Consider the following 144,179-nt stretch of genomic DNA (forward strand, 5'->3'; position numbering starts at 1 on the left):
AGTGCTCCCTAGAGGGCAGTATTGTCCCTATTACTTCAGAGACAATTGCTGTCTATTTTTTTAAATTTAATTTTATTTTATTATGTTATGTTAGTCACCATACAATACATGATTAGTTTTTGATGTAGTGTTCCATGATTCATTGTTTTCACATAACACCCAGTGCTCCATGCAGTACGTGCCCTCCTTAATACCCATCACTGGGCTAACCCATCCCCCCACACCCCTCCCCTCTAAAACCCTCAATTTGTTTCTCAGAGTCCATAGTCTCTCATGGTTCGTCTCCCCCTCCGATTCCCCCCCTTCATTTTTCCCTTCCTTCTCCTAATGTCGTCCATGCTATTCCTTATTTTCCACGAATAAATGAAACCATATGATAATTGACTTTCTCTGCTTGACTTATTTCACTTAGCATAATCTCCTCCAGTCCCATATATGTTGATGTAAAAGTTGGGTATTCATCCTCTCTGATGGCTGAGTAATATTCCATTGTATATATGGACCACATCTTCTTTATCCATTCATCTGTTGAATGGCATCTCGGCTCTTTCCACAGTTTGGCTATTGCGGACATTGCTGCTATGAACATTAGGGTGCATATGGCCCTTCTTTTCACTACATCTGTGTCTTTGGGGTAAATACCCAGGAGTGCAATCACTCGGTCATAGGGTAGCTCTATTTTTAATTTTTTGAGGCACTTCCACACTGTTTTCCAAAGTGGCTGTACCAACTTGAATTCCCACCAGCAGTGTAAGAGGGTTCCCCTTTCTCCACAACCTCTCCAACATTTGTTGTTTCTTGCCTTATCAATTTTTGCCATTGTAACTGGTATAAGGTGATATCTCAGTGTGGTTTTGATTTGAATTTCCCTGATGGCTAATGATGATGAACATTTTTTCATGGGTCTGTTAGCCATTTGTATGTCTTCTTTGGAGAAGTGTCTGTTCATGTCTTCTGGCCATTTTTTGACTTGATTATTTGTTTTTTGGGTGTTGAGTTTGAGAAGTTCTTTATAGATCTTGGAAATCAGCACTTTGTCTGTAGTGTCATTTGCAAATATCTTCTCCCATTCTTTGGGTTGCCTCTTTGTTTTGTTGACTGTTCCCTTTGCTGTGCAGAAGCTTTTGATCTTGATGAAGTCCCAAAAGTTCATTTTTGCTTTTGTTTCACTAGCTTTTGGAGATGTATCTTGAAAGAAGTTGCTGTGGCCGATGTCAAAGAGATTACTACCTATGTTCTACTCTAGGATTTTGATGGATTCCTGTCTCACATTGAGGTCTTTCATCCATTTTGAGTTTATCTTTGTGTATGGTGTTAGACAATGGTCAAGTTTCATTCTTCTGTATATAGCTGTCCAATTTTCCCAGCACCATTTATTGGAGAGACTGTCTTTCTTCCTGCTTTGTGCAAGATTATTTGACCATAGAGTTGAGGGTCCATATCTGAGGTCTCTGTTCTGTTCCATTGGTCTATGTCTGTTTTTGTGCCAGTACCATACTGTCTTGGTGATCACTGCTTTGTAATATAGCTTGAAATCGGGCAACGTGATGCCCCCAGCTTTGTTTTTCTTTTTCAACATTTCCTTGGCGATTCGGGGTCTTTTCTGATTCCATACAAATTTTAGGATTGTTTGTTCTGGCACTTTGAAAAATGTCATTGGAATTTTGATCGGGATGGCGTTGAAGGTTTGGCCAAAGCCTGGTGGATTTTGAGGTCTGTCCCATAGCTCTCTAAGGGTAGACTATTCCCCTCCACCCTTTTTATAAAAATATTTTATTTATTTGAGAGAGAGAGACAGTGAGCGTTCATGTGCGGATGAGTGGGAGGAGGGGCAGAGGGAGAGGGAGAAGCAGACTCCCGAGCAGGGAGCCCAATGCAGGCTCGATCCCGGAACCCCAAGATCATGACCTAAGCTGAAGGCAGATGCTTAACCCACTGAGCCACCCAGGCGCCCCAATCCCCTTTTTATAGACCAAATGACATGGATTCCAAAATTTAAAGTAGGGGTTGTACCTGCAGTCCACATAATCCTCATTTCTGGGTTTATAACCTATTAATATGCATTTATTGGATTTTAAAAAAATTATTACTATTATTAATTTTTATTTTTAATAGAAGTACAGTTGACATACAATATATTAATGTTTCAAGTGTACCACATCCTGATTTAACACTTACGTACATTACAAAATGCTCACCACAACTATAGTTATCTGTTGCCATACTAAGTTATTACACTATTATTGACTATATTTCTCATGCTGTACTTTTCATCTCCATGATTTATTTATTTTATAATTGGAAGTTTATAACTCTTAATCCCCTACACTTATTAACCCACCCTCCCAGCCCTCCCCTTTGGTAACCACCAGTTTGTTCTCTATATTAATGAATCTCTTTCTGGTTTTGTTTTTTTAGATTTCAGATATAGGTGAAATCATAGCATTTGTCTTTCTCTGTATAACTTGTTTCACTTAGCATAATACCTTCTAGGTCCATTCATGTTGTGGTGAATGGCAAGTTTTCATTCCTTGTTATGGCTGGGTAATATTCCATTGCATATGTATACTACATCTTCTTGATCCATTCATCTATTGATGGACACTAAAGCTGCTTCCATATATTGGCTATTATAAATAATGCTGCAATAAACACAGGGGTACATACATCTTTTGGAGTCAATGTTTTCTTTTTTTTTGGGTAAATACCCACAAGTGGAATTACTGAATTGTGTGGTATTTCTATTTTTAATTTTTTGAGGGACCTCCACACTGTTTGCCACAGTGGTTGCACCAATTTACATTCCCACCAACAGTGCATGAGGCTTCCCTTCTCTCCACATTTTCACCAACACTTATTTCTTTTCTTTTTGATTCTAGCAATTTTGAGTGGTGTGAGGTGATATCTCATTTTGGTTTTGATTTGCATTTCCCTGATGATTAGTGATCTCGAACATGTTTTCATGTGTCTTGGCTCTCTGTATGTCTTCTTTGGGAAAGTGTCTATTCACGTGCTCTGCCCATTTTTTATTGGATTTGGGGGGGAGGTTGGTGTAGAGTTGTATAAGTTCTTTATATATTTTGGAAATTAACCCCTTATCAGATATATCATTTACAAATATCTGATCCCATTCAGTAGGTTGCCTTTTCATTTTGTTGATGGTTTCCTTCACTGTGCAAAAGTTTTTTAGTTTGGGGCGCCTGACTGGCTCAGTCGGTAGAGCATGTGACTCTTGATCGCATTTGTAAGTTTGTAAGTTTGTAAGGTTGTAAGCTTGAGCTCCACATTGAGTGTAGAGATTACTTTAAAAAGTAAAAAAATCTTTAAAAAAAAAGAACCCAGTGGTTTATTTTTGCTGTTGTTTCCCTTGCTTGCATAGATAGATTAAAAAAAATATATTGCTAAGGCTGATATTGAAGAGTTTCCTGTCTATATTTTCTTTAGGAGTTTTATGGTTTCAGGGCTCAAATTTAGGTCTTCAATCCATTTTGAGTTTATTTTATGTAGGGTGTAAAAGAGTGGTCCACGTTCATTCTTTTGCAAGTAGCTATACAGTTTTCCGTACCATTTATTAAAGAGATTGTCTTTTCCCCGTTTTATATGCTTGCTTCCTTTGTCATAAATTAATTAACCATATGAGTGTGAGTTTACTTCTGGGCTCTCTATCCTGTTCTATTGATCTATGTGTCTATTTTTGTGCCAGTACTATACCATCTTGATTACTATATCTTTGTAGTATAGTTTGATCTTGAGATTCTGATACCTCCAGCTTTGTTATTCTTTCTCAAGATTTCTTTGGTTATCCGCAGTCTTTGGTGGTTCCATTCAAATTTTAGGATTATTTGTCCTAGTTCTATGAAAAATGCTCTGGTATTTTGATAGGGATTGCATTGAATCTATAGATTGCTTTGGGTAGTATGGACATGCTAATAATATTAATTCTTCTAACCCATGAGCATGATATATCTTTCCATTTGTTTGTGTCATCTTCAGTTCCTTTCATCAGTATCCTATAGTTTTCACTGTACAGGTCTTCTGCCTCTCTGTTTTTGTTTTGTTTTGTTTTTTCAAATTTTTATTTAAATTCTAGTTAGTTTACATACAGTGCAATATTGGTTTCAGGAGTAGAATTCAGTGGTTCATCACTTACAACACCCAGTGCTCATCATAAGTGCCCTCCTTAATACCCATCCCCCATCTAGCCCATCCCCCACCTTCCTCCCTCCGTCAACCCTCAGTTTGTCATCTGTCAATAAGTCTCTTATGGTTTGTTTTCCTCTTTCCCCCCCTCCCATAAGTTCATCTGTTTTGTTTCTTAAATTACACATATGAATGAAATCATATGGTACTTGTCTTTCTCTGACTGAATTATTTCACTTAGCATAATATGCTCTAGCTCCATCCATGTCATTGCAAATGGCAAGATTTCATTCTTTTTGATGGCTGAGTAATATTCCATAGTATATATATACCACATCTTCTTTATTCATCAGTCAGTGGACATTTGGGCTCTTTCCATAGTTTGGTTGTTGATCATGCTGCTATAAACATCGGGGTGCATGTACCACTTCGAATCTATATTTTTGTATCCTTTGGGTAAATACCTAGTAGTACAATTGCTGGGTTGTAGGGTAGTTCTATTTTTAACTTTTTGAGAAACCTCCATACTGTTTTTCAGTGGCTGCACCAGTTTGCATTCCCCTTTCGTCACATCCTTGACAACACCTGTTGTTTCTTGTGTTGTTAATTTTAGCTATTCTGACAGTTGTGAGGTAGTAGCTCATCATGGTTTTGATTTGTAATTTCCCTGTGATAAGTGATGTTGAGCATCTTTTCATGTGTCTGTTAGCCATCTGAAAGTCTTCCTTGGAAAAATATCTATTCATGTCTTCTGCCATTCCTTAACTAGATTATTTGTTTTTTGGGTGTTGAGTTTGATAAGTTATTTATAAGTTTTGGATACTAACCCTTTATCAGTTCTGTCATTTGCAAATATCTTCTCCCATTCCATAGGCTGTCTTTTAGTTGTGTTGATTGTTTCCTTCACTATGCAGAAGCTTTTTATCTTGATGAAGTCCCAATAGTTCATTTTTGCTTTTGTTTCCCTTGCCTCCAGAGCCATGTTGAGTAAGAAGTTGCTATGGCTGCGGTCAAAGAGGTTGCTGCCTCTGCTCTCCTCAGGATTTTGATGGTTTCCTGCCTCACATTTAGGTCTTTCATCCATTTTGAATTTATTTTTGTGTATGGTGTAAGAAAGTGGTCTAGTTAGCATGTGGCTGTCCGGTTTTCCCAACACCATTTGTTGAAGAGACTGTCTTTTTTCCATTGGATATTCTTTCCTGCTTTGTTGAAGATTAGTTGACCATATAGTTGGGTCCATTTCTGGGTTTTCTATTCTGTTCCATTGATCTATGTCTGTTTCTGTGCCCATACCATACTGTCTTGATGACTACAGCTTTGTAACATAGCTTGAAGTCTGGAATAGTGATGCCTTCAGCTTCGCTTTTCTTTTTTAGGGTTGTTTTGGCTATTTGGGGTCTTTTGTGGTTCCACACAAATTTTAGGATTGTTTGTTATGAACAATGCTATTGGTATTTTGATAGGGATTGCATTAAATATGTAGATTGGTTTGGGTAGTATAGATATTTTAACAATGATTGTCCTTCCAACCCATGAGAATGGAATGTTTTTCCATTTCTTTGTTTCCTCTTCAGTTCCTTTCATAAGTGTTCTATAGTTTACAGGGTACAGATTATTTACCTCTTTAGTTAGGTTTATTCCTAGGTATCTTAGTTTTTGGTGCAATTGTAAATGGGACTGATTCCTTGATTTCTTTTTCAGTTGCTTCAGTATTGGTGTATAGAAATGCAACAGATTTCTGTATGTTGATTTTATATCCTCTGTCTTTGCTGAATTCATGTGTTAGTTCTACCAATTTTTTGGTGGAGTCTTTAGGGTTTTCTACATAGAGTAACAGGTGGTCTGCAAAGAGTGAAAGTTTGACTTCTTTCTTGCCAGTTTGGATGCCTTTTATTTCTTTTTGTTGTCTGATTGCTGAGGCTAAGACTTCCAGTACTATGTTAAATAGTAATGGTGGTCTTCCACCTCTTTGGTTAAATTCATTCCTAGGTATTTTATTCTTTTTGATGCAATTGTAAATGGTATAGTTTTTTTAATTTCTGCTAGTTTGTTAATAAGTGTATAGAAATGCAACAGATTTCTATATGTTAATTTTATATCCTGCAACTTCATTGAATTCATTTAATGAGTTTTAATATTTTTTTGGTGGAGTCTTTAGGATTTTCTATAGATAGTATCATGTCGTCTTCAAATAGTGACAATTTTACTTCTTCCTTACCAGTTTGGATGCCTTTCATTTCTTTTTCTTGTCTGATTTCTGTGGCTAGAATTTCCAGTACTATGTTAAATAAAAGTGGGGAGAATGGACAACCTTGTCTTTTTCCTGATTTTAGAGGTAAAGCTTTTGGCTTTTCATCATTGAGTATGATGTTAGCTGTGGGTTTGTCATATATGGCCTTTATTTTGTTTAGGTATATTCCTTCTATACCTACTTTGTTGAGAGTTTTTATTGTGCATGGATGTTAAATTTTGTCAAGTGCTTTTTCTGCTCTATTGGGATGATTATGATTTTTATCCTTCATTTTGTTAATGTGGTGTATCATGTGGATTGATTTGTAGATATTGATCCATCCTTGCATCCTGGGATAAATCCCCTTGATCATGGTGAATGCTTCTTTTAATGTATTGTTGAATTTGATTTGCTAATATTTTGTTGAAGATTTTTGCATCTATGTTCATTGGGGATATTCTATATTTTTTTCTTCTTTTTGGTATTGTCTTTGTCTGGTTAGGCTATCAGGGTAATAGTGGCCTCATAGAATGAATTTGGAAGTATTCCTTCTTCTGTTTTTTAGAATAGTTTGAGAAGGATAGATATTAACTCTTCTTTATTTTTTCTTTTTTTTAAGATTTTATTTATTTATTTGACAGAGAAAGATACAGCAAGAGAGGGAACACAAGCAGGGGGAGTGGGAGAGGGAGAAGCAGGCTTCCCGCAGAGCAGGGAGCCTGATACAGGACTCAATCCCAAGACCCTGGGATCATGACCTGAGCCAAAGGCAGATGCTTAATGACTGAGCCACCCAGGCACCCCTTAGCTATTATTTCTTCAAATAATTTTTTTGCCCCTTTTTCTGGGACCTCTGTAATATGAATGTTAGTACACTTGATGATGTTGTACACATCCCTTAATCTATCATCATTTTTAAAAAAGATTTTACTTTTTTATTTGAGACAGAGAGGGAGAGATTGAGAGCACAAGTCAGAGGAGGGGTGGAGGGAGAGGGACAAGCAGACTCCCTGCTGAGTGCAGAGCCTGACTCCATCCCAGGACCCTGAGATCATGATCTGAGCTGAAGTCAGATGCTTAACTGACTGAGCCACCCAGGTGGCATCATTTTTAAAAATTACTTTTTCTTTTTGCTATTCAGCTTGGATGCTTTCCATTGCCTTATCTTCCAGATCACTGATTTGTTCCTCTGCATACTGTAAGCTGCTGTTGATTCCCTCTAGTGTGTTTTTCATTTCAGTTTTATTGTATTCTTCAGCTTTGATTGGTTCTATTTTACATTTTCTATCTCTTTTGAAGTTCTCACTCTTCTGTCAAGTCCAGTAAGTATCTTTATGACCATTACTTTGAACGCTTTATCAGGTAGATTTCTTATCTCTATTTTGTTTAGTTCTTTTTCTGAGATTTTTGTCTTGTTCTTTTGTTTGGAACATACTCCTCTGTCTCCTCATTTTATCTGACTCTTTGTGTTTGTTTCTATGTATTAAGTAGGTCAGCTACGTCTCCTAGTCTTGAAGGTAGTGGCCTTATTTAGAAGGTATCTTGTGGGGCCCAGTAGTCCAGTCTCCCCTGGTTACCAGAACCAGGCTACAACTGCTAAGGTTGTGCTGGTGGGCAGGACTGATTCCCCCCTCTCTGATTTCCCAGGGCAGGAGTCACTTTGGAGGGGTGTAGTACCACCGGGGCTGCCTGCCTGGTGTAGTTGGGTGGTAGCTGCTTTGGGGGAATGCCAGTCCCAGCTGGGACTGCCCACCAGGTATGGCAGGACAGGAGTTGCCTTGGAGAGGCACCTGTCATGGCAGGTCTGCAGGTGAATGCCATGGTGGGGTAATAGGTGCTTGCAAGGTAGGTGGACAGTATCAGAACTGGCTTCCACAAGTATCTGGCTAGCTACACCGAAGGAGGGTAAGATAAATAGTGCCTCCCCAAACTTCCATTTCCAGAGAAAGCTCCTAAAGATCCTTTCCCCTCCAGAACATTCCCTAAAGTTAGTCAATAAATCTGTGCTTTTCAAACTGCTTCATCTGTGCTGGGTCTTGACCAAGTATTAGTGTACTGGCTCTTTAAGAGTGGAGACTCAGTTTCCTATAGACTTCTAACTCTCACAGAGTTAAGCCCTGCTGATTTTCAAAGTCAGACATTATGGGGGCTCATCTTCCCAGTGCAGGTCCCCAGGGCTGGGGGTGCCGAGTGTGGGGTGTGGTCCCTTGCTTCTCAGAGATGACTTCTGTGTCTGTAATGTCCCTCCCTCTTGTGGGTCACCATGTCAGAGGTCTGGTTCTCAGCTGTGTCTCTGCCCCTCCTACTCTTCTTGATGTGGTCTTCTCTTTTTGTCTTTAGGTATGGAAGATCTGTTCTGCCAGCCTTCAGGTCATTTTCAGAGTGAGTTGTATTATATGCATTTATAGCTTTGTTTTGTCTGTGGGAAGAGGTGAGCTCAGAATCCTCCTACTCTCCCATCTTTCTGGGATCCTCCTATTAATGCCTATTTCTTTCACTGATTCATGGAAATCTGCAGCTTTCACTAAAGTTTTGGTTAACTTCTTACGGTTTTTCATTATTTTCTATTTCTTTATTCATTTAAAAACATTTAAATATATTTCACAGTAACTTAAATGCACTTAAGACCATCTCATTGGATCCTTTACACCCCTTCCTTCCTTCCTCCAATTATTCATTTATTTAACATTAATTGAGTTAATATGCCAGGTTTTATACTAGATGTGAGGACAGAGAAATAAATAAAACCTAGACCCATTTCTCAAGATTCATTCAACATCTTCCATACATTACTAATCTAGAACAAAGAGTTTCATGACATGGAACAGAGTTTTAAAGAATGTGTGAAGCTGTGCCAGAAAAGTCTTTGACTTAAATAACTTAATTTCTTTTTTAGTGGATATGATAATTTTGGTCAAGAGAACCTACCCATTGGGGTGCCTGGGTGGCTCAGTCATTGAGCATCTGCCTTCGGCTCAGGTAGTGGTCCCGGGGTCCTGGGATCGAGCCCTGCACCGGGCTCCCTGCTCCGCGGGAAGCCTGCTTCTCCATCTCCCACTCCCCCTGCTTGTGTTCCCTCTCTCACTGTGTCTCTGTCAAATAAAATCTTAAAAAAAAAGAGAGAACCTACCCATTGTTCCTCAAGCTTCTGTAAGGCCAGCCCTGCTACCTTCTATAAAATACATTAGAGTAATATTTATTGACTCATGAGCAGGGTAGTTGTGAGAAACATCACAATTTTTATTGTCAGGTCTCATTCAGAAGAGAAATTGTTACTGGAAGTAGTACTTTTGGGAAATGGTTTTTGTCAGGCTGAATTATTTGTTCTATAACATCTTGTGCTAAACCTGAAAGTAATAGACAAGTATTCAAAGTGAATCTGAGTATTTTTTTCTTTTATCAATATTAATGGCATTACTTCCTGTGGACATTTGAAAACATTTAACTTTTTATCATAAATAATAGAAATATAGATTTATTTGTATAATTTAAAAAAATAAAATAAATGTTTGTTACTAAATATTAAAAGAAGAAAGTGAAAGTGACTGTTTTAATTAGGGACATCTTTGTTCACCATAAGTGGTTGTCCAGAGCTTGGACTTTGAATTTCTATTTCATATGTTTCTTAAAAATATGAAGAATGAAACTATGTATTCTTTTCAAAAAACATTTAAAAAGCATAGATGTTCCTTGTTTGGGGAAAAAAGCATTGTTAGTGAAAAGCAAATAATTTGTATGATAATTTTGCCTAAACTTCTGTTAATTGAATGCCATTCTAAAATTTATTAGAGAGGGACGCCTGGGTGGCTCAGTCAGATAAGCGGCTGCCTTCGGCTCAGCTCATGATCCCAGGGTCCTGGGATCGAGTCCCACATCGGGCTCCTTGCTCAGCAGGGAGCCTGCTTCTCCCTCTCTCTCCCTCTGCTTGTGTTCTCTCTGTCAAATAAATAAAATCTTAAGAAAATAATAAAAGAAAATTTATTAGAGAAACTTTGACTTGAAAAAAATTAGTTTTAAACCATGAAGGACTATATTAATAGGAAATGTTATACCTCACAATAACAATTTAAAGGAATTATAGGGCTAAAACTATTATAAAGTGATTTCATAGACTTAGTTTGCTTAAATGAGCAAGTCTGTGAATGAGAAAATATGAATGAATAAATGTTCTCCTTCAAAGAGTGGAAGAATGGGAAGATAGAAGAGATCCCTCATTTTCAGTTTTTTTGTTCACCATTTGGTGTGTAGTCCTGCAGGGAATAGGACCAGTAGTCCCATTATTTGTAAGAATATTAATATAAAAATCTGAGAAATTAAGAAAAACACTGTAATGTTAAAATTGAATTTAAAAAATTCATATACACCCGTGATTAAATAGTGTATTCGTTATCTATTGCTACATAATATTACCACAAAGTTAGAGGCTTAACACAGGACACATTTATTATTTCACACTTTCTGTGGGTCAGGAGTCTGGGCATGGCTTAGCTAAATGCTCTGCTTTAGGGACTCACAGAGGTTCAATCAAGGTGTCAGTCAAGGTTGTGCTTGCCTCTGCTCCCAAGCTTTGTGGTTATTGGCAGTTTTTCATTCCTTGCAGGCTGCTGGACTGAGGGTCTCCGTTTCTTGCTGGCTGTTAGCCAGAGGCTGCCCTCAGTTCTTTGTCAAGTGGCTCTTTTCATAAGTGGTTCACAGCCTGCAGCTGGCTTCTTTAGAGCTAGCAAGGGAGAGATTCTCCTTCTAAGACTGCCATCAGTCATACATATATAACCATATATATGTAATCATGTGCATCCTGCCGTCTTTGCCATACACTACTGGCTAGAAGCAAGTCATGATTCCTTCCACTTTCGGGAGGGGAGCACACAGGAACATGAACACCAGGAGGTAGGGGTCATGGGGGCCACCCTAGAGTCCGTCTGCCTCAATATGTATATTTTTCTAACTGTATCCATTGAAATGGCCTAAAAGCAATGTTACCCCAGTAATGAACACCCCTAAGTGCTCAGGTTGTGGTCTCTGAAAACCATTCCCCATTAAAGTGCAACTGGACCTTTTGGAGAAATAGCTTATTCCAAGGCTGGAACAGGGAAAATACAAGAAAAGCCAGGGATATTTTTTTGTGCTATAAATAAATAAAGTTCTTAAAGATTACTGGGGTTATGTTCCACTGGCCATTGTCATGACATTTAGAGCATTATAAAGACTAATGGTAGCAATGAGTTCAAACAGATGGACTCTGAAAATTCACTGTTTGAGGAAGCTGTTGAATCAACTACTTACTATGAAAATTCGTAATTATAATGGTAAAAAAATTAAACATTTTATCCTGCCTTTCCGGTAGAATTTGTATTTCATGTAACCAAATATCCCCCCAAATGAAGGAACGCTCTACTTCACAGGTGAATGCTAATTAGTAAATGTAGAAGAGATGATAGATTTTGAAAAACATCACAATCTTGAATGAAATTACCATGATAATTATAATGATCATAACACCATATCTACAGGTGTTAAAATGGTTAGTGGGAACTGGATTTTTTAAAAAAGATTTTATTTTTAATTAATCTTTATACCCAAATAGGACTTGAACTCATATCCCTGACATCAAGAGTCACATGCTCTACCAACTGAACCAGCCAAGCACCCTCGAACTGGATATTTTTAAGATGCAAAAAGAACAATGGTCACTTCCTAGTTTCAGGGCAAAAATATAACTGTAAAATGGAGTGATTAGGCAATCATCACCTTAATCCAGTGGTCAGTCTCAACATCATTAATGGATTAACCATATATTATGTGTTTTCTGATGTGATTCAACCTGAATGCCCATCACCTATAGAGAATTCTAGCCAAAAATGTTTAGTAAAAATGTTATAGCAAATACAGGGATAAAAGGACAAACTAAGGGGCACCTGGGTGGCTCAGTCATTAAGCATCTGCCTTTGGCTCAGGTCATGATCCCAGGGTCCTGGGATCAAGCCCCACATCGGGCTCCCTGCTCTGCGGGAAGTCTGCTTCTCCCTCTCCCACTCCCCCCGCTTATATTCTCTCTCTTGCTGTGTCTCTCTCTGTCAAGTAAATAAATAAAATCTTAAAAAAAAAAAAAAAAGGACAAACTACATAGCACCAGAGGTAGAAACTAAATGAACCAAAAGGTGGCATATTCTTCAAAGCAACTGTAGAACCGTCTCTTTAATAGTCAACATCATAACAAAAGGGACCTAATAATCAGATGCCATGGGTGGTCCTCGAATAGATCCTGTTATGGACCAAACAACTGTTAAGGGCATTTTTGTGTCATTTGGGAAATTTTTAATGTAGTCTAGATATTTGATGAAATGGACATATGGAGTTTGTAGACTTAAAAAAGCAGGTTATAAAATAGCATGTGATTCAACTGTGATTCATTTTTGTAAGAAGTACACACACATGCACAGACACATAAAATGGTATAGGAAAAGATCTGGAAGTACAGGTACCAAGGTGTTAACAACGGTGGATCTCTCCGGGGGGGGGGGGGGGGCAGGAATGTTTATGAGTTTCCTATTGTTGTTGTAATGAATTACCACAAATTTAGTGCCCTAAAACAACACAAATTTATTCTTTTACAGTTTTGGAGGTCAGAAATATGAAGAGGCTTTTGGGACTAAAATCAAGGTGTCTGCAGGGTTGGTTCCTTTTGGAAGTTCTAGGAGAGAATCCATTGCTTGTGTCTTCCAGTTTCTTGAGGCTGAGGCTGCCTGCATTCCTTGACTCTCGTTACATCACTCCAATATATGCTCTTATTGTCACATCACTTTCTCTGTCTTCTGACCCTCCTGGCTCCCTTTCCTAAGGACCCTTGTGATTACATTGGGCCCACTTGGACAATCCAGGCTATCTACCCATTTCAAGATCCTTCACTAGTCACATCTGCAAAGTCCCTTTTGCCATGTAAGGTAACATTCACAGGTTCCGGGAAATCAGGTCGTGGACATCTTTGAGGGGAGCCATTATTCTGTCTACCATAGAATGTTATGTTTTTATTCTTTATTTTTGTTTATATATTTTGTATTTTTATATAATGTGGATGTATTACTTAAAATATATTAGTTAAAAGTAGAAAAATGTTATAGTTTAATATCAGGTGATATGAAATGTGGTTATTTATAAACTTTAATTTGGCTCCGTGTGAAGTTTGAGCTTCACGTTCAGTTATTTTCTCACTTTGTATTTATACTAAATCAGAAAATTCAAATTCACAAACATCGCCAGAAATGGCAGCAAGTGTTTGGTAACTGGGTCAGAGACTTTTGTAGGTTGGATTGAACAAGAATCCATAAATTGAGAAGTAATTTCTTCCATTGAGTGTTGCCTCCAGACGCTAAGTGGATGAAATATCAAACTCAAATTCTGCAAGGATGAATGTTTCACCTTAGGAGACTATCACTAGGGGCATGGTATACCGTCCAAGGGTATGCTTTGAAAACACGTGGGGTTACTATGGTTGTTGCAGTGATTGACGGGAACCCCCTGGCTGGGGATTAGTTAGTTGGGCAGAAGCCAAGAATGTCATATGTCCTTCAATGCATGTGCCTTTCTTACGAGGATAAATTTTCCTACATCTTATGTAATTTTCAAACATCCCTCTAGGCATTCATGTGTATGAAAAACTTATTTGTAATCATCTGAACCTGAACCTGACCTCATTTTGCATGTAAACTCAATGTACTTTTTTCTCTTTCTAAAATTTATTTTTAAAAATATGGGATGATTTTTACAAATTTTCATGTTATTCTAGTGCAGGGGCCATGCTTATCTTCTTTGTATAATTCCAATTTTAGTATATTGCTGCTGAAGTGAGCATAACTCAAAGTATTTTTTGCATGGTTTTAATATCCTGGAATTTTCCAGGAACGGAACTACTGTGTAAATTGAAAGGAGCGTGTGTTGTTTTGTTTGGAACTTTCCCAAGAATGGCTTAATGTTTTAGAAAGTCATGCCAGTGACATCAATGCCATTTATGGGCTGTGCTAGATATCTTCCATTTGCCCTTCCAGATTCACTCCGCCCTCTCTACCTGCTCTGTGTCATGGGAGGGGGCAGTATCAATAGGTTTCTTTGCCCTCCTGCTTCTGGATAGGTTCACTCAATGAAAAGCATGGGCAAGAAATCTGGAAGTTGAAAGGAGAGTGAGGTGTGCCACTTGAAATGACCATCAGGAAGTGAGTGTCGTCTGATCCATGGAAACCCTAAAATAGGATGTGACAACAGTATTCCAGTAGAAAATGGTAACGCTGTATATACATGATTGAGTCCAAGCTGTCAGAAGGCACAAGTGAAGTGCATGAGGCGATGTTTTAAACTCCCATGGGACTTGCTTCTACTGATTTACTTCTCCCCTAACCCACATTTATGACTTCCCAGAGAGTTCTCTATGACTGGTTAACAGAGAAAAAGCACAGGCCTGGTTTACACACGGTTTACTGGCACCAGCTTAAAAATGGATGCATTCTAGCCCCTGAAAGACGGTGGTGAAGGAAAATATTCCTGGGAGCAAAACTTTGGGCAGGACCTCTTATTGTCCGCTTCATGTGGAAGGATAGATAGCCTGCTTTCTCTCTGGGCATGCTATTGTTGGAAGATGGGATGAGGTGATATCTCCTTCTCAACAAATTAGAGGCTTGCTCTAGAAGATGTGAATTCCCCCAAGGCCAGTATTCCTCAGCTGCAATGCAAAAGTAGATGATATACACAATGTGTCCACTGGGCCCCTCGGCATGGCCCCTGTGGGACTTGGGGAGTGGGGAACCCATACAAATATGCTGATGATGCTCAGACTGCTTACCATGCTGCTGGCATCCAGTAAATGAAAACAGGCTACTTCATTAGCTTGTAAGTAGGAGAAAAATCTCAAACCCCGATGAATATTTATTAGACACTTTGCAGTTAGTTTTATAAGCCTTTTCGATAGGTGTGTGACTTGTACCTGATTTTGCATTGAGGGGTGCAACTCAGAATTGTTCCTCTGTAGTTTGGGTCCCTTAGGGAAAATTTTTGCCACTTTTATGTTTGAATGACTTATTTTTTGTTTTGTTCAGGCATACTCCACTGACAGAGGTGTCACTGCACATCTGTTGGAAAAAACAGGTAAGTTTTAATGACTTCATGAAATTATTTGAAAAGTTTTGTGGCAACAGTACTAAGGACTAGAGGTAAATGGGTTGCCAGTATAATAAATCAGAAATTCAGATGTTGTCAGTTTTTGCTGTTCACACTGTAGGATGGGTAACATTCCATGGTAATATTCCAATTGTTTATAGTTCTATTTTGCCCTTTTCCTTTCCATAGTAAGTTTTAATCTTCTGAGATCTGTCTTTATTTCTTTCGGTTCTAAATAATGGAATTTTAGCATTTGGTCTGGGAAACCACAGGCTGTCCTAACTGCCAGTATAAGAAATCCCAGCAACAGAATAAGATGATTTTCTGGTTTCTTAATATGTCCTTGAAAATGTTATTACTAACAAAGGGGTCTTGTAAGACATCTGGAACTCAAAACTTCTGGCTTGTTCTGTGAACGTAACTTTGGCCTTAAAAAGTCTGTAATTCTTTTTGTTTGTATTACTTAATAATGTGTTTCCCTGGTAATGATATTTAAATTGCCATCTCCATGTCCTAAAAGTTATGAATACCTATGAGTTTTCTTTAATAGCTAAGGAAAATTTATGTGCACACACAAACTTGTATGCAAATGTTTATAGCAGCTTTATTCATCAGAAACTACCAGATGTCCTTCAACATGTGAATGGATAACAAACTGGCACATGCATACAGTGGAGTACTAGTCAGTGATAAGAAGGAAAGATCTACTGATTCACTTGACATGAATGAATCTTATTTCTTAGTGGTACAATATATATAACATAAACATGGATGAATTGTAAATACATTTTGCCAAGTGAAGGAAGCCAGATTCTAAGACCCCGAAGTATTGTATAGTGCCATTCATAAGACATTGTGCAAAAGGCAAAACTATAGGGAGATGTATTAGTTTCCCACTGCTGCTATAAAAAGTTACCACAAACTTGGTTGCTTACAACCACACAAATTTAGTCTCTTAAAGTTCTGGAAGCCTGAAGTAAAAAATCAGTTTCACTCTAAAACTAATGATGTAATGTATGGGGATTAACATAACAATAAAAAAATTTAAAAAAATCAGTTTCACTAGGCTAAAGTCAAGGGGCTGTAGGACTGGTTCCTTCTGGAGGCTCCAAGAGAGGATTCATTTCCATAACTTTTCTGCCTTCTGGAGGCTGCCTGTATTACATAGCTTGTGACTCCTTCCTCACCTCACTCCAACCTCTTGTTTCCAGCCGCATGTCTCCTACTACCTCCTTTGACTGTCTTACTGCTCTCCTTTAAGGACCTTTGTAATTACATTTAGGACTCACCTGGATAATCCAGGATAATCTCCCCATGGCGAAATTCTTAATCACATCTGCAAAGTCTCTTTTACCATGTGATGTAACATTCACAGGTTGGAGGGATTAGGACTTGCATATTTTTTCAGGTCATTATTCAGTCTACCACAGGATGGAAAGCAGAGCAGTGGTTGCCAGGGATTGTGGGAGAGGGAAAGGTTGAGTATATAATGGGCTGTACAAGGGTGGGGTAGATATATATGACTCTACAGTTGCCAAAAATCCATAGAATGGGGGCGCCTGGGTGGCTCAGTGGTTGGGCATCTTCCTTCGGCTCGGGTCATGGTCCCGGGGTGCTGGGGTGGAGCCCTGCATTGGGCTCCCTGCTCAGCGGGAAGCCTGCTTCTCCCTCTTCCACTCCCCCTGCTTGTGTTCCCTCTCTTGCTGTGTCTCTCTCTGTCAAATAAATAAATAAAATCTTTTTAAAAAACCCCATAGAATGTTACACCACCAAGAATGAACTTTATTGTTCGCAAATTTTTTTTTAATCTTTTTTTTTTTTAAAGGTTTTATTTATTTATCTGAGAGAGAGAATGGGAGACAGAGAGCATGAGAGGGGGAGGGTCAGAGGGAGAAGCAGACTCCCTGCCGAGCAGGGAGCCCGATGCGGGACTCGATCCCGGGACTCCAGAATCATGACCTGAGCCGAAGGCAGTCGCTTAACCAACTGAGCCACCCAGGTGCCCCCTATTGTTCGCAAATTTTTAAAAATCCATCTGATTGTCAGTGATCCTGGGATGGAATGCAGCATGTGACAAAAGAATCTAATGGTATTAAAACTGTATGGTATAACTTTGCTGAAGAGGGTAGGGGGGAATGTTAAGTAACTTTGAAAAACTGCTTTTAAGTTTATGGACACAGAGAATAGATTGGTGATTGCCAGAGGAGAGGGGTGAGATGTGGGCAAATGGATGAAGGGAGTCAAAAGGTGCAAACTTCCGGGCGCCTGGGTGGCTCATTTGGTTAAAGCATCTGCCTTCAGCTCGGGTCATGATCTCGAGGCCCTGAGATCAGGCCCTGCGTCAGGCTCCCTGGTCAGCGGGGAGCCTCCTTCTCCTTTCCCTCTGCCATTCCCCCACTTGTGCTCTCTCTCTTTCAAATAAATAAAATATTTTTTTAAAAAGGTGCAAACTTCCTAAGTCATGGGCATGTAATGTACAGCATGGTGACTATAGTTAATAATACTATATTGCATATTTGAATGTTGCTAAGAGAGGAAGTCTTTAAAGTTCTCATTACAAGAAATGTGTATATGGTGGCAGATGTTAACTGGACTTAATGGGGTGATCATTTTGCAGTATATACAAATATTGAATCATTATGTTGTACAGCTGTAACTAATAAAATGTATGTCAATTATACTTCAATTTAAAAAGAAGAAAAACTGGTGTTTTGACTCGATATTATAAGGCTAACAATAAAAAGAACTGTACATAAATGTACTCTAGTTGGTAGATACATACAGAAATATAGATATGTACATATAGATATGTACATAGATACGTACTAGGGTAGTATACTTAGATATATTTTCTGGCTCTGGCTTCTGAAATGTTCTAGAAGCAGTGCTACCCCAGCAGCAATGAGCACACCTAGCACCCAGATCTTTGTTCCTAAATACCATTCTCCAATAAACGGAACCAGTGCTCCTTAAAGAAATGGCTGATTCGAGGCTTGGGGCAGGGAAGATATGAGTACAGAACATCACTAGGACCAGAAGAAGAGGACAATAGGAGCCTGCACCTGGCCTCTCCAGACCCCTGCTATGAATCATACACTGTGATGTATATTCTGACTTTTGTGCTGTTGCTATAGCATGTCCTTTCCCTATAATAAACTGTACATTTGTAAGCCATGTCATTTTGGGTCCTGTGAGTCTTCTTTAGGATTTGAACCCTGCTTACATGCCACTGTTAGTACAGCTATATATTCAGTTTTTGTAAATGCTACATGACACTAGGAAAAAAAACCAGTATATTATCTAGTATTCAATACATGTTTCTTTCCAGGAAGCTATTAAACAACACTTATTAATCGTATTATTAAGTGATATTCTATCCTTCTTCATATTTTGGCTTTATAAATTCCAGTGTCACTTTTTAAATGTCAAATTGTACTAATATAAGTATTTTCATCTTTGATTTCTCTTCATTTGCATTTCTTTTATATTTCCCCGTCCTTTACATTAATCTTTTTGTTTCATTTTGTTTCATTTAAATAACATAAAATAGAATTCTTAATCCAATTTGTGAATCCTAATTTTTATTTATTTTTGTCTTTTTTTTTTAAGTAATCTCTACAACCCATGTGGGGCTTGAACTTACAACCCTGAGATCAAGAGTCACATGCTCTACCAACTGAGCCAGCCAGGGACCCCTGTGAATCTTGTTTTCTTTTTGAATCTTAATTTTTAATAGGGGGTAGATTCCAGTATATTTATTATGATGACTAATACATTTTTTATTATTCATGTCATATTTTTATGCTATCTTTTTTAAAAAAAGATTTATTTATTTGAGAGAAAAAGAGAGCGTGAGCAGGAGGGGCAGAGAGAATCTCAAGCAGACTCCATGCTGAGCACGAAGCCAACTCGGAGCTCGATCTCATGACTCTGAGATCACCACCTGAGCCAAAACCAAGAGTCAGATGCTTAACTGGCTGTGCCACCCAGGCATCCCTTTTTATTCTATCTTTAATGTTTCCTTATTTTTTAAATTTGTTTTATGATTTTTTAATCTCTTTTCCTCTTTTGAGTGTTTGCTTTTACCTTCATTTCTTTGGAAGCCATATATACTCCTTTTGGTACTGGTAAGTGTGACCTTTCTGTTTTTCAAAAGCATTCTGTGGGTAATGTATACAGTATGTATGTATGTATTATTTTAATTCCAGTGTAGTTAACATAGTGTTATATTAGTTTCAGGTGTACAATATAGTGATTCAACAATTCTGTACATTACTGAGTACTCATCAAGATAAGTGTACTCTTAATCCCCTTCACCTATTTTACCCATCTCCCCACCCATCTCCCCTCTAGTAACCATCAGTGTGTTCTCTGTAGTTAAAAGGCTGTTTTTTTGCCTTGTCTCTTTTTTTTCCCTTGTTCATTTGTTTCGTTTCTTAAGTTTTACACATAAGTGAAATCTATGGTATGTAAAAATATGGAACGCTTCACGAATCTGTGTGTCATCCTTGCACAGGGACCATGCTAATCTCTGTATCATTCCAATTTCAGTATTTGTAACTGCCGAAGCAAGTAGAATGTACACAGTATTTTAACAGCAAGAAAGCTGTCAACAACTGTTAGGATCATGTCAAAAGGACTTAGGAGCCAACCTAAAGAAGTTTTCCCTAGTCACAGTTGGGATAATTTGAGCATCAATAGGATAATTGCAGTGGATTGAAACACATGGAATATGTTTGAATCATGAGTTTATAATACTATCAAACAAACTTATTTTTCACCTTTAAAAAAAAAAAACTTTAAGTATGGACTTCCAAAATGGTGGGGTGAGGTCGGTAGACACTTTCCCCAGTGAAACAACCATTTAACTGGTGAAAATTATTTTAAAAACCCAACCATTTAAAGTCTCTGGGGGCGCCTGGGTGGCTCAGTTGGTTAAGCGACTGCCTTCGGCTCAGGTCATGATCCTGGAGTCCCGGGATCGAGTCCCGCATCGGGCTCCCTGCTCAGCGGGGAGTCTGCTTCTCCCTCTGACCCTCCCCCTTCTCATGCTCTATCTCATTCTCTCTCTCAAATAAAGAAATAAAATTTTTTAAAAAAATTAAAAAAAATAATAAAGTCTCTGGGATTGTCCTAAGAACATACAGCAAATAGAGAAACATTTATCCAAGAAAATCTACTGGTAAACCTTAGTAAGAGTAATGAACTTGTTACTTAAATGGGAGTCTGTGACATTTGAGCCACAAACTGCTTCCCACTTCCCAGCTCAGTCTGATGGAATCTCTACTTTTGTAAGATGCAACCAAAGAGATGGGACTCCATTTCCTCCCAGCTCCCAGTCTAGGGCTATGGTTTCACTCCAGGAAGGGCAGGCCATCAGCATCTCTCATCACCCCAACTCTGTGTTGCAGAAGCTATATCCAGGCAGATTCAAGGCAGAGGATGGGAGGTCCCATCCCTGTCCAGACTCCACTGTGGGACAGAAGTTCTTCTGCACGTGCAGCAGGCTGTACTACTGGGACCCGATCACTCCCGCTCCAGCTTGCTCACAGGGCAGAGGTTCCATATCCTGAGGAGCAGGACAAGAAGGCTGGGGGCCGCTATCCCCAGAAGAGAGACTCTCTCCTTCTTCCGGAGGGCCTGGGCCGCGACGACGTGAGCCCAAAGCTGCGTGTGCCCACGTGGAGGGAGCCTGTCTGCTACAGCCTGGGATGGAAGAGAGCTGAGGCAGCTGGAGAGCAAGGGCGTCCAGACCAAATCGATGGAGTTCCTGAATCCAGTCAAGCTGAAGGCCGGCACCACGGCTTTACTGGAATGCCCTGAGCTTCAGATGAGAGAAGTCATGGAAGCACCTGGTGCAGAACACAAGGGGAGCCCTCAGGAAATGGTGGGTTTCCTCCTGTCTTAAGGACTGCAGGGGTTTCTGTGGTGAAAAGTCGGCCTTAAAAATTGTTGCCCAGCGGGGCACCTGGGTGGCTCAGTCGTTAAGCGTCTGCCTTCGGCTCAGGTCATGATCCCAGAGTCCTGGGATCGAGCCCCACATCGGGCTCTCTGCTCGGCGGGAGGCCTGCTTCTCCCCCTCCCACTCCCCCTGCTTATGTTCCCTCTCTCGCTGTGCCTCTTAAAAAAAAAAAAAAAAAATTGTTGCCCAGCTGTGCCGGTGTGTAGGGAGGTGATTTTCCCCGAGGTGGGGTGAGCTTTCAGTCTGCAGAGAGAGATGTTCGAGCTCAGGAAAACCTTTTCCCAGAAGATCTTTCACGACTGCATCTCTTGGCTGGGAACAGCGAGTACTGTCCGTCTCGGTGTTGGTCGTCCGATCTCCGTGTCGGCCGTCTCTCTCCTCCACCTGCGAAGGCTCAGTCCCCGGGGGCGTGGACGCGGGGACCGTCTTCAGCTCCCCAGCGGTTGCCCCCCTGCTCTTCCCGCAACCGTCCTGGGTCCCGTGAGTCCGCGCGAAGGACTCTGAGCCCCTGGCTGCCCCCAGCCGGGCGGCGCGGCCGGTGGGTTCCTGCCCCTTCCCGGCCCCACCGTCCTTCTGGGGCAGCTGCGTGCGTGTGAGGCGTGGCTTCTCGGCCACCGGCTGGGAGCAAAGTCAGCGGGCGGAGCCGCCGCGCTGCCCACGGACCCCGGGAACCCCTGCTGCTCCGCGCAGAGGCCTGGCCCGGGAGCTGGTTGGAAATGCAGAGTCTCGGGCCGTCCTGGCCCCGCTGCAGCAGAAGAGCAGGTTCACAGCACCCCCCCGACCCCGGGAGTTGGGGGGGGGCGTTGTGCGCCCGTTAAGTTCCAGAAGCTCTGCTCCAGAGCCCAGCTTAGGGCTCCGTAACCCTTTTATTCCGAATCCAGCGGTTCTGGCTACGCTCGGGGTCACTCTTTACAGCGAAGACCGTCCCAGACTCCTCACCAGACCGCATCATGGCATGCTCTGACTCGACTTCTGACTTCGTTTTCTTTTCTTTTCAAGATTCTGTTTATTTATTTGTCAGAGAGAGAGAGAGAGAGAGAGAGCATGAGCGGGGGAGGGGCAGAGGGAGAAGCAGGCTCCTTGCTGAGCAGGGAGCTCGATGCGGGGTTCGATCCCAGGACCCCGGGATCATGATCTGAGCCGAAGGCAGTCGCTTAACCGACTGAGCCACCCAGGCTTCCCCTGACTTGATTTTCACGTGAGTTTTCCCTCAACGTAGTGTCATCACCGTAAAGGGGGGACTCCACTGCCGGCCACCGGAGTCTTACACGCACAATTCACACTTTACTGAAACCTTAATTTCACTCAGATTCCTGCTGTGTCCTCGGCTTCCTTCACCTTTGAGAGAATTACGAAACGTTCCACATTTCTGCCAGCTGCTCCTTCCTGTTTTGTTCTCAATTTGGGGTGTTTGTTTCTATTTGCTTTATGTCTGTGTGCAAAAATAAGCAAAAAAATTTGTGGTTCATGTAAACATAGAGCACAATTCAAATTTGTTCCATATGAGATTCTCTGACGAGGAATTCTTACGTTCTGTAATTGGTGAGGATATTTTTCCTTTAAACTGTAATGTTGAATTATCACTTCTTTTGGCATATTTATTTAATGTATTTTGGGGTGAAAGTTATTATGTCATTAAAAAGGAGTCTTTGTTCAAAATGTGGCAGATTTTTCAAGAGCTGCTTTAGCAAACGTTGCTAACTGAAAGATCATTCTGTAAGGTAGTTATGTTCTTGGCAAAAATTAAAAAGTATGAGCACATCAAGAGTTAGCCAAGAAATGGGAATTTGGGAATTCTCTTCTTCTGCTGGAAGGAATATATATTCATATAGTCATTTTGGAGAGTAATATTGAAAATGTGCCATGTCCAGCAATTTTACTTCTTTATACTCCAAGAGAAACTGTTATAAATGTGGGCAAGGAGGCATTTACCAGGATGTACTAATGTTTCTTTAAAGTATATTGGTGTGTGGCCCAGTTGTCTATGTATCACCTGGGCTCCTGGTTAAACTGCAGATCCCTTAGCTCTATCCCATACCTACTAAAGATTATGGTCAACTAATCTTTGACAAAGCAGGAAAGAATGTCCAATGGAAAAAAGACAGTCTCTTCAACAAATGGTGCTGGGAAAATTGGACAGCCACATGCAGAAGAATGAAACTGGACCATTTCCTTACACCACACACAAAAATAGACTCAAAATGGTTGAAAGACCTCAATGTGAGACAGGAGTCCATCAAAATCCTAGAAGAGAACACAGGCAGCAACCTCTTCGACCTCAGCTGCAGCAACTTCTTCCTAGAAACATCACCAAAGGCAAGGGAAGCAAGGGCAAAAACGAACTATTGGGACTTCATCAAGATAAAAAGCTTTTGCACAGCAAAAGAAATAGTCAACAAAACCAAAAGACAACCGACAGAATGGGAGAAGATATTTGCAAATGACATATCAGATAAAGGGGTAGTATCCAAAATCTATAAAGAACTTATCAAACTCAACACCCAAAGAACAAATAATCCAATCAAGAAATGGGCAGAAGACACGAACAGACATTTTTCCAAAGAAGACATCCAAATGGCCAACAGACACATGAAAAAGTGCTCGACATCACTCGGCATCAGGGAAATCCAAATCAAAACCTTAATGAGATACCACCTCACACCAGTCAGAATGGCTAAAATTAACAAGTCAGGAAACGACAGATAGTGGCGGGCATACAGAGAAAGGGGAACCCTCCTACACTGTTGGTGGGAATACAAGCTAGTGCAGCCACTCTGGAAAACAGTATGGAGGTTCCTCAAAAAGTTGAAAATAGAGCTACCGTACGATCCAGCAATTGCACTGCTGGGTATTTACCCCAAAGATACAAATGTAGTGATCTGAAGGGGTACGTGTACCCCGATGTTTATAGCAGCAATGTCCACAATAGCCAAACTATGGAAAGAGGCAAGATGTCCATCGACAGATGAATGAATAAAGAAGAGGTGGTATGTATACACAATGGAATATTATGCAGTCATCAAAAGGAATGAAATCTTGCCATTTGCAACAATGTGGATGGAACTGGAGGGTATTATGCTGAGCGAAATAAGTCAATCAGAGAAAGACATGTATCACATGATGTCACTGATATGAAGAATTCTTAATCTCAGGAAACAAACTGAGGGTTGCTGGAGTGGTGGGGGGTTGGAGGGATGGGATGGCTGGGTGATAGACATTGGGGAGGGTATGTGCTATGGTGGGCACTGTGAATTGTGTAAGACTGTTGAATCATGGACCTGTACCTCTGAAACAAATAATACATTATATGTTAAAAAAAAGAAGATAGCGGGAAAGGTAAAATGAAGGGGGGGAAATCGGAGGGGGAGACGAACCATGAGAGACTTTGGACTCTGAGAAACAAACTGAGGGTTCTAGAGGGGAGGGGTTGGGGGGATGGGTTAGCCTGCTGATGGGTATTAAAGAGAGCACGTATTGAATGGAGCACGGGGTGTTATACACAAACAATGAATCATGGAACACTACATCAAAAACTAATGATGTAATGTATGGTGATTAACATAACATAATAAAATTTTTTAAAAAACTAAAAAAGAGTAGCTAGTAACCAGGGACATAGGTAAATCTCCAATTATCCATAGTTATTTTCTAGTGTTTAGTCAAGAGAAAGAACATTAAAGTTGACAGTGGAAAATCACCAATTCTTTTTGGTGAAAAACTAATCACCATTTCTTTCAGTCCCCACATTAGTAATTTTCCTGTGTATGTTTTAATTTTAATCAATCTTACTAATATTTACATTAAATGCATATTTTAAGTGTAAAAAAAATCAGAATTTCTAGGAAATGAGAGCCAGCAATCTGCATCTTTAGCAAGATATTCCCTTGCAAATTTGAAAACCATTGCTGTTTTCTTAATCATAAGTGGTCTAGTTTTATTTATTTCATTTTTTAATTATGCTAATTCTTTTGAAAATAAGTGCTGTTATATGGTCCACAGAAAAGTGAGAAGGGAGGCAATTGAATATCTGTAATGCTTGCCCCACTCCAAAGATTCTGTGAAATGTGAAGGTGATTTTTTCTTTGTATGTTTATTTTTGTTTGTTTTTTAAACTTGCTATGGAAAATTTCAAATATATACACAATGAGAATAATGCATCAAACCCCAATGTGCCCATCATCCAGAGTCAACATTTGTCCTTTCATGGCCAATTATGATTCATTTATATCCCCTACCCACTTCACCCTCAACCCCTGTACGTCCCTCAACCTCCCTTATTATTTTGAAGGCCATCTCTGATAGCATATCATTCTCTTTATTGAAGTATAGTTGACATACAGTATTACATTAGTTTTAGGTGTACAATGTAGTGATTCAACAATTCTATACATTATGAAATGCTCACCACAGTAAGTGTAGTCACCACCTGTCACCTTACCATGTTATTACAGTATTATTGACTATATCCCCTGTGTTATACTTTTCATCTCTGTGACTTATTTATTTTATAACTGGAAGTTTTACCTCTTAATCCCCTTCACTTATTATGCCCATGCTCCTGCCCACTTCCTCTCTGGCAACTACCAGTTTGTTCTCTGTTATTTAGGAGTCTCTTTATGTTTTTTGTTTGTTTGTTCATTTGTTTTATTTTTTAGATTCCACCTATAAGTGAAATCATGTGGCATTTATTTTTCTCTGACTTATTTCACTTAACACAATACCCTCTAGGTCCCATCCATGTTGCTACAATGGTAAGATCGCATTCTTTTTTATGGCTGAGTAATAGTCCATTATATATATATATATATATATATATATATATATATATATATCCTACATCCTACATCTATATATAGATGATATATATATCCTGAATTTTCTTTACACTTTGATTTCAATAGACACTTAGGTTGCTTCCCTATCTTGACTATTATAAATAATGTTGCAGAAGCTCCTGGCTGGCTCAGTCAGTGGAGCATGTGACTCTTGATCTTGGGGTCAGGAGTTCGAGTCCCATATTGGGTGTAGAGCTTACTTTAAATAAATAAGTAAAATGTTTAAGAAATTAAATAAATAAATAATGCTGCAATAAATACATGTATCACATGATGTCACTGATATGAAGAATTCTTAATCTCAGGAAACAAACTGAGGGTTGCTGGAGTGGTGGGGGGTCGGAGGGATGGGATGGCTGGGTGATAGACATTGGGGAGGGTATGTGCTATGGTGGGCACTGTGAATTGTGCAAGACTGTTGAAATCACAGATCTGTGCCTCTGAAACAAATAATGCATTATATGTTAAAAAAAAGAAGATAGCGGGATGCATGTATCTTTTCAAATTAGTGTTTTTTTCCTTTAGGTAAATACCCAGAAGTGGTATTACTGGATCATATGGCATTTCTATTTTTAATTTTTTGAGAAACCTCCATAACTGTCACAGTGGTTGCACTAATTCACATTCCCACCAACAGGGCACAAAAGGGTTCCCTTTTCTCCACGTACTTGCCAACATTTGTTGTTTTTTGTCTTTTTGATACTAGCCATGCTGAATAGATATAAGGTATCTCATTGTGGTTTTGATTTGCATTTCCCTGATGATTAGTGATTTGGAGCGTCTTTTCATGTGGTTGTTGGCTATCTATATGTCTTCTTTGGGAAAATGTCTGTTCAGGTCCCTTGTCCATTTTTAGTCAAATTGTTTGTTTTTTTGGTGTTGAGTTATATAAGTTCTTTATATATTTTGGATATTAACCCTTTATCAGATATGTCATTTGCAAATATCTTCTTCCATTCATTTGGATGCCTTTTTGTTTTGTTGAAGGTTTCCTTTGCTGTGCAAAATCTTTTTATTTTGTGGTAGTCCCAATAGTTTATTTTTTATTTTGTTTCCCTTGCCTTAGAAGATATATTTACAAATATGTTGCTAAGGCTGATGTTGAAGAGATTATTGCCTATATATTCTTTTAAGAGTTTTATTGTTTTAGGTCTTTGGTCCATTTTGAGTTTATTTTTGTGTATGGCATAAAAAAGTGGTCCAGTTTCATTCTTTCACATGTAGCTGTCCAGTTTTCCCAACACCATTTATTGAAAAGATTGTCTTTTCCCCATTTTATATACTTGCCTCCTTTGTCTTAGATTGATTGACCATATAAGCCCGGGTTTATTTCTGGGCTCTCTAACCTGTTGCATTGATCTATGTGTCTTTTTTTGGTGCCAGTACCATACTGTTTTGATTACTATAGCTTTGTAGTACAGTTTGAAATCTGGGATTATGATACCTCCAGCTTTGTTCTTCTTTCTCAGAATTGGTTTGGCTACTCAGGATCTTTTGTGGTTCCATACAAATTTTAGGATTATTTGTTCTAGTTCTGTGAAAAATGCTATTGGTATTTTGATAGAGAGTGCATTGAATCTGTAGATTGCTTTGGGTAGTATCAACATTTTAACAATATTAATTCTTACGGGCGCCTGGGTGGCTCAGTTGGTTAAGCGACTGCCTTCGGCTCAGGTCATGATCCTGGAGTCCCTGGATCGAGTCCCGCATCGGGCTCCCTGCTTGGCGGGGAGTCTGCTTCTCCCTCTCCCACTCCCCGTTTGTGTTCCCTCTCTTGCTGTGTCTTTCTCTGTCAAATAAATAAATAAAATCTTAAAAAAAAAATTAATTCTTCCAATCCGTAAGTACAATATATCTTTCCATTTGTGTCATCTTCAGTTTCTTTTATCAGTGTTTTATAGTTTTCAGAGTATAGGTCTTTCATCAGTAGCATATCCTTTTATCTGTAAATATTTTGATAATGTATCTCTAAAAGATAAAGACTCTTTTTAAGATATAATCAGATCATCATTACACCTAAACCAAATTAACAATAAATTGTTTATATCAGTATATATCCAGTTCATGTTGACAACAATCCAATGTTCACATTTCTCTATCTCATTTTTTTACACTTGTTTGTTTGAATCAAGATCGAAATAAAGTTCATACAGTGCATTTGATTAATAATATCTTTTAAGTCTTTTCTTATCTATTGATTTCCCCTCAAATTTTTTGCTATAGTTTATTTGTTGAAGAAAGCAGGTCCTATAGTGTTTACCACCATCTGAATTTTGTTGATTGCATCCCCGTGATTTCATTGATATGTTTCTCTGTTCCCTGTGTTTCCTGTAAATTGGCAGTTAGAGCTAAAGAGTTGATCAGGTTCAGGTTTGATTTTTTTTTTAAGATTTTATTTATTTATTAGACAGAGAGAGACAAAGAGAGAGCACAAGCAGGGGGAGAAGCAGGCTCCCGGCTGAGCAAGGAGCCCGACACGGTACTTGATCCCAGGACCCTGGGATCATGACCTGAGCTGAAGGCAGATGCTTAACCGACTGAGCCACCCAGGCGTCCCAAGGTTTAATTTTTTTAGTTGATGGCTCTGTGTACTTTTGTCATGAGGTATATGTGTAGTTGTCGCTCTGGTTAGCAGCCATTGCTGATCATTGCTTAGATCCATTAATTCACCTGGGGTTGCAAAATGGTTCTATTCTAATTCCATCAAGTCTTATTCATGTGTTTGTAGAATTATTAAAAGAAAATTCCCTTCATCAGCTATTTGTTTAGTCTGAGGAACAGTTCATAAAGGATCAGTGCTTCACCTTTCCCTTTACTGGTTTTCAGAACAATGAGTTGGTGCTCTACCATTCTGCAAAGGTGATCATTTTTTAAAATTCAAAATATAATACACATGCTATAAAATTCACTCTTTTAAATTGTACAATTCATAGTCTCTGGTATATTCACAAAGGTGTGCAATCAATCATTTTTAAAAGTCTCATTATAAACTCACAAACATACTTGATGTGTTTCATTCCACAGCAGTTATTCTTTTTTTTTTTTTTTAAGATTTTATTTATTTGAGAGAGAGAGAATGAGAGACAGAGAGCATGAGAGGGAGGAGTGTCAGAGGGAGAAGCAGACTCCCTGCCGAGCAGGGAGCCCGATGCGGGACTCGATCCAGGGACTCCAGGATCATGACCTGAGCCGAAGGCAGTCGCTTAACCAACTGAGCCACCCAGGCGCCCGCACAGCAGTTATTCTTTCGACATTCAAATTTTTTCATCTTTAGCCAACTAGAGCCTTTAAATTGGTCCCTGAGACCTTTTGACACAACCCCCAGTAAGCTTTGACATTTTCTTTTCTTGCTTTCTGTTATGAGGTGATATTCCTGGTTTGCTATGTACTTTTCTGCTCCAGCCCAGGAATCAGTCATTTCTTCCAGAAACCCTGGTTCCTTTAGTGGAAAATTGTATATAGAGGCCCCAGGCTGGGCACCAACAGGTCATTGTTTCTAGGCCTCACATATCGATTTTCATCTTTTTAGTGGAGCTAATTTGTTTGCTGTGTTCTGTGATTTATAATCCATGAGAATTTGGCTATTGGTGACTTTCAGGAACTAAACAATGTCTTATTCAACTAATGACTTGTGTGAAAAAATAGTTTGAAAATCACCTAATTGTCAGTCACTGTTTATTTTAAAATTATTTCCCTTGGGGAGGGTGTGTGGCTTAAAGGCTCAGATTAAAAATTCTTACTTGACATTAATTATAGCCAGCTGACTTCCAACATGATGCAACTTGCTCATGTTAAGATAAGTATAACTTAAGTATCAAGTATCAGATAAATGGTTCATTTTTATAGGGCATGCTTAGTTCAATAAAACTAGGGCCTTTCTAGGGGAAAGTGAATATTTTTCAACCTTTGGGATATAAAATAATGAATTACCACAACTTTATTCAAGAAGGTCTCCATTTTCTAAGGCAGTAATTTACTGTTTCCCATTTGGATTTCCATCAGTCAGTGATGTGGAGTGAAAATAAACAGCTTCTTTTCTTCTTGTTCTTTTCTTTCTTTTTTTTTTTTTAACAGCTTCTTTTCTGACTAATCTTTCTCTGCAAAAGTGATTGAAAGGCCTTGTATTATTTCTGGCTCAAGGACCTATAAACATGTCAGGGATTTTAGTTAAGTTATTAAAACACTGTCAAAACCTTGAGTAGATGCTTTTAATATCTGATATACATTAACAGCTCTGAAGGAACAAATACATTTAAGCACATAACCAAAAGCCATTTGACTGTATTGAAACCATCTATTTTGTATTCACAGCATATGCCTTTGAAATATTCTGCTCTCCATGTACCTAAATAAAATTTCCTTTTATTGTGTGCTTATTTAAGCGAGAAAATGAAAGCACTTAAGAATGTTTTTATTCTGCCACACACAGCCTCCGTATTTGCAGTTCCCCAAGGGCAAGCACCACATCTTTTTACTCTGTGCCCGGAATTCTATAGGTCCCAAATACCAAAACATTGAACACAAGTATCAATGCAAAATGGGCTGTCCTTCAAGTGTAAGGTGTCAGGTCCTTAATCACTCACTGCTTGGTTACAAATGCTTTCATTGATCTTAGGTGTCCTCCAGGTCCTACTGTGAATATTTTCATAAACTATGTTTTGTATATTATTATAACATTGAACAATTTCTGATCTCTGCTTATACTTTCTTTGTTCCTTTATCATGAGTATTTTATATTGAGTGTACTTCTGGTGAAATGATTTTTATCATACACTGTTGTTTATGGCCTTCCATAAATGGATTTAAAGTACAAATTACTTTCCCTTTTTTGACAACTTATAGTTGAGCTCATCTGTACAATCATCTATAGAATATTTGTTGTACTGCAATAAAGTTTTATCTAATATAATGAATAGAACTAGGGCATTGTTTCCTAACAAAGCTAATAGTCTCTTATGTATGAAACGTAATGGCAAAGGGCTCTTGAAAAGTCTGAAGACCTAAACTACTTCTGGACTTTTAAATTGAGGAAACATCTTTTTCATTTATGATCCTTGATACTCTTTTCTGAAGTGCATTATACTGGTGTACTTAGAAGTATTTGATGGTAATTATGGAAGAACTAACAAGAATGCTGACATTAGGTTTTTGTATTCATGCTGCTTATAGCTACATGGTGATGAGGCCCCATTCTTGACATACCATAGCATTAAATGGAGGCCCTTGGAAAGTACTTAAAACACTGGTTATCATTTTTTTGAAATTATATTAGTGTGCACACACAAGCTATTTCCCATATTTTACTTGAACAAATACTAGTTTTATTTACCTTTCTGTGAATAGTCTGTATCACAACCTAATGCAATTTTCTAGAAATGTTGAAGACATGTTGTCATTCATCATTTTTGAAAGGAAATTTAATCTCTTGCAAAAACACCAAAGGTAAAGCCTGGAGAGGAAAATTACCATCCAGTATGTCCTCAGAGATTTGTTATTATACCTTTGTTTTTCCTTCTTGAAAGCATTTTATAACTGTAAAATGTCTGAGGGAATGGACAACTTGCATTCTGGGAGTTTTAAAAAGTTATGACAGGACCCTAAATACATGGCCTCTGTATTTGAAGAGACGTCTCACCGGTATGCTATTTGCTTTATAACCTTTGTGTTCTTTACTGTTTAAAAATCTCTTTAACATTTTGTGAATTGAAGAAATAAAACATGTCAGGTTCTGGATTAATGTAAGGATTACAATGCGTAACATTTAACTAGTAAGTTGTAAACATAGTTTGGGTCCCAAGTTCAGTATGGAAAGAGCATACAAATTTAATGGAAACGCAAATACGCATTTTTGGAGTTAATAAATGCTTGTTTATCAAATACGTATTTTTCTTTTTCTCCTAAGTCTTTTTAAACTTTAAAAGGCTTAAGTAGTTTGTAAAAAACATCCATACTCAATTCTGCTACCTCTCTATATTAAAGACTGTGAAAAACTCATTACTTATGAAACAATTACGCAAGACTTAAAATTTCATAGGCTCCCAAACTCTGAAATACAGATATATAGAAAATATACATTAAAAATTCCGGTTCATTGCAATGTGCGAAACCAGTCTGAAAAGGTAACCCTTTTTCTCATCTTTGTATCCTGCAAACTAATAAAATCAGCTAGGTCCTCTGACTGCTTGTTAAAAAAAAAAAAATTAAACAGTTTGGTAGTAGCTGTAAGATAACCCTTCTCCCCCTCCTCGTGCCCACACACCCATTTAGACTGGCAAGCCTATTTTCATTTTATTTCAAAGATTTTTTTTTTTTTTTTTTAAGCCAAGGCAGGGGACGCCGGGGACTGCTAAATTTATCTTCTCCAGCCACAGGGATGAAGAAAACACATTTACTGCGGGCGGGGGTCTGAGGGCCTGCAAACAACTCGAGCAGGCGCCTCGGCCGAGACAGGCGCGGAGAGGCGGTAGGTCTCCGGGGAGGGCCCGGGGGGTGGCCGAGGCCCACGGGAGATGGTGGGGGGCGGCCAGGCCGGTCGGGTGCGGGCCGCCCGCCTCTCCACGGGGTCGGAGGACCGCGGCCCCGCGCGGGCTTTACGGCCGAGGCGGCGGCAGCGGCGCGTGTGTAGCGGCGGCGGCGGCGGGCGGGAGCGCGGAGGAGGTGGAAAGAAGGGGGGCGCTGTCACGGAGACTCCGGCCGCCGGAGACCCCGCCGCAGCGAGGCCACTGGGCTCCCCGGTCGCGGAGCGTGAGCGGCGCCGACCCGGGGCGCCAAGGGGACACACCGGGCGGAGGAGGGGGCCTATCTACCCTTCCGCATTTTCCTGGGTCTCTCTCCCGGGCGGTGACGTGACGTGCTGACGGCGGGCCCGTGCCGGGGAGCTGGGCCGCTTTTTGTCAGCTCCGAGCTCGGCCCCTCCTCCCTCCCTCCGCCCGCCCCACCAGCCGGAGCCCGGCCCAGTGCTCCAGAGAAAGGCCGGCCTGCAGCACCCGCCACCGTCGCCGACCGCCCGCACGTCCGTCCGGTGAGTTCCGGGCGCCGCCGCGGCCGTGGGGCCTAGCGCGCGCGCAGCGGCCTGGTCCCGGCCTGGTCGGCGGCCCGCGAGGCGCCCTTCCGCGCTAGGCCGGGCGGTGCGGCGCGTGGCGCCGAGCAGGCCCCGAGGAGGCCGCAGTTAGGCCCGGGGAGGAGCCCGGCTGCCCCGAGCGGCGGCGGAGGCGCGCTCCGTGAACGGGCGGGGGTTGGGGGAGGGTCGCCCGGTGGCCCGGGAGGCGGCGGAGGGGCGTCGGGTCGGCGCCGCGGCCTGCCCGGGGCACCGCGCGGGGGCGAGGCCTGGCAAGGAGGCGAAGGCTGCAGGCGTGAGGTGAAGGCCGCAGGCCGGCCGGGCCGATTTTCGCTATGTAAATATCGGCGAGGGGGGGAGGGACGGGGGACAAGATGGCGGCGGCTCGGCGCCTGCTGCAGGGGACGATTAAGGGGGTTGTCGGGAGGGGGAGCCGCCATCTTGAAGGCGGTGTCTGAGGAGAAAATTCCGCTACAGCCCGTGAGGGGGGGTCGGAGAGCGGGCGGCGGCGGCGGCGGCGGCGGCGGCGGCTCCGGTGACGGGCCCCCGAGGCCCGGCACGGCAGCGTGTGCGCGCGGAGGGGGCGTGCTCGTTCCCCGCAGCGGCCATTGCCCTTGCCGCCATGATGGGCGCTCAGGCTCTAGGCGCTCGGCGGCAGCGCCACCTTGCTGCCCTCCCTCCCGCAGCCCCGTGACTGGCTGCTGCTTCCGCTGCATTTTAACTGAGCTGCCGCAGGCGGCCATCTCGTCCCTCAGCGTCCCTGGCCCCGCGCCTTTCTCCCGCTCCTGTAGCAACACGGGGGCTGTCGGGACGGGTGGCAGCCCAGACATCTGGGCTCACTACGGCAAATGGAACCCCACGACATTTTATTTTTACTCAACGTCGTACGTGGCTATTATGGTGCCCTAGATGCGGTTTTCCAACACTCACTGCTTTCTCTAGTACCCGAATAAAGAAAGAAAAATAAAATTCGATAGGAAAGAAGTTCTCATCACTCTTTTATCCAACAGGGGGCAAAGTGTAATTTGCACAGCACGAAAACGAATACATTTTTAAAGGAGTCTTTTCAGCTCATTTATTTGAAAACAACTTTCTTGAAAAGGTCCATTTAAGCTATTCGTGATCTGTTGGTATTAACTTATTTTTGAGGAGTAAGAAGGGCAGAAAGTTTATTTTCTTAGTGCTGCAGTCTTTATTCATCTGCTTGCCATGTTTTTTAGTTTATTTGATTTGAAAACTTCTTAGATAGCATTCTGTCCCTTAAAGGACTTTTGATTGCATACTGCACAACTCCCCAGTAAACTTGTAACCCAGTGTTACCGATGGGCTGTGCTGGCTGATAAGAAAGATTAGAAAGGTTCTTGTAATGCACACGGTGGTTGCAAGAAGTTCACTGTTCAGAGGCGGAGGAGACGTGGTGAATCGCACTCAAGTGCTGCGGAAAAGGTACAACGAACAACTGGGGTTTCAGAGGAAGGCAGAGTTTCTATTTGGAGCATGAGGAAAAGATTTCTGAAGTAGGTGACATTTTGAGGTTACTTAAGGATGGGTAGGACTTTGTTAAGCAGAGGTGGGGCCTCGGGAAAGGGCATTTCAAGGGTGAAGCTTCTTCACAAAATAGTATTTGGAAAAAAACAAAACTAAAAACAAAGCAGCAAGTATTTGTAGTTCGGCAGGAGTCGATGGTGAAGGTGAGAGGGCGGTGGGAATCCTGGCTAGAAAAGGTGGAAGAACTTGCTTGCCAGGTGGAGGGGCTTATATGATCGGGCTGCCCGGGGAAGCCCTCACGTAGAAGGATGACGATACACCTGAGCTGGGCTTCATATTTCCTTAGCAGTTCCATTGGACTAGGAAAGGTTTCAGAGTTGAGAAATAATGAGAGTAGCAAGTGGATCAATGTTTTCACTACCTGAATGATTATCAAAACTGTTAAGAAGTTAAGCCAGTTTTGCTGCTACTTCAGTGATCCGTTTGTACTAGAGAGCTGCTCTTTTCTCTCCTAACTTCACTCCAAATAACGTGTAGTTGTGAGTTATAATTTCTGTAGTAAACAAAGAGGGAGAGGTTTCTAACTTTTCATTTATTGTGGTTGAAAATTGCAGCACTAGTGCTCTGGGTTACTTACGAAAATGAGCAATGAACCTGTAAGTATTCTCATGGTGATTTTTTAAGAAGTCAGTTTGAAAAGTTAGAAGAAAGATTACTCAAAAGGCAGCAGCCTTCAGATGGCCTTTTGTAATCCCTGTTCTTCCCCCCGTGAGAGTAACTACCCTTTTGTTAAGGCTGTTTGCTAAGCCAAACCTTCTCATGTTTTGATTAATATTTGACTGTCCTAGGTGGACGTGTGGGGAATGTGTTTCCTCGAATTTTATGATCTAAATCTATAGGTAGCGTCAGTATTGACTAGAAAGTTGTTTCAGTTTTTCCATTTTCCTGGACCGCAAGAGGTCAGAGCACTGATGCTCTGGGAGAGGACGGAAGGGAACTGAAGATTCTCATGTTTAACATAAGGAAGGGGCCATGGTTTAGGAAAGCTGGAGAAACACTGCATTGTAGGAGGCTGACTACAAGCAGGTTGCTAAGCTAGTGGGCTGCGGTTGTTGAGGTGGTAAGGATAAACATAAACTTAGAAGAACCAGTTGCTTTCTATCTTGACAGCTGGGAAAGACCTAGGAGAGCTGTAAAAAAGAGAACACGCAGTACAGCAGGAGTAGGTGGTTAAGATTGAGACTCAAGTTGCATAGTTAAGAAGACAGATCATGTGTAGTTTAGAAGGATTTCTATCGGAAACCATTAAGTATAAAATGTTTTTGCCTGAAAGGGTAGACCTTGATGATCTGGGAAACTGACTGGTGTTAACACCTTATTACCCAACCATTTTGGATAAGTGAGGTGTTAGTTCTTAATTTATGTGTATATTTCAGATAGGTTCAAGTTTCCTTTTTTAAAAAACATGCTCACAGTGCATTAAAAAAATTTTTTTTCCACATTGCTCTTTGTAAATGCTTCCTCTCTAACCCCATCCAGACTCGTAATACATCATTGATGACCTTGCTTGTGTTGTGTTTGTGTGCACTGGTGATTCCAGACTATTTTTCTACTCTCAGACTCTTCCACCCGTCCTTGAAACCCCTCAGCCTCACAGAGATTACCTAATCTCTTACTTAAACCAGAAAGATAGACAACAATCTGATCTAAGCATTTGAGTTTCCTTCCTTTCCACTGCATACTCTTCCTCTGTCTCTACCTAGGCTTTCCTCCCGTTCTTTTCGCTGCAGGAAGAATTGACCTCCTTCAGGCTCACAACTGCTCTGCCCGTCTGCTCCACCTGTCTGGGATGGGGCTCTTTCAGTGATTCTGCTGCTTGCATCATTGCCCTCTCTGTGCCTTTCCCTCTCCTTAGAAACATTCCTAGGTTTGCTTATCTTAGAAAAACCTCACTTGTCTTCTCGTTCCCTTCACCAGTACTTTTATTTCTTTTCATTGCACTTATTCCTGAATCCACTATTTCCGAAATTGGGAAACTTTCACATGTCATTGGGTGTATCAAATAAAAGTGTTCTTTGTTTCAGAAACTTTCTGTGCTTTTTCTGTCTTCTGTCATGGTATTTCCCTCAAGGTCAATCCTCTGTCCTTTTTCTTGAATCTTTTCCCTTGGTTTTAATGTCCCTTTACCATGCCTACTCTCTTTTCTAATTTCTCATCTAGCATTTCCAGTTGCCTACTGACCATCTCTACCCAGGTGTGTTACTATCTCAACATTTGGCTGAAACCAAATTTATCTGGTATATTGTAGATGTCCAGTACTATTTATAGTCTTTTTTCTTATTTGTTTTTTAACCCAGAGTCCCTCAAACAAGTCTTGCTGTCTCACTTTCTTTTTCTTATTGGCACTATTGTTTTTCCAGGCTCATTCTTCTTTGTCTCATATCAGTGTGGGCAACTTTAATTTGTTATTTAACCTATTAAATTTTAACTGCGTGCTTATATTTTTGTCGTCTTTTCTGAACCTGAATGTAGAGGCAGGTTCTCCTTTATTATCCTCGAGCAGTACCTGGCATATGGTCATTATCTCTAAAAACAATGATCTCAGTTATTGGTTATAGAAAACTTTTTGTAGGTGATTAGTTTTCAGGTAGTAAGGCATCTAATCTATGTGTCCTTTGACCAAGGAATATACATATTAAGGCACACTACATGAGCTAGGTAACCCCTGCCCCCACGGCTTAACTTTTTGGGGTTGATATGGCCAATCTATTCTTATTCCTGTCAAATTATTTTTCCAAACAACTTTGTTAATAAAAACCCAGGTATCTTGGAGCGCCTGGGTGGCATAATCAATTAAGTGTCCGACTCTTGGTTTTGGCTTGGGATCAGTCCCTGCATTGGGCTCCACACTCAGTGTGGAGTCTGCTTGAGATACTCTCTCCCTCTCCCTCTGGCCCTCCCGCTAGGATGTGCTCTCTCTCTAAAATAAAAAATCTTTTTAAAAAGTATTTTTATTTATTTGAGAGAGAAGGGGAGCACGAGTAGGGGGAAGGGCAGAGGGAAAGGGAGAAGCTTAGCAGGGAGCCTAATATGGGGCTGATCCCAGGACCCCCGGATCATGACCTGAGCCAAAGGCAGATGCTCAGCCTACTGAGCCATCCAGGTGCCCCTAAATAAATAAATCTTAAAAAAAAAAAAAAAAAAATCCAGGGGCGCCTGGGTGGCTCAGTCGTTAAGCATCTGCCTTCGGCTCAGGTCATGATCTCAGGGTCCTGGGATCAAGCCCCGCATCGGGCTCCCTGCTCAGGGGGAAGCCTGCTTCTCCCTCTCCCACTCCCCCTGCTTGTGTTCCCTCTCTCGCTGTGTCTCTCTCTGTCAAATAAATGAATCTTTAAAAAAAAAAAAATCCAGGTATCTCATAGCTATATTTTATTCAGAGGAGGCACACTTTAAGGAAAAATCAGTGAGAAGTAAGTATAGGATTTTTAAAGATATATTTAAGATTTTTAAATTGTGAAATATTTCAGAACTCCTGAAAAGCAGGCATCACCAAGATTTAACAGAACTTAATAGTTTATTACATATTTGCTTCATAACTTTTTTTGTTTGTTTAAAGAAAATCTCACATCCATTTAAAGAGTGCCCCCCCCATCCCATTCCTGTCTTTTCTTTGCAAGAAGTAACAATTGTCCTCATATGTATGTACCAAAACCATTATCAGGTATTGGTTTTTGTGTTTTAATTTTACATAAATGGTATCATACTGTGTGTGTCGTCTCTCTCTCTTTTTTTTTTTTTCACTTAACATTGTGTTTTTGAGGTTTATCCATTTTGTATGTGGGTCTAGTTCAGGAGTTCTCAGAGTGTGCTCTAGGAATTCCCAGGGATCCATAAGATTCTTCTGGCCGCATTCTTGTGTGCACTGCATGAGTGCTGTACAGAGGCTGTGTGATACATGATGTCATAATAGGTTGAACCCAGAAGCACTTATGGGAATCCAGCTGTTCTCTATAAAGCCTATCTTTAAAGAGATTTGCAGAAATGTAAAATAATACTATTCTTTTCACTTATTTTTTTGTTTTGAAAAATAGTTATTTAAAAATAAGTGTTTATGTACAGTTGGCTTGTTTTTAACGAATTAATAAATTTTTAAATGTCTCAGATTTTATTTCTATTATAAATATTTGTAGATAGAACCCACATAAAGAAAAATTCTTTGGGGTCCTCAATTTATAAGAATGTAAGGGGATCCTGAGACGAAGAAGTTTGAAAACTACTGATCTAATTCATTATACTTGTATTTCAATGTATAAATATACTGTGGTTTATTTATCTATTCTTATGGAGCAGCCATTATGTTGTTTGTAGTTTTGTGCAGTTTCAAACAATGCTGCTGTGAACATCCTTACACAGGGTTCTTCTCTCTTGAGATTATAGATGTAGAATTGCTACATTCAGGAGTGTGCATTTGTCAACTTTACTGGGAATTGCGGCATCATCAAATTTTGTTCCATTTGACACTCCCACCAGCTGTGTATCAGCCTCTATTTCTGGAGACTACTGCCAAAAGATTAGCCTTTGCAATTTTTTCCAATCTGTTGTGTATAAATTGTATCTCATTGCTGTTTTCTCTTTGCATTTCTTAGATTACTGTTGAGGTTGAGCTTTTTTCCCCACGTATTTATTGACCATTTGAATTTTCTGTGATTTGCTTATTTTATCTTTGGGTCCATTTTTCTGTTGGGTTGTTTCCTTTTTCTCATTGATTGGTGGATATTCTTTCTATATTCTGAATACTAATGATTTATAATTATAAATACTGAAAATACCATTTCCTAGTCTGTGGCTTATCTTTTAGCTTGTTTGTGTAGGACTTCTTAATGTGAAGGTAGCCAGTTTTCTCAATTTTTTTTTCATTGATGACTTATGTTTTTTTGTATCTGCAAGAAGTTCTTCCCTTACCCCAAGGTCATACTGATACCGTACTTTTTCATATTTAGGTCATTAATTCATCTGGAATTTTTTTTCTGTTGTGTGATGTAGGGATCTAACTTTATTTTTTTAATATGGATTCATTGAGTAATTCAGCCTTTCTCCCCACTGATTTATAGTGAAACTCCTGAGGTTTATTGTATTCTCATATATACACATCTGTTTCTTGTTTCTTCTGCTTTCATTGGTCTGTTTAACTCTCTGTATCTGTATCACTCTCATTTAATAATGATAGCTTTATAACTAAATTTTTTTTTTTTTGCTTTATAATATGTTGTTTTTCTTCAAAACTTTTAAAGCTGTTTTCTTTCTTTTTATTTTTGGGTCGGTTTGTCAATGTCTATGAAAAATTTGGATTTTTATTATATTTGTGTCAAATTTATAGAATAAATATATAGACACGTATAGATAGTATACATACTAAGTAGTGGAGCTGGGATTTCAATCTGAGCATGCTCTGCTGCTTTTAATAAAGCTCTTGCACAACTTTTAGATTTTTTTGCTAGATACTATGCAATTTTTGTTGTGAATAGGATTTTGTTATTAGTTATTATTTTTATTTAGTTATTGCTAATGTATAGGGAATACTACGGCCTTAGGTGTATTCATCATGTAACTTGCTGATTTTTGCTCTTACTATATTTCATAGATTCTGAGATGCACTTTTCTCCCCTATATTTTAGAATTTATAAAATCAAAATAGGTTTTCGGTAGGCCACCTTATAATCACTGTCGTTCAGGCAGCAGTTATGATATAGTTCTCATTGCATACACATGCACACACTTGGTCAACACTCTTCATTTTGTCATCACTTAAATGAGCATGTGCATTGTTGTGTTATTTCATGCCAAACACTACAGCTGAAGGCAGAAATTGTGAAGTGGATGTCTGACTGGAAAGAAAATCCCACAGATGATAATGAAGCATTTTAAGAAATGCTACGTCACCAACACTCCTGTTGGCAGAGGACAATATTGTAAGAAAGATTGGATAGCTTTGAGTAGAAAAGCAATCCGTGGTAGGACCCTGAATGTGAAGTTTTAGGAAAATCATACCAATTTCTTTTTGCTTTTATTTTTCTTTCTATATATGTGCAAGATATGATAAAATATAAGTCTAAAAGAATGGTCTCAATCTAAAATGAAAATTCTAGATAAAGTGTGACATCAGTTTAATTGGCAGTGTTTTTTCTTAGTTGTATGTAAAACAAGGGTGCATCTTATAGTTGGTAGTATCTTTAGATTGAATGAAACGTGCAAGTGATAGTTTATAATTCTTTTGCATTTTCTAAGTAGCTGAGTGTGAATAATGAAGGTTTTATTTCTTCTTTTCCATTAGATTTTGCCTCCTCTTTCTTTTTTATTTTTTTTTTGGATCTGCATTGACTAATGCATTTAGCACAGTTGAATGGAAGCGTTGGTATCAGGCATCCTTCTCTAGATACTTTAATGGAGTGCTTCTAATATTTTAACATTAAATATGCTTTGGTGGGGTTTTTTTTTTGAGGGGATAGATGTTATTAGTTTATTTTCTACGTATCATTTTAGAGTTTTTGTCTTGAACAGTTGATTTTTTTTTTTTAGTGCTTTTGCTGCATCTGTTGGTGTGATGAATTGCATTGATAGATTTTTTTTTTTTTTAATGTAGGCTCCATGCCCAGTGTGAAGCCCAACATGGGGCTTGAATTCATGACCCTGAGATCAAGACCTGAGCTGAGATCGAGAGTCAGACCCTTAACCAACTAAGCTACCCAGGCATCCCTAGATTTTCTATTTTAAACTGTCTTTGGATGCCCTGGATATATGCATCCCTTTGTTATTGCCAAATACTTCTCCTTTTTGGTGTAGTCTTTGTTTTGTTTCGATAATAAGCTTATGCTAACTTCATAGGATGAGTTATATTTTAAACAAGTTGTATTTAATAGAGATGCTCTGTTTCTTGAAGGTCAGGTAGAATTCATCTGTGAAACTGGTATTTTTTGTGATTTGGTTTTTGATACAGTAATAGTTTCATGATGATAAGTCTTTTTGGCTTTTGGTTGTTTTTTTTTTTTTATTTATACAAAAGGAACAATATTTTAGAAAAATATAAATTTCCAAATATACTGGTATAAAATATAGGCTTTGATAATGACTTTAAAATATTAATTTCATTAATTTCTTTTTTTTCTGACCAGTACTACCAGTAACTTGCCTATATTATTAAGGCTTTCCAAATAGTTCTTTTATTGATCCTTTCTGTTCCTACTGATATGATTAATATTTCTTTCCTTCTACTTTATTTGCATTTATTCTGATATTTAAAAAATTTTAGTTGAAGGTTTAGCTCATAAATTTTTTTTTTTAAGATTTTATTTATTTATTTTACAGAGAGAGACACAGTGAGAGAGGGAACACAAGCAGGGGGAGTGGGAGAGGGAGAAGCAGGCTTCCCACGGAGCAGGGAGCCCGATGTGGGGCTCAATCCCAGGACCCCGGGATCATGACCTGAGCCGAGGCAGACGATTAACGACTGAGCCACCCCAGGCGCCCCTAGCTCATTAATATTTAATTTCTGCTCTTAATATGCCTTTAAAACTATAATTTTTCTCTGAACTGTAACTAGATGCTATGATTTTGACATGAATTCATTTTTATTATTTAGTTCTTTTTTTTTCTTTTAAGATTTTATTTATTTATTTGAGGGTGAGAGAGAAAGAACACAAGCAGGGGGAGCTGCAGGCAGAGGGAGAAGCAGGCTCCCCGCTAAGCAGGGAGCCCGATGCAGGGCTCGATCCCAGGACTCTGGGATCATGACCTGAGCCAAAGGCAGATGCTTAACTGACTGAGCCACCCAGGCACCCCTATTTAGTTCTAAATATATTGTGATTTTCATAATTTTCCTATTGCCCATTGAATTACTTAGAACTTTGTTTTTAAATCTGTGGGATTTTTTTCTGTTGTTTCTGGGACTTTTTTTTTTTTTTAATTTTATTTATTTGACAGAGAGAGACACACAGCAAGAGCAGGAACACAAGCAGGCGGAGTGGGAGAGGGAGAAGCAGGCTTCCCACTGAGCCGGGAGCCCGATGCGGGACTCGATCCCAGGACCCTGGGATCATGACCTGAGCTGAAGGCAGTCGCTTAACCAACTGAGCCACCCAGGTGCCCTGTTTCTGGGACATTTATTTCTAATATTGTTGCATTATAGTTGGTTAGCATTGATTGATATGCAAAAATTAATTATATTTCTCTATATTAACAATAAATAATTTGAAAGTCAAATTTAAAAGCCAGTACCTATTACTCAACCATAAAAAAAGAATGACATCTTGCCATTTGCAACAACATGGATGGAGCTAGAGAGTATTAAGCTAAGCGAAATAAGTCAGAGACAAATACCATATGATTTCACTCATATGTATGATTTAAGAAACAAAACAAAGAAGCAGAGGAGGAAAAAGAGAGGCAAACCAAGAAACAGAGTCTTAACTATAGAGAATAAACTGATGGTTATCAGAGTGGAGGTGGATGAGGGGACGGACTAAACAGGTGATGGGGATCAAGGAGTGCACTTGTGATGAGCACTGGGTATCGTATGGAAGTGTTGAATCACTGTATTGTGTACCTGGAACTAATATTGCACTTTGTGTTAACTGGAAATTAAATAAAAACATACTAAGACCTTTAGTAAAAGCTTTACTAAGAAGTGGTGGGGAGAGATACAACATCCATGGATCAGAAGTATCAATATTACAGACAGGTCAGTTGTGATATGTAGAGATTCGATGCAATGCCAAACAAAACCCCAACAGGACTTTTTTTTTTTTTTTTTTTGATAGACCAGTTCTCAAATTTATAGGGAAATGCAAAGGGCCTGGAATAGCAAAGGCGATCTTGGAAAAGAAGTTGGAAGACTTACACTACTATATATCAAAGCTTATTATAAAGTTATAGTGATTAAAACAGTGGGCACAAAGCCAGATTGATCAGTGGAATAGAACAGTCTGAAAGAAGACCTACATATGTAAGATCAGCTACAACAAAAGTGTATTGGGATTTCAATTGAATGTAGAGGTTAATTAAGGGAGAGTTGATACTATTCAACATATTGAAGAACAAGACTTTTTTTTAAGTTTTTATTTAAATTCCATTTAGTTAACATACAGTGTAATATTAGTTTCACGTGTACAATACAGTGATTCAGCACTTCCATACAACTTATTTAACCCATCCCCTCACCCACCTCCCCTCTGGTAACCATCAGTTTTTTCTCTATAGTTAAGAGTCTGTTTCTTGGGGCACCTGGGTGGCTGAGTCGGTTGGGCGTCCGACTCTTGGTTTTGGCTCAGGTCATGATCTTAGGGTTGTGAGATTGAGAACCTGTGTCAGGCTCTACACTCAGCAGGGAGTCTGCTTGGGATTCTCTCTCTCCCTCTCCCTCTGTGTCACCCCCCCCCCCGCACTTATGTTCGCTTGTACTCTCTCTCAAAATACATACATACATACACACATCTTTTTTTTTTTTTTTTTAAAGTCTGTTTTGCTGTGCAGGAACTTTTTATTTTGATCATGTCCCAACATTTTGTTTTTGCTTTTGTTTCCCTTGCCTCGGGAGACATACCTAGAAAGAAGTTGCTTTTGCCTGTGTCGAAAAAGTTAACTGCCTGTGTTTTCTTCTAGGATTTTAATGGTTTCTTGTCTCACATTTAGGTCTTTCATCCATTTTGAATTTATTTTTGTGTGTGGTGTAAGAAAGCGGTCCAGTTTCATTCTTTTGCATGTAACTGTCCAGTTTTCCCAACACCATTTGTTGGAGAGACTTTTTCCTGTTGCATATTCTTTCCTGCTTTGTCAAAGATTAATTGACAGTATAGTTGTGGGTTTGAAGAGCAAGATTGATTTATCTGTATATTTGTGTTTTTTAATCACACTTAGAGTTTTCAAGTATTTTTATCAATGGGATTTAAGAAAGCTTTTGTCTTCAAGTCTATTAATTTTATACCAGCACACTTTATAAAACTTATACTGATGGTAGTTTTTCAGGTGGTTTCTTTAGATTTCATAGTTAGATCATACATAAATAAGTATAATTTCTTTTAAATAATAATTGTATTTTACATTTTATTATCTTACCTAATTGCATTGGCTATAAATTCTCATGTAATCTTAATAATAGTGTTAATGGGTGTCCTTGTTTTTTGGTTTTTGTTTTTTTGAGGGAGAGAGTGAGAGCAAGTTGGGGGGGGGGGAGGGACAGAGGGAGAGGGAGAGAGATAATCTTAAGCAGGCTTCACGCCCAGTGCAGAGCTCTGTGCTGGGCTTAGACTCATGACCCTGAGATCATGACCTGAGCCAAAATTAAGAGTTGGTTGCTTAACCGACTGACCCACCCAGGCACCCCAGGGTATCCTTGTCTTAATTGACTTTAGAAGGAATATTTCTAGTGTTTTACCTTAATTTAATCTATGTTTTTTTTATAAGTTGATATATCATTCTCCTATCCAAAAACATGTTGTAACATGCACTAGTTTAAGATTTGCTTATACTCGTGTGTTTTTTATAATTTATAAAATTGTTATAGAATTCACCCTTTAAAAATATACAATTCCGTGGTTTTTAGTAAATTCAGAGTTGTGCAACCATCACCACTAATTTTCAGACATTTTATCACCCCCAAAAGAAACCCTGTGTCCATTAGCAGTCATTGTCACCAACTCCCACCCCTCACAACCACTAATCTACTTTCTATCTGTATGTATTTGCCTATTCTTGACATTTAATACGTGGTCTTTCCTGTCTGGCTTCTTTCACTTAGCCTATTCTTTCCGAGGATCATCCATGTTGTAGCATGTATTTGTATTTCATTCCTATTGTATTTTTTTAAAAAGACTTTATTTATTTGAGAGCGAGAGAGCACACACACACAAGTGAGCATGAGCTGGGGGAGGTGCAGAGGGACAAGCCAACTCTGCTGTGCATGGAACCTGGAGCCTGAGGTGGGGCGCTGTGGGGCTCTCTTCCACGGCTCAATCCCAGGATCCTGAGATTATGACCTGAGCCGAAGTCAGATGCTTAACTGACTGAGCCATCCAGGCACTCCATTCCTATTGTATTTTTTTTTTTTTTAAATTTTTTTATTTGACAGAGAGAGAGACAGCGAGAGAGGGAACACAAGCCAGGGGAGTGGGAGAGGGAGAAGCAGGCCTCCCGTGGAGCAGGGAGCCCGATGCAGGCCTCGATCCCAGGACCCCGGGATCATGACCCAAGCTACAGGCAGACGCTTAACGACTGAGCCACCCAGGCGCCCCCTATTGTATTTTTTTTTTAAGATTTTTTATTTATTTATATGCCAGAGAGAGCACAAGCAGGGGGAGCAGTAGGCAGAGGGAGAAGCAGGCTACCTGCTGAGCAAGGAGCCCCATGTAGGACTTGATCCCAGGATCCTGGGATCATGACCTGAGCCAAAGGCAGACATGTAACCCACTGAGCCACCCAGGCATCCCCCTGTTGTATTTTTTAACTGTTAAGAAAATACCTTTCTGGGGCACCTGGCTGGCTCAGTAGGTACAGCATGTGACTTTTGATCTCAGGATTGTGAGTTTGAGCACCATGTTGGGTGCAGAGATTACTTAAAAATAAAATCTTTAAAAAAATACCTTTATATTATAATGTAACTGAGTAGTTTTTTAAAAAATTTTTAGAAGATTTTATTTATTCCGCAAGAGAGCAGGAGCAGGGGGAGGGGCAGAGGGAGAAGGAGAAGCAGACTGCCCGCTGAGCAGGGAGCCTGACGGGACGTGGGGACGGGAGGCCCGATCCCAGGACCCAGAGATCAGGACCCGAGCAGAAGGCAGACACCTGACTAACTGAACCACCCAGCTGCCCCCTGGGTAGTTTGTTTTAAATAAAAAGTAGATGTTCCAGAGTATGGGAAATGAAAAGGGGACAAAAAAGGAGACATCCTAACTCACTGTTAAATTATATTCCTGCCCAAACCTGGAGAGAATACTACCAAAAACAGGGGCGCCTGGGTGGCTCAGTCATTAAGTGTCTGCCTTCGTCTCAGGTCATGATCCCAGCGTCCTGGGATCGAGCCCCGCATCGGGCTCCCTGCTCCGTGGGAAGTCTGCTTCTCCCTCTCCCACTCCCCCTGCTTGTGTTCCCTCTCTCTGGCAAATAAATAACATCTTTAAAAAAAAAAACAACAACTCTAGTGCTTGGTGTTGATAGCACATCAGTGCCACTAGGTTCAGAGGGTACTTTGGCAACTCTCAGTCTGAGCATAAATAAGGGCTTTGGAAAAATAAGGCATTAAGAAGACTTGTCATTTTAGGACCAAATTTTAATAGATTCTGAAAGTTCAGACTCTTAGACTTTAACCAAACCTGTGAAGTTATTGATTGGTTCAGAATGGTTTTATGGAAAAAACTAATCTGTAATAAAAACTTGGCATTGAAATTTTGAGCTAGTGTACAGAAGTTCCAAGTAGGACAGGGCAAGGAAGGACGGGGCTCTGACATTTACAGCAGCAAGCATTTTTTCTTCCTCTTATTGTCACAGAGGGTGGGCAGGGTTGTTTGAAAACAAAATATACTATTCTTCAGGAATGGAATTTGAAATAAAGCTATTAGATTAATAATGTTAATTATGTACATCTTTTTCCTTTTTTTCTTTTTAAGATTTTATTTATTTGAGAGAGAGAGAGCGCACTCGCCACAAGAGCAGGGTGAGAGGCAGAGGGAGAGGGGGAGAGAGAATCCCAAGCAGACTCCGAGCTGAGCTTGGAGCCCGAGGCGGGGCTGGCTTGATGTCATGACCTTGAGATCATGACCTGAGCTGAAACCAAGAGTCAGATGCTTAACTGACTGAGCCACCTAGGCACCCCTCTTTCCTTAGTTTTTGAGTAATTGATCTGTCAAGTGTTGATAAGAGTTGTAGCTTGTCACTACTATTGATTTCTTTTTATCTCTCTCATAGTTTTTTTGTTTTTATATATTTCCATGTTTTATTTGACACATACAAATTCATAATGATTTCAGATTCAAGATAGACTAGAGAACACACACATTTACTTTTTTTTTTCCTTTGAAAATCATATTGAGGAAGAAGTAGAGAAATCCAGAGAAACAAAAAAACCTGAGAGGTATGCCACTTGCAAACCAGAATATGACGAATTTCTGGTTGAATAAAGCAGTTGGGAATCAATTAATGGCAAAACCCTAGGGAGCTTAGTGAACCTGTAGCCTTATTCAAAAAGTCAGAAGGACCATCCAGAAATTTCATTCTGCATTCCTGATCTCAGAAGCAGGGATGTCCTAGGAGAAAGAGCAAGCTGTGGGCACAGCCAGTTAATTAAAGGCATGAAATGCTAAGTTATTTACCTGTCGATATAGATGTCTTCTCATGTGGTTTTCCTCCTGAGGTAATGCCAGAAATTCAGTGCTCTGATTTACAAATTGTCCATAGGAAATTCCAAAGTGGGTACTGTGGGGAGAAACGGGCAGTGCTTTAGGTAGCTTGTAGCCAACCTGAGGGTTATTGGACTTCCAGTAGTGGAAAGATGGGATGCTTGTCCATCATTGAAGGAAAGCCTGGCTGTTTACATGGTTCTTTTCTCTCCCTTGGCCTCATTCTTCTAGACTCTAGAGCTCTCAATGTGGTCATAATTTAGGTTTATTTTTAGGCAAACAGAGATTCTCACTTGAGCTGAGGAAATACAATCCAGCTATCAGAATGTAGCTTTGGTCTTGACCTTCATCTACAGATATTGACAACTTAGAAAAATCATGCTTTTGAGGAAAATCAGCAGTTCAAAAGAGGCACCAAATCTAACCGATTTAATAATGAGACAGCAGAGGAGACAGTTTAATTTAGAATATACAGTTAACTTCAAATCTTCAGAGATATTTGGGAAGATACTATATCTACCCAAAAAGGGAGAAAAGATTGCGGTGGAAAAGAAACTAAGTTTATTTTGATATTAAAATATGACCTTTTAGATAAAAATTCAGTAGATGAAGTGAAGATCAAATTAGCTAGCTTAGAAAAAAGAGTTTAGGGGTTTTGAGAATGTAGAAAGAAAATATGAAAGAAAATTTGAAGAAAAATTAAAGAAACATGGAGGGTAGATTTAGGAGTCCTTACATCATATAGTAGAAATTCTAATATGAATGAACAGAGAAAATGGAAGGAAATATAGAAACAACAGAAGAAAATTCCTTGAGTTCAAGAAGGGCTCAGGTCTTTTTTTTTTTCTTTTTAAGTGATCTCTCTGCCCAATATGGGGCTCAAACTCATGACCCTGAGATCAAGTCGCATGTTCTTAAGACTGAGCCAGCTCGGCGCCCCCTAGAAGGGCTTAAGTCTTTTTTTTTTTTTTTTTAAGATTTTATTTATTTATCAGAGAGCACACAAGCAGAGGGCATAGCAGCAGAGGGAGAAGCAGGCTCCTCACTGAGCAAGGAGCCTGATGCGGAACTTGATCCCAGGACCGTAGGATCGTGACCTGAGCCGAAGGCAGACGCTTAACCTACTGAGCCACCCAGGCATCCCAGGGCTCAAGTCTTTTAATTAGAAAGGCCCCATTGGGTTCTGGATGTAAGACAACCAGAGTTTTTTAGAGAGGTAGCAGTGAAAATAAAGAGGAGTTGACGAATTTAAGAGTGGCTAGCTTAGAGGCAAATTTAATTTAAGGGCTGAATTGGTAAAAGAAGTGAAATATAATTCCATACTTGAAAATTAGGTATCTGAAGAAATAATGGCCAACATCGAACAACGTGGGGAAAAAATTGGAAAGAAATGTAGCTTAAGAGGGAAGATGTTAATTAGGATTTAAATGTAAATTTTCACCAGTTCCACTTTTGCTCAAAGAAAAATCTCCGTAGAGAATGCGACGACGTGATCTCGGGGTTGCAGGTTCGAGCCCTGTGTTGGGGGTAGAGTTTACTTAAGAAAAAGGAAAAATAATTCTCTTAGAGACAGATCTGCTTTTTGCCTTTCTTGCAGCTTGAGCAATTCCATTTACTGTGTATAGCACAATTTAATTCTCTGAGTTTGACTTAGGGAGAGGAACTAGGATTGAGTCATAAAATTAAAAAGCAGTGAGTGTTTGGGAGGCCAAAAGCAGAAAAGTAATTCTTGTATGCATAATAGCTGCAAAAAGCCAAGTAAAGGGCGCCTGGGTGGCTCAGTTGGTTAAGTGACTGCCTTCGGCTCAGGTCATGATCCTGGAGTCCCTGGATCGAGTTCCGCATTGGGCTCCCTGCTCGGCAGGGAGTCTGCTTCTCCCTCTGACCCTCCCCACCTCATGCTTTCTCTCTCTCTCAAATAAATAAATAAAATTAAAAAAAAAAAAAGAAAAGAAAAAGCCAAGTAAATATGTAAGCACCTTGTTAACTTGCTCAAGAAGGGGGATCATTACAGTGTCTAGGCATCAAGAGATCCAAGATGGAAATATATTCGCTATCCCTAATTTAAGATAGATAAATGCCCTTGCTATACCTATTAACTTGGTATGGTATTTTTATTGCTTTATTTTAAAGAATGGAAGAAAGTTTTTGTGAATTTTTTGAGTTTCTCTCAACCCATTATTTCCCTTAAAACTGTATGTTTTTCTCTTGTGAATTCTTCCACACCATGTTTAGGATCATGATTTTTGCAACTGGGAAGGGACTATTTTACTAACCTTGAGGTGAGAGTGGGGTCCCAGAAGTATTTTTGAGGACATTTGGTAATCAGACAAAACGTTAGTATGTGTTCACCTAAATTGTTAGAGTATTGGTTCTCTGAACCATTCTGCTTATTTGTCTCCAGATTCAACTTGGCTTGGTTGCAGCAAAGGCAGGGGCAATTTCAGTTATGTTATTAGTGCACGTTCCCCACTCTAAGTTTTTTGCAATCCTGAGAACTCTTCTAAGTAGCTTCTGTTCTAAGAACATTGGTTTCATTCTGATTGTCAGAGAGAATTACTTCTAACCCCACAGGGGTTACAAAGTTGAAGGATAGTCATCTCCGCTTGGAAGTACAAAACATGTTTTTTCTGGATTAGAATTTTGTAATGACAAAATAGAATGAAAAATAATCAGTCAAAACTGTTTAATAATTACTGCTCACCTATGTCAAAAATAAGGTGAGTGGATACCCACCATTTGGGCCAGAATATCTGTTAGAAAATAAACGGATAGGATGTAAAATGATGGGAATAATGGCAAATAAGTCTGTTATGATAGCTGGGGTTAACATTGTAGAGCAGCTTGCATATTGGGGAACTGCAAGCGGGAGTGCTGTGATCAAAGCGGTGCTTCAGAGGATCAGTGTGCAGCAGATGCAGATTGCAGGAATGCCTGCTCAGGACTTGGCCCCAGCCCTCACATGTTAACAGGATTCCTTGTCATTTGTTGTGGGAGTGGCAGAAAGGCCAGTGGAGAGGCTATTTTCATCCCCTGGTGCTGGGTTGGGGGTGGGGGGAGGAGGGGATGGGGAAATAGGAAGCTGAGAGTAAGCGGTGACACTGGGACTAAAAAGAGAGGGACAGATTTCTGAGAAGTTGTGGAGAAGAAACGGAGAAGGTCTGACAACCTGACTGAATTTAAGCAGGAAGAAGGAAAAGGCCATAGTGGCCATGTCAGGAGAAAGCAGGGTTCTATCCTGATGAAAATATTCCACAGGCAGTCTGGTGGAAGTGTTAGGTGCTACCTTGAGTATGTGGATTTGGGGACTCATCTTTGTGTAAATGGTAGTTGAAACTGTGGAATAAAAAGCAGAAGAGAAGAGGGCTGAGTGTACCTTCTGGAGCAAGGCTGCAGTAAGGAGTTGGGGAGGCAGAGTAACCAGCAGTTGGGAAGGTGGGAAGAGAAATGAGGGAAGGAGAGAATTTTGGAATCCAGGGGAGTGATTATCTGTCAAACTCTAATAGAAAAGCCAAGGAGGATGAATACCCAGCAAAAGAGTTAGTGTGTAGGTTGAGAATTCTTAGAGCTGATGGGATTGGGTTTATGTAGGGAAACTGGAGAGGGGGCCTTAATACCTTAACGGATCCTTATTGCCCTCTTTTTTTTTTTTAAAGATTTTTATTTATTTATTTGACAGAGAGAGACACAGTGAGAGAGGGAACACAAGCAGGGGGAGTGGGAGAGGGAGAAGCAGGCTTCCCGCAGAGCAGGGAGCCCGACGCGGGGCTCGATCCCAGGATCCTGGGATCATGACCTGAGCCCAAGGCAGACGGTTAACGACTGAGCCACCCAGGCGCCCCCCTTATTGCCCTCTTAATTGGCTTAATTTCAGGTAGTAGTGTGGCATTATGTTTAGAAGATTAATTTACTATATCATTTTGTAATTACATTTTTAAAGTGGGGAGAAGAGAAAGCATTATGGTTAGAGGTGATTTTATTTTATTTATTATTTATTTTTTAAGATTTGTATTTATTTGACAGAGAGAGACACAGTGAGCGAGGTAACAGAAGCAGGGGGAGCGGGAGAGGGAGAAGCAGGCTTCCTGCGGAGCAGGGAGCCTGACGCGGGGCTCGATCCCAGGACCCTGGGATCATGACCTGAGCCCAAGGCAGCCGCTTGACAACTGAGTCATCCAGGCGCCCCTCTTTTTTATTTTTTAAAGATTTATTTGCGAGAGAGAACATGAGTGAGGGGAGAGGCAGAGGGAGAAGGAAAAGCAGACTCCCCGGTGAGCAGGGAGCCCCACGAAGGGCTTGATCCCAGGACCCCGAGATCATGACCCGAACCGAAGGCAGACCTTTAACCGACTGAGCCACCCAGGTGCCCCGCCAGAGGTGATTTTAATGGGGAGAGAGCAGTTGACAACTTATTCAGAGCATGTATAGTTTCCATTTTTCATAGTTGAAAAATTTTTTGTTCCTTTTAATTTGAAGCAGTTTGAATAAATAACACAAAACATGTCCTTCCTTGAAAATGAATAGAATATGTCTCAGAGATGACATGTTGAAAATCCATTTATTACATTAATGTTATTTGAGTTTTTCATGGATATTTAAGAACTATTTATATGTAAGTTTAACATCTGAAAATAAGATATGTATAAATAAATATTTATTGCAAACAAGTAAAATCAGAGTAAAAGGATAAAAGTGTGGCAGAAATTCAGAGGAAGGAGAGATTATTTTCAGCTTTTTCTTTTTTGGTGGGGAAGGAGACTTGGGGAAAAGGTCTAAGCAGAGTTGATAAGGGAAAGGTGTTCCAGGTAGAAGAAACCCTGAGCTCAGTGTAGAGCTGGGGTCTTATTAGGGACATGGGACATTTTTGTTTGGCTGAAGTGTGTGCATGCAGTGGTGGGGGAAGGTGCTTGAAGGGAAGGTAGGGGAGAGAATGATGGAAAGATAGTTTGGGGCCAGAAGTTAGATGGCAGGAGTGTGAACTTTATTTGGAAGCAGGAGGGAGCCGTTAAACATTTTTCAACTTTAGAGAAATGACACCATCTAGCTGATGCTTTAGAAAAATGACTCGGGGCACCTGGCTGGCTCAGTTGGAGCATGGGACTTTTAATCTGGGGGTTGTGAGTTTGAGCCCCATGTTGGGTGTAGAGATTACTAAAATAATATACTTCAAAAAAATTGCACTTTGTTATTTGAAATTTTAGTAAGAAGCATTCAGTACTTATATCATCAGCAAAAAATGATAAATGTAAAAGAAAAATGCATCTGAATAGTACTATTTAGGCTGGATTAGAAAGTGAGAAAGTAGATAAGGAAACCAATGAGGGAGGCAGTTTATGCCGTATTTATAACATGAGTAAACCACAATCCCTGATTAGTGATTAGTATTAAATAGTGTAGTATTTAATTGGTTAAGTTTTTGGTCTGTTTTTTAAAGATTTACTTATTTTAGAGAGAGAGCGAGAGCGCATGTGCGTGAGCAGGGGAAGGGGCAGAGGGAGAGAGAATCCTCAAGCTAACTCCCCACTGAGTGCACAGGAACCCGATGCAGGGCTTGATCCCACAACCCCAAGATCATGACCTGAGTAGAAACCAAAGAGTCGGCTGCTCAACCGACTGAGCCACCTAGGCGCCCCAGGTTTTTGGGATTTTTACAAGTTTGGGCTTAAGTAGAAAAGGGAGCATTAAGGTCATTGGGCTGTCTTGTAAAAACCTAAGGCAGATAAGGTTCTATAGCTGGACTTCAGAAAGGTCTAGAACCTGTTGTTAAACCTCCCCTCCCTGCTCCCTCTACTTTATTTCTCCGGGCATTCTCTGGATTCTTTTTATTTTTTATTTGTAAACCTTATCTCACTAGTCTAACCTGAAGTTGGAAAATGTCCTTCCTCATCTCCTGTGTTACAGCCAGTGGTGGTAGTGGTGGGGAGAAGACTGACCCTTGTTCATGGTTTCAGATTCTCAGGGATAGGACTTTGATTTTGTTATGCTCACAGATGAACTTGTTTTTACTTTTTTATACCTAGTGCCAGTCAGCTGTGCCCTGGAGAGCATAAATACACTGTGGGAATTTACTTCTCTAGATTGGAGGGTCAGTTAAGAGGGGTCGATGTAAGTTAGGCAGAATTCCCAAAGGGTGTTTACTATAGTTATACATTTTGAATTTTTACAGTTGTTTAATGTATTGGTTGAAAGATAGACTACATTAAATTTAGAGAAGTAATGGGGAAATTGTGCAGAAAATTCCCCCCAGTAAGCTGTAGAGTGTGTTTAAATTGAACTAAAACTGGTTACCATTCTGGGAATATGGGGTATATGGACTGAGAGGAGACAAGAGTGCTAGGGTGCTGGAAATGTTCTAGATCCTGATCTGGGTAGTTTAGTGATTATACAGGTTTATGCCTGTGTCAGAATTCATCAAGATGTGGGACGCCTGGGTGGCTCAGTCGGTTAAGCGTCCAACTCTTGATTTCAGCTCAGGTCATGATCTCTGGGTTGTAAGATCGAGCCCTGCTTTGGGCTCTGCGCTCAGCGGGGGAGTCTGTTTGAGATTCTCTCTCTGCCCACCCCCACTCCGCATTGTCTCTTTCTCTCTCTAAAATAAATAAATCTTTAAAAAAAATTCGTCAGGATGTGTATACTTGATGTGTGAAAGCAGTATCTCAATTAAAAAGCTAGGTACAGGGACTCCTGGGTGGCTCAGTCAGTTAAGTGACTGCCTTCAGCTCAGGTCGTGATCTCCGAGTCCTGGGATCAAGCTCCACATCGGGCTCCCTGTTCAGTGGGGAGTCTGCTTCTCCCTCTCTCCCTCTGCCTGGCACTCCCCCTGCTCCCCCCCCCATATAAATAAAATCTTAAAAAAAAAAAATGGCACAGCTGACTTGTTTGGTTTATCTGCCTTTCCTGTCATCTAGATGCCCATATATCATTGGACATCAGTTAAGTTCTCTTTCATAGATAAATTTTTGATAGGTATTCATCTCTCACATAATTTTGAGTGTTTCAGAAATATAAATATGAGATTTTTAATACATGATATTAAAAAAGTAATGCTTGGTTTACTTTTTTCTGATTTAGGAGCTGTGACTGATGAGAATTAAAGGCCATGGATGAAGATGGACTTCAATTACAACCACAAGAGCCACACTCATTTTTTGATGCAACAGGTATAACTTGGGTCATTCTGCTTCCCAACTACCAAATTTGGAGTTGGCTATCAAGTGGATGAATTGCTAGACTCTCACATTGATACTCACACTTAGGTATCTTTTTATCCTGTCACGCCTACATTTGTTAAAATGAGCACATTATTATTCCTGTCCTTAAAAATGTGTTTCCCTCACAACCAATATTCATGTTCTTCTCCATAACAGCAGCGGTATTAAAACACCAGTGCTCTCTTCAGTTATTTGCATCTTGCCCAGTTACGGTGCTAAGTCCGGTTACTTCTCCCTTTGAAAATGTTCCTTGCTTACATCTCTTCATTCTACTTCCTCCTGCATAGACATTCTCTTTCATCTCATTCTTAGTCTGCAGTAACTTTTAAATTCTTTTCCTTACCCTTAGTCTCTTTTGTCCAGCCCACCAATTAGAATACATCAAAAAATAACGTGTAGATTGTGTCATTTGTCTGTTTTCAATTACCCAGCAGGTAAAGTATAAGCCTCAGGCCCTCCACCTTCTGACCCCATCCTACTTTTATAACACTGTCTCTCACAAGGTGACAAAAGGAGCCCTCTGCTTCAGGAAGACGGAGTCTTACCTCACTCTCCAAACTACAAGGACTCTTAAATTCATGAAGTTCTAAAAATAGAAAAAAAATGTATTCACAATTTCAGATTACCTGTGATTCCAATTATGTAGCATTGTAAAGTGATTATGCTAGGTTTTATAATGTAAAATGGTTTTTTATCACACTGGCTAGCTACCCTTATAAATAAAACGTTGACTAGTTTTCCATTGGACTTGAAATGATCATATTGCAGTATATTAAAGAAATAGTGATTAACTTTATCAGGAAATTAAATATTAATGATTTTAAATTTTAACTTTTCCTTCAATCTCTTAATCCAGTGGGGGTATATGTATTTTACTTAACTTGGAATAGTCTTTTAATTTACATTTGGTAACTTCAGTTTGACAATGATAAATGCAAAGGTATAATTCTCTCTTCATTAGAACATGAAGTATAATTGATGTGCTTGAAAAAGAGACTAAGCTCTTTGGAGAAAAACACACACTATTTAGTAGCTTAATCTTGCCACAAGTGAGCCTGGGTCATGGACTAAGTGGTGGATTGAAGGGCTGTTGCATTTTAGCCCTGATTGTTAACACTTACGGTGTTTGTTTATCTTTGAGCAAGTCACTTAATCTGTCAGGGCCTCCGTTTTCATGTCCTAATAATAATGAAACCTCTCATTACAGTTTTTCAGAACACTTCCCATACATTCCCATTTGATCATCACAACAGTCTTGTGAGGTATGCATGGCAGATACTACTGTCCTCATTTTACTGATGAGGAAACTGAAACTCAGAGGTTAAATGACTTGCCCAGGGTCACAAAACGAATAAGTGTCCAAACTGTACTCTCTGATTTAGATTTTATAATCAGTCTTCTTGCCACCAAATGCTTTCAACTTCATGTCTGCAAAATGGAGATTACAATGATCTGTTGCTGATGTTAATATTGAGAATATGGAAAATAAATGAGTATAAAGCATTTTGTAGAAGTCCTATAGAAATTAAAGTAAACATACTCTTTATTATTTCTAGATGTAATTAAAATGGATATTAACTGGCTGTAACATTTCCTACATTTTTTAATGATATTTTTGGCCCTTGTTGGTCATTCGTGTTTGTTAAGCAAAGCCATATGTCTCTGAGGACCTGGCCAGTGACACACAGTCATTGAGTTAGGCAGCTGCTTGGACTCAGCCTGGTTTGAGTCACATCCAGAATCACTCATCAACACACTAGCATTTTAGGTTAAGACTTTTATAAAACTTTGCTTTTCTCTAGACCAGGATCCAAGATACTGGATTTGTTTTCTTTTATCCTATGTTTTTGGCAAGGATATTTGATTTTGATTCCCATTTGTGGCATTCATTCAGATTAATATTTATGGAGCACCATAATCTGTGCAAACTGTGTGATCTTGGTGAAGTCATTTAATCTCAACGGGGCTTCAACTGATTCAACCTTCTACCTTTGTTCCTTAATTGCAGAGTAGACCAGAGTAAGGTTTCTTATATTCTGAGGAGCTGCCTGGGTTATAGGGGTATGGGGGGACAGGAGGAGGCTGGCTGGAGACGGAATACCCTGGTGAAGTTGGGGCAGGCCCCATTCCAGCTAACCTTGGCCTCCACCACTCCAGAGCAGCTGCACTTTATGCATCTCATCTATCCACAGAGACTCCCTAGCCAGTTGTCTTTTCTCCATAACTGTGGCCTTCTAGCCCTCTTTTCATTTATGCCCCGATCCTTTTATATCCTAGATTCAGAGGATAATTTCTAAATTTCTGTAGTCATAAATGGAGGATATTGGTGAGATACTGTTCTAGAACAAAGGGGGAGAAAGGGGTAAAGATGGAAGGGGTAAAAATAGAAGAGATACATGGGAGAGGTGGAAAGAAGAAAAAATAAGAGTTGAGGAGAAAGAGATGGAACAAGAAGGAGAGAGGAATGAAAACACATATATTGAAGGAAAATGGTGTATTTGTCACCTGAACTTGCATTACTTACTTTTATAACTATCCCTTAAGTACCTTTGCATATGGGATTAACTTTAGTGAGGCTAGAATTTTACTTTCATGAGTGTGTGTGTGTGTGTGTGTGTGTGTGTGTGAGAGAGAGAGAGAGAGAGAGAGAGAGACTGGCTCAATTGCCTTGTTTTTCTGTATTTCCGTATCGCTTGATTCAGGATGAGAATAAAAGTTCTTGTATTAAAAATTTCTGTTTCTGGTATGATTCAAAAATAGATCCCCTCTTTAATCTGTGTTAGTGTTTGAGAAAACTGAGGAGCTAGTCTGTTTTACTGGTAGGAATTAAATAACATTTACATTATTTGAGGTAGTCATGCACACCTACCTGAAATTTGTGATTTTAATTTTTTTTTTTTTTTTTTTTTAAGGAGCTGATGCTACACACATGGACGGTGATCAAATTGTTGTGGAAGTACAAGAAACTGTTTTTGTTTCAGATGTTGTGGATTCAGACATAACTGTGCATAACTTTGTTCCTGATGACCCAGACTCAGTTGTAATCCAGGATGTTATTGAGGATGTTGTTATAGAAGATGTTCAGTGCCCCGATATCATGGAAGAAGCAGATGTATCTGAAACGGTCATCATTCCTGAGCAAGTTCTGGACTCAGATGTAACTGAAGAAGTTTCTTTAGCACATTGCACAGTCCCAGATGATGTTTTAGCTTCTGACATTACTTCAGCCTCAATGTCTATGCCAGAACACGTCTTGACGAGTGAATCCATACATGTATCTGATGTTGGACATGTTGAACACGTGGTTCATGACAGTGTAGTAGAAGCAGAAATCGTCACCGACCCTCTGACAACGGACGTCGTTTCAGAAGAAGTATTGGTAGCAGATTGTGCCTCTGAAGCAGTCATAGATGCCAATGGGATCCCCGTGGACCAGCAAGATGATGACAAAAGCAACTGTGAGGACTACCTTATGATTTCCTGTAAGTCTTGGGGTACCATGATTGTCAGAGGTATTTTTGAAGGCTGTCTTTCCTAACTTACATCAGGGGTGAAATTTTCTTGACTTCTATAAAACTAAAGTAAATCTCGTAGACCTGCCTGCATTATTGTTTCAGTTTGGAGCCTGTAAGATAACTCAAAATTAAGAAAAGTGAAATGGTGCAGAGTAAAGAGCCATTTCTCTATAAGGACACAATAGAAAGATGAGATTTCTTCAGTCTAGAAAGACAAAGACGGAAAGGAGTAGAACTGAACTTTCTGAAATCATGAAGGATGTGATTAGGCTGTTACAAGCCTTTATTAGAATTAGGAATCCTCTTGAAACTAAAAAGGAGTTCAACTTGGAAAAAATGTATAACCAAACTACTTATATTCTTGTGTATGGATGTACGGTGCTACTTCTGTACTACTTATGTGCTTATTCTGCTTACATGTAAAATGCCATTTATATAACAGATAGCCTGGAGAAGAGCTCTGGCGTAGTGTTGAAACTTTAAATGATTCCAAAACATGATTTTCAAGTATGATGGACTCATAGTAGGTTATTGAAGAAAAGTAAGATGTTTTGGAACACACTTGAACATTTTTAACTTAACGTCTGGAAGGATAGCTGTATCTTCTTACAACATATTTCTTGGTACCACTTTCAGAGATAAAATCCTCAATTGGATAGACCACAGTTCTGACCCAGTATGGGGATTCTTGTACCTTTAGGAACTAAACTTCAAACAAAGACTCACAGACTATTTGCTTATATAAATTCACAATTTGCTTTGCTTGAAAACCTGTTATAATAGAGGAATTTCACATAGCATATATTGGAGTCCACCAGCATTTTAGGAAATACCTTTTAAAAGTTCCAGATTTTGGAAATCCGAGAATTCTTTGTGTGAAGAGGAAGAAAACGCCTTCATTCAACACATGTGTTTGGGCTCCCTACTCTGTGTTAGACATTGTTGTAAGTAGTGCAGATATGGATAGGTGATAAATAAAAAATACATAAAACCATTGTCTTTAGAGAGCTTACGGTCTACTACAGGAGAGAAAGAGAGGTTGCACTGTGATGCAGAGGCGGGACCAAGTTGCTGTGGAGACAAGATGGAGTTGCTGACCTTTGAACTCAAGGATGAGTTCTAGTTTTACCAGGTGAAGAAGGGCATGAGTTGGGAGGGAGACATTCCAGGCAAATTGTATAGTATGTAAAAAAAAAAAAAAAAAAAAAAAGTCTGGCCTTTGCTGGGAATGATGGGAACTTTAGGATATACTTGTATATCTTTGTGTACTTCCTGGTGAATTCATTAGAACAAATTTCTTGAAATAGAAGTGCTAGATCAGAGGGTGTACACATTTATAAGTCTGGTGATATTGCCTCAATATTTTGCCTAATAATAACTCCCCCACCAGGTTTATGAGAAGGTCCATTTCCCTACACAGCTGACCAACGAGGGTATTATTTTCCTTTTTAGTTTTTGCCAGTCTCACAGGGGAAAATATGATAGCCATTTGAAGTTTGAATTTATTTTAGGAAGATAATTTTGGTAGTGATACAGAATAAGAGTAGATGAGGGAGAGACTAGTGGTAGAGGTTAGTTGAAATGGTTCATTTATGAGATAAAGAAGATCCTAAGTACCTTCATAGGAATGGGGACAGAAAGAGGGCACTAGATTCAAGAGAGTTTAGGAAGTAAAATGAATGAGATTTGGTGACAGATAGAATAGGGGTGGGGATCTGAGGGAGAAAGAGAATTCATGGAGGACCCTAAGGTTTCTACCTTGGGGGATTGGGTGCTTGGTCATGCTATTACCTGAGAGGTGGAGATTTGGTGCAAAGAACATGATTTAAGACCTGTTAGAAGTTTGAGTTGCTTGCTGGGGACAATCTGATGGATGTTTTTTCTAGGCAGGTGATAATATGAATTCGGTGCTTTTGAGAGAGTTTGTGGCTAGAGGAAGAAATTTGGGACAACAAAATATAGATAGTATTTTATGCGGAAATGGGTGGTTGTTCCTCAGAGAGTACTTGTAGAATAATGAGTATGGATCCTTTAGATATTTAAGAAGTACGTGGAGGAGGGCGCCTGGGTGGCTCAGTTGGTTAAGCGACTGCCTTCGGCTCAGGTCATGATCCTGGAGTCCCTGGATCGAGTCCGGCATCGGGCTCTCTGCTCGGCAAGGAGTCTGCTTCTCCCTCTGACCCTAACCCCTCTCATGTGCTCTCTCTCTCATTCTCTCTCTCTCAAATAAAGAAATAAAATCTTTAAAAAAAAAAAAAGTACATGGAGGAGAAGAGCCCATGAAAATCAGGGAGTTTTGGGAAGCGGAGGAGAAAAATCTTTAGAGAGTATTTTTAATACTGTTAAAGATGAAAATAATTTCTAGAAGTGTCATCACTGAAAAGAGAATGGAGCTGTTCCATCGAGCAATTAGGAGGTCATTTGTATCTTAATTAAAATAGATTCAATAAAGCAAGGGCCAATGGAGAGGAGATAGAAGAGATGAACCATAATGGATTGAGAAGTTGGTGGAAGTGAAGTAGGTGAAGCAATTTGTATAAATGGCCATTTTGGTCAGGGAAGGGACAAAAGAGGCAGGAGTATAGCTTTGATGTTTGGCTGGATTGTGAAAATGTGTTGAGCATACTTATATAGTCTTATAGGTGCAGGACACAAACCATTGGATAGAGAGACTAAAGATAAGGGAAGGGTTACCAGATGGAGCAGTTCCAGAGAAGGGGGAGGCAATGAGGTCCAGGGCAGCAGTGGAGGGCTGTTGGGTGAGGCCTAGAGAGGAAGAGTAAGTACCTTCTCTGAGACAGAGGCAGTAAAAGGAGCTTTAGAATATTGGGAGCAGGCGCCTGGCTGGCTTAGTTGGTAAAGCATGTAACTCTTAATCTCAGGGTTGTGAGTTCGAGCTCCACAGTGGGTGTGGAGATTACTTAAAAATAAAATCTTTAAAAACAAATAAATAAATAAAGGGACACCTGGGTGGCTCAGTCAGTTGGGCGTCTGCCTTCTGCTCAGGTCATGATCCCAGGGTCCTGGGACTGAGTCCTGCGTTGGACTCTTCGCTCAGCGGGGAGCCTGCTTCTCCCTCTGCCTGCCACTCTCCCTGCTTCTGCTCCCTCTCTCTCTCTGACAAATAAATAAAATATTTAAAAATAATAAATAAAAATTAAAAAAAAAATGTTGAGAGCTATTTTCTTTGTGCAGCAAATTCCTCTGCCAATATAGGATGTACAGAGGTTGTGGGTGGAAAGCTGAAGAATAGAGGTGAAGAGTTGAAAAACCTTAGTCTTAAAGGGAGGGACCAGGGCAGGAAGCTTAAGAATTTACAGGATAGATTATTTAGCTGCATTGAGGGGCCAGCTGAGATTGGGAGTCTTCAGTTTGTATGTCAGATGTGCCATTCAGTATGAAAATACCATTTTGAAATACCACTGCCAGATTTTCTGTTGCAAGACCAGGCAACCCAGAGGCAAGGCTGGAGAAAGTAAGGAGTTGGGTTCATCGTGCTTTATGAGGGCAGGAGGATCTGGTGAAATATTTAGGCGAAAGCACTCTTGGTTCTCCTTGACTTCTCTTTTCACTTAAACTTGTTTGCTAAGGAGTAAAATGCATAGCATTGGTTTGACCTTTAGCTGCATACTATCTCTTGCCTTTATTATTCTTTTAGGAAGTTCAGCCCTCCAAGAATGTCATAAAAAAACCCAAAACAGTAAAAGTTGATTTAGTAACGGTTGACATGGTATACTAGATTTTTTTTTTTTTTTAAAGATTTTATTTATTGAGAGAGAGTGCACGCTCGAGCAGGGGGAGGGGCAGAGGGAGAAGCAGACTCCCTGCTGAGCAGGGAGCCAGACACAGGGCTCATCCTAGGACCCTGGGATCACGACCTGAGCCACCCAGAGACCCCCCCCTTAAGTATACTAAATTTTTACACTGTATTAGAGTCCAGACTGGTGAAATTTTCATTAAAAATCTTATAGTCATCTTTCTTTTAGGCCCTGGGTTTCTGCTAATTTATATAGATTTTAATGTTCCTAAAGTAGTAAATAAGGATGGACACAAACTGCTATTGTTGTATATTTTTGTATATTTTATATATGTATATAAGTATGTATTTTAATAATACAGTGGTAGTTTATTCCTTTTTTTTTTTTTTTTTTTTTAAGATTTATTCATTTTAGAGAAAGAGAGTGTGTGAGTGGTGGGGGGTGGGCATAGGGAGAGAGAGAATCCTGAAGCAGACTCCCCTCTGAGCATGGAGCCTGATGGGGGCTCGATCCCAGGACCCTGAGATCATGACCTGAGCCAAAATCAAGAGTTGGCCGCGTAACCGACTGAGTCACCCAGGTGCCCCTCTTCCTTTCTTTTAAAATAGAATGTCACATCCAAGCTCAAAGAATACGAAGAACACACACACACAAGTTACCTAATACCCCTTTTTTACTATAATGAGATGGTTTGATTGCTTTTATTTATTTTTTTAAATTTTTTAAAGCTTTATTTATTTTTGAGAGAGAGGGAGAAAAAGAGAAAGCGTGAGTGGAGGGGCAGAGGGAGAGAGAATCCCAAGCAGACTCCATGCCAAGCATGGAGCCCAACATGGGGCTTGATCTCATGACCTTGAGATAATGACCTGAGCTGAAACCAAGAGTCCGATTCTTAGCCGGCTACACCATCCAGGCGCCCCTGATTGCTTTTAAGTTGGGTTTAGGGATGGTGACTTTTTGGAGGGGCGGGTATGGTGACTTTTGGTAATATCTATTGTTCTTTTGCAGGTACTTCTTCATTCATTTTTCCTCCATTCCACACCATCATCCCTTTTCCTTTCAAAGTATAGTCATGTTAAAAAATTTAATTTACTACTGGCTTTGGAATCAAACCAGTTGAGTGCTTTGGAATTAATTAGCATTTCTCTTGTTTCTGCCTCCCAGTGCTGCATTTTAGCTTAAAACCTAAATTGATTTCAGAAGTTTAGTATTGACAGAGGCTTTGTGGTAAGCATATAGAGGAACTATGGTCTGATTTTCTCCATGATAGAGAATGCAGAGATGCCATTATTAGCAGTCAACTTTAATGCTTTTCGTAACGTGATGAGAGATGGTAGTATTATCTCTGAATTCCAATGATACTTATTCACCTCACTGGTCAGAGAATATGAACAGACACCTAAATACTCTTCAAAAATTTCAGTAAGTCATTGGATCTAAGAGCCTAATAAACAGCTTTTATAAAGTCTTTAGTGTCTATCTTGGCAGATTTTTTCCCTCTGAAGGTCTCATTTAAAATGACGAAGTAGCAATCCTCATTCTTTATAGTGTCCTGATAGTGTATATAGACACAAATGTTCTTTGTCACAGTAGAGCTGCCTTTGAGGCCAGGATGACCTCTTTATCTCATCTTTGCAGTCTAGACATTATGATTGCTTCTGAATTTGATGGTCTGTTTCTTGAAAATAGGAACTATCCACTGCTTCTTAGCCATTGAGTATCTTCTTCATCAAACCCTGTGCCTATTAAGTGTGAAATAAATATTTGTTGACTATATGAAGACTATAGCTGCAAGTCTGTGGGCATCGTGCCACATCAAAGGTATTAATAATACATTTCTTCCCTACCAAAAGCTATTGGTTCTCACTTGGTTCTGGTTAGGTTAGATATGGTGGTACTGTTTTATGGCACTGAAGAGTTTTCTGGGTCTCTGAGAAGTGGAATGTTTGAGTCATCCATGTGTTAACCAAGTTGTTTTTTAGTTCTCCTTTAATCCGAGACCGCTGCCAGACATCCCTAATTTCTTTGCAGTGGTCTTCAGCCTCCTGGAGTTTGACTTTGCAGCTGCATAGTCAAGATGCTGTTTTGTCAAACATCAGTTTGTACAATAGGGAAAGTTGGAGAAGATCTGGTGATGATGAGTCAGGCACTGCCTTACAACAGCTGCATGAAGCAAAATATTCTCTGGGTGCCTCTGATATTAACATGATCTACAAGAAGTCACTCTTTAGATCTTGTTGACATATCCCATGTCTTTTAATTAGAACAGTTAGATAGAAGATGAGCAGGAGCTAGGTATTCCATTCTAATCCTAGATTCAACTTAAGTGTTGAAATAAACTTTTTTTGGTAACAACTTTAACACATGTAACAGCATGTAACATATGCCATACCGTTTGCCCATTTGAAGTGTGCAATTCAGTGGTTTTTAGTGTATTCACTAACTTGGGCAAACACTGTCAGACTTTAGATAATTTTAGTTAGCCCAGGGAGAAACTTCATACCTTGTGGCTATCACTCCCATCAACCCTCTCTGTCCTGTCCAAGTCTAAGCCACCCCTAATCTACTTTCTGCCTGGATAGATTTGCCTGTTAGGGGTATTTCCTATAAACGGAATCCTATAATACATGGTCTTTATGACTGGCTCTTTTCACTTAGCAGAATGTTTTCAAAGTTCATCCATGTTGTAGCAGGTGTCGGTGCTTCATTCCTTTTTATTACTGAAGACTATTCCATTTTCTGGGTGTACAGGGTGTACATTTTAGTCCATTCGTAAGTTGTTTCTACTTTTTGACTGTTGTATCTATGATATTAACATTTGTATTCAAGTTTTTGTGGACATACATTTCATATGTGGAATTGCTGGGTCATATGGTTTAACCTTTTAAGGAACTGCCAGACTGTTTTCCAAAATGGCTGCACCATTTTACATTCCTACCAGTGGTGTATGAGGGTTCCAGTGTCTCCACACCGTTTGTAGCACTTGTTAATACTGTCTTTTTTTTTTTTTATCATAGCCATCCTAGTGGATGTGAAGCAATATCCTGTTGTGGTTTTTGATTTACATTTCCCAGATAGTTAATAATGTCAAGCAGTTTTTCATGTGCTTATTGACCATTTGGAGAATTGTCTATTCAGATGCCTTGCTCATTTTTAAATGGAGTTATTTGCCTTTTTATTATTGAGTTGAAAGAATTCTTTGTATATTCTAGTTATGTCTCTTATAAGAGAAATGATTTATAAATATTTTGTCCCGTTCTGTCAGTAGTCTCCTTCTTTGATAGTGTCCTTTGATGTACAAAAGTTTTAAATCTTGATGAAGTCCAATTTATATATTTTTCTGTTGCTGTGCTTTTGGTGTCATATTTAAGAAACTGTTGCCTCATCCAAGGTTATGAAGATTGACACCTGTGTTCCTCTTAAGAGTTGTAAAATAGCTTTGGTTCTTGCATTTAGGCCTTGGATCCATTTTGAATTTATTTTTGTGTATGATGTGAGGTAGATAAGGAGCTAACTTCATTCTTTGGCATGTGGATATTCAGTTGTCCCAGCACCATTTGTTGAAAAAACAATTCTTTCCCCATTGAATGTTCTTGACACTCTTGTTGAAAATAATTGCCTGTAAATGTGAGGGGTTTATTTTTTGGACTCCTAACTCTGCTCCATTTATCGTCTATCCTTATACTAGTTCCATGCTGTCAGAGTGCATAGTGAATTTGCAAAATTCACTACCCTAAATATTAAAGTTTAAATTTTTAAGTCCAGGCAAAAATGCGTAATTCAGTTTTAAAAGGTGTAACACAGTAAGTGATGGCGACATTGTATGTTCTTATGGAAAACACGGGTACGTCAGGTATGTTTGCCTATCTTACAATAACATCAGAGGAAACAACTAATAGGCCTCTGGAGCATGGGATCCTTCCTGTCAAAAACTGAACACTTAGCCATAGAGTCTCTTTTCTAATGTAAACCTACATGATGCTTCATTTCTAATATACATTTTAATAAAATATGTGCTCTCAGTTATTTTAAGCAGTTTTAAATTAAGAAAAATTATAGCAAATAATTTAAACTTAGAACCCTTTAAACTAGCTTGGTTAAATGAAAGTATGTCATAATTTTTAACATGTTGATTATAAAATTGGAAATTTTACTTTGTGCAGACCATAAGTTTATTTTATTTATTTATTTTTTAAAGATTTTATTTATTTATTTGACAGAGAGAGACACAGCAAGAGAGGGAACACAGGGGGAGTGCGAGAGGGAGAAGCAGGCTTCCCGCGGAGCAGGGAGCCCGATGTGGGGCTCGATCCCAGGACCCTGGGATCATGACCCGAGCCAAAGGCAGACTCTTAATGACTGAGCCACCCAGGTGCCCCCAGACCATAAGTTTAATAAAAGTATTTTATGACAGTGAGTGTGGAGTAATAATATAGCTGTCTTCTCTCCATTTAGTTGTTTTTATATACTGAGGCTAAAGACGTTTTCACTAAGATAAAGTTGATTTCAAAATACTATTTTCTACAGTATGCAACTGCTTGTATAAAAGCTGAATGTTAATAAATTATTAGATTGGTTAGTTCTTAACTAATGCTTATTAAGCTCTTTTGGTCTGGTGGCATTTATATAATTTAAGTCCATTTGAATTAGTATTTCAAGAAGAGCTTGGTGCTAATGTGTGGAAAATGCTTTCAGACTCATCAGACCTATTTTCTAAATGACCTTTGAGTCAATTTGCATTTCCATCAGGAGATGGAATTAAGTTTGTTTAGTGAGGTTTGTTGTTAATAAAGCTCACTTTTCAGGGGGAAAATGTTTATGACTATATGTGTGGTTTGACTGTTACCAAGTCAAAATGGACAACTTTAAGAAAAAATTTTTTGACTTAAGCATTTTTATCCCAGGAAAGATTGTAGATTTGTAACAAGTTGGTAACAATAAAAATAGGTAATAGTAAACCTTCAATAAATAGTATCTGTGTGCCAGAACTTATTATACATTATTTTCTTTACACAACCTTATAATGTTGGTGTTATCACTCTTCTTTACATATTGGATAACAGAATCAGTTTAAGTAACTTGACCAAAGTTACACATCCAGCTAACATTAGGTTGAGGATGTGAAATCAAGTGTGTTTTATTCCAAAGTATCTACCCTCCACTCTCATATTGCCTTTCTTCGTGTGTGTGTATATTTATATACATATGTGTATAAAGCTCATACTACAAAGCAGTAGAGTTTGGCTTAAATACTGCTTATTGGTGGATGGAGGAGGCAACTAGAATTCAGTGATTCTTAAAATTTATAATATTATTTAAAAATTTTTTTTTAATTTACAATATTATTGAATACCCAGTTTCAGCAGTGTTAGGAAATAATTTAAGGGGCTTAAACATTTTCTTAGTTAACTCATAGCAGAAGCCACTCAGCCTCCAAACCCTATTCCATTGTTTTTCTACCTAAAAAATAGATTTTTTTTTCAAATTTATGTTTAAATGAGAAAAAGAAATCATACATAAACTATTATTTTTACTTTTGCTGATGTTTACTTTCCTTGTATCTTCATTCATTCAAAAACATTTCTTGACCAGCCACGATAAGCTAGGAACCTTGGTAGCTGTTAGAGATAAACAGTGCAAGTCTCTGGCTTTTTAGAGTCCACAGCCCTGGAGGGAAGACAAACAGAAATAGATCATTACAGTTGATTGTGAAAAGATACATAACTGAAAATACAAAGTATTTTGGAAGCACTAAGGGAGGAAATGGGGGGGTGGTTTGGTATACTTCTATGAGCTACATGCTATGAAAGCACTATAAACCAGAGTTCTGTGGAAGCTTGGTTGAAGACCTGAGTCTCTGTATTTCATCTCTACTCTTAACCATTTCCTTCTCTCTCATATTGTTTTGAAGCAAATTCCACACATCATTTCATTCGTAGGTATTTCAGTATATATATCTGAAGAACAAGGATTTTTTAAAAAAATGAAACAATATATGGGGCGCCTGGGTGGCTTAGTTGTTTAAGCGTCTGCCTTCGGCTCAGGTCATGATCCTGGAGTCCCGGGATCGAGTCCCGCATCGGGCTCCCTGCTCAGCGGGGAGTCTGCTTCTCCTCCCTCTGACCCTCCTCCCTTTCCTGCTCTCTGTCTTTCGTTCTCTCTCTCTCAAATAAATAAATAAAATCTTAAAAAAAAAAAATGAAACAATATCATGGTCACATATTTAAAAAAATAATTTGGAATGAACTCAGTTTGAAGGATGAGTGGGTGGGTAAGGCAGGAGGAATGGCAGAGAGGAGGGAGGAGGGCCTATTTAAAGGCAAGGAGATGTGAAGGATCTTGGAGTGTTCAGAGACTTACTCTTTGGAGTGCAAATAATATCTTTGGTGAAGAAAATGGAGGAAATGGTGAGAAATAAGATTGACAAAATAGGCAGGGCCCAAATCATAAAGGCCCTTGAATGCACTAAGAAGCGCATTTTACCTTGTCGATGTGGGGAGCTGTTAAAGGGTTGTAAGCAGATAATAATAACACAGTTAGGCTGGTAGTTTGGAAAGATCATCTTCATGGCAATGTTGAGAGCATACAAGGTAAGACTAAACTCAGAAACAAAAAGTGTGCTATGGGAGATTATAGTAGTTCAGGTAAGAAACAGATGATGATAGTTTGAAATAAGGTTCTATCGGTGGAGTTTGGCAGAAACTGCTTCATGACATATTTACGAAGTAGAATTTGGATTAAATTTAGGCTTGAGGAAGAGGGAGAGTTCAAAGCTCCCTTCCTGGTTTCTGGCTTGTGGAGCTGGGCAGATGGCGAAACCATTACCAGAGGAGGAGCATGTTTGGATACGCTGAAGATCTGTCCATAGGGTTGCTGCCTGCAGCTGTCCACGTGGTGCCCCTGGCCTTCTCGTTGAGGTGTTCTGACCAGTTGGTCTGATGTTAGCTCCTAATTGAGCACAACTTTTGGTCATAGTAGATATCTAATAAAAAATGGTTCCGGGGGAGGAGGACGCCTGGGTGGCTCAGTCGGTTAAGTGCCTGACTCAGTTGTGGCCCAGGGCATGATCTCGCAGTTGTAAGATTGAGCCACGTGGTGGGGCTTAAGATTCTCCCTTTCCCTCTCCCTCTGTACCTCCCCCCCAAAAAAGTGGTTCTGGGAATGAATGAAGAAATAAGTCCAAACTTCTATGTTTATTGCATAAACTCTGAGGGTTAATACAATCTTATGATTTATTTATTGATTCTCAGGGCTATTAGCACAGGAGACATGGTAAAATATTTGTTTATTCCCTTGTTCTGTGGGCAGATTGTTGGATGTTTCTATATCTTACCATTATTTTTATATATGCACTCTATCAGTTTTGTTTCTTAACCATTTGGTAAACCACAGAATGAAATTTTAGAGTTTTAAAAATACATATCCTCATGGAAATGTTTCTGAAATGTGAGAAAAGTCTTAGAGAAGACATATTGAATAAGCTTTAAGCTTGTTCCAATAAAATTTACAAAGATGTCTGTTAATCCATCTAAAATTATTGTCTTTACTGTGGGTACTCTGAAACTTATTTGGAAGCACTCAGGTAAAGCACATTTATTGTTGTCCTCCCCTCTCCCCACCAAAAATAAGATTGGGTAAAAAATCTGTATCTTGAAAGCCTTAGAAGCAATTGGAGCTTCAGATTAGCCTTGTGACTCATATTTACTGTTTATCTGCTTGTGACCTAGACAGAATTGTCCAACAGCTTGCCCTTTGAACAGATCTGTGATTACTTTGTGGGATAATGGGGGTTGGGCAGGAGAGAGAGGAGGAGAGAGGGAAAGAAAGAACATGCGAAGATCTGATCTTTGAGAAATTCTTAAGTGTATCAGTGCCTGCAGTTTAGAGTCAGCCAGCTTTCCATTTGGATGCCAGCCCAGCTGCTCATTAGCTGTATGATTTTGAGCAAATTACTGACTTCTCTTTGGCCTTTGTTTTTTTATTTGTAAGATGGCAGTCCTACTACCTGACCTGTGGGCTGGTTGGGAGAATTAGAGATCATATGGAGCAGGCACCCAGCACAGAGCCTGCCTGTCAGTAATGGCTGATCATTGTTGTCCACCCAGAATCTCTCTGTTGGTGGCATCAACTGGGCAAGCAGGACTAACTCTGGACTGGCTTCACTTAAGACCTTCCTGTTGTCTGATCAGGGAATCCTTGGCTAAAGGCAGGCACAAGGTGGGATTATAGTAGTCATTCCTTTCTTTTCCCCCTGAATTTATAGTATTAAGAAATCAGTTCTTGGTTAACTAGGTTTAGTTAGCTATATTTTAGACCAGTTCAGTGCAATTTGGCAAATATTTTTCATAAGTTCTCTCTGACGTCATGTTAGAGATCACTATAACTTAGGACAGACACTTGAATGGCTCTGATCCTTTAATTCCCCTTCTATAGAATAGGCTAATTTCATTAAATCTTTGAATGTCTTCAGGAAAGTTTCAAGAAGTAAAGGAGATCAGATTATCACTAATTCTCTGAAATCTTTTATAGGCTATATAATAAAAATAAGAAGGAATTTTAACCACAGAAAGAGGGTTCCTAAGGAGGAAGCTAAGAAAGGGAGGCCCAAAAGTGAATTTATAAGTTTATTTATCTACTAGAACATCTGCTTACTCAGCAGAATGCTTCCTGCAAGTTAACTTAGTCTTAGGTGCTCTGGTTTCACATCTGTAAAGTGGAGATAAAACACCTAAGTCATGGAGCTGTTGTCATTGATTTCATGATAAAATAGAGGGACACCACTGACCACAGTGTCTAGGACATAACAGTTGCTCATGAGCTCAGGTATCCTTTTAAGGGGACCTCCCCATCTGTGGTTTTTTTTTTGTTAAGATTTTATTTACTTGTCAGAGAGAGAGAGCATACAAGCAGGGGCAGCAGCAGTCAGAGGGAGAAACAGACTCCCCGCCGAGCAGGGAGCCCGATGCAGGGCTCGATCCCAGGACCCTGGGACCATGACCTGAGCTGAAGGCAGACGCCTAACCCACTGAGCCACCCAGGCGTCCCTAGGTATTTTTACTGTTAAGTAGCCACCTGCCCACACAGGAAATCTAATAAGACACTGAATAATACCAAGTTTTTACTCTGTAGTTTTTTTCTTTTGATTGGATTTTGGGTTTAGAAGTTTAAAAATTGAAGTGATTTAAGTAGTAAGACTATTGGATTTACCAGAGAGTAAGTTAGAACAGGCTCTTGGTTCAGAGAACCAGATTCTTTCTTCGATAGCAATACTGACTGTAGGGTCATCTGAAAAGGCCTGATTTCCCTCCTTGATGTTAATCCTAACATTCACACCTAGGGATCTTGTTAAAACTTTAGAAAAGATTTGTGTATTCAGACTGTCCCTTGAAATAAATTATTTAGGATGTAAAATCATCCTTATTTTTCTTTCAAAATTAACCTGTTTTAAGATCTATCAGGTAGCTAGCTTCTGGTTCTGGAAGGCTGGGATTTAGTGACTTAATCCATGTCCTTCTGTGGGTACTGGTCACAGTTTATAGACTTATTAGCTTAATTAAACTTTGTCTTTGAAACTGATTCCATCCTTGTAGCATGGGTTTTCCTTCTTAATTGTGCTTTCTGAGAAATCTATCCTTAAGTATGACTTACTTCTCTGTCCACTTAGGTTTTTCTTTGAGTCCTCCTTTTCCCAGTGACTCCCCTCCTGAAGCTTTTTTCTTATTTTAAAGATTTTATTTATTTGCGAGAGAGAGAGAGTGCACATGCGCGAATGAGCATGGGGGAACGGCAGGCAGAGGGAGAAGCAGACTCCCCGCTGAGCAGGGAGCCCAATGTGGGACTGGATCCCAGGACACAGATCATGACCTGAGCCAAAGGCAGACACTTAACCAACTGAGCTACCCAGGCGCCCCCTTCTTGAAGCTTTTTATGTTTCTGCTCCACTCTGAAGTAGTTGCTTTCTAGGCTTAATGCAATACAGGCATTTTTCTGAAATTTTCCTTCTCTCATTTCCTGAGATTAATCCACTGTTTTATGGATTCCCATGCCACCCTCTTTCTTGATTTACTCCCTTATTGTACTGGACCACATATTGAAATAACTGCCTAAGGAGTATAGATTGTGTACTAAAAATATTTTTATTCTACCCTTAAATGTGATTGATAATTTGGTTAGGTACAGAATTCTAGGTTAAAGAGAATTTTCCCTGAGAACTTGTGATGCCATGTTTCACTGTCACCTAGCATCTAGTGTTACAGTTTAGGAGCCTGATGTCATCTTGACTCTCATTCCTTTTTAGGTGTTTCATTTTATTCTGAAAGGTTTAAAGATCTTTTTATCCCTCCTGGTCTGAAATATCATACAGTTGTGCTTAGTTAGGTGTAGGTCTTTTTCTTGCATTGTGTTTTCATGCATAATGAGCTCTTTGAATCTAAAGAATCTTCAACTCTCTGAAATATTTTTATTTATTAATACAATATATTAATTGCAAGAAGAATCTCTGAAAGAAACAAAGTAAATATATCCCAACAATTGTCTGAACCTCTGTGTTCCAATATGGTAGTCATTAGCCACATGTGGCTAATTAAAGTTAAGTTTAATTAAATGAAAATTAAATAAAATTAGGTATATAGTGTCTAAGTTGCACCAACCACATTTCAAGTGCTGAATAACCACATGTAGCTAGTGCAGATATAGCTATAGAACATTTCCAATGTGATCTTTTTTAAAAGTCAAAGAGGAGATGCAGAAGTTCAAAGAATATATTACAAGACAATAGAGGCAGATATAAAGTAAACTTAAAATTCAGAAAGAAGTGGAAGAGAAAAATAAAAATATGATCAAGATAAAAGCCACCATAGAAGCAACTATAAGAATAAATCTGCTTGAGTAAATAAGCATGGGCAGAGGATCCAGCTTTAGGAAATCACAAAAATGGTTAAAAATGGTACGAAAATGAATATGGAGGAGATGGCTAGACACAGGAGACAGATAGAGGAGGCAAACACGTAAGGAGAATTCTCAAAGAAGGGAACAACCAATGAACTACAAAAATATTTATAGTGGAAGAAATTTTCCTAAAATAAAGATTGGAATCTTCGAGTGAATTTTCCTGAAATAAAGATCAAATCTTTCTTGTTTCAAGAAATTGACAGAATGATAAAACCAGCAAGTCATAATCATATCATATCTTTCATAGTAGGATGACAGTAGATACTGGCTTTAAAATTGATTCATGGTGCACCTGGGTGGCTCAGTTTAAGGGTCTGACTCTTAGATTCAGCTCAGGTCATGGTCTTGGGGTTGTGAGTTCAAGCCCCACATCAGGCGCTGCGCTGTGCATGGAGCCTGCTTGAGATTCTCTCTGTCCCTCTCCCTCTGCCCCCTCCCCCCTCACTCTTGTGCATGCATTTTCACTCTCCTTAAAAAAATTGATTCATGTATTATAAGCAAAGTATGACTCTAAATGTTTTTATAATATATTTTTTCATCTTTAGAGGGTTAAGAACTAGTAACATAATGTCTAAACATTTACTTGAAGATCAGCATTCATATATTTAAGAAATGAATGTTAAATCTTTTCTGTATATCAGTGTACTGTAGACACTTGGGATACATCATTGAACAAAAAAGATGCCAGTGCTTTTCCCCTTCCTTATGTTCTAGTAGAGGTACACAGACATAAATAAGTGATGTAGTATAAGTGATAATCTTCTTGGGAAGAAAACAAGGGTATAAGGAAGATTTGGGGTTGCAAATGTCAGCGTTTGCTGAGATGACATTTGAGCAGAGGCTTAATTTTGAGATATCTGATAGATATCAAAGACGTACAAATCTGAGTTCGGGAAATAGGACTAGAATGGAGATGCAAAATTGGGAGTTATTGGCATATAGATGAAATTTAAGCTATAAAACAGAATGACATTGCCAAAGGAGTGATTGTAAATAAACCAAGACCAAAAACTGAGCCCTGAGGTTTGCAACATTAAGAGGCTAAGAGGCAGCTCCTGCAAAGGACTGAGGAGGCATGGCCGGTGAGGGAGGAGGAAACCAAGAGCTTATATCCTGAAAGCCAAGTAAGGAAAGTGAATCAGAGTCAAATGGATGCTGAGAACGGGTGACCTTGAACAGTTTTGGTGAAGTCATGGGCCAGGTTGAAGTGAGTTTAGAGGATACAGTATGACAAGAATTGGAGAAGTGGGATCAAGAATTTTTGTTTTAAAGGGGGAAAAAGAATAGTTTATGTGCTGATGGAGGTGATCCAGTAGAGGGGGCAGATGCTAGAGCAATAAAGAAGGGGGCAGGCTTTAGCTAGGAATAGAGGTGATTTGTCTTGCCCACAGGCTGGATTTAGTTGCTGGTAGGTGAGTAGATCTGATAATCAGTCAGTGAATCTTCCGATTGTTTCACTTGTTCTCAGTAAAATAAGAAAGAAGATCATCAACTGAGAGTGAGGATGGGGAGGTGAAATTAGAGATTTGAGGAGAGAGGATACTAGAAAGTAGGGAAAGTAGCAGAAAAGGTTTGCTTCAGGTTCAGGGTCATGGATTTAAAGTGAAACCATCAGTGTGTGTGCATGTGTCTGCTTGTGTGCGTGTGTGCCATCAGATTTAGCGGCATAGGCCCTGGTGTAGAGGCAGAGAGGAAAATTGAAATCCGGCAAGTCTGTGGTTCTCTCAAGCCAGTATGATGGAATGAAAGGAGGGGGAGGGCAAGGGATTGGAGAGCAAGGGAATGAGATTGACTGTGGAATTCAAGTTGTTTGAGTTCAAGTAAATTATGATGTAGTGATTTTTGTTTAAAAATGGCATATTACAGGGGCGCCTGGGTGGCTCAGTTGGTTAAGCGACTGCCTTCGGCTCAGGTCATGATCCTGGAGTCCCGGGATCGAGTCCTGCATCGGGCTCCTTGCTCCGCAGGGAGCCTGCTTCTCCCTCTGACCCTCCCCCCTCTCATGTGCTCTCTGTCTCTCTCATTCTCTCTGTCTCAGATAAATAAATAAAATCTTAAAAAAAAAATGGCATATTACAATATCCAGTTTTCATTAAAATATCTGTCACTCTTCCTTTTATTTATAAATATGCATAGGGAAATATCTGAATAATGATCTGTAAATTGATAGTTCTAGGTGGTAGAATTTTGATCACATTTTAATTTTTTAAAACTTTAAAAATACTTTTTTGGGGGGGACCTGGGTGGCTCATTTGGTTAAGCAGCTACCTTCGGCTCAGGGCATGATCCCAGGGTCCTGAGATTGAGCCTCCATGTTGGGGGCTGCTCCACCTGCTTGTGCTCTCTTGCTCACGCTCTCTCAAATAAATAAAAATCTTAAAAAAATACTTTTCGTAAACAGTAAACTATATAATTTCTACAACAAATTATATACAAGTACAAGAAGCATAAGGGAATAGAAATAAAAATGTATTGTTTTAAGTTCAGGGCACACGGGGTAGTCTAGGGCCTGATGGGGGAGACAAGATTGAAGGCAGAAGGCACTTTGGTCAGAGGTTGGTTACTAGACTGTGCAGTTTGTATTTTATTTGGTAGGAAATGGGGTACCATTCTGAGCCAGAGAGTAAGGCAACTGGATCTTTGTTTTAGGAAAGCTGACTGAGGGCTACGTCTAGGGGTATTCGGTAGGAAACGTAGGAAGAGAGAGATCAAATGGTAAAGATCTTTTCTTTCTATGATGTTAATTTGTACAAAATGCAATTCCACCGCAATCCAATATCATATATTTTTCTGTCTTGGTAAAAATTATAAAAATTTGTCTAGAAACTTAATTGAGAATAACAAAACAATATTACCTATGTCATAAGGTTTTTGTGAGGAGTGAATGGTTACATTTTAAGGGCTTGGTATGTGGTCAGTAAATGTTACCATTATCCATCATGACCACCATCCTTCCTTGTTATATAGATTCTCCATCAGCTTAGTTTTACTGATCTTTTAATTAGATCAACATTCGTTTAACAGTTTACTTGAGGGGCACCTGGGTGGCTCAGTTAAGCATCCAACTCTTGATTTCAGCTCAGGTCTTGATGTCAGAGTTGTGAGTTCAAGCCCTGCATTGGGCTCCATGCTGTGTGTGGAGCCTACGTAAAGAAAAAAATGGGTGCCTGGGTGGCTCAGTCATTTAAGCGACTGACTCTTGATTTGGGCTCAGGTCCTGCTCTCAGGGTTGTGAGATGGAGCCCTGTGTTGGGCCCTACGTTGGGCTCCGCGCTGGGCGTGGAGCCTGCTTAAGATTCTCTCTTTCCCTCTCCCTTTGCTCCTCCCCCTGCAGGAGCTTGCACGCTCTCCCTGTCTCTCTTAAAAAAAAACCCAAAACCAATTTACTTGAAGTGGTGTATTTCCCACCCACACCCCAGTAATTTTTCTTTTCCAGAAACTACTGGTTTTTTTGAGATCTTAATGAACTATATTTTTAGACACTGTGGTATCTGTAACATTGCAAATAAGTATCCCTCAATTTTCAGTCTTTAGGAGAGTTTACTGAAGCTCCCTTCAAGCAGTATAAAGTATTGCCTATATTTTGCTATAGTTTTGCTGTTACTAATGAGATCATCGATAAGTCAAATGTTTCTCAGTTTTGAAGTTTAAAATACTGGATGAGGGGTGCCTGGGTGGCTCATTGGGTAAAGCGTCTGCCTTCAGCTCAGGTCATGATCCCAGGGATCAAGCCCCACGCCGGGCTCTCTGCTCAGCGGGAAGCCTGCTTCTCCCTCTCTTTCTCCCCCTGCTTGTACTCTCTCTCTCACTGTCAAATAAATAAATAAAATCGTTAAAAAAATAAAATACTGGATGAGTTGTAAAGATTATTATTATGTAAGGCTTGAGGAAACTGTGATGCCAATTTTACTTTAACACAAATAGAAAAAACTGGGAAGAAAATTTCCTAACAATGATGGAATCTCTGGTTGGTGGGACCATTGGTGATTTTTTTTTTTTAATTCTAAGTTTTATACAGTAAACATACATTTCTTAAAAAATCAGAAGATGAAAATAAAGGTCTGGGTTCTAAAGACAGGCACCTCTTCTCTCTCCCATCCCTCATTAGTTCACTGACTTTGGGCAAGGCACATACCATCTCAGAGCCTTTATTTCTTTATCTGGAAAAGGTAAGGATCAAATAAAATTAAAGTACATAGAAATGATAAGGAAATAGCAAAATGCCATGCAAATGGTAGTTATTATTAGAAGTAGTCTTAATTTCCAGAAATTATGCTCTTCTGTTTTGGAGAGGCCTTGTTCCAGAGCTCTAGCTCTTCATCACAACATTAGAAGAAGGCACTTAGGCGGAAATCATACATGTGATGACTCAGTTTTATCCAAGGCTTCTTTGTTTTTAGAAATTCATTTTTATGGTAGCTTTAAAATCACAGAGAAATTTTGAGTCCTTAACAGGACCATCAAAGTGGGTTTTTTTAAAAAAATCACTTCTGTAATTTTTCATATTCAGAGTAATTTCATAAGTTGAGTTAGTGGGGCAAATTCTCAAGGTGAAAACCTGAAGGTGAATTTTACTTTTGTCTAATAATAGAATAGCTTTGCTTGGCTCAGGTGAGCCTGTATATTTGAAATGTGTTTTCCCCACACACTTATGAAAGCAAACAGAAAAGTCTTTTCCTCCAAATTATAGATAAATACATGCCATTCTGCGAGCTCCAAAATGAAGATTTTTCAGTCATCAAAGGCTTTATCTTATGAGTACCAACAAGCTAAAATATGCCAAAACAGCTAGCCTGACCTTGTTCTTTGTAAACACGAGGACATTTGATTTTCCAGTACCTGTTAGAATCAGTTTTGCCATACCTTGCCAAAAAAGGGCAAGCTTCATCAACAAGATCTAACTGCTCAGAGATGAGTGTTCTGAAGATGTAGCAGGTTTAGTCAGGTCTCTCCAGCTAGTTTGGGGGGGATCTTCATCCTTGTTATCGCTACTTCACTTTGAAATTGCAGAGCTACCTTTAAGAAAATAGCCTTGGCTCAGTCAGCTTGGTATGTCATAAAAATATTTAGCTTTGAAAAGGGGTAAGTACACATCAGGCCAGAAATAAGGACCTAATGCTAATTCTTTCCCCTTACAAATCATTTTTATAAAAAGCATAGTCAAGATCCTTGAATTTAGGTAGTTATGTGCAGAGTTCAGGGAACCTCTCTTTGTTTTCTCAGACCACAGAGTTTAACCGGCTGGTCTCTTTGAACCTGCATATCATGAGGCTTGTCCTGGATCAGCTCATTTTCTCCAGCTTCTTAAGCTCTGCACCTAGTTTGCCATTTTCTCCTCCCTTGCCCTTGCCTCTGGTTTCGTGTCCATGGTTGAAGCCACCAGCCACGAACTTCTCCAGCTCCCAGCATTACAGCCTTCCCCCTTAACACAATGTAGCTCTCTTTGCATCCATGTTTACCACTTCAAGTCTCAGAAGGATCGCATATTGCTCCCGCTGTCTAAGGAGAATTTCTTCATCTTTGCCTCTAATTTCATCTTCCCCTTTTCCTCTGAGATCTTGATCCAGAAGTTTTCCCGTGTCCTCTGGCTTCAGCTTCTTCCCGTCTGTTGTATTTGCTCCCACAGAATGAATATGCTTGAGTGTTCTTATCAGTTAAACAGAAAAGTCCTTGACCGTGTACCCCGTTCTAGTTACTGCCCCTTTGTTCTCCATTTTAAAATTAGACTTCTTGAAGAAACGCACACCTTCCATTGAATCCTCACCCCACTTTAATCTGACCCCATATAGCCTTTACTACACTGCTTTTCCCCAGGGGCATCAGTGACTTCCAGGTCATTCCTCCGTTACTAGGGTGTGTGCTGCATTTATAACTGCCTCGCTTCCTTCACGATCCTCCACCAGCCTCTCCAGCTTTCCCTTCTTGGGTTCCTTTGTGAACTCTTCTTGTCCCTCCCTTAAACTGTGATGTTCCCCAAGATATCCATAGCACACTCTTTCCTCACACTGCAGGTCCTCGCTGTGTGATCTCAGGGCTAGTTAGCACAGAGCTGTTGGCTCCCAAATCTGTCAGCCTTCAGCTTTCAGACTCAAATATCCAGCAACTGTCTTTACATCTCATTCATTGAGTCATTGGCTCATCAATATTCTGAACATCTACCATCACCAGACTCTTGTCTTAAAAGACTAATAAAATGACAAGTTTTGCTCTATCAGTGGGAAAGATGGGGGAAAGTCCCTGATAGTGACAATACAATGAATCGTATACTCAGAAACAAGCAAAAGGGTGCTGTGAATATAAAAGAACGGGGACAGGCACTGGTCTGAGAGCTTTTAGGGATGTTACCTCTCAGACCTAAAATTAATTACCCATGCAGGAAGAGAGCGCCTTTTCCTCATTTCTCTGATTAACATTTCTTCCCCCAGTCACTCGGTCACCTAAATCAGAAACCCCATAGTTATCCCTGGCTCCTTTGTCATGTTCAGTTTTGACTCTTAAGTCCTGATGTTAGCGAACATGGTGATCTGTCATTCTCACTGCTCTGGAACCTCTAAATCGCTCCATGTATCTGGCTTCACCCCTACAGATTCTAATTCTGTAGTGCTGCTGGGCTGGGACCTGTGTTCTTTAGTTCCCTAAGAGATATGACACCTGACCAGATTGAGAAACCTCTGACCTACCATTGTCAAGTCTGAACCCCTCTGCCTGGTTGCACAAGGCCCTCCATGACCCCTGCCTTGGCCTAGCAGTCAGCCACATTTCCCACCGTGCTCTGCGTGTCTACTGGTCTAGGTAAAATCATCCTATTTTGTATGAATCCTGTTAGGGATGATATTTGTACAAAGGAGTTTGCAAAACAGTAACATTTTATTTAAGTATCTGCTAGTGTTATTTGTAATGTATTTCCTGCCTTTTCAGTGGATGATGCTGGCAAAATAGAACACGATGGTTCCTCTGGAATGACCATGGACGCAGAGTCGGAAATCGATCCTTGTAAGGTGGATGGCACTTGCCCTGAAGTCATCAAGGTGTACATTTTTAAAGCTGACCCTGGAGAGGATGACTTAGGTAAGAGGAAAGCTTCGGCATAGTATGCATCCTGATGAGACACTTCAGCCTGATTTCTTTTGGGTGGTTTAGATTGCGGACCTTTGAAATCTTTTCTGAAGATAACTTTTAAACAAGGATTTCCATGTAGCAGTAGAAAAGTATATGACATGTGTTAAGTCAGATGGGTAGAAATGAAGTTTTCAGATAAATTCTCGGAGCTGTCATCTTCCCTGATAGGTGGCACCGTAGACATTGTGGAGAGTGAGCCTGAGAATGACCATGGAGTTGAATTACTTGATCAGAATAGCAGTATTCGTGTGCCAAGGGAAAAGATGGTTTATATGACTGTCAACGACTCTCAGCAAGAAGATGAAGATTTAAGTAAGTAGGTGGCCTTTTTGTGGGAGAAAGTTTTGTGTTTCTGTAGCTCTCTTTTTAACTATGGTCAGTATTTGAAGGAAAACAAGTAGCATTATTGTAGAGATTATTATGCTGTCGTGTTCCAAGGGCAGTCTCGGTAACTCGTTATGGATGTGTAGAATGTTGCTTTAAAAACAAGTTAAGATGAAAGCCAAGAAATGAATGATTCGTTAAACAAATATTCGTTGCCTGCTTAGGACTCTGTGAAAGCTGTGTTCTAGGTGTGTAACTCTTGAACCTTCCTTCTACTTGTCTGCTAACTGAATTCAAATAAAAACGTCTTTCCTGTGATCTCTGTAAACCTGGTCACAAAATTTGATATAATTTCCTACTTAGATGTCGCGGAAATTGCCGATGAAGTTTATATGGAGGTGATTGTAGGGGAGGAGGATGCGGCAGCAGCGGCAGCTGCCGCCGCGGCACACGATCAGCAGATCGACGACAGTGAAATCAAAACCTTCATGCCAATCGCATGGGCAGCAGCTTACGGTAAGTCACGTGGCGGCTCTTCGAACGGAGTTGGCTTGCGCACGTGAATTCATGACTGGAAACGGTGTCTGTGGCCTTAGGTTTCCGAAATAGGAAACACCACTACCCTGTAAGGGTTACTTGATTTAAACAAGAGGAGAGGAAGATGATAAAGTCTACCTTTTGTCTTTATTTATAACAGGAATTTCCTTCATGTGTATATTACGTAGAAGGAAGTACCGCAAGAAGTATGCAGGCTTTCAAGCTGAAACTTTTCATCTTGATTGTATCTGGCCCATGACTTTACAGTTTGGGGAGACAACATGGGAGTTCAAGGGGCAAAATGCTGACATGTGTTTTTTAGATTTGGAAGCGAGGCATTTCCTACCGTCTCACTATAATAAATGTGGACCTAAAACCCATTACCTAGAATGGGGACTTTCTGTCATTCATGAGTATCATGGCTTACTTTTCGTTGTTATAGTTAATAAAGAATCCCTAATTTTTTATAATTTATAATACTGTATAATTTTGTTTTTTAATGCACATTGTTAGGTAATAATTCTGATGGAATTGAAACCCGGAATGGCACTGCAAGTGCCCTCTTGCACATAGATGAGTCTGCTGGGCTTGGCAGACTGGCTAAACAAAAACCAAAGAAAAGGAGAAGACCTGATTCCAGGCAGTACCAAACAGGTGAGGGCACATGAGTCCCACAGCGCAGCGTGCTTGGCAAGCTCTCAGATGGAACTCTAGTATGTATCCACAGAGGTGTTGTGATGGCATTTTAGCTGCTAGACCACATGTAAGCTTTTGTGTATGGAATTTGAAAATATAATTTTAAGAATTCAGTGATATTCATGAATGATTTCCTGGGATAAAAAGAAACAGGGAATGGATCAAACGTGGATGGGGAAAAAAGTTTCAAAACTCAGGTGGTTTTTAGGTGGAAATGAAAAGAAATCCCTCAAACACGTTACAAGCATTAACTGTTTTAAAAACTAAATTAATGCAAAGAATTGGATTATGTTACCTTAATTAAGGCAGGCATAATTTCCAGAGCAGCAGGACAAGTACTTCAGTTTACATGACCCCGTTCCTGTCTATTCGTGGATGGCGATTTGCATATTAAAATTTTTGTAGGTGGATTTAAGCTTTACTGTAAAGTGACACAAAATTAGGTTTTTCAGAATAACCAAAGCAGGGATTGTGATTACAAAACTTTCTTTTTGTGAAGAATTTTCTACCGATTTCTAAACTGATAGAGCTTTGATCACTAGTTGGCAGAAGTTAGGTATTTATTGATTGATTTTTTAAACTGGAGGGACTGAGGTTGGTACAATCAGACTAAATGAAGTTTTCAGACCAGGGTTCTCTTTATGACAGGGTTGCTCTGTCTCTTATACTGAAAAATGGTAAAAGGAATGTCACGTAGCAAATAGTTTAACGTAGGAATACTTGCCTAATAATGTTCAGAACACACACTTTAAATGCTTGCAGAAACCAAAATGGAACTTGGTTTGATCACTCATGTGCCTTTCTTTTCCTTTCCTAGCAATAATTATTGGCCCTGATGGACATCCCTTGACTGTCTATCCTTGCATGATTTGTGGGAAAAAATTTAAGTCGAGAGGTTTTTTGAAAAGGCACATGAAAAACCATCCTGAACACCTTACCAAGAAGAAGTACCGCTGTACAGACTGTGATTACACTACCAACAAGAAGATAAGTTTACACAACCACCTGGAGAGCCACAAGCTGACCAGCAAGGCAGAGAAGGCCATCGAATGCGACGAGTGTGGGAAGCATTTCTCTCATGCTGGGGCTTTGTTTACTCACAAAATGGTGCATAAAGAAAAAGGAGCCAACAAAATGCACAAGTGTAAATTCTGTGAATACGAGACAGCTGAACAAGGGTTATTGAATCGCCACCTTTTGGCGGTCCACAGCAAGAACTTTCCTCACATTTGTGTGGAGTGTGGGAAAGGTTTTCGTCACCCGTCGGAGCTCAAAAAGCACATGCGAATCCATACCGGGGAGAAGCCGTACCAGTGCCAGTACTGCGAATATAGGTCTGCAGACTCTTCTAACTTGAAAACGCATGTAAAAACTAAGCATAGTAAAGAGATGCCATTCAAGTGTGACATCTGTCTTCTGACTTTCTCAGATACCAAAGAGGTGCAGCAACATGCTCTTATCCACCAAGAAAGCAAAACACACCAGTGTTTGCACTGCGACCACAAGAGCTCGAACTCAAGCGATTTGAAACGACACATAATTTCGGTTCATACGAAGGACTACCCCCATAAGTGTGACATGTGTGAGAAAGGCTTTCACAGGCCTTCCGAACTCAAGAAACACGTGGCTGCCCACAAGGGTAAAAAAATGCACCAGTGTCGACACTGTGACTTTAAGATTGCGGATCCATTTGTTCTGAGTCGCCATATCCTCTCCGTTCACACAAAAGATCTTCCATTTAGGTGTAAGAGATGTAGAAAGGGATTTAGGCAACAGAATGAGCTTAAAAAGCATATGAAGACCCACAGTGGCAGGAAGGTGTATCAGTGTGAGTACTGTGAGTATAGCACTACCGATGCGTCCGGCTTTAAACGGCACGTCATCTCCATTCATACGAAAGACTACCCTCACCGGTGCGAGTACTGCAAGAAAGGCTTCCGGAGACCTTCCGAAAAGAACCAGCACATAATGCGACACCATAAAGAAGTGGGCCTGCCCTGACGATACCGCTACAGACATTTGTGGAGATGTTGGCCTTGAAGCGGAAATTTCATTTTAAAGCCAATCCGTCTCGTTCACATAACAATACTGTATATTGATTTATGCTGTGTACAAATAGAATTATTGCTTCTAGTTGAGTTGGGTTTTTTTTACATTTTGTTTAATAGTGTGTTCTGAATTCTATTCAGTTTGTTTAATAAATGGGGGAAAGCAGCAACAAGTAAGTTGCTTTTAATAAAGTAATCCCTGATTCTATACTGAATTTTTCTATCTTAGAAGTTTTATATTTATTTAAATATTTACCTTGCTTACCTTGATGGTACTCTTCTAAGACCATTTAACTTAAAGTTAAGGTAACTTTAGATTGATAACTCTGAAAAGATTCATGTTGACTCATTTTTTTTTTTTGTTCCCATAAATTTCTCACAATAAAATTGTCAGAGACATCTACTAACATAAATGGGAGATTTTACAGTCAGGTCTAATTATCCTAACGTGGAAGTCATTTACTTGTCTTGCTTACTATTTTCAGACCACATGACAATGAAAGTTTCCATTTGAGCTTTTGCGTCCCTGGCATCGCTGAGGAAAGAACAGTGGCTGGGTTCGTGTTTACTTTTCATTTTGTTTAGCAGACAAACTATACTTCTTTGGGGGCTTTCTTTGGCGTATTTACATCTTTTGTCAGCATAGCAAACTTTTAGAGAACTTCCTTGACAAATTTTGCTTGATGCTGTTGTATTTTGATTATTCCGTCTGTGCTGCTTTGTCTTGGAATGGTTGTGTGCTACAAATGAGATTATCGAGGACTGCATTTTGGAATCTCCTAGAGGTAATTCGTGGCTCGTAGGACCTTTTGCGACTTTATATATGTAAATGTACCCTGAATTATATATATGCACATATATAGAGAACATGTATCTGTGTGTATTGCTTATTTTACATATTTATACACACAACCCCAGTAGTAGTTAAGATCTATAATGAAAAGTATTAAATTTACAATAACATGAAAGATGCAGGGATGCATGAGAGAGCATTTTGTAAATCATGCTCTTCAGAGAGACTACTCAGGTGAAGAATTAGAAGGAAAATAAGGACACTAGTATTTTTAAAGAGTAAAGGTATTTTCTTTTAAATATCTTTGGTAATTGAAAAAATAGACGTTAAGATGTTTCTAGATAGAATGTTTTCATACAACTTCAGCTCCATGCCTTTATATTTTTCTGAAAAGCTAATGAATATCCGGACATAACTCCCTCAGTTCTCTCTGAGAAGCCCATGAGGGAACTCTGTGTCACCCAGTGAGGGGGATTAAGGAAACCACAGCTCCATGTCCCAGAGATTGGGTGCTAATTATGACTTACACTGGGCGGGTCCAGCCTGCTCTTTTATTTCTTAGTTACAGTTACCAAACATTAAAAAACTGAACGCTCAACTTGGCTTTGGTTAGAAGATAAAGGTGTGTTTAAGTGCGTGAGGAAAATCTGAGGCCTTATTTGGAACATCACCAAGTCTTTCACAGTTTTGTCTGTCTTTGAGAGCCGACATGTTTTAAACAAACAGTTCTGAATCAGAGTCAGAAATGCATAAAATGAACTCGGTTAATTAGAATTTGGTTAAGAGGGATCTTGGAAAATGGAAAACAGTTTTTGGGGTCCTTTAAATTGGCTGTCAGCATATGAGTATCTGGCACGTCGTAGGAGATTGAGGAATTTTCTTCCCACTGGATAGCTGCCTTGCCACTTCATTATGGTGCTCCATCCCCTTTGTGCTATTAGGTTTTGGCCTTTCATCTTTCTCTTTGCCATTGATATTTGTATTCAAGAATTATATTTATAGGGTTAGAAATCTAAATATTTGGTGGTTGGCAAGCCTCTGAAATGCTAGATTGATTTCGTCCAGTTGTAAATCAAGTGCTTTAGGCTGGTATGAACTCCAACCTGAATGCTAGTTAAAGCCAAGGCATGGGCCTATCCCAGTGGGAGCTCCTGTGCCCTCTTGGCTCTCATACATGCTTTTTTTTTTTAAAGTAACTTACAATTGTGTGGTTCATTGCCCCGCAGTACTATCCTTGAAAGCTCTGTCTGTTTTTTTGTGAGAACCTTTAAAAATCTCCATTTTTTTCCCCAGAAATCATGTAAAAGAAGACACTTAAATGAAAGTGGAAATTTATTAACCTTAAAACATGCTGTAAAATTAGTACAGAAAATATAAATAATTGGTCATTTAACTATATTTTTTTAAATAAACTGAAAGATAAAGAACACAACACTCTACACACTTTATATTTCTCTTACATAGTCTGGAATCATACACAGTTATTTTCTTTTTAAAGCACAATATTGAAACCTTTAAAAGGTATTTAAGGGTTTGGTCAAGTGAATATGATAAAATGTATTTGTGTGTATAAAGAGAAAATGAAATTGTAGTCACTGTTATGTACTGACATTAGTTACAACCTAGTTTTAATTCTTAAAACAATTTTGATTAGCAAAGCTAAAAAAAATGGATGTTTCAGTTAAATGTTTTAAAGAGGTACAGATTTTTACAAGGACATAATATAAGTTATTGTTCTGTAGAAATATCCTATTAAATATTGTATGTCCCTCCCTCTGTACACTTTGTAAAAAAAAAGTAAAATACATAAAAAGAAAATCATATAGGGATGTGTGACATTATTGTAATTGTGTACTTGAGAATAACGTGCAAAAATAAAAATCAGAATATTTTCCTGTTAATGGATGTTTAGTCTATTTGATACCAGTACTAAGTTAATGCTTTTTCTTAAGGAAAAAAATGTACAGTTTTTGTAAACCTAATAAACATCAAAAGCAGTGGATTATTTTCATTTCCCCCTTTCTTAATTCCTTTTATGCAGCAGTGAATTGCAAAATGCTTGATTGCTTTGAATTTTGTCACTTGATGCAAATACTCCTCACAGTTCAGCCCCACGAATTTGCTAGTAGTATATCAGGGAACTTAAGATATGATTGGTGAGTCCTTTGATGAGCATGTCCTTGAAATTCGTTTTTTTTCCCTTCATCTTCACAAGGGATTTGTTTCATTAGCCTCTCCAGTTCCCCTGAGACGAATTTGCCCTGCATAAATGGTTTATGAGAGCACTTAAAGTTCATTTCAGTATCCCTGCACAGCACACTTAATCACTGGGTGTTGTCCCCGCCTCCACAGCAGAAGCCCTGCCCTAGAGTGACACCTTTGTGCCCGGCTTTCATTCATAGACGCTAACATGTTAGAGAGTGGCCACCGTTAGAAAAATCAGAAGTTAGGTGAAAGTGACCAGGAGTCAAAAGAGAGTAACAGATCGATTTGAGCCATCTTTGAGGTTTAAAGATGAGATCCTTCAGATCTTCAACTGTGTAGGAACAAGTGTTTGCCTAGTAGTTGAAACAGTAAATAATCAAAATTTAGGGTCAGTGGTCAAGAGAACACGGTGAGTGTCACTGTCCAGAGCCACGAACCGCACAAAACCGTAGCGTGTGAAACACTTTGTTGTACCAGAATGCCTGGTAGACAGCATCTTAGCTGTCAGAGACCAGGCAGTCAGGTAATGTACCACTCTGTTCTCTGGGAATCTCCGCATTAACAATTTTGTTGCCCACCAGTTCTAGGATTCATGAAGGAAAAGCGGGACCGGTCAAAATCTTAAAAGAGGTGATATTTTAGAGCAGTGGTTTTCAAAGTGTGGTCTGACAACAGTGGCAGCACCATAATCACCTGGAACTTTGTTAAAGATAAAAATTTGTGCTTGCACGTCACACCCACTGAATCGGGAAACGGCACGAGACCCGGTGATCTGTGTCTTGACCTGTCCTCCAGGTGATTCTGATGCATGCTCAAGTTTGGGAAACCCTTTCAGAGCACCTGAGGAACCGAAAAGATCACTGGTGCAACATTTTGTGTAGTAGACAAGAAAATCTTTCTCTATTTCTCTCTCTCTCTCACACACAACCCCAGCAATAAGCAGTGAGGGTGAAATGGGACTTCGTTGACACCTTTGGTTTACCTTTTTCAAAGTGTGAGCCCTCCAGACAGTAAGTGTATCCTTTTTAGTACACCTGTAAGTAGCCTGTATTTCATAAATCTAGTATGGCCTCCCCTAAGTGATACTCCTCAAAGGTTAATAGAATTCAGAGGAAGATTCAGCAAGTAAAAGAGAAAAGCTGAAAAGAGTGTTTAATTGGCCCATCATTACTTACTAATTCATATCTGAAAAACCATTTTGCCACATTCTGCAGCTGTTTAGATCAAGTCAAAATTAAGTTTGCCCTTTTGGATTTTGTTTTATCTTTCTTGTATATATTGTTTGCCTTTTTCATAAAATAATTCTTGGATTTGTTATATATCGTTTCCATTATTTTGGACATTTTTGCTGTTGTAAATAAATTCCTATTTTGTTTTAAGTTATCCTAGTGGAGTGTTGGCTATAGAAAAGGCATACACATACAAACACACATAAACGCACACACACGGAAATGAAGAGGTTTAAATCACAAAGTTAATAAAACCCCAACAAAGTATAAACTGGAAGTGATGTGACCCCTTCTGTTCAGCATTTCTAACATCAGTGAAAATATCACTGTAGCATCTGCACCTAACTCTGACTTTAAAATCATTTTCCTGACTTCTGAGGGAAATTTTTAGTTTGCCAAGTGTGAGGTCAACATCAAGAATTACTTTCTTTTACTTGGTATTTCCTGTTCCTTTGGGCTCATGTGGCTTGTATCGCTGGTATTGGTGAACACAAAGGATTTGGTGTTGTGACCTGCTGCTACGGTAAAGCCACTAGGATACTTTGCTACAGAAAACCTGCTAAGGAACTTTAGATGGCATTTCTTCTTTCATGATGCGAATTACCACAGAAATATCCCAAACGCATTGATGAAAATAGAATACGTTATTTTGCCTTCCAAGAGAGGCAAGTTTCTGCTTTTCCTTAATGGCTGTGTTTGGCTTTAAATTCAGAAGCCATTTCTTTTTGCCTGAGCTGCTTTGAGATAAGGAGAGGTATTGCAGAGCCATCTGTTGGGGTTTGGGAGGTTCTAATTACACCCATTCTCCTCTTTGGGTTCTAACCACATGGGAGATAGACACAAACCACCAGTTGAATGTGAGACTTCTCGTAAAGTTGAATTGGGAGGCCCAGAGGCCAAATCTCTTTCCCCCCAGTTGAGGCCTTGACTCATGCGGCCAGTCACTCAAAGTCACCCTGAGCTATTGAGACCGCTTGGTCTCCCACCAGAGAAATGGAGCAAGTGGGAGAGAATGGCTGCAGTATCCTCGCCAGCCCTCCCAGGCTGGGAACTCAGGGAAGGCGGAGAAGACTTCCCTCCTGCCATCTTCGTAAAATAATAAGGCTTGGTCCAATTCCGGGCAGCCCCCTGACATTAGCCCACTAGCAAAACGTGAGGTTTTTACCTTTACCCCTAAATATTTGCTGTTTTCCCCCAAATAACTTCTGTTTGTCCCCTCTTGAGGTGGTTGTTGTGACAGACTTAAATGTTTAGTTCTTGGAGTGCCAGGGTGGTGCAGTCGGTTAAAGCGTCTGACTTGGTTTCGGCTCAGGTCGTGATCTCTGGGTCTTGATATCGAGCCTGCATCAGGCTCTGTGTTAAGTGCAGAGTCTGCTTAAGACTGTCCCTCTCCCTCTGCGCCTCCCCCCCCCACTCTCTCTCTCAAATAAATCTTTAAAAAACAATAAAAAATAAAGGTTTAGTTCCTGTTTCTTCTAGTACAGTACGCTTTAGTTTTTCTTCAGAAAAATAACTTTTCAAGGGCAAATTTACTTACATTTAAAGCTGATAACTTTGCAAGTCATTTTTATTACGTATTTTTGTAACAAAATATAGAAAAATGATCACCCACAATGCTACTTGCTTTATTCAAGGAGTTCATCTTTGTTCATCTTCCGGTCTTAGTCCATACATGTAAATCTTTTATCTGTGTTGTTACCATAGAATCGATTCTATGTTCAGGAATTTTCATTTCAAGCATCAACTATTTCCATATCTATTGGTTGTCTTTAAAATTTTTTTAATGCACGTTCTGTTTGGAGAGAATATGAAAAATTCAGAATGGTACTGAGAAGAAAGTAAAATGCTTTCTTTTTTCAATCCCATTACCTAGAACATACTATCTTTTTTTCTTTTTAAAAAAGTTTTTATTTAAATTCCAGTTAGTTAACATACAGTGTAATATTAGTTTCAGGTGTACAATACAGTAATTCCACACTTCCATACCTCACCTGGTGCTCATCACGACAAGGTGCCTTCCTTAATCCCCGTCACCTGTTTCCCCCATCTCCCACCCACCTCCCCTCTGGTAGCCAGCAGTGTGCTCTCTAGAGTTAAGACTGTGTTTCTTGGTTTGTCTCCCTTTTTTCCCCCTTCGCTCATTGGCTTGTTTCTTAAATTCCACATATGAGTGAAAAGATATGGTATTTGTCTTTCTCTGACTGGCTTCTTTCACTCAGCATAATACTCTCTAGCTCCATCCCTGTCATTGCAAATGGCAAGATTTCATCCTTTTATGGCTGAATAATATTCCATTTTATACACACACACACACACACACACACACACACCACATCTTCATCCATCCATCAATTGATGGACACTTGGGTTACTTCCATACCTTGGCTATTGTAGATAATGCTGCTATAAACATAGTGGTGCGTGTATCCCTTTGAATTAGTGTTTTTGTGTTCTTTGAGTAAATACCTAGTGGTGCAATTGCTGGATAGTAGGGTAGTTCTATTTTTAACTTTCTGAGGAACCTCCATACTCTTCCAGAGTGGCTGCACCAGTTTGCATTCCCACCAACAGTGTAAGAGGGTTCCCCTTCCTCCACATCCTCACCAACACCTTTGGTTTTGTGTTGTGGATTTTAGCCATTCTGACAGGTGTGAGGTGATAGTTCATTGTAGTACTGATTTATATTTCCCTGATGATAATTGATAGCATCTTCTCATGTGTCTGTTGGCCATCAGGATGTCTTTGGAAAAATGTTCATGTCTTCTGCCCATTTTTAAATTGGATTATTTGTTTTTCGTGTGAGTTTGATAAGTCTTTATATATTTTGGATACTAACCCTTTATCAGATATGTGATTTGCAAATATCTTCTCCCATTCTGTAGGCTGCCTTTTAGCTTTGTTGATTGTTTCCTTCGCTGTGCAGAAGCTTTTTATTTTGATGAAGTCCCAAGAGTTCATTTTTGCTTTGTTTCCCTTTCCTCAGGAAACATACCTAGATGAACATACTGTCTTTTTTAAGAAAATCTTTACTGAGTTTTAATTTTATTAGATTTTTTAGTTGCAAAATACATGTTATTGTAACAAGTGTTGTACAATACAAAATAAGTATAAAGACAAGCTTGAGCTCACCTTCGCTTCCTGCAAGCCATTTCCTTGTGGTCATCATAGTTAACAGGCTGTGTGTTTCCCCCCCCATACTCATACAAACCTGTACAAAGATAGATAATGGAAAGAGACTATGAGGAAGCTGGGAAAACAGGGGAGGCAGAGATTTCACATTTTTTGACCAAAGTCTGATTAGGTATCTTTGCAAGTCATTTAATATATTATGTCCATCTCTCTGGGACAGGAGACCGAGCTCTGTTTTATTCTAATAGCCAAATACCTTTCCAGAGAATGACCCCACCGTAATATGGTCAACCATTCCCCTTTTAATGGACATTTAGGTTGTTTCCGGTTTTCTGCCACTACAAAAATGCTGAAATAATTGTTCTTGTGCCTATAATCCTTACATACTTGTGCTTCGATTTCTGTAGGATGGATTCCCCTACGATGTGATTGCTAAGTGAGAGGATATGTGCTATTTTTTAAATATCACTCAATATTAGCAAAGTATTTTTTGTTAGAATGTAAATTCTAGGAGCGCAGGGATTTTTGTCTGTCTTGTTCATTGCAGTTCACCTAGAACAATATGGTGTGTAGCGGATACTAAAGAAATATTTGTTGGATGTTGAGGTTTTCAGGGTGGTAGCCACTCCCCTCAGTCTTATAAACAGTGGCTGTTTGGGCCCATACCACAGATAAAATTATATATATTTCTGTCTGTATGCCATCGTTGTTCCAGTCTGCCTTGACCTGCCTGCTGATGGAATTAAGTAATACTTTCACACAGCTAATAGCCCTTTGAGTTTGCTCTTATGAATCACCTGTTCAAATGCTGTGCCCCATTTCCTATTTAGTCCTTTGACCATCTGGCTTAGTAGCTTTTTAATACACTTGCTGCAGTTTTTCAGTCTATGGTTTATCTTGTTATTGTTTGTGTTATCTTTAGATACATAAAAATCTGTAATATTTGTGTAATCAGATATGTTTATTTTCCCCCTTTGTGATTCCTAGGGTTTCTTGTCCTACTTACAAAAGAGGCCTTTTCTACCCCAAGGTTCTACAAGTACACACGTAGATTTTCTTGTGATGTTTTCATTTTGTTTGGATTTGTATACAGTTCAAGTTATTTTGGTATATGTTATTTGGCTAGAGGGCCTAGTTTCCCTTTTCTCTTAGATAGATAGCCAGTTACTATAGTAAGTCATCCTTGACCCTGATGAACTGAAATTACACTTTAAGTACTAAGTTCCTAACTTAACCTTGGATTCATTTATGAAGTGCTTTCTGTTTTAGTGATCTATTTGCTATTCTTGTGCCAAAGCCATATTGTTTTACTCACAGTACTCTGTGCTGAACTTTAATATCAAAAGGCAAGTCCTTTTCTTTTTCACTGTTTTCTTGACATTTATTCTTCCATATGAACAGTAAAGAGAAAAGCTATTGGTTTTTATATATATTTTTATGTACCCAGCTAATTTACCACATTATCTTCCCAATTCCAATTGTGCTTTAGTCATCTCTTGAATTTCTGTGTGTGTAGTCGGCACAAAAAGATGTCAATTATTTCCTTTTTGCATCTTATCTTCGCTAGAACTTCTAAAACAATGCCGAAGAATATAGATTACAACAGGCATTTCTGTATTACTTCTTTGGATGGCCATACTTCCATATTTAACCACTTAGTATAATGTTGGTTTTGGAAAGTAGCATTTACCAAGGTTAGATAGTTTCTTTCCATTATTATTTGACTTAGAGATTTTATTAGGAAAGGCTAATATCACATACCTTTTAGCCAACTATTGATATAATTACTTGATTTTTCTCTTTTTATTTGTTAATGTCATGAAGTATACTGAATTACATTGATAGATTTTTAAAAGTTAAGCTGTACTCGAATTTCTAGGATAAAAGTACCCTGCTTAGGCAATTTTTATTGTTCTTTATACTGTTGATTAAATTGGCTAGTACTTTATTTAGAATTTTTGTATCTGTGTTCATATTGTGGTGTTTTCTTGTTTTGTACTAATGTCATCAGGTTTGAATGGGGTTTTTTTTAAGATTTTATTTATTTATTTGACAGAGAGAGACAAAGCGAGAGAAGGAACACAAGCAGGGGGAGTGGGAGAAGGAGAAGCAGGCTTCCCGCTGAGCAGGGAGCCCGATGTGGAGCTCAATGTGGAGCTCGATCCCAGGACCCTGAGATCATGACCTGAGCCGAAGGCAGACGCTTAACGACTGAGCCACCCAGGCGCCCCACCAGGTTTGAATGTTAATGTAACACTAGCTGCATAAGATAAACTTGGAAACTTTTCTATGGTCAGGAATGGTTTAAAAACTGGAGGCAGGGGCGCCTGGGTGGCTCAGTCGTTAAGCTGCCTTCGGCTCAGGTCATGATCCCAGGGTCCTGGGATCGAGCCCCGCGTCGGGCTCCCTGCTCAACGGGGAGCCTGCTTCCCCCTCTCCCACTCCCCCCTGCTTGTGTTCCCTCTCTCGCTGTCTCTCTCTCTGTCAAACAAATAAATAAAATCGTAAATAAATAAATAAATAAATAAATAAAAACTGGAGGCATTATCTGATTTTTAAGGGTTAGGTAGAACTCAGTTGTGAAAGCATTTGGGTCTGATGCCTCCCTTTTTTTTTTAAATGTTCATCATTTTAAAAAAAGATTTTGTTTATTTATTTATTTGAGAGAGAGAGAGAGAGTGAGCAGGCAGAGGGGCAGAGGAGGATGGAGAGGGAGAGAGAATCTCAAGTAGACTCCCCACTGAGCACGGAGCCTGACACGGGGCTCTCAACCTCACGACCCTGAGATCAGCACCTGAGCCAAAATCAAGAGTTGGACGCTCAACCGACTGAGCCACCCAGGTGCCCTGGGTCTGATGCCTCTTTATAAATGGTAAGTCTCTACTTTCCCATCTCTTCTACATTAATTAATTAATCCATCAGCTTTTCTTCTTAAATAAATTTTCGTGTCTATATTTCCCTTGGAATTTGTCCATTTTCTCCATCGGTACATCTCATATGTTAATGTGCACACACATCACCTGGGGGATGCCATGAAAATGCTCATCCTGGTCGTGTAGGTCTGGGGCCAGAGATTCTGCATTTCTTACAAGCTCCCTGGAGATGCTGATGCTGCTGGTTCATGGACTGCGTGGCTCAAGCCCTGTAAGGATTTAGTGGTTCTAGATTTTGGTTGAACATGAGAATCATGTGGCCCAGCCTTTGTCTTCCTTGTGCCCAGACCAATTAAATTAGAACCTCTGGGAATGGGGCTCAGGCATCAGTAATTTTGCAAGCTTGTCAGGTGACTATAATGTGTAGCTAAGATTGAGAGCTAGTCATGGTGAGCGCTGTGAATTGTGTAAGACTGATGAATCACAGACCTGTACCTCTGAAACAAATAATACATTATATGTTAAAAAAAAAAAAAAAGAAGATAGCAGGAGGGGAAGAATGAAGGGGGGGAATCAGAGGGGGAGACAAACCATGAGAGACGATGGACTCTGAAAAACAAACTGAGGGTTCTAGAGGGGAGGGGGTGGGGGGATGGGTTAGCCTGGTGATGGGTATCAAAGAGGGCACGTACTGAATGGAGCACTGGCTGTTATACGCAAACAATGAATCATGGAACACTACATCAAAACTAATGATGTATGGTGACTAACATAACATAATAAAATTAAATTAAAGATTGAGAGCTAGTCTTCTAGATTTTCAATTTATTTCCCTAAAAATATACACAGTAGTCTTTTTTTAAAAATATTTTATTTATTTATTTATTTGATAGAGTGAGAGAGAGAGAGAGCAGTGGGAAGGGGTAGAGGGAGAAGCAGGCTCCCTGCTGAGCAGGGAACCCGACATGGGGCTCGATCCCAGGACCCTGGGATCATGACCTGAGCCGAAGGCAGACGCTTAACTGACTGAGCCACCCAGGCCCCCAATGTACACAGTATTCTTATGATTATTTTATTCTGTTGCACTAAGGGTTTTATCTCCTTTTGCCTCCCGAGTGTTGTATATTTTATTTTCTCTATTTTTTAAAAGATTTTATTTTATTTTTTTTTAAAGTTTTTTTTTTTTTTAATTTTATTTTTATTTATTTGAGACAGAGAGAATGAGAGAGAGCATGAGAGGGAGGAGGGTCAGAGGGAGAAGCAGACTCCCTGCCGAGCAGGGAGCCCGATGCGGGACTCGATCCCCGGACTCCAGGATCATGACCTGAGCCGAAGGCAGTCGCTTAACCAACTGAGCCACCCAGGCGCCCCTAAAAGATTTTATTTTTAAGTAATCTTTGCACCCAACGTGGGGCTTGAACCCACAACCTCGAGATCAAGAGTCACACGCTCCATTGACTGAGCCAGCCAGGCGACCCTTCTCTGTTTTTCTTTTTTTTAAGATTTTATTTATTTATTTGTCAGAGAGAGGGAGCATAAGCAGGGGGTAGCGGCAGGCAGAGGGAGAAGCAGACTCTCCACTGAGCAAGGAGCCGGATGCGGGACTGGATCCCAGGACCCTGGGATCATGACCTGAGCCGAAGACAGATGCTTAACCGACTGAGCCACCCAGGCGTCCATCTGTTTTTCTTTAAGCAGGCTTTCAGAGGTTTAGCTATTTATAGATATTATCAAAGAAATGGCTCTTAATTTTGTTTATTCCTTATATGTTTTGGTTTTCTATTTAATTTCCTCTTGCATTATTATTAATTTTCTTTTCCTATTTTCTTCTGGTTTATTTTGTTATCTAGTTGAAATGTCTTATGTTTCATATTTCATTTATTTTCATTTCTTATTAAATGAACTCCTTGAAAGCTATGCACTTTATTTGGTATATGACTTTAGCTGTGCCCCATTGCATATTAATTGTTCTTTTTCATAATTTTCTAGATAGTTCTACATGTCAGTTTTGATTTCTTCTTTACAATGGTGTTTAACTTCTAAATAGTGGAAGTTTTTATTAATTTCTCTAGTGATCTCTAGTTTTATTGGTTTGGGTTCAAAGTATGGCCTGTATAACCTCTACATTTTGGGGGAATGTTTAAAGTTCTCTTTTTGGGAGAGGCACAATAAGGTTTTTTGGGAAATATAACACAGACATATTGGTATAGTGTTTATTTTTCCATATCTGGTATAAATTTATAAATAAAATTGAACTTGTTGATTATATTTTCAAATCGTCTATGTCCTTGCTGATTTTTGACTACTTAATTTTTGAAAAAATATGAAAATCTTCCCCCATAGGGGTATTTTATGCAGTTTCCTTGTATTTCAAGTTTTGCTTTATATATTTGGTGTCTATATAGATTTTTGTTACATAGATGTGTGACTTCTTCATGATTGTGCCTTTTACAGGACATCATTTCTGTCCTCTTTAACATATTGGATCTTGGATTCTGCTTTGTCTGATATGTTTTCTATTTCAACAATCTTTTCTTATCTCTTATATTACAAATCTCAGTCATGTTATCATAATCTATTTAGATGTAAGTGTGCACTGCAGAATTTATTGTTATTGCTGTTTCTTAGTCATTTTATCTTTCCCCATTTGACATCTGTGTGCTGAAGAAATTGTGGTTTGATTGATGTATACCTCGTGTCTGCTGTGTGAGTGTATATTCTTCCTGAGGCCTCGACTACCCCAAAATATCTCCTTTGCTTTGACAAACGATATCTTTGTGGGGAGGTCACAACTTCAGGTCACAGTCCCTTTTCTTTGACAGTTCATAGATGTTTCACTGTTTTCCAATGTCAGTGTTCTGAGAAGTCTCATGCTAGTGTGGTGTTTTGGTTTTGGGGGGTTTTGTTTGTTTGGTTTTGTATATGTTGCCTGTTTGTTGCCTGAAGGTTATATGATTTTTTTTCTTTATCTTTGGAATTCAGAAAGCTCACCAGGATCTATCCTGTATGTGTGTATGTTCTAATCATGTCTGGGATTTGTTTGTTGAGCCCTTTCTTCCTGATGAGTCAGATCTCTATTCATTCAGCTGAAGGAAATTTTCTCATGTTTGTATTTATTACTTCCCTGATCAGGATTTTGCTTCTTTGGGCATTCCTATAATTCACATATAAGATCTCCTGGATTTGTCTCATCATCATAAAATGGCACCGACGAGAAAAATCCCTTTATTCCCACACCCCAGTGTGTGATCGCTATTGTATTGAAAAATTGAAATGTTTGAAACCAATGTCTCTTGAAGAAAGAAGCCAGAGAATGGTAATATTTGTAAATGTGTAGCTTGTCCTGATGGGGTAAGAGTGTTCTGGAGATATTTTTCTTTAGTAGAAGGAACTTTAGCCAGAAGTTTCCTGTCAAAGAATAACAGCATTCTGGGCACCCCTTTTGCCTCAACTTTAAAGAAGCGTGTGAAAAAGTCTCAACTTAATGCTTAGTATATAGGTAGTGCTGGGTCAGAGTTGCCCCCATCTTTCTCTGCCAGAATGCTGTAAGTCTTGTTGAGCTGGCAAGAATTCGAGCACTATGATAGTGCCATTGTCCCTGGTTATTTTATCTCACCTTATTCAAATTGCACATGCAATGCCAAGCTCTGTTTCAAACCCGACCCATTGACAGTCCCACCAGCAAAATCGGAAAATACGGTTTGGGTGAAGATGGGCAGCACTGTGTGAGAATTCTCCTTGCTCTGCACTCTCACCAAAGCATGATACTTTCAGACTTTTTAGTTTTGCCAATTTTGTGCATGTTAAACTAGTTCATTGAGGCTTTAATTAGCATATCCCAACAATGAATATTATCTTCTCACATGATTATTAATGATTTGTGTTTCCCCTTTCATGACATGCCTATATAGGGGTTTTTTGGCCCATTTTCTGTTGGCTTGTTTGCCTTTTCCTTGTTGATTCATAAACATCCTTTATATATTCTTGGTATTAGTCCTTGATATTTAACAATACTTGCATATATTTTCTCTGGGATCTGTGGCTTGCCGTAAGACTTTCTCTTGTGTTTCTTGATGAAGGGTTCTTCAGTTTATTTTTATTTTTTATTTTTTAAAGATTTTTATTTCTTTATTTAACAGAGAGATAGAGAGAGCATAAGTAGGCAGAGCGGCAGAGAGAGGGAGAGGGAGAAGCAGGCTCTCCGCGGAGCAGGGATCCCGATGGGGGTCTCGATCCCAGGAGCCTGGGATTCAGGCGCCCCTGGTTCTTCATTTTAAAGTAGTAAACTTGAGGGGCGCCTGGCTGGCTCAGTCGGTGGGGCGTGTGACTCTTGATCTCAGGGTTGAGTTTGAGACCCACGTTGGGTGTAGAGATTACTTAAAAATAAGATCTTTTAGGGGCACCGGTGTGGCTCAGTCATTAAGCGTCTGCCTTTGGCTCAGGTCATGGTCTCAGGGTCCTGGGATCGAGTCCCGCATCGGGCTCCCTGCTCAGTGCAGAGCCTGCTTCTCGCTTTCCCTGTGCCTTCCGTTCCCCTTGCTCATGCTCTGTGTGTGTGTTAAATGAATAAATAAAATCGTTAAAAAATTTTTTAAAAAGAAAACCTCAAGTCGTACTATATATACTTTGTTATAAGAGGGTTCACAGGGGCGCCGGGGTGGCTCAGTCGGTTAAGCGGCTGACACTGGATTTCAGCTCATGTCATGATCTCAGGGTGGTGGGATCCAGCCCTGTGTCCGGCTCCACACTCAGCAAGGAGTCTGCTTGTCTCTGTCCCTCTGCTCTTCCCCCTACTTGCACTCTCTTGCTCTATTTCTAAAATAAATAAATTTTAAAAATCTTTTTTAAAAAAGAGGGTTCACAGGGGCGCCTGGGTGGCTCAGTCGTTAAACGCCTGCCTTCAGCTCAAGTCATGGTCCCAGGGTCCTGGGATCGAGCCCCACATCGGGCTCCTTGCCCAGCAGAGAACCTGCTTCTCCCTCTCCACTCCCCCTGCTTGTGTTCCCTCTCTCGCTGTCTCTCTCTGTCAAATAAATAAAATCTTAAAAAAATTTTTTTTTAAAAATAAAATCGGGCGCTTGGGTGGCTCAGTTGGTTAAACGACTGCCTTCGGCTCAGGTCATGATCCTGAAGTCCCTGGATCGAGTCCCGCATCGGGCTCCCTGCTCGGCAGGGAGTCTGCTTCGTCCTCTGACCCTATCCCCTCTCATGTGTTCTCTCTCTCTCAAATAAATAAATAATAATAAAAAATAAAAATAAAATAAAATCTTTTGGGCGCCTGGGTGGCTCAGTTGGTTAAGCGACTGCCTTCGGCTCAGGTCATGATCCTGGGGTCCTGGGATCGAGCCCCACATCGGGCTCCCGGCTCAGCGGGGAGCCTGCTTCTCCCTCTGACCCTCTCCTCTCTCATGCTGTTTCTCTCTCGCTCGCTCTCCAATAAATAAATAAATAAAGTCTTTAAAAAAAAAATAATAAATAAATAAATAAATAAAATCTTTTAAAAAATAAAGTAGTAAAATTGAAATATTTTCATTATGCTTAGTGCTTTATGTGTCTTAGGAAAGGCTTCCCTTCCCTACAATAAAGAAGATATTCTCTAATATCATCTTCTAAAAGCTCTATAGTTTGACTTTCCTTACTGAAGTCTTTAATCCACAGTTGGTTTTAGGAAATATATGAGTTAGGCATCCAATTTAGGTTTTTTCAATTTTAAACTGGTACAGTTTGAATTCCATCAAAAAACCAATACTCTCTCCACTGATTTGTGGAGCCAGCTCTGTAATATGTATAATATTCCTACAGATGTGGGCCTGTTTCTCTGTTTTGTTCCATTTGTCATTTGTCTTTTTCTGTAAATATACCACACTGTTTGACTGTTTTTTTAAAAAACATCTTTTGGAGATATAATTCACATACTATAAGATCTACCCATTTAAAGTATACAATTCAATACGTTCAGTATCATCAAAGAGTTGTGCAACCATTACCAAGATCTAAGTTTAGAATATTTCATCACTTCAAAAGCAATCCCATACTTACTAGCAGTCACTCCATAGTCCCTGCCCTCCTCCCAGCCTCTGGCAACCAGTAATCTCCTTTCATTCTCCCTGAGTTTGGTATTCTTGTCATTTCAAAGAAATGGAATTTTACAATATGTCTCCTATCCATATATCCTCTTTGTTTTAGTGTCAGTTAATGCATTTTGCCCATTTTTAATGGAGTTGTTTTTTTTCTGTCGAGTTCTGAGTTTCTTTATATATTCTGGATTCAAGGCCTTTGTTGGGCATATGACTTTCAAGTATTTTCTTCTGGTCTGTAGCTTATCTTTTTATTTGATGTATTAACATCATCTTTTGCAGATCAGAAGTTTTAAATTTTTTACAAAGTCCAATATTTCATTTTTTTCTTTTTATAGATTATGCTTTTGATATCATACCCAAGAATTCTGTCTAACCCTAGATCAAGAAGATTTTTCTATTTTATGTATAGTTTTACAGTTTAGATTTAGATTTATGATACATTTTGAGTTAATTTTTGTACAAGGTGTGATGTTTAAGTTGAGGTGCTTCTTTTTTTTTTTTTTGGCATATGGATATCCATTTGTTCCAACACCATTGGTTGAAAACACTATCTTTTCTTCATTGAATTGATTTTGTACTTTCGTCAAAAATCAATTTGCCATATTTATATAGTTTTCTTTCTGGACTGTCAACTTCTCTTCCATTGATCTATGTGTCTATCCCTCTCCAATACCACATTGTCTTGATTACTGTAGCTTTATAGTAAGTCCTACAATTGGGTAGTCTTAGTCCTCCAACTTTATTTCAAAATTGTTCTGACTATTCCGGTTCCTTTGTATTTCCTTATAAATTTTAGAAAAAGCTTGTCTCTAACTTCAAAAATTTCCCCCTGGATTTTGAGTGGAGTTTGCATTAGATCTGTAGATCTATGTGATAAGAATTGCCATCTTAGTTTTATTAAGTCTTCTGATCCAAGAACATGGCATGTCTCTCCACTTATTTAAAATTTCTTTTATTAGCATTTTGTAATTTTTAGCACCCATATCCTATACATGTTTTGTTAGATTTATACCTAAGTACTTAATTTGGGAGTTATTGTGGTGATATTGTGTTTTTAATTTCTGCTCCTGGTAATTGTTCATTATTATCATATAGAAATACAATTGACTTTTGTATCTTGACACTTGAAACTTGCTACCTTTATAAATTTGCTTATTAGTTCTAGGAGCTTTTGTTGTTGAGTCATTGGGAGTTTCTACATAGACAATCATGTCATCTGTGACATGTTTTTACTTGTTACATTCCCATCCTGTGAAATTTCTTTTTCTGGCTTTATTGGAAATCCTTGCCTTTTTCTGCTCTTTGGGGTAAAGCATTCAGTCTTTCAGTAATAAGTATTATTTTAGATGTGGAGTTTTTTGTAGAAGCCCTTTCTTTTTTATATATTGTTGGATTCAATTTACCAAATTTTTGTTTAGAATTTTCTTTTGAACTACAGTACTCCTTCATATGCATAAAGAAACTCCTGGAGTATTTACAATTAACATAAATCTTGTGGTGCTTCTATTGCCTTGGCTTTGTAACCCCAGGTTCTAGCTTTGGGTCCTGGGGGCACACACATTTCCAAAAAATCTGACTTTTTTCATCAACGCTGGATCACTACTCTTTTCTGAAATTTGGGGAAAGCCCATGTTATTGACAAAGGGAAACAACTAGGAAATCATAGCAGTGAAAGGCACAGGAAGCAGTCCTCTGGTGCAGGGCCCTGATATTAGGCATATGAATGTGTAAGTTATTCAGGGCCATCAGCAACCCTGATGTTTTTCTTTGACAGGAAGGAAGTAATTTTCCCTTGGGTGGGAAGGGAGGTATTATCAGGTGAAAATGTCTTTCTTACTGGGTAGAATGTGTGGCATTATTGAGCTCCTCCCTCTACCCGCACCCCAGGTTGAGCGGTCCTGGCCTTTAGTCCTTAACACCCACCAGGGGAATTACCCGCTGAAGCTGCTTTTAATGGAGCTGCTCTGGTCACATGCATGGCCGAGGATTGCAGACTCCAGGATTTGCCTCAAGCACCTATCAGTTACTCCCCCACTGCTCCCCATCATCTCTGATTCCTCAGCTTCTACTTAACTTTGTGCATACTTCCCCCTGAGATCTTGCCTCAGACACCTTGGGATGCCACAGCCCACTGCAAACCCATTGGCTCAATTGATCTTGTTCTTGATATCTAGACTTTCTAGTTACACAAGCCAATTAATGTCCTCTTTTATGCATAAATTCTTCGGAATTGGACTTTCAATCTCTCAAAACATAAAGAGCCCTGATGAATACAGAAATATTTTATAAAGTGTATTGAATGCCAGACTAAGCAGTTTGAATCAATATTCAATAGGGAGAGGGAGCCCTTGAAAATGTTTGAGTCAGCAAGTGGCGTCCTTTTGTTTATTCGGTCAGTCAAACATTTATTGAATGCTACCATGTACGCTGTGCCGGATCATGAGTATCCATTGGTAAACAACATGATCCCTGCCCTGAGGAGCTCACCGTTCATTTCATTCAGCAAATAATGTTTGAGTGCTGATTATGTATAACACGCTGTGGTTAGTGCTTGTTGACATAAGGCACTTAGTTCAAGGTGGTAGCAAAAATGGTGTTGCTGGAAGGTCGAAACAGTTTGTCCCAGCGTATGGATGGGCTGGATCCAGAGGAGGATGCCATTCGAGGGCTACTGCAAGAGATAGGAAGGACCTGAGCTACAGCAGGGATGATAGGAAGGGAAAGCAGGGGCAGCCTTGAAACCAGTGAGTGGGAAAAGACAATTGAAGACAAGCTGATTGGTTGCACGTGGGAGCAGAGAAAAAGAGAAGTAGAAAGTGGGTTTTGAGGATGACTCAAATGGTGACGCATGAATATTGGCAGAGATGTGGGGAGGAGAGCTGGTTTGAGGGATGATGAGGATTTTTGTATCTTTGTTCATGATAGATGCTGGTTTGTGGTTTTCATATCTTGTGATGATTTCTTTCCTTTTTCTTTTCCCTAATCAGTCTGGTTAGAGGCTTATCAGATTTATTAAAATTCTCCAAGGGGCAGCATGTGGTTTCATTTATTTTCTTGGGTTTTTTTGTTTGTTTGTTTGTTTGTTTCATTGATTTCTGCTCTGATCTTTGTATCACCTTTCTTCTGATTAATTTGGGCTTAATTTTCTCTTCTTTTTCTAGTTTCTTAAGGTGGAAGCTGAAGTCATTGATTTGAGTCCTTCTTCTTTTCTAATTTTGTCCTAAAGTAGTACTTCCTTCAGTACTACTCTAGAGTCATCTTACAAATTTTGAAATGCTATTTTCTTTTTCATTTAGTTCAGTTTACTTTCTAATTTCCTTTTTGACCCTGAGTTATATAGAAGTGTGTTATTTAGTTACCAAATATTTGAAAAGAGCGTGTACTTTGCTCTTGTTGGGGGAGTGTTCTGTAAGTGTCAATTAATTAGGTCCACGTGGTTGGTAGTTTTGTTCAAATTTTCCCTACCCTTCCTGATTTTCTGCCTACTATAAATTTTTGAGAGGAATATTGAAATCTCTGACCATAGTTGTGGATTTGTCTTTCTCCATGCAGTTCTTTTAGTTTTTGTTTCATGTATTTTGGAGTTCTGTTACTAGATGCATAAATGTTTAGGACCTTTATGCCATTTTGATTAACTCACCCCTTTATCATTATGAAATGCTCTTCTTTATTGCTCATAATAGTCTTTGCTGTGAAATGGGCTTTGTCTGAAATTAATATAGCCATTCCAGGTTTCTTATTAGTATTAGAATGGTATATCTTTTTCATCCTTTTATTTTTAACCAAGTATCTTTATATTTAAGGTCACTTTCTTATAGGCAACATATAGTTAGGTCTTCCTTATTGGTAATCTAAATTGACAATCTCTTCCTTTTTAATGGGGTGGTTAGACCACTTACATTTAATGTGAACACTGATGTGATTAGGTTTAAGTCTATCATCTTTTGCTAGTTTTCTGTTCATCCTATCTGTTGTTTGTTCCCTCCCAGCCTTATTGAGGTATAACTGACAAATAAAAATTGTACATATTTAAGGTGTAAAATGTAATGTTTTAATCTACATGTACATTGTGAAATGATTACCACAATCAGGCTAATTAACATATCCATTGCCTCGCATAGATACCTGTTTTGTGTGTGTGGTGAAAACACTTAAGATCTACTATTTTAGCAAATTTCAAGTATTCAATACAGTATTATTAACTCTAGTCACTATGTTGTACATTAAATCTTCAGAACTTATTCATCCTACATAACTGAAACTTTGTACCCTTTGACCAAAATCTTCCTATTTCCTCCACCTCTTAGTCCCTGACAACCACCACTCTACTCTCTGCTTTTATGAGTTCAACTTTTTTAGATTACACATATAAGTGAGATCATGCAGTATTTTTTTTCCCGTGTCTGGCTTATTTCACTTAGCATAATGTCCTCCAGGTTCATCCATGTTGTTGCAAATGGTAGGATTTCCTTTTTTTTTTTTAAAGGCTGAATAATATTCTAGTGTGTGTGTGTATATGTGTGTGTGTGTGTGCACGCGCGCTACATTTTCTTTAGCCATTAATTCATTACAGGCACTTAGGTTGTTTCCATATCTTGACTATTGTGACTAATGGCTGAAGTGAACATGGGAATGCAGGTATCTCTTTGAGATCCAGTTTTCCCAACATCGTTTATAAAGAGACTATCCTTTCCCCATTATGTGATTACTTCTTTCAGCTTTCGTAAGTTTGAAAAAGTCTTTATTTCCCTTCATTATGAAAGATTTTCACTTGGCATAGAATTCTGGGTGGACTTTTATTTTTTTAATACACTAAAGATGTTTCTTCACTGTCTTCTTGCTTGCATCTTTCCAAAGAGAAATATGCTGTGTAACATATTTTTTGATTATCTTGATGCTTTTAAGGTTTTCTCTTTATCCCTGGTTTTGAGCAATATGATTATGATGTGCCTTGTAATGGTTTTCTTCATGGTTTGTGTGTGTGTGTGTGTGTGTGTGTGCCTGGATGTCACTGAGCTTCTTTGATCTGTGAATTTATAGTTTTCATCATATTTGGAAATTTTTTGGCTATTATTAATCTGTTATTAATCTTATCCAGTGTAATTTCATCTCAGACATTGTAGTTTTCATCTCTTGAAGCTTGATTTGGGTGTTTTAAAAAAATATATATCTTCCATGTCTTAACTTTCTGAGGGTATGAAATACTGTTATAACTCTTCTAATGTTCTTGTTTACTAATTCTCACATCTGTGTCATTTTAGGTTGGTTTGGTTGATTTATTCCCTCCCCCCACCTCATTTTAGGTTGTATTTTCCTGCCTCTTTGCATGCCTAGTAATTTTTTAACTGGACACCAGACATTGTGAATTTTACCTTGTTGAGTGCTGGATAATTTTGTGTTCCTATAAACATTCTTGAGTTTTATTCTGTGACACAGTTAAGTCACTTGGAAACAATTTGATCCTTTCAGATCTTGCTTTAAAGATTTGTCAGACAGGACCAGAACATTGTTTAGTCTAGGGTTAATTATCTCCACGACTGACCCAAGATTCTTCTGAGTACTCTGCCAAATTCCCTGTGAATTTTGAAGTTGTCCAGTCTGGTTGGTGGGAACAGGAAGTATTGTTGGCCTTGTGTAAGCTTGAGTACTGTTCCCTCTTCATTTAGTTTTTTCCCTGGCCTTGGGCAGTTTGCTAACATGCTTGTGCTGATTAGCAATCTGCTGAATACTCAGGGGGGCCTCTGTCGATAGTTGGAGTTCTCTCAGTGTCTTTGCAGTTTTTTCCTCCTGGCAGTAATTCCAGCAGATTCTCGCCATTTTGGTCTCCCTAGATTTTTGGCTCTGTCTCTTCAACTTGGGGAGGTTGCCACACTATGCCTGAATTCTTTCCTGAACTGTGAGCTCAAGACTCAAAGTAGTAATGTGGGGCAGTCCTAGGAATCATCTTGTTTGTTTCTCAGTTCTCCCCATCACTGTCATTTGTTGCTTAAAGATGGTGTCTTGTAACCTAGTTTTTCCTTTCTTTTTTTTTTTTTTTCCTATATTCTGGTTGGTTCATGTGGGAAGGTAAATTTAATCCTCTTACTCCATCTTGGCCAGAATCCTTCTAATAATTTTTGATGGAATGTTTGACATTATGTATGAAAATTATAGAGATAACTTGATTCACTGTAAAGTGTTATTTTTCTTATAATAGTTTTTTTTTGTTTTGTTTTTTAGCTTCAGGCTAGAAGCTGAAAGGGACACAATTCTCCTTAATATAACCAGGGATTAAACTGATTTCAATCTGGGAGTAAGTCTTTTTGAGGGCTTATTCATTTCTGATTCATTCTTATTCCTAATATATGGTCTGTCAGAGATTTCAATTAAAAACATGAAGTGTTTATCAGTGTCCCTTTTCCTTAGTGGACCCTAAACTCTTTAATTTCCCCCCTATCCCTTTGAGACTATTGGAAGCACTGCTCAGTTCCACAGTTTATGAGTCATCGCTTTTGCTAAGCTTCTCCGCCTTTCAGCTGCTTTTTTAGAATCAGTTAATGCCTCAAAGGGAAAAGAAGTCAGCAGTGAATGTTGGTCTCATCTTTGTATGTTTCTCATCTCTGTTTTACCTTGGCTCTCAAGTCCTCATTGCATTGGGTCTGACACCTTCAAACAGATTTTGAAAAATGCCTTACCTGGCGTTTCTGGTTGTACTTTGTGAAAGAGTTTGTATACAAGTTAATTTACTGTTTCCCCAAATAGAAAATATACATTCCATCTTTCATGGGTTCCTTTTTTCACTTCATCAAGGTGTTTGAAATTTGCATTCTATTCTACAAACATAATTTCTAGTTTAGTGTTAATTCTAAATTTATATTTAATGTTCCTCACCTGTTATTGTACCACTGCAGTGCCATTTTTGAGCTCTTTATTTTAATTCAGCATTTGGATGGTTGGGTTTATTCACAAATTTTTTTCCTCTGGGATCCTCCTTCCCCTGTTTCAACTGGCTTGATTTCTCTCCAAGTCTATTTGTGCAGCTTCTATCCTTGAATTATTTCTATTTGTTTTCCTGGTTATATTTACTGTTTCTTTAATATTATATCTTTCTCTTTCTAGGCTTACGCAGTCACGTGCTGGAACACATCCTCTAAATTCCTGAAAAAGGTTTGGGAAGGTAAACTTTGAGTCCTTGCATGTCTGAATATGTCTATTCTGTTCTCACTCTTGATAGTTGAAGACACATTATTTCCTTTCTTATGGTATTTAGAGGCCATGATGAGAATCTGACAATAATGTTATTCTAGTTCTTTTGAAGGCAATATGTTTTTACTGTTTGGGAATTTAAAGGACTTTTTTTCTTTATTCTCAGTGTTCTGATATTTCATCATAATAGATCCAGATAAATATTTTAAAAATTATCCTCCTTGGCATTGGATTGACTTTTTAAGTATGAAAGCTAGTGTCTCTTTTTCACATCTGGGTAATTTTCTTCTCATTTCTTTTATTATATTCTCCCCTCTATTCCCTTTAGCAACCCTGGAATTTTCATTAGATCAGTGCTGATACTTCTAAATTTGTCCTTGTTCTCTTAACTTTTCTTTCACATTTTTACCTCTTTTGTTCCCCTTTTGCACTGTGTTCTGAGAAAATCACTCAGAAAAACTTGTTCTTCAGCTAGAATGTTTTCTGATATTCAATTTTTTTGTTCCAATCTTTAATTGGTTTATTTCCTTTTTTAAAAAAAGATTTTATTTATTTTTTTGACAGAGAGAGACACAGTGAGAGAGGGAACACAAGCAGGGAGAGTGGGAGAGGGAGAACAGGCTTCCTGCAGAGTGGGGAGACCGATGTGGGGCTCCATCCCAGGACACTGGGATCATGACCTGAGCCAAAGGCAGATGCTTAACAACTAAGCCATCCAGGTGCCCCTAATTGGTTTATTTCTTAACAGCCAGTTCTTGTTTTATGAATGTGATAGCCTCTTTAATCTTTCTCTGATATTAATAATTAATTCTAAGTCTAATAATTTTAACTTATCAGGACTTCATGTGATCCATTTATTGCAAGGCATCTATCCAAAGAAATCTAGGTCAGCAGCCAACATTCATGATGAGTAATTTACAGCTTTACTTGGTCTCTTGGGAAAAACCAAAGAGAAAATGCATTTTTAATGCCTACCTAACATATTAAATATCCCTTCTCCCTACTGCTACTTCTCTAATAAACTTTACACTGCTGGTAAGAGATCTCTGAAAATCTCTCCCACTATCACTTTCCAACCTTCTCAAATCCCCTCAAATATCTAGTCCATATAGCTTCTAATTTCTTGCCCTCTTAACTCTTCTTCCAACTTGGAATCTCTGTGTTCTTTACTTTGTTTTTTTTTTTTCATCTCTTTGTGTATTACCTGTGGATTCTCCACAACAAAGGAAAACCCCAGAACTGTGCCATGAAAAAGACTCTTTCTCCCTTAGAAACCGAACAGAGTGAGGGAAGACGGTGAACATTCCTACTATAAAATTGTTGTCCCTGTTACACTTTTCCTGAGGAAGTATTTGAAAGTTTCTGTAAAGAGAGTCCCCGTGTTTGATAGTGGCTCCCAAAGAATACTTCTCCAGTTCAATCTCCATCCTTCTCCTGTTGACATGAGTTTAATTACTTTGTTGGCATTGTGGAGGCCAGGCCAGGCTGAGCCTGACTGAGTTCATCTTGATTTCTTCTCACATACCTTAGAGCCAGAGAGTGGCACACTCCACAGTTTCTGCTCTATGTAATGTGGAAATGAGAAAATGTTCACCAAGTAGCTATCTTTATGTCGGCAGGCTGCTTGCTGGATGGCAGGCTTCCTTAACAACTTGAAACAAACCCAGGCCATATAGAACATCGCCATGTTTGAATGTAGCATTTTAGGTTTCATTTATGTACATTTGTCTGGGTTTCCAAAATGCTAGGGTATGAGTGGCTAAAAAACTCACTGCCAGCCGTCATGAGTCCTCCTGTTCAATTGAAAGCAAATTAGTATGTATAGTCTCCCAATGGAACTTTTGGGAGGGAGGGGGCCCTATTCAGGTTTCAGACCCTGCTTTATCTAAACCAGTGGGCTCTTGCTTATCTTGGGTTCAATTTTGTATTTTGGATCACTTCTCTCCCCTAGATCTACACCAGAATCTTCAGTCTGAGCTGGATTATTTATTCTTGCTTTTGGAGAACAGATATGAATGACCTTTTTCTTATCCTCAGATTAGCTTCACCAACAATGATAATTCTGAAGATTGTGCTGAAGTCTAAGATGGCTTAATAAATCTTAACTATAAATTAGGAATACAGGCTTTTAATCTGGATCAGAGGTTCTCAACTCTAGGGGCACATTAGACCCACCTGGTATTGTTTGAGAAAGTTCCTCTGCACAGGACTCAGCCCCAGCCAGTAGAATGTGAATCTCTGAGGGAAGAGTCAAGACATTGGTATTTTTAGAAAGCTCCCTAGGTGACTTAATGTGTAGCCCAGTTTGAGAAGCTCTGCTCCTGGGGCTTCTGGCCCTTCCAGACTTGCTGTCTTCTCTCCCAGGAGATGCCTGCTGTAACAATCTGGAGAAGCAGGCAGTGCCTTGTTCCCCATCTCACCAACATGTGCTAATAAATTGGGCCTATGAATTGCCACCATTGTCCATTCTGCTCTTCTCTCCAGGGCTGTGAGGTGGCTCTCAAAAACAAAGGAAAGACCATTTTGGTGACTGGAGTCCATGAACAGCCCTAACATGGGAGTCACCTGATGGCTGCTCTGTCCTGTGGGTTCCACGCGTGTCCCATTTCACTGGCATCTCTAGTCACAGATGGAAATCTTTTGATCTGGTACCTTAAGAAGTACTTCTCACAACTTGATCATGTTTCTGGTAGCAAGTGTTCGATATCAGTGACTCTAAAGCCTACATTATCACCAGCCTCACAGAGGCTACTAAGTCGCAGGGGGCTGGTGGCACCGGTGGAGCTTGGGAGAGCCCTGAGTGAGTGCAAGCCTGTTGGTCACAAGACCTCTGTCCCCATCCAGGAACAACTTTAATTTCTTCAGAGACTAGACATCTGCAGAGGTTATGCTTTAAGTGACATCTGATTTACAACTTCAGACTTACTCAATTTGGTAGACTTACATAATGCTGCATATGTTTGGTTTCTCTCTAATATATGCAGTTCCAACAGCATATTCTCTCCCAAATTTGCCACTTTGACTTCACATCTCACAATGTCCCTTTTTGGGGGGCTATCTGGGGTGAATGTCAGAGCTATGACCGTTTGGGTCTGGACAACTCCTGTTCTTTATTTTTTTTTTAAAGACTTGTTTATTTATTTTAGAGAGAGAGAGAGAGAGAGAGAGAGCACAAGTCGGGGGAGGGGCAGAGGGAGAGAATCTCAAGCAGATTCCCCTCTGACCACCAAGCCCACGGGGCTCTACCTCACAACCCATGAGATCATGAACTGAGTCAGATGCTTAACTGACTGAGCCACCCAGGTGCCCCAACTCTTGTTCTTTAGCATCATTGTTCTGATAGTCTGACATTTATGGTGCAAATGTTTTCTTGTTCAGGTTTAACACAAAAGTTTCAATCTAAAGTCCAGCTGGGGGCTCCCTGCTCAGGGAGGAGCCTGCTTCTCCCTCTCCCTTTCCCTCTGCTTGCTGCTCCCCCTACTTGTGCTCTCTCCCTGTCAAATAAACAAACAAACAAACAAACAAACAAACAAACAAATAAAGTCCAGCTGAATATTACACCTTTAAACACAAAGATGGCTCATAGTGCCTCAAAATGCAGCTCAGGCTTAATGACTTTTGCCTTATTGGGAAAGGGACGGGATGGTCAATAACTACCCCATGCATGACCTTTTCCTCTTTATCTTCTACTTGAGAGAAAGCAAACCTTTGTGAGTAACTTGCGAGGTGAAAGATGTAGCACACCACACCTCAGCCAAGCAAACCCACAACATTGAATCTTTACTTCATAATCCCAACCATATGGAGTCTAAAGAAGAACTTGGCAGGTTGTCCTTATCCATTTAACCCATCTTGTGCGCCTGTGCCCACTTGTTCCGCTAGGAGAGAGCAACCTCCTTGAACCACTCTCAACATCTTCGCTTCTTCCCCATACCTCTTGATCTTTTTATTACCTCTGTTAACGGCTGTCATCCCGTCTTGGATGCAGGAGGAGAAAGCTTTAGGTCCTGCAGGTGGAAGTGGACAGTAGAAGAGTTCAGTGTGGCGAGGTGACCCTCGGCAGAAATAGTTACAAAGCAATCAGACATTTCTGTGGAGGATAACTTCCTGTTGGTGTATATTTTGAAGCTAATTATGCTCAAAGAGCTCATGACTCCTTCTCAGCCTTTAATTACATTTTTAAAAAACCCTCCTCCTATTATCCGATAATCTTTGAGATGTTTCAGCCTCCTCCAGGTGGAGTGGAAAGAAGACACACACACACACACACACACACACAACTATCCCTCCATAAATACCAGAGGCAACTCTGATAGTTCTTGTGTTGGTTGAGCTTGGTGCCTGTCTTTCATGGCAATGGATTCCCTCAAATGTTCCCTGAGTTTTATGTGTTCGTGTTTGCGTTTGAGAATTCCTGTTGTATGGCTGTGATGCTTGTTCTGATTATGGAGTTTGTTTTGAGGATTATAGGGCTGGAGTGGAGTGGAGGATGCTTTGCTGCCTCCGTGTCTGCTGGGGATTGCTGGCTTCCTGGCAGTCGTTTTGGGCAGAGAGGACAAGTTGCTGCTGTCTACTGCTCAGCACAAGCCCCTGGAGAACACAGGATGCAGGAGAGAGAGACACAGAGCAAGCGAGCACTCCACACGTAGTCTTCAAATCAACCACCGAGAAGACTGCTCAGCCCCCATGGCAATGTCCCTTCTGATGCACTCATAAGTCACATAGTATAGATTGAAAAACACTGCTGGATGACCCTTAATATCTATAATTACCCAGAGATTTTACCCATGTGGGTAAAGGATGAAAGGATTAAAAGTTAATTGATGGTATGGCCATTTTTCTGGAAGTACAATACTTTGTTAGACACAAATGGCCACATGTTCCTGAATTTACCAGTTGTGATGCTGAACTGAGGTACTTTTAGTTTAAAATGACTGCTCGCCTTGTACTAGTCAGATCCTGGCTTACATGCAAAAAGCTTACATGTCATTATGATATAATTTGTCATCATACATGTCAAAATCTGCAACAAAATTTTAAAAAGACGATCACAGAAATCACTTCAAATTATAGCAGAATTGTATTATTTTTCTTTGAAAATCGATCATCAATAGGTATATACCATAATTCCCTATTAACAAGATTATTTAATTGGCTGCTTAAATCTCTTTATTCCCAGGGTAGGCTGTGTCAGAAGATGCTATTCTCAAGGGAGTAGGTACCAGCTCATAGTGAAGGCTGCCATCTACTGGATTTACTAATATTCTCTCTAATACCAGGAATTGTCTTTCAGGACTCCTGGATACTAATATTTCCTCCATACCTGAGGCACACCCCCCATCCCCCGCACCTTACTTGTTCCACTCTAACACAGCATAAACACTACACAGAATTCACATGGGATGGTCACAGCAGCTTCTGATCTGGATCCTAATGATGCTCGTCTCTCCTTGAGTGTGCTGCACTCGTCACTTGCTTCTAATGAATAGAATATGACAAAAGCAGTGGGTTGTTCCTTTTAAGATTGGGTCACAAAAGACTGTGACTTCTGTCTGGGTCACAACTGTCTCCCTGTCTGGTGCCTCTTGCTTGCTCGTTCTGATGAAGCCAGCTGCCATGTTGTGATCTACACCATGGAGAGGTCCACATGGCAAGGAATTGAGGGCAGTCTCTAGCCAACAACCAGTGAGAAACTGAGACCCTCACTGGAACCAAGATTCTCAGTCCAATCGCTTGTGAGGAATACACTCCTGCCAGCAACACCCTGAGTGAGCTTGGAAGCAGATCCTTCCCCATAGAGCCTTCAGATGAGACTGCAGCCCCAGTTGATGCCTTGATTGCAGCACTGTGGGAGAATCTAGTTCCTGACCCACAGAAACTGTGGGGAAATAAATATTGTTTTGAGCCATTAAGTTTTGGGATAATTTGTTAGGCAGCAGTAGATAAGTCATTCGAGGGCCAAAGCTGGCTCACTAGTTTTGGTGGATTTTCAAAAGCTTTAGAAGGTTCCTGTTTAGATTTGGCTTAATTAAGCCTCATAAAGAACTTCTGCTGTGCCTGCCTGGTTAGCCTGTTAGACCGTGCATCTCCAAGGGAGTACTGCTGGAAGCTTCTGGGGCCACTTGGTCTATGGTCCTACAAAAAGGATGTTGCCAAAGGCAGGTCTTTATCATACACTAGGTGAGTGAGCATTCTAAGTATACTTTCCAGAGTAACAGGCATTATTTTTATTATTAATTTTCATTTGTAAGAATAAAACATTCTCCTGGTGAAAATAAGTACATTTTAAATAAAGATAAAGTCCTCTTTGACTGTAACCTGATCTAGGTCCCTCTACTCCCCACCTCTCCACTCTATGTTATGACTTTGGAGTAAATCTTTCCAGAACTTAAAAAATATGTATATAAACATGCATGTGCCTGTTTTTACAAAAATAATACTCTCCTGCAGTATCATTCACTTTTTTCAATCCTCTTTACTTTTTTTTTCTTTTACTCAACCATCTCATCCAGTTCTGAACTCCCTGTTAATACATGTGCATCTAGTTCATTCTTAGCTATGAAATGATGAAAACACCACATTTCACTTATCTTGTACTGATGACCTTTAGGTTGTACCCAGATTTTCACTCCTATACACAGTGCCTAGGTGAACATCTCCCACCTATCTATTCCAGAGTGTGTTTTCTAGAGCAAATGCTGAATCATATAATACGTACATATTTAGTCTTAGCGACACCACTAAATTGCTTGACAAAATGGTTGTGCCAATTTATACTTCCTGCAGTGATGAAAGTGTCTCTTTGCCCTAAACTTTGCCGAAATGTCATATTTTCCACTCTGGTGGGTGAAAAATGAATTCTTGTTGTTTTAGTTGCATTCCCCTGGTTATTAGTGAGGTTGAAAATCCTTTCATATATTTATTGGCAGTTTTCCCCCCGTTTTTATGGGGCTTCTATGAGAGCAGTTGTGTGGGGGTGGAGGGTGGAGGGGTGAGGAGGATGTGGATTTGAACTTGGATGCCAACTATCCAGGGGAGTTGCATACCAGTGCCGAGAACATCAGCTGCCCATTGCTGATAGCACGGGGGGGAGCCTGTGAGAAACTGAGATCACGTGCAGCCTCTCACTTTGTGGGGAGGAAGAGCCACTGGTTTTAGCTGGGACATTAATCTAGAGAGCCACTGGGCTCATCCGGTACATGAACTGCTTGTCTCTTCTGGATATGACTGTGTGAAGGCAAAACAAGGGGCTTATGATATTGGCTTGATTAGCTGCTTCTGATGGATACAAAATTAGTTGCTGCCACACTATGGGGGTGGGATAGGGGATGGATAGAACACAGGGCTCCCCTAGGCGAAAGGTAATGGAAGACTACCGGATGCCTGAACAGTCAGGACTGACTCTCAGAAATTCAGGTTTGGGACCCCTCGTGCCAGCAAGGCAGGAGGAGTTAGGGTTCTATGATGGAGGAGGGAAACTTCAGAACTGGTGGCAAAAACAAGACTATCGCCGATCCTCAAATTGTCTTCCTTGCCAAATACGTATATTTATACATTTTAAAGAATTTCTCATCTCTTTGACTGACTCCTTTCCCAACATAGATGAAGATGGATAAACTTGCTATTTAGACCACGGCTTACAGAATTGTGCTGGAATTAGAAGAGGAACAGATTTGACCCAAAGATCTTTATCTTGCAGCTGGATACAGAAACCGAGGAGACTTCAGTGTGTCTCTCTCTTTGGAAAGTGTGAGCACATTTTATGTTGTAAGGGAGAAAATCACATTATTTTGGACAACAGCATTTTGGGATATGTATATTTGGGCAGATAGGTTATGTGAATAATGAGTGACCAAAAGGATGGATTGATTTGTGAGGGGAGGGGGGCGCCACCCCACATTGATCCATCCTTCCTATAACAGCAAGCACGATTACTTCTGGGCAGTTCCCTAGGTGTGTACAATCTTGGTGGAATGATAAATTGAGGATCTGGCAGAACTCCTGCTACAGAAACTGAAGAGGCTCCTGAAGGCTCCATCTGCCAGATTCTTCCTCTCAAGTTTGCAATAGATCCAAAAGTGTCAGCGTGTTGCCTAAAGTATGTGAGGGTGACTCATTCTCCTGGAACTTCTAATCCTTTAATCCTAAACGGGAGTGAAGCAAATCAATTCACTCATTCCAGTGGCTGTGCTGGGAAAGATCGGCAAGCTACTCCAGTTAGAGATTCTCTGGAACTCCCCGGGTCCGTTTTGTTCCACTGGGCGAATATACTTCACGTTATTGATCCATTCTCCATCAACATCTGGGGCTATCTCAAATACTGCTACGGTGAACGTTCTTGCCCTTCTCTTTTGGCGCACACATTTGCACATTTCTCTTGGGAGTTCAGTTGCTGGCTGGTAGTTGTACGAGAGATTAAACAGGCGTCTTCTTTAAGATCTAATGCTAAATGGTCTTTTTGCCTACTTCCAGGACCATGCAAGGACCTCAGAACCTTCCATTTATACCCTCTCCTGACCTATATGCCATTGTAGTTGTGTATGTTAAGCCTCCCCCAAATTATTATTATTGTATCGAACAGTCGATATTAGAACTGCCCACATATTTACCCTTCCCCTTGTACTTCTTCCTTCCTGCAAATCCAGATTTCCATCTGGGATCATTTTCCTTCAGCTTGAACGACACTCTTTACTGTTTCCTTTAAGGAAATTCTGCTGGGGAGGAATTCCATCAGTCTTATGTCTGCAAATATTCTTTTTCACCTTCATTTTTGAAGGGTATTTTCCTTGACTGTGTAATTTGAGACGGGCGGTTGTTTGCTCTCAACACTTTGAAGATACCATTTCATTTTCTTCTCGCCGGTTCTGTTAAAAAAAAAGTTGTCGGTCTTATAATTGCTCCTTTGAAGGTACTTGTCTTTTTTTTTTTTTTGAAGATTTTATTTATTTATTTGTAAGAGAGAGAAGGAGACACAGTGAGAGAGCACAAGGGGGGAGGAGAGGGAGAAGCAGACTCCCCACTGAGCAGGGAGCCCGATGCGGGGCTTGATACCAGGACCCTGGGATCATGACCTGAGCCGAAGGCAGCCGCTTAACCGACTGAGCCACCCAGGTGCCCCGGTACTTGTCTTTCTTGCATGTCTTCTTTTAAGATTTGTTTGTTTGCCTTTTGTTTTCAGCAGTTTGACCATCATGTGCCTAGGTGTGCTTTTCTTTGTGTTTGTCCCACTTCACACTAACAGCGATTCGTGAATACATGGCTTGTATGTTTCATTAGTTTTGGAAAATTGCCAGTTATTATCTTTTTCAAATAATGCTTCTGTCCCACCTTGCCTCTTCCCTTCTCAGGCTTCTCTGACCCGTTTGCTAGGTCTTTTCCTTAAAACGTATATGTCTCTTACCCTGTTTTGTGGATTTTCCTTTTTCCCCTCTAGTTTGTCATGGATACTTTTTCTCCTGGCTTATCTTCCACTTCATCAATTATCTCTTTAGCTGTGTATAATAATGCTGTTAAGCCCATGGATCAAGTTACTGATATCAATTACTGTATTTTTTTGTTCTGGATTCCCATTCGATTCTATTTACCCTTTCTAATTTTATTGCCAAAATTTTAAATCTTCTCTTTTAATTTTTTCAACATATTAACCAATTATTTTATTTTATTTTATTTGAGAGAGAGAGCGAGCGAGCGAGAGAGCACATGTGCACGAGTGGGGTGAGGGGGTGGGAAGGGCAGAGGGAGAGGGAGAAGCAGACTCCCCACTGAGCAGGGAGCCTGATGGCGGGGCTCGATCCCAGGACTTCCAGATCACAACCTGAGCCGAAGTCAGACGCTCAACCGACTGAGCCCCCCAGGCGCTCCGTTAACCAATTACTTTTAAATTAGAATCTAAAAACTTCATTATCTGGATTGCTATGGCTCTGCTTCTCTTCTTTGTTATTTCATGTTTATTCCTAAAGCATGTTTTCACTGAGTGGGGATTTTAGGTTGGCTGTTGGTCTCTTTCAGCTTCACTGAAATTACCTCTTTGTTTTCTTCTGGTCTCCGTTCTTGCAGCAAAGTCCACTGTCGGTCTGTTTCTTCTTTGTAGAAAAATAGATCATTCTGCAGTTTCTCTGGCAATGTCGACCTTGGTCACCTGGCTCAGGTAGTGCTTACCAGCTTTCTCCACGGTCAAGTGACTTTTCTTCCTTTCAATACTGTCCTCTTTGGAAGCAAGACTCAAACACAGCCCACAAGTAAGGGGGAGGGAGTTAAGTTTCATCTCTTGCATGGGAGTATGTACGGAAATTATTTGGGATTCTTCTGTACAGGAGATTTGTCTCTTCTCTCCCATTAGTTTTTCTTCAATTGTTTATATCATTATGGACTCATGGATGTTTATTTTATAAACATAACTTTAGGCTATAATTCAATACTACTTTACGTATGTTGTTTCTCTTGCCCAAATTGTCTCAGCTTTGGCCATTATTAGCTCCTTGAGTTTGTCTTCTGTACTCCTCTGAGATACTCTTATCGTTTTTGTTTTTTGAGCACTTCCTTACTTTCTGGCACTTCAAGACGCTCCAGGCTCATCGTGTATTTTTCCTGCCCCAGTTCTAGAAACAATCATTTCTCCAAGGAGCCCTGGATCCTTTTATTGGACAATAGCATTAGAAACCAAGAAAGATAACTTTTTATAGTTTTTTTCTTCTTGAGGATATTTTCAATCATGTGTTTTATTTCTTTAAATGCAGTAAGGATTTTTCCCCAATTAATGTCTGACATTTTGCTAAGTTTGATTCTGCAGTCTGTTGTTTTATCTGGTTCCCACTCGTGGTGACTAGTTCTCCTATATTTTTGGTTATTTCTTACTCGATGCTGATTACTTTATACTTGAAAAATTGTTTTGCTGGAGATTCACTGAAGCCCAGGATGAAGTTGCTTTTCTTGACAAAAAGTTCTGCATTTGCTTTTTCTTCTTGGGTTAGTCCCAATCTGGAACCACTTTAAATCAGGTACACAGATTTCCCAGAACTACTCAGGCAGTGTGAACCTGAGCTGCAAGTTCATGGTCACAACTTCACAGGGAAGGATTTTTTTCCCCCCGCTCTAAATATCCCCAAGCCAATGGAGTCCCAGCTTCCCATGGGAAAGGCCTCCTGTTACTTTCTCTACCTTGGGCAGGTCCTAGCATTGATTTATGTCCAAATTTTCCCATTAAACTGTTAAAATCGAAGCACAAGTGTTCCTGATTAGCAAATCCCTTGGGGTAAAAGTGATTCTGTGCTTTGAAACTGTTTCTTTCTATAGGCTCCTGCTTTCTCTTGGATTTTGGCCTGGTATTTCCTTACTTTTTTATTCGCTTTTTAATGCTGTTAAAATTTTAAAAATTTTATCCATAGTTTTAGTTGTTTTCAGTGGGATGCATGATACAAATAATACAGCCAATCTTCCCTGGAAATAGCTTTTTCAATCTAGCGACTGTCTTTCTTCAGTTCTGGAAAATTCTCAGACATTATCTCCTTAAATATTGCTGCTTCCTGATTCTTTCTCGTTTCACTCTCTGGAACTTTCATTAAATATGTATTGGTGCGTCTCACTCTAATCCCCTCGCTCCTAATTACTTTTTCATATTTTAAATCTTGGTTTTTGGGGGGTTTTTTTGTTTTTACCGTGCTGCCTCTGAGTGATTTCCTCAGCTCTGTCTTCTAAATTGCGAATCCACTTTTTGCCCCCATTCTCGTTGATCTCATCATGTTGGGCATTTGCGGGCTTGTTCTCTGATTCATTCTCCACCCTGCTCTGCCCTGTTCCATACTGCAAGGAACGATGTATCCCGGGATCCCCTCTGGGCAGGTGTGGCGGATGGGAGGTATTGGCAGATGGCTTGAGGCGATAGAGGACCTGAGAAGCCAAGAGGGGATAGTGGGGAGAAGCCAAGAGAGGGAGGGGAGAAACTGTGGTACTTCTCTTGTTCTGTTTCGGTGTTGGGCAGTGTCTCCGGCAGTGGCTTTGTCCCTTCTGTGCCCCCATCCTCCGCCAGATAGCTGCACCTTCCACGGAGGCAGCTCCTGCTATGGTTCTGGTTCCCATCACGCGGCTCTAAATGCTCGGTTCTGTCGCACAGCCACCTCTGCTCTCCCTTGAGCCACAGGGGTGGTAGCGGCTTCCTGCTGATTTTGATCCCTGGGGGGCCTCACTATCCCCTCTTGGCTTCTCAGGTCCTCTATCACCTGTGTAATGCATTCCTTATATTAAGTTCCCTCTGTTGGAAATATCTAGAGAGCTTTTTCTTTTTCTGCCTGGACTTCGGCTAATATGCCATCTAAAAATTGTTTCATTGTTGTTGTTTTTTTTTAATTTTCAAGCTTTTCATCTGTCCTTGATTCATAACCACCTGCTTTTGTTTGTTGATTTTAAATACACATTTGAAAAATCCTTTCCAGATTGTTCTATTATTTCTACTTTGTTTTATGTGACTCTTCTTACATGTGGGCTTCCTTTTGTAGTGCTGGCTTTCATTGTGGCCTTTGTAAATTTGTTTCCAATGTTCATCTTTATGGAGGCTTTTTTGTTTTGTTTTGTTTTCTCTCCCACTCACTGTCCCCCAAAGTGGTGTTAAGATTGCTTCAGCCCAGTGTCTTGAGGACAGAAGTCAGTGGCTCGGGGCTTTTGCCCTGTAGGTGTATCACAGTTCCACACCAGGAGCTCACACCGAATGTATAGGGGCTGGCTGGTTGTGCAGCAATCTCTGCTTTCTCGTCCTGTCCTGAGCGAGCGGTTTCCAGCCTGCTCCCAAGCAGATAACGGTGGACTTGGTCCGCCTGCAGCCAGAGCTGGGGGGACGGGAGCTCGGGGCATCCGTTCCCCTACTGCGAATGGTGGGGGGGAGGGGGCGGTGGTTCCTTATTCCTTGGTTGAAGTTGAAATTCCAGGTCCTTCCTGGTCTCCAAGGGCCCACACTTATGGCTGTGGGTTTCCACTTCATTTTTGGTCCGTGTTTTTTAAAATCATGTCCCTGAATATCTTCTGAAACACTCTATCATTTTTACATTTTTTAAAAAAGATTTTATTTATTTATTTATTTGAGAGAGAGAATGAGAGAGAGAGAGAGAGCATGAGAGGGGGGAGGGTCAGAGGGAGAAGCAGACTCCCCGCTGAGCAGGGAGCCCGATGCGGGACTGGATCCCGGGACTCCAGGATCATGACCTGAGCCAAAGGCAGTCGCCCAACCAACTGAGCCACCCAGGCGCCCCATTTTTACATTTTTGAAACAGAATGAGGGACGTTTAGCCTCTCTTCACCCTAGGGCAACACAATCCTTAGCCACAATATAGTCCACAGCCTCGCGGCTCAAAATGTGGTCGGTGCAGTGTGTTTTAAATACAGAATCCCAGGCCCACCTGAGCCCTGCTGTATCAGAAAATGCTCTTTAACAAAATCCCCAGGGGATTCCTGTACATATTAAAGTTTGAGCAGCACTCGGCTAAAGTCAGTTTGCTTCTGTATTACCAGCCTGGACAAACGTAGACCCTTAAAAGCTTTTACTGCCCTCAACTCCAGCCCTTCCTTGCTCTCCTATGACTTGCATGTTGATGCATCTTGAGTTTCGTTACAGTTTGGTGTTGAAGATGGTAATTTTTATAAGCAATTATAATTTAGTTTTACCCCATATTTTACTGACTTCTTTGCTTTCCATCGCTCCTTCCCTCCCATTACTTGTTTTAGTCCCATTTTTCTCCTTGTTGAAGTTCTCTCCTCTTCGAGCATCTGGTATGATAATACTTTTGAGTCCTTACAATCTGAAAATGTTCTCATTTTGCCTTCATCTTTGACAATATGAATGGATATAGAATTCAAAGTTCAAATCTTTTTTTCCCTCTATTAAACAACAAAAGGAAAAACAACAAAAGAAACCTTTTTATTATGAAAAAACTCCAATCTTACAGAAAAACAGAGGAAATAATGTAACGAACTCCCAAGTTTCAATCACTTCACGTCAGCGATTATCAGTAGTTTTGCCCCTGTTTTGCTGATGGTACATTCCATGTCAGTCACACTCTCATTTTTTTTCATGTCTTTTTGTTCTAGTAGCTTTAGGTGGCACCCTGTCCTTCCGTTCTGAAAATTTGTCACAGTGTCTCGATGTGGGTGATGGCTTTGTTTTTTGTTGTTTTTTTAATATCGATATGCACTCAGAGTCTCTCTCAATCTAGAGACTTATGTTTGGTTCAGTTCTGGGAATTTCTTGCCTATTATCATTTTTCTGAATGTTGCTTTGCTTATCTCCTTTTGGAAATAACTTTAAGAGGAACCTTGTAACTACTGAATCTTTCCTCCTTGTGCGTTTACAATTCTGTTCCTTTTGTCCCTTTATCTCTTGGTGCTGCGTTCTGGGAAAACCTTTCAATGTAGCCTTTCCCTGCCTCATTTCTCCTTCGGCTGCGCACAGGATGCTATTGACTGACACATTCAACAGCGACATGGTTTTGTTCCTCGGTTTTTCGTATTTTAGGGTTACAGTGCTTGGTTGTGGACTTCTCTTCTTTTTTTTTTTTTTTAAGGTTTTATTTATTTATTTATTCATTTGAGAGAGCAAGAATGAGAGAGAGAGAGCACATGAGAGGGGGGAGGGTCAGAGGGAGAAGCAGACTCCTTGCTGAGCAGGGAGCCTGATGCGGGACTCGATCCTGGGACTCCAGGGTCATGACCTGAGCCACCCAGGCGCCCCGTGGACTTCTCTTCTATAGGAAGATTCTGCTGGGTGCATGCTGAGTAGAGATGGTTTTCCGGTGGGCTTCATGTGCAGCGGGTCTGGCCATCTGGGAACGTGGTGGCTGCAGTGTGAGCCCCGGCCTTCCGGTGGTGAGGGCTTCAGGTGCCACTGACAATCCACTGGCTACTTTAAGCAGCAAAGGAATTTTATTTCTACTTTTAATTGAGGGGCGGAATAAAGTGATCACAGGGCACGGATACACTAATCGAAGTATCTCGATGAAACTTTCCATCTGTATACACTTGTGTAATCACCATCCAGATCAAAACATAGATTATCCCCAGCCTTCCGGAAGTTCTTTGTGTCTCTTTCCAGTTGGTATTCCTCCCCCTCCCCCACTAGAGGTAACCGTTTCCTCTGATTTCCATCACCACTGATTAGTTTTTCCTGTTTTTGCACATTATATAAATGGAATCACACCGTGTGTACGTGTCTGACTTCCTTTGCTGAGCATAATGTCTATGAAATTCACCCTTGTTGAGTTGTTTGTCCTTTTATTTTTAATTTTTAAATTTTTTAAATATTGTTTTTATTTGAGAGAGAGCAGAGCTCGTGAGAACACGAGTCGGGGGAGGAGGGGCAGAGGGAGAGGGAGAAGCAGATTCCCCGTTAGCCCAGTGTGGGGCTCGATCCCAGGATCATCATGACCTGAGCCGAAGGCAGACGCTTAACCAACTGAGCCACCCAGGCGTCCTGTTTGTCCTTCTATATTGCAAATGTAACATTCTATCGGATGAGTAGATCACAACTTATATATGCATTCTCCTACTGACAGACTTTCCAGTTTTTAATTAGGCTGAATAAAGCTTGTACAAGTACCCTTGCACATATGCATTTATTTCCTTTGGGTTCCAAACCCAGGAAAGTGATTGCTGGGTCACAGACTGGGCATGTGTTGAGCTTTAGCTGATGCAGACAATTTTTGCCAAGTTGGTTATGCCAATTTACATTCCTGTCAGTATGAGACAGTTGCAGTCGCTCCACATCCTTATCAAACCCTAGTGCTGTGAATCTTTTTATTTTTAGCCATTCTGGTGGGTATGCAGTGGTGTGTCATTGTGGCTTTCATTTGCATTTCTCCGATGAGTAATGTTGTAGGGCACTGTGACACATTACACCTTTCAGATAAAAGTTGCAAACATGTCTCCCATCCCACGTGATCCTACAGTGTACCTTGGACAACTCTTTCCCTTGAATCTTGTGACCATGGTGGAAGTGGTACAGCGTGACTTCTGAGGCTCGATCATAAAAGGCATCACCCTGTTCTTTTGGGACACCCTCTTCTGCATCAGCGGTTCAACTAACTCAAAGTCATTGTGTGGTGAAAAAGCCCCAACTAGCCTATGTAAAGAAACTGCGTGGAGAGGCCCTGAGACTACATGAGAAGAGAGAGATTCCCAGCCAGCCCCTAGCTCGAACCGCCATCCGACTGCAACTGCATTAGACACCCCAAGCCAGAACCCCCTCGGCCGAGACATTCTTTTAAGCCAGTGAGTCTCAGCGAGGGGAGGTTTTGCCGCCACAGGGCATTTGGCGATGTCTGAAGACATTATTTTCCTTTGTCCCAGCGTGGAGGGGGTGTTCTGGCATCTAGTGGGTAGAGCCCAGGAGTGCTGCTAAACATCCTACAAGACACAGAACAGCTCCCCACAACAAAGAATTATCTGGCCCCAAATGCTGACTGTGCCAAGATTGAGAAATTCCACGGTAAGCCACAAGATCTACTAGGTTTTAGGGTGATTTGTTCCATAGCAAAAGGACTAAAGCAAGCACAGAAGCAGAGAAGGAATTTATTAACGAGAATCACATAGTTCCCAGATCTCCGACAGGGGCCAGAGTGTGCAGCTTAAAGGCTACTCAGCCAGGAGTAGTGGTTAAACCATCCCCCCAGCTGTTCAGTGAAGACCGCCGGACAAGGACCCACCGCTTGCACCCGCAATGCCGACCGAGGACCAGGTACCAGCACCTCGAGTGCTGGAAGCCACGTACCCTCGCCAGAAAGTGGATTCCACATGCTTCCAGATTCTTTCCATTGCTCACGTGTGAAGCGGAGTCTCACTTCTGTATGTCTGATGGATGAATCCTAAGTCACGTGTGAACCTATCTGCAAGGGAAGCTGAGAAAGCAAGTTTTCTGGCTTCTACCAGGGAGACGGGACCAACATAGGAAAGGTGCCCCCAAGATACTGGGAAGCCAGAAGGTTGGATATTGTGTTGTAAGCCTGTTGCGTGTGACGACCGCCCCACAACCGACCGATTGTTTTGTTAACCCATTTGGAGAGTTTGCTAGATATTCTTTTCACTTCCTTTAGATAATGTTCTGATGTTATCAGACCATTTGGGCTAAAAATTTTACTTTATAGATTATAATCCCAAAGAAATAACTTTCAGAAACCAGTTTATTATACAAAGGTACTTCTTATTTGTAACCACTGAAAACTATAAAGCGCTCAAGTGTCTAAAACCACGGAAATGATGGACTCATTTGTGATATGATAACAAACTTCTTAGATTTCCCAGGATGGGATTAATTCCAAATATTAAGTCATGTGGTCTCCATGCGTTTATTTATGCTCAGTTGGACCATGGGTCCAGTTCATCACGTTCGAAAAATGTCCCTGTGACTCTGTAATTTTATTATGATGGAATATTACCATAAATATAATGACTGTATATTCTCCTGGGCTAATTCATGGAAAGTGAATACAAAATGTTTTATGAAAAAAAATTAAGCAAAATAGGAGTCTCAATATATTCATCCCAGCCATGTAAAATTAGTGTTTACATAATGTGACGGATCATAAGAAGGTTGCTTTTGGGTTTGGTTTTGTAAAGTCGTTTAAATATGGAAAAGAAAAAGGACACGCTCTGGTGTTTCTAGGAACCTCCCAGCATCTGAAGCACTTGCCCAATAGGTGGCACTACTGGATAAGAGCAGAGAGAAATTTCTCCAGGCTGCTTCACGGCAGTATTTCTCAAACTTCGGTGGACATCGGAGGACCTGCTTCAAACAGAGCTTGCGGGGCCCTTCCCTCAGAGGCTCTGATGTAGCAGGTGGCAGGTGGGGCCTGGGAATCGGCATTCCTAACAGTTTCCCAGGTGAAACTCATGCTGCTACCTTCGTGCCCGGAGCTGCTTGGAGTGCAGGGAGTTGGAATGGGGCCTTGTCCTCTCCTTCCTCCTAACGGTCCCTTGGCCCACCGCACCCCCACGTTCAGTGTCCACAGATGAGCTGGGGCTGCCACTCAGAGGTGGGGGCGACGCGGCCCTGCTTGAGCCTCTACACCCCGTCTTCCACGTGAAGGGAGCAGACGTTCAAGATGAAGGGAATGCTCTTCATCTGTTGTTTTCTGGAGGCATTGAAAGACCTCACTCACGGTAACACTAGCCAACACGGCGAATCACTGGTATCCCCAGTCGCTACCAGATGTGCCCTTTGTCCATTCTGGGGTGCCTCCTGTCCTGCAGTAGGCACCTTGGGGTCCTTTGTGCTCTCCCTCCCCTCCCTTCTGTGGACACTGGTGTTTCTATAAACTTAAGCCTTTGGGTTAGCTCACTCCAGGCTCTATGTGTCCTGTGCTCTCACTACTGGTTAAAGAGCTTGCCTTCAACTCATAGAAATTCCAGCAAAATTCAGTACTGTTTTTTTTTTTAAAGCTCTGTCTTCAAACTCTCAAACCTCTTTTCTCCTCCCACACCCCCCATGTTCACTCTTCCCTGAGCTTGACCTAGCTTCCTAGTTCACTAAGCAAACCGAAAGAAGTTCCACACGTCCCCAGCCCCATAGCCACCCTCCCCTCGCATCTACTTCCTCTCCAATAAGGCGGGTGACTTGTTTATGCTCCTGGCCAGGAACAGTCCCTCCACCTGTGCACTAGACTCCATCCTTCTCAAGGTCACGGCCATGGCGGTCTTGTCTCTTCACCGCATCGCCGCCTCCCTCCTCCACCTGGGCCTTTCCCAGCAGCATATACATGTGCTGCTCATTCTCGTCTCTTAAACACTAGACTGGCGTCCGTTCGCAGTCTGTGAGGTCTGGCCTTCTGTTCTTCCGAGAGCCCACCTAATCAGGTTTTGTCCCTATCTGTCTACCGAAACCGCCCCGCTCACAAATGACCCCACATTGCTACGTCCAATGTCACTTCTCAGTCCTCTGCAGCAGCATCTCACACGTTGGTCACTTTCTCTTTGAGACACTTTCTTCCTTGCTCCCACAATACCCCACTCACCTCTTGGGTACTCTCTCTTTTTAAAAAGATTTTATTTATTCGACAGAGAGACACAGCGAGAGAGGGAACACAAGCAGAGGGAGTGGGAGAAGCAGGCTTCCCACGGAGCAGGGAGCCCAATGCGGGGCTCGATCCCAGGACCCCGGGATCATGACCTGAGCCCAAGGCAGCCGCTTAACCGACTGAGCCACCCAGGCGCCCCGGGTCTGCTCTTTTTTGATCACACTTTCTCATCCCATTTGCTGGCTTCTGCTCAGCTTCCCAACTTCCAAGTGTCCAGTGGCCCACAGTTCAATCCTTGGACCTCTTCTCTATCTGCTCTCACTGCCTGGGTGATTTCATGCGACGCCCCAGGGCTCTCAACATCATCTATGTGTTGCTAACGCTCCAGTTTCTATCTCCAGGCTGAGCCTCCCTCCCCAACTCCAGCCCTGTACATCCAACTGCCTGCAGGACGCCTCCACGGAGACATGTGTTAAGCAGCCCCATTCTCTGTCCCAGAGTCTTTGCTATACGGTGCCCCACGCCGAGCTACTCCTGCAAACTTCCCCACCTCAGCCAATGGCAGCTCCCGGGGTTCAAGCCAAACACCTCAGTGCCTTCCTTGATCCCTTCCTTTCTCTCAACCCAAATGCAGTCTGCCAGTCGGCCAGCTCCATCTTCAAACTACACACAGAATTCGGGGACTTCTCCTTGCCCTTCCTCCTTGGCCCTCACCACTACCAGGCTGATGGGAGCCCCCACCGTGCTTCCTGGGTTACTGAGCCTCCCAGCTGCTCTCCTTGCTTCTGTTCTCGCCCACCTGCAGTCCTTCTCAACACAGCGGCCGGCAATCTTGTTAGAACCTAAGTCAGATCCCGCCAGCCTTTGTTGAAACCCTGCCCTCCATTCCGCTCAGATCAACGCCGAGCTCCTTAGGAAGACCTCCGAGGCCCCACAGAGTCTGTCCCCTGGAATTCTGGTCTCTTCTCCGTTCCTCTTCCCCTTGTTCACTCCCCTCCCGGCATATTCCCACTTGGCCTTGGCCTTTGTGCCTTCTGCTCACTCTGTTTTTCTCTTTCCTGGCTCACTCACTTTCTGAATGTTTTTTTTTTTTTTTTCTCAAGAGCCCCCTTCTCAGTAGACGTTGAGCAAAGCAGATCACCCTCCACTATGTGGGTGCTGGCTGTTGGTTTGCAAACTGGTCCCCGTAGAAGGAGGGCGGGGGGGGGTGACTGAAGAAAGAGGTAGGCCATTCCAGATTTGGGTGGCATGTTTAATAAGCAAGGGAACTTACGAGGCTTGTCTTGGGTGCTGCAGGACGAGAGCTCCACCGCACTCCCCCCTACCCGGCCAGAATCTTAAAAGTTGATATAGAGGCTTTAACAGGATTCAGCCATGTATCCAGTCCAGATGGGCTTGGAAACACCTTACCCTGTCAAGGCTGTGTCCTTGAAAGTGGCTCCTTGTGTGGGACCAGTAAGCAGAAGGAACATTCCAAGGACGGGGGAGGGAGCCTCTGCCCGGGGCCAGCTTGAGGGTCACCTGGCGGTCATGTCCTCTGGATGACCTCCTCCAACAGGGTGGGCTTCGTTCAATCAATTGAAGGCCTTAAGTGAAAACGACTGAGGTCCTCCCAGGAAAAGGAAAGCTGACTCCAGACTGCCTTTGGCCTCAAAACTGCAACATCAACTCTTCCCTGGGACTCCAGCCTGCTGGCCTGCCCTGCACATTTCAGACCTGCCAGCCCCATAATCACATGAGCCAGTTCCTTAAAATCTCCCCTTCTTTTCTCTCTCCATCCTCTTGGTTCTGGTTCTCTGGAGAACCTGGAGGAACCCTGGTTTTGGTCACCTGGCCAAGTTCACTAGAATTTCAATGTTCATCCCCTGACATTTCATATCCCCTTCCCTGCTTTATTCTTTCTTCTTAGAACAGGTCACTATCTAAACATACCACATATTTGACTCATTTATCTGTTGTCTGTAAACGACTGGGATGTTAAACTCTTTGTCAGTGTATCCGTTTGGGGATTCCAGAGGACCAAGGGTGTATATATATCAGGAAAATGAAAAAAAAAAATACGTTTTATCTTATGTCTTCCATGCAGTGCTGAAGACGTATTTGTTAGGTGAGCGACTAAGCGGACCCATCCATGCGCGACCCGCTGCTGAGCGGCTGGCTCACGGGGAAGCGGCCCCTGCCCTGGCGCCCACGCAAGCCTGTGAACCTCGCAGCAACGGCGGCGCGAGACCGCGGCCGGCGGCCTGGCCGCCCCGCACGGTTTGCTGCCCCTACACGGGGCGCCCCCCGCGCCGCCGTGACTCCAATAGCTCCGCCGAGTCCCAGCTTAGTCCCCCCCCCTTTTTTTTTTAAAGATTTTAAAGATTTTATTGACAGAGAGAGACACAGAGAGGGAACACAAGCAGGGGGAGCGGGAGAGGGAGAAGCAGGCTTCCCGCTGAGCAGGGAGCCCGATGCGGGACTCGATCCCGGGACTCCAGGATCATGACCTGAGCCGAAGGCAGACGCTTAACGACTGAGCCACTCAGGCGCCCCAAGCCTAGTCCCCTTTGAAAGGCCCATCTTGAAAAGGGAGGCGAGTCTTCCCAGAAAAATAATTGTTAAACCCTGCTTTCCTCTTTGTGTGTGTGGGGGGGGCATTTTAGAATCTGCTTTTTATCTCCTTCAAGCTCAACCGAGAGCAGTGCGAGAAGCCCCCGGTGTAGCTGGACTGGCTGCGCCATTGTGGGGGGCGGGGGGCGGGGGTCATTCCAACTCGAATCGTAAGGGGCTGCGCTTATCCAGCACGGAGCTGTGCTCACTCACAGGTCCGAGCGCATCCTAACGGACTTCATCCCCGTAACAATCCTAAGTGCTGAGAGCTGTTACCATCTTCCTGGTCCCCAGTTCACAGGCGGGAAGCGAGAAGCCCAGGGCTTGTGGGAGCTCACACAGCCACCGCCGAGAGAGGATCGAACCAAGGCCACCCCTGGGCCGAGACTCTCCAGGAAGAAGGGGTCCTCAGCCTGTTAGTGGCTGAGGAAGTAGGTGCTGAGGATCCTTGCGGTTTAGCATAGGACATGACGAGAAAATCGTACATTTGCCAACCAGGCAATTACCAAGTGTCTGCCAAGAAAGGACTGAGCGTCCGTCACAGCAGTTCACCAGCTCCTTGGCTGCTCTGGACGCTGTCGGGAGTCACAGGCACGTGAAACAAGGCCCCTGATCTCAGAGCTTCCAACTCTCGGTAGGAAGACAGAACCGGCACCAGTGACCCACGGAATTAACACGTCAGGAGCAAGGCAGCAGGAATGTTGGACACATCCCGACAAACAAAGCACAGTGTCCGCTTGGCCGGGACATGGCGAGGTCGGAAGCGGACCGGTGCAGCAGGCCGACGAGGCAAGACTGGGTCCGGGTGTGCGGATCCGGGCAGGAGACGCGGCGGGCACAGCCCCGGGCCTGGGGCCTCCTCTGCTGGAGAGAACAGGGGCGCGCAGGGAGGGTTTCTTAGAGCCAGTGCTGTGGCCTAAAGCCAGAAGAGCAGCTGGACCAAACTGAAGTTAACTTTGGAACGTGGCCCTTCCAGTCCAGAGGCAGGAAAATCCTGAAGTTTTGGGGGGCTTATGTAGTCCCCTTTTTTTGAAAGGCATCATGGCATGATAGGCGCTGGACTAAGGGGGCAAAATACCCCTTATGGTAGCCAGAGCTTCAGGACTTATTAATCATGGGATGTTGGGCAGTTCATTTGGCTTCACCAAGCCTCAGTTTCTTCATCTGACAAATGGGGAGGATAACGTGAACCACCTACCTGCTCACAGGACTTCGTGAGGACCGTATGGGCTAATGCTTGTGAAAATACATCGTAATTCTGAAGTTGGATACAGCTTCTAGGGCAGGGTATTCTCGTTGTAACCAGCATGAATTTGTCCACAAACTTAAGGGTTTGAGCACGGGATGTCTCCTATTATTTGCAAATTCAGTTAAGATGGATTCAGGACCCCATGGGCCAGATGAATAGGAAATCCAGCATCAAACTGCCTGGTTCATGATGCCCCTCCGGGTGGTCTGAGAACATTGTGGGCCTCGCACTGTCCAAACGCCGGATCCCAGCTCACTGGCGCTTCCTCCTGGCACTGCTGCGATGCTACTTGCCGCCTCCCGGTGCCGTGAGGAGCACCAGTCCTCCGTGGCCTGCGACCGACTGGCGCTGTTGGCCTCCCTGCTGTGACATTTCCTGGGCCCAGCGTGGCATGTTGTGCTTCCTCAGTGATTTGCTCACCCCAGAGTGCTCGGCTCACGGCACACGGGCTTCCATAGGTCACAGTGCTTAGTGTCCAGTCCCATCAGCCACACACGTTGGGCCCCTCTGGTGCCCTGATGCCCCAGGCTGGCCCAGGTGTCCCCCTTTCTCTAGTCTTGGGGATGGCGACGGTGCCCAAGGGCTCCTCCCATGTCCTCAAAGACAAGAGAAGGGCCATAGCTTCTCTCAAGACTTTTAGATTGCCTTCTGCATTCTCCCCCACTGTACCGGGCACTTTGTCTCCTTCGACCCTTAAACACATGAGACTGACTTCTCCATTTTCTGGATACCAGCAGTTCGTTTCCTCCAATAAGACTTAGCCTTTCGGGCGCCTGGGTGGCTCAGTTGGTTGAGCGACTGCCTTCGGCTCAGGTCATGATCCTGGAGTCCCCGGATCGAGTCCCGCATCGGGCTCCCTGCTCGGCGGGGAGCCTGCTTCTCCCTCTGCCCCTCCCCCCTCTCATGTGCTCTCTCTCATTCTCTCTCTCTGAAATGAATAAATAAAATTAAAAAAAAAAAGACTTAGCCTTTCAAAACACAGTAAACTTATTTATATCCTAGATCCTCCCCCCTTCCCTCTTTTGACAATCCTCTTCCCTAAGGTGGCTAAGGTGACTAGCTGGCTGAGTCCAAAACCCAAGTTTATTCTCTGACAGAACACTGTGCTCTACGTGTGTCATGTGGGTTTTTCCTTCTAACTCTTTTCTTTCCTCCCTCCTTTGATATTTTCACTGACGTTCTGCGTTCTATGGATTTTTCTGCATCCTTTGTTACTCTAACAAAAGCAGACGGCACTAAGAACCTGGTGTGAATTAGCCTCACTTCTTCAAGACCAGTGACGTTTGAGAATTTGGCTCCAAAGGGAAAAGCAATTTTCCACAAGGCTAGAGCTTAGGCTTTAAGCCTTCATATGGTGTACATTTAAAAAATAGCAGCTTTATTGAGATATAATTCACGCAGCTTATAATTTATCTATTCAAAGGACAATAGTGTTGGGGCGCCTGGGTGGCTCAGTCAGGTAAGCGTCCAACTCTTCACATCAGCTCAGGTCTCGATCTCAGGGTCATGAGTTCAAGCCCACTTCTAAAAAAGTATACATTTCAGAAGCTTTTAATATATTCTGATATGTGAAAGGTTTAGAACATTTGAATCGCCTCAGAAAGAAACCGTGTATCCTCTGGTGAGCATCCTCCCCACCCCCCCATCCTTCCCAGCCCTAAGTAACAATCTTTCAGCCTCGATCGAGGTGTCTATTCTGGACATTTCATATAAATGCAATCACGGAATATGCAGCCCTTGGTGACTGGTTTCTTTCACTCACCATCACGTGTTAAAGGTTCATTCACGTTGTGGCATGCATCAGTACTTCGTTCCTTTTCATGGCTGAATAATATTCCGTGGTACGGATAGAACATGCTCTTCTGTGGATGGACACCTGCATTGTTTCTACCTTCTGGCTATTCCGAATACTGCTGCTGTGACCATGTGTGTACGAGTTTTTGTGTAGATGATGGTTTTCATCACATGGCATACATTTTAACCCTTTAAATGAAGTGCTCTCTAAAGCAAACTCTGCCCAACCCTCCGTTCCCAGTCAGGCTGTGTGAGAAATCCTTTACTGTCTGCTTCACGGCTCAACAGTGGATGCTCTTGCTTTCTCTTTGCTGCCAGGCTGTGAGCGAGTATCTCATAATTCTGGATCATTTCTCTGCCTTTTGCAGTCCTTTCCCAGCTCACTTCCTGTTGTTTTCTCTGAAAATGGACAACAAAATTTGTTTTCTCTGAAAGTGGATAACAAAATGTGTCCGAATTATGTCTAAATCACACACTGATAAATATTTAGCTCAATAAATCTTTGTTAACTCAATGCATAAATGGTGTAAAGGAATCAGGGTTCTCTCGGGTCCTTCTTCCATGGACCAAAATGAATGAACATTGTGACAATAATTGCAGGGGCTCTGAGGCCCCTCTTGCCTCTGCCAGGGACAGTTGAGTTCCAGGGAGTTCAGGTTGCCAAGAGGCAGCTTTCAGACAAGCACAGGAGTGCAGTATGCATTGTTTTGCAAGAGGAAGAGGAATCGTAAAAAATTAAAAAGGCGGTTTGGGACCGGGAATTGGAGACTGGCTGGGATTCTGGAGACTGGCCGGGAGCCATCGCTTTGGCTCTGGGAAGTCGACCACCTCTCTGGGTCTCTGTTTTTTGGTTTTTAGTGAAGCAAGATTGGATTAATGGATAAACTATTTTTTGCTTTGCAAAGTTCTTCGAAATTCTGATGAAAGAAATGAACTCTCTCTCCTTAGTAATGCACACCTACACCAAAATCTGTGTATGGTTTTCATGGTGTCTCTGTAACCCATCCCCAACCCCCCTCCCCCCAGTTAAGACCCTAATGTCATGCCCCAGAAGATCACCATGGTCACTTCCCGTTTTAAGTGATGGAAATTTCAGAAATTTTTTTTTAAAGATTTTATTTATTTATTTGAGAGAGAGAGAATGAGAGAGAACACATGAGAGGGGGGAGGGTCAGAGGGAGAAGCAGGTTCCCTGCCGAGCAGGGAGCCCGATGCGGGACTCGATCCAGGGACTCCAGGATTATGACCTGAGCCGAAGGCAGTTGCTTAACCAACTGAGCCACCCAGGTGCCCAAATTTCAGAAATTTTTAATGTCTCATCTAGGAAAAATTTGAAGGGTGTAAAGTCATTCCCAGAGCCCTTCAATTGTATGACTTCCGAAAACTACTCAGAAACCCTGTCCTAAATACAGTGTTTTAAGTTTAAAATGTAAAGGATGTTTCCCTACTGGGAGCCCAATTACAATTGTTCGTTCTTTGAGGAAATTTTTACATGATAAAAAGGAATGTGCAGCATATTTTTATATGGTAATTCTATAATCAACTAGTTTACCTATTGTGCCCAAACAACCAAATGACTTCACTTTTAAGGTGTTCTGTTTCAGAACGGAGGCAGCTGAGTGAGAGACTGTGGAAGCGGCTGAGTGCTGCGCAGTCCCACACACAGGCTTCTCTGTTCCTGCCTCTCCCTTCCGGCGTCGTCCCCAAGGCTCTGAACTCAACCTTAACCCCCTGGGGAGCTCCTTTCCGGGTGCAGGGCTCCAGTAGATTCCATGGTGCTCCCCTCCCTGGGGCCCTAGGTGTGGCCTCACGGGTTTGGCAAACCAGTTGTCTTGGTTAAGCCAATCACGTTTGACCAATGGCACCCCTCGAGCGGCCTTGACCTCAACTCACAATGAATGACACCTTCAGCTTTGGGGACAGAGCTGTCATTTCCCAAGGACAACCTGGAGAATCTGACTCAAGGCAGAGTGGAGAAAGGAAATAGTTAAATCTAGCACTTTTGCTTCTGAATTCCAACCAGCAAATGGAAAGCCCAGCTCCTCTTCCAGACCATGGCACTGAAGACGAGGAAGAGAAGTCAGTTGCCTGTGACTGGAGCAGTTCCTCAGTAACAGGCATCACTCGGGACGATGTTAGAATGGAATAATGTGGAATTCAGTAGAAATGTACATTACATCCAGTGGGAGCCAGATGACTTCATCACAGCTAATGTTATTACAATGAATATAAAAGGAATTAATGATTCACCATTTAGTTACTTTTCTCCCTGCCCCCAACACCTTTTCTTCAGCTTTAACAAACTGGTCCGGAGCCAAGTGCGACATGAGTTTAGTAATGACTTTAAGCACCATTTACGCCACTATCATGGCAATTTAAATTGTCACTTTCTATTAAAAGGTCTACCTCAGAATGGTTTTAAGTGAAAGCGTTCCACACTGACAGTGCAATTAAACAAGAAAAAAAAAACCCTTTCTTGGGATGTCAGTGCAAACGCATTTTAAGTAGTGGTTCAGCAGTGCCTTGCTAATTTAAACTACAGTATTGCTTTCTATTAAAGAATAGAAACTGATTTAGGCTTTTTTCCCCTCCCTGTACTGTGTGACAGTTTGAATTGGCATCGTGTCCCAGGCAAAGCCCTGATGTGCCATTGGGGTCCCTGAACCTAAAGTGTACCCCTCCCAAGGCAGGCATTAAATAGAAATAATTTACCCATGTGGTGGAGGAAGCATCACCTTTCCCAGCATCAGCTTTTAAAATTGCCCTTTTCTGATCCACTGTGCCTTTTTCAAACTGTGGTCCACTTGCTTATCAGGGACGGAACTGTTCAGTTCTGGGGCCCGGGAGGGGGGTGACGCACGGGACTGCTTGATCAAGATGACAACTTCCTGCTTCGAAAATGGATGATCAACTCTGGAGAAAATTTAGTGTGGAAAATAATTCCGAGTAGAGGTGTGTGAGTCTTTCTCTCTCTTTCAGATTTCTGAGTTTAGATCTCGAGGTGGTTTATGCATTTCCCCAACCTCTTCTTCAATTCAGCTGAGGAAAGACAATTCGGGCACTTTGGTCTTTGAATACGTTTTAACACATAAACGCTAACGGAGCACAAATGTTGAACGTGCCAGTACAAAATAACATGTTTTCCCCACCTCATTTGTCTCCTGGACTCCCGTAGCCCCAGTAGTCCATAATTCCCCAGCATTTGGCTTAGATAGATTCCAGCTATCAGAGAGAATAACACAATTACATTCTTAGGCGCTGGTGCCTTAAATTAGAAGTTGAAGAATATTTGAACAGCAGGAATGGCTGGCATTTTATTTTAATGGTCTTGAAGCGTTTCCAGCCTCTCTGAGAGCACCTTATGCCATGAGTACTAGGCTTGCTCTGAAGCACATTAGCCTGAGCAGAAGTAAACGAGGCACAACATTTAAGTTGCTTCTGTTACATTCTCAACTGATAGAGTTATTGCCCTGAAGGACACCGAGATAGCATCTTGAGAAAAGTGTCCTGATGATGGTTATAGAGATGCAATTTTTTATGTCTACACAATTATATTTCTAACTTCACCACATTCCACACTTGACTGCCGTGGAAAAGATGATCGATGTAAACCCAGTCCTTACGAGAATAATACATAAGCTACTGGGATCGAAACTCATTTTTATTTTACAAATTAGGCAAACTTTCTTTCAGTTCAATTTTCTTCCTGTTAATGTAACAGACATTTGTATTTCACCTTGGGGTGACTGGAAACAGAAGAAATGGCCTGCTGATTTGGGGACTCAGGGGAGGCAGGAAAGAGTCACCTCAAAAAGCGGTATTACTTAGTGAAAGGTGGAGGTTTTTGAAGAAGGGACAGATGAAGAGAGAGCCGGAGAAACTTGCTTTGGAATAATAGGCATAGAGAAAGCAGAGAAATCTTTAAAGACCCACAGGGGGACATAGGGATGATGTATCCTCAAGGAGGGGTTCTGGAGGCAGGTGCAGTTACAAATCTTAGTTGGGCTAGTTCTTTCTCCTTCACTCACCACACACACTGTCAACAACCGGATTCAAAGATCCCTGAGAGCAGGTTCTGGGTCTTACTCGCCTTTGTATGGCCGACAGCCCCTAGCCCTGGGCCAGGAATGGGGCAGCCCGCAACATCCAAATAGTGGCACTCAGTCGGTCGCCTTCTCTCTCTGTGTAAAAGGAGACTCTGCCCCCTCCTGTCTGGACGATGAAAGGGAGTTGGGATATGTAGGTGCTATGGGATATAGAAATAGATCTCTCAAATTTTAGTATCATTTTGTGACACTGCAGGCATCATTTCATGAAAATTTTCACAACAGAGCCTTGAATGGCTTGCCAAAGGTGACCTGGAAAGAGAAGGCTTCTGTGTAAATGCAGGTTTGAGGAGAGGAGGGAAGAGAAAACAGTGGGGTTACTCCTGTCAATGAGGACCAAGGGCTGCAAACTGAGCTAAGACACAGATTAAGAAACGCATTCCATTCCTAATAGGGAGCCTCCCAGCTGCGGAGCCCAGAGCGCGGAATTAGAGGCCAGTGGATGTCAGTTCTCACCAGTCCGCTTGGCCAGCTAACTCTCCTCCTCCCACAAGAGTCTCATGTTCTCCCTCCCTAACCCCAGATTCCTCTAAGCTTTCCAGCAGCATTCATAGGATGACACGGATAGGTTCTTTCAGGACCCTGGAAATGTCGTTTATTGAAGGTAGAGGTCCAAACTTACTTACAATGGCAGAATTTCATTTGCTCACTTTCTTAGCGCCACGATCACCACAGTCAGTTTGAGAACATTTTTGTCCTTCCCCGAAAGGAACCCCATACTCTTTGGCAGTCACTCCCCAATCCCCCCTCCTCCAGCCCCAAGCAATCACTAATCTACTTTCTGCCTCTACAGATTTGCCTATTGGGGACATGGCGTGTAAATGGAATGATACAGTATGTGACCTTTTATGTCTGGCTTCTCTCACTTAGCATTGTTTTCAAGATTCATCCACATTGTAGCATGTATCAGTACTTCATTCCTTTTCATTGTTGAAGGATATTCCATTATATGGATATACCACATTTTGTTTATTCATTCATCATATAATGAACGTTATGTTTGGGTTGAATTGAGCCCCCCTCCCCCAGCTGCATCCCCCAGTGACACATTGAAGTCCTAACCCCCAGTACCACAGAATGTGACCTGATGTGGAAACAGGGTCATGGCAGATATAATTAGTTAACATGAGGTCATACTGGAGTAGGATGGGCCCTTAATCCAATATGGCTGGTGTCCTTATAAGAAGAGGAGAAGAGACGCAGAGGCATGCCAGGAGAGTTCCACGTGAGGGCAGAGGCAGAAGTGCAGTGATCCAGTGGGAAGCCAAGGAACACCAAGCCCCCATCAGAAACTGGAAGAGGCAAGGAAGGATTCTCCCCTAGGGCCCTGGGAGGGAGCCTGGCCCTGCCAACACCCTGATTTCAGAATTTTAGCCTCCAGACCCATGAGAGAATAAACCCCTTTGTTTTAAGCCACACAGTTTGTGGTCCTTTGTTACGGAAGCCCAAGGAAACTGATGCAATGACCATTTGGGTTGCTTCCGTTCGAGATTTGGTTTTGATATTGTGTACGTAGTGTGAACGCAAGAATGCTCTGAGCCCATTCAAGTTCATTGTCTAAGCTAACCCACAAAACAAGCATGTGAGGCAGGTCTAAACCTTCCCATTTTTTCCATCAAAAACGTGAGGCTCAGAGAAGATGGTATGGGACCGAGCCAGGATTTAAATCCAGGCTTTCTGATTCTAGTTTCAGCGCTCAATAAACCAGAATGTCAAGCAAGTTATTCAGAGCAGGAAGTGCAGTTAGCTACGCCAAAGAGTACATCTCTCCCTAAGAAAGATAGCATAGCAGTGACGAAAGCTAGCATTTCTGGAGTGTTTATGAAGTGCCAGGCATTGTGTTAAGTACTTTTCTCACATGAGACAGACACTGTTAGTTGCCTACACAGGATGTTCTTCCTTATCAAAAGAAACCTCTTTTGTGGTACCACAATTCTAGGCAATATAGTTTATGTAGAAGTTGCTGTGGGTCGCCAGTGCGGCAGAGATAGCTCTACCCGCGGAGGTCCATGCTCCCCTTCCATGGCTCCCCTTCGAGACGTTGCTGGGAAGAACTGTTCATTGAGGGGCTATATTTTCTGGCTCCCTTTACATTTATGAGGACCCATGCAACTGAAATCTGACCAATAAAATGTGAACAAAAATCTAGTACCTCAATTCTAGACCTGATCCATTCTACACACTTCCCCACACTCTATCTTCCCTTGTCTGCCAGCAGAATATTCATGCCTCGTTTGACCCTGGAAGCCCCATATTCTAAAAGGGCTCTTGCACGACTGCACTGAGCAAAACTGCATCCTATCCTTTTCCTCTAGCCCCTACCCTCCGTTATCAACTGACCTTGGCAGGAGTGAGAAGTAAACTTCGATTGTGTTAATCCACCGATGAGTGGGCTTTTTTTTTATCACAGCACTTAGGCTGCGCTGACTTAAACATCTGGGCAAGTTTTTGCTCTCTTGATTCAATCACTACCCCTTCCTCCTTTTTGCTGTTAAGAACATGGGCGTGATGGCTGAGGCCACAGCAGCCATCTTGGGATCATGAGAGAAAGATCACAGGAACTGCAAAGACCTCACTTCGGAAATCTGTGACCCCTTTACCCAAGGCCGGCAACTACCTACCCCGGGCCTCCTAATGAGTGAGAAAAATGAATGGCCTGGTCTGCTGAAGCTACTATTTATTTATTTTTATCTTAATTCCAGTATAGATAACACATTGTGCTCTCTTAGTTTCAGGTGTGTGATATAGTGATGCTGAGGCTACTATGTAGTCAGGGATTCTGTTGTTTGTATTCCAGTACAATCCCTAACTGATACAATCCATTCATGCAAGTAAACCTTACCCAGCTCTTCAGAGGCAAGTGCTATTACTATTCTTATTTTACGATAAGAAATTAGGGGCACCTGGATGGCTCAGTCGGTTAAGCATTTGCCTTCGGCTCAGGTCATGACCTCAGGGTCCTGGGATCCAGTCCCGAGTTGGGCTCCCTGTTTGGCGGGGAGCCTGCTTCTCCCTCTCCCTCTGCCCCTCCCTCTGTTCATGCCCTCTCTCTCTCTCAAATAAATAAATAAACGAAAATCTTTAAAAAAAAGAAATTAAATATTTTGTTGAAGATCACACAACTAGTTAAGCAGCAGAAACCAGGGTATGAATCCTTTGGCCACAAAGCCAGAATATTAACCAATATACCATATGGCCTTTAAGGAAGACTTTTCCTAAATATGTCGCTTGTTCTATCTTGTGGGACATTGTTCCATAAAAACTTAAAATCCTACACCCAAAATTCAACCACTTATTTTTTATTCAAATATATTGATGGGTCTGTTTCTATAGATTCATATGTCACTTTTGGAAGACAGTGCTTCATAAAAGTGAGCATAAGGACCAAGAAACAGGTTGCTTCCTCAATGCAATATTTAATCAGAAATATATTATCATTTGAACTTGCCATATGAGCAATAAGATAAGACTGATCACATAACAAAAGAATCTCTTAGTGGCTGAGTCATTAGCTTTGAACAAATGATTCAAAGGCAACAACTGAAAATAATCCATCAAGCTTTCATACTTAATATGCACTTACTCTTTTCTTAATCTGATTCTGCTCTTAGAAATAATTTGTCATGCTTTGATGCTTAAAATACTCTTTTCTTGATCTCAATCTCCTCTTTCTGTGGCATAAAAGGGCTTCTCTTCTTCCCTTCCTTCTCTCCCATACTATGCCCCTCGAAGGCCTGGAGGCTTCCAGGAATTAAAGAATCAGCCCAAAGCCTGGATGCTCCAGAGGTAAACTAGTGGTAAGGAGCAAGTAGAAAGACAGCAAGGAGGAGCTAAGGATGAGCATGACCCAGTAGATAACTTGAGGTATCTCCCTCGCCAAAAAGCCAGTGATCCCCCTTGTCACCAGGAGTTGTCCCTTTAAACTCCCTCGCCCTTGGGGCATGTCAAGGTGATACCCCTTGGAGGGAGTGTTTGTGCGGGTATTCCTAACTCACCGGCTACGAGCAATTGTCCAGGGTTGAGCGCCTAACCCAGGCCTAGGGCAATCAGAATCTCTCTCTCAGGAAATGTGGAAGTTCAATTCTGAGACTCAAGCTCCATGTGGGTTCTAGGACAGCAGAGATGTAAATGCTCAGAAACGATGAGTGGCAGGTGTGCAGAAAGCGGGTCTGCAGAGAAAGAAGAAAGAAATAGTTGTGCAGAGAAAAGCAGGAGGGAAGGAGGGAGGAAAAGAGAGAGAGAGAAGAAAGAGAAAGAAGAAAGAGAAATGTCCCCAGCTTTCCAGGGATTTCGGTTTCCTGATTTTAGTCCCTTTCTGCCTCCAGGGCTTAGGTTCCATAAGGCAGGTCAGAAGCCCTCTTGTGGATTCTCGTTTTGGTTAAGTTAGCTTAAGTTGGTTTCTGTACTTGTCACCAGAGCCCTCATTGGTGCACATTACGTACGAGAATGACTTGAGTGATAATTGTTTCAGCAATAGCCGATGGTCAGAGCGGATGCTCGGATGTGTTACCTAAAGCTGACATTCCTTTTCTCAAAAGCTGCAATCAACCCTTAATCATGCAGAGATACATTGCCTCTGATATGTATTACCCAGTCGCTTCCTCTGCTCCTCTTTCCAGTCGTTCGTTTGATGATTCCACAAATACCTGAAGTGTTCCTAGTGTGTGCCAGGTCCCCTATTAGGGGCTGGGAACACACCGGTGAATCAGAGAAAGTGCTTTTCGTCATGGAGCTTCAATTCTAGTCGGGGGAGAGAGAAGACAAACGGGTAAATAATTACGAGAAAGGAAATACACAGATGCTATGACAGAGATAAAATCGTCAGGGAAGGCCTTTCTGAAGAGGGAGACTTAGAGGGTGACTGACAGGTTAAGGGAGCCAGCCAGTGGAGGCACAGGAGAAAGCCCAGAGCAGGGCAGAACCTGTCATGCTCCAGGAATGGTAGCAACCAGTGTGACTGGATCCTGATGAGGAGAAGGAGAGGGACACAGCTCACGGCTGGGATACAGTAGCTGCAGCCTGGTCCCATGGTGATGGTGAGGAGTTTGGATTTTACTCCACTTGAAATGAGCAGCTACTGAAAGGCTTTCAGCAGAAAAGTAGCTTATAAGCCACCATATGAAAACATTACTCTGGCTGCTGGGTGTGGAATGGCTTGAACGGGTGAAAGCAGAGAGGGAGGCTAAAGCAGTTGGGAGGCGATGCAGCATGGAGCTGCGGCTGTGATCCTGGCTTGGAGCGGGCAGGTAGCTGTGGGCGTGGCGAGAAGGCGGTGGGCGTGGCGAGAACGCAGTGACGTGGGCGTGGTGAGAAGCTGGTGAATGTGAGTTCTGTCCCCCATGCTGAGTTGATTAAACGAGAGGGCGAGTGCAAGGGATTAGATGTGAGGGATGATGGGAAGCAAAGAATCAAGGTTGCGTCCAAGTTACTGGTTTAGTAAGAGTGGATTTGAGGGGCCATTTCCTGAAATGGAGGACACTGGACAAGGACGAGTCTGGAAAACTGGGTTATTAAGAGTTGTTGTTGTTGTTGTTTGCAAGGGCTCACATTTTGGTGTTTTCCCCCTGCTGAGGTTGAGGAGGGAAAGAGAATCATACTCACTCAAACAGGGGATAATGTATGTGTTCCAGAAGCCAGTCCACCAGGGCAGTCTGAACTGCCTGGGGGGTTTTCAGTCACTAAAACATGGTGTGGACTGAAAATTAGGTTTGCATCTCCGGGTGGGGGGTGCGGAGGCGGGGGGCAGAGAGAGAGACACACACACAGACACACGAAGTCACACAGAAGTGAATGTGAGGCTTGCCAAAGATTATTTGTCATGGACTAAGTTATCTCTGATAGAAGAACAAATTCTATTTAAAAGACAGGCAAGTATAAAAAAAAATGAAATCTTACCATTTGCAAAGAGGTGGCTGGAACTAGAGGGTATTATGCTAAGCAAAATATGTCAATCAGAGAAAGACAATTATATGATTTCACTCTTATGTGGAATTTAAGAAACTAAACAGAGGATCATAGGGGAAGGGAAGGAAAAATAAGACGAAATCAGAGAAGGAGACAAACCATAAGAGACTCTTTTTTTTAAAGATTTTATTTATTTGTTTGAGAGAGGGAGAGAGAGCACGAGCAAGGGGGAGCTGCAGGCAGAGGAAGAAGCAGGCTCCCCGCTGAGCAGGGAGCCCGATGCTGGACTCCATCCCAGGACCCTGGGACCACGACCCGAGCCGAAGGCAGGTGGTTTAACCTACTGAGCCACCCAGGTGCCCAAACCCTAAGAGACTCTTAACTCCAGGAAACAAACTGAGGGTCCCTGGAAGGGAGGTGGGTGGGGGGATGGGGTAACTGGGTGACGGGCATTAAGGAGGGCACGTGAAGTGATGAGCACTGGGTGTTCTATGCAACGAATCACTGAACTTTACCTCTGAAACTAGTAATAATAATAAATAAAGCAAAACCACCACAGGCAAGTGTAAAACCAGTTGACTTACTGTAGTGTGTGTGCCCGATACACAACATACAGGTTTCAAAGTTTGCTTGCAGTTGTGATTTTCAGAAAGCAGCGGCTCTAATCCTGGCTGCACACGAGACTCTTCTGGAGATAAGTTTAAAAAGACCAATGTCCAAGGTTCACTCAAGACCAGTGATTCAGAATCTTTGGGGGTAGGGAACAGTTACCAGTATACAGTTTAAAACTCTTCTCAGGTTATTTCAAGGTATAGCTCTGGTGTGAAAACCATTGGTAAAACACAATTTAAACATGGCTCATGACATTTAAAAAATGGCCGTAAGCTGTTAGCCTTCAAGCAATGATTCTAAACTAAGCAATATCCTGCACCCAGATAAGGCACAAATCGTCTTGATTTTTCTGAGTGCTTGTTCATACCATGTGGTATTGTGTCCATCATTCCGCCGCAGCTTTTCAGAAGGAAATCTCCCTAAAGTAAAACAACCAGCCAATTTGTGTCCAGACTACCAGGTGATTTATGACTTCGTGTATTACTTCTCAGCTAATTGATTCGACTAGAGATGGAGCCGTCACTAACCATGAAAAATGCACAAACTTTCCTCACGACTTTGTCAAATGGAAGCTTCTGGTCGACCTGAGTTTGGACCGCTCAGAGGCTTGCAGAGCAAGCTGTTTTCGTGGTCGAGTGTTTCAACAGCTTGGTTGAGGTCAGAGCCACATTCCTGGGAACCTTTCCCCTGCTGAACTATGAAATTTCCTGATTAAGGACATGAGAGGAAATAAGGCATTAACTAGCACCTACGCACAGCACACCAGCTCGGGGAGTTCTTTTTTTCTTTCTTCAGGAGAATTAAGAACAGAAGATGCTGCTGTTACAATTCTCTGAAATAAGATTACAAAAGCAAGGATGAACATTTAACAGCTGTTTGGGAACAGATTCTGGGAATAAACAAAAAGCTGCCTATGGTTTCGCCACAGTTAAAAAGCACAGATACGCTGTGATTCATACCGTCTATAGCTCGGAAGCTGAGCCAAAGAAATGATGCCAAGAAAAGACAATGACAAAGGGAGAGGCTTAATCATCATGACAGTT

The 144,179-nt window shown here is 40.9% G+C and overlaps 1 protein-coding gene and 2 non-coding genes across 7 annotated transcripts; 1 reads left to right on the forward strand and 2 right to left on the reverse strand.

Moving 5' to 3' along the window:
• Positions 1 to 14,113: 14,113 nt before the first annotated feature.
• Positions 14,114 to 14,218, reverse strand: LOC123851441 (U6 spliceosomal RNA). The gene has a single exon (XR_006792602.1). It is a non-coding gene; the product is annotated as a U6 spliceosomal RNA (small nuclear RNA).
• A 5,767-nt stretch (positions 14,219 to 19,985) lies between these two features.
• LOC123851459 (U6 spliceosomal RNA) lies at positions 19,986 to 20,088 on the reverse strand. The gene has a single exon (XR_006792606.1). It is a non-coding gene; the product is annotated as a U6 spliceosomal RNA (small nuclear RNA).
• A 12,589-nt stretch (positions 20,089 to 32,677) lies between these two features.
• On the forward strand, positions 32,678 to 87,194 carry ZFX (zinc finger protein X-linked). 5 transcript variants are annotated; one of them, XM_045876005.3, is made up of 8 exons: positions 32,678 to 32,774; positions 55,310 to 55,398; positions 58,362 to 58,931; positions 80,591 to 80,740; positions 80,960 to 81,103; positions 81,479 to 81,631; positions 82,166 to 82,306; positions 83,166 to 87,194. In XM_045876005.3, the coding sequence occupies exons 2-8, from the start codon at positions 55,338 to 55,340 to the stop codon at positions 84,347 to 84,349; spliced, it is 2,403 nt and encodes an 800-aa protein (XP_045731961.1). In that variant the 5' UTR covers positions 32,678 to 32,774; positions 55,310 to 55,337; the 3' UTR covers positions 84,350 to 87,194. The 5 variants fall into 5 exon arrangements, with proteins under 5 accessions (XP_045731961.1, XP_045731963.1, XP_045731960.1 ...); XM_045876004.3 differs by lacking the exon at positions 32,678 to 32,774 and adding an exon at positions 32,955 to 33,332; XM_064573889.1 differs by lacking the exon at positions 32,678 to 32,774 and adding an exon at positions 33,662 to 33,705.
• The last annotated feature ends 56,985 nt before the right edge of the window (positions 87,195 to 144,179 follow it).

Source organism: Mirounga angustirostris, unplaced genomic scaffold (assembly GCF_029215605.1).
Source record: "Mirounga angustirostris isolate CCGP_5_RB_7025 unplaced genomic scaffold, mMirAng1.0.hap1 SCAF_11, whole genome shotgun sequence".
Classification (NCBI taxonomy): domain Eukaryota; kingdom Metazoa; phylum Chordata; class Mammalia; order Carnivora; family Phocidae; genus Mirounga; species Mirounga angustirostris.

Bases quoted from the DNA above. Each gene is read 5' to 3' on its own strand.
- ZFX (XM_045876005.3), top strand. From the start codon at position 55,338: ATGGATGAAGATGGACTTCAATTACAACCACAAGAGCCACACTCATTT. The intron at 55,399-58,361 runs GTATAACTTGGG...TTTTTTTTTAAG, and splicing joins CTCATTTTTTGATGCAACAG to GAGCTGATGCTACACACATG. The intron at 81,104-81,478 runs GTAAGTAGGTGG...TTTCCTACTTAG, and splicing joins GCAAGAAGATGAAGATTTAA to ATGTCGCGGAAATTGCCGAT.